Source organism: Aphelocoma coerulescens, chromosome 3 (genome assembly GCF_041296385.1).
Source record: "Aphelocoma coerulescens isolate FSJ_1873_10779 chromosome 3, UR_Acoe_1.0, whole genome shotgun sequence".
In the NCBI taxonomy this organism is placed as follows: Eukaryota; Metazoa; Chordata; class Aves; order Passeriformes; family Corvidae; genus Aphelocoma; species Aphelocoma coerulescens.
Genome location: NC_091016.1, coordinates 119,565,670 through 119,705,563, shown reverse-complemented (window position 1 = coordinate 119,705,563; position 139,894 = coordinate 119,565,670). Strand labels below are relative to the sequence as shown.

The 139,894-nt window shown below is 42.4% G+C and overlaps 1 protein-coding gene and 1 long non-coding RNA gene across 5 annotated transcripts; one reads left to right on the top strand and one right to left on the bottom strand.

Annotated features, from left to right (window-relative positions):
• Positions 1-31,975: 31,975 nt before the first annotated feature.
• LOC138107426 (uncharacterized) lies at positions 31,976-32,934 on the bottom strand. Its single transcript, XR_011149512.1, has 2 exons — positions 32,756-32,934; positions 31,976-32,368 (listed from the first exon to the last, which is right to left on the bottom strand). It is a non-coding gene; the product is annotated as an uncharacterized lncRNA (long non-coding RNA).
• A 26,559-nt stretch (positions 32,935-59,493) lies between these two features.
• Positions 59,494-137,778, top strand: CD2AP (CD2 associated protein). Of its 4 annotated transcripts, none has more exons than XM_069011724.1 (18): positions 59,494-59,743; positions 82,089-82,249; positions 98,227-98,380; positions 101,997-102,097; positions 106,129-106,249; positions 108,503-108,687; positions 112,021-112,129; positions 115,618-115,709; positions 117,244-117,348; positions 119,681-119,717; positions 120,081-120,143; positions 123,482-123,641; positions 125,476-125,618; positions 131,690-131,805; positions 132,617-132,703; positions 133,327-133,511; positions 134,227-134,290; positions 135,464-137,778. In XM_069011724.1, exons 1-18 carry the CDS (start codon positions 59,740-59,742, stop codon positions 135,503-135,505), a joined length of 1,929 nt encoding a protein of 642 aa, XP_068867825.1. In that variant the 5' UTR covers positions 59,494-59,739; the 3' UTR covers positions 135,506-137,778. The 4 variants fall into 4 exon arrangements, with proteins under 4 accessions (XP_068867825.1, XP_068867824.1, XP_068867826.1 ...); XM_069011723.1 differs by lacking the exon at positions 59,494-59,743 and adding an exon at positions 72,706-72,748; XM_069011725.1 differs by lacking the exons at positions 59,494-59,743; positions 132,617-132,703 and adding an exon at positions 72,706-72,748.
• The last annotated feature ends 2,116 nt before the right edge of the window (positions 137,779-139,894 follow it).

Here is a 139,894-nt window from a genome sequence, read left to right as displayed (position 1 = left end):
GTCCGTGGGGCAGCGGCAGCTCCTGTTCCCCTCCTGGTTTCGGCTGGGTGGAGCTCAGGCGTCCCAGGGTAGCGGGCGCGGAGAAATCGCAGCGGGGTGGGTGTTCGGCACCGTGAAATCTTCGGGGGGATTTTTGTTTTATTTTTCGTGTTCTCCAATGTCAGACATATAGGGAAGAATTATTTTACAAAAAGGGTGGTGAGGCGTTGGCACAGGTTGCCCAGAGAAGCTGTGGTAGCCCCTTCCCTGGAAGTGTCCAAGGCCAGCTTGGACAGGGCTTGGAGCAGCCTGGTCTAGTGGGTGGCATCCCTGCCGTGGAATGGGGATTGGAACTAGACAGCCTTTAAATGTTGCTTCCAACCCAAACCATTCTATGACTCTATGAACATACAGGACATTTCCTGCAGTGGAGGAATGCCGTCAGGGAGCAGACACATCCTTCCGTGGGAGAGGAGTAGCTGGATGCTGAGGGTGGCCACAGCACAAACAATGCCCTCACACCCATCCTGCAGCATCTGAGCAGGGTGGGCAGAGCAGGGTGATGCTCACAGTGTCCATCGATAGCTGTGGCAAGTGACAGAAACAGGTCCGGGTTTGTCCAGGGAGTCAGGGGGAACAGCGGATGGGGCCAGAGTCAGGACTGGAAAGGATGCAAATGCATCCAAGGTCCTTACAGGAGATGGGAACTGTGGTGAGACTTCAGGGTTGTTCCAAAATCTGAGCAGGAGACCAGGGCAACCCCAGGTAAGGCTGATCAGGGCCTTCAAGGTTTACGAGTGCAGCAAATCAAGGGTATTTGTGGCTCTCTAAACTCCTGGTTGTCTGTTGAGGAAAACGCCCAAACACCTGATTTCCAGAGCCTGCAGAAATCCTGCTAACCAACAGTCACCCTCTGGAGACATCCTGAAAGCAGATGAACCAAGAGAGGGTTTCAGTGCCACAACAAAGGAAACAGCACAGAACTCATAAAATCCCATCTAAAAAAAGGGAGGGGCAGGGGGAAACATGGTGCTCTTGCTCTAAAGAAGTGTGGATTTCATCCAAGCCCTTTTGAAGCTCACAAGAAGCCTCATTCTGATTCCAGGGAGTTTTGAGTCCAGCTAGAAGTCTCCTCTCCCAGACAAAGTGGAATTTTTTTCCCCACACTTTCTCCATCTCTAATGCTGGAAGGGAGCTGGAGAGGAGTAATGACCCTTGGGAGCCTGGGAATGAGTCTGGAGAGCTTCCCTCCCAGAGCTGGGGTGGCAGTGGCAGAACTGCTGTTCCCAGGAGGGGATAAGACCATGTGTGTCACATGTGCAGGGAGAAGATGTTCCTCCACAGCTGGCTGTGCTGCTGTGCAAGTGCTGCAGAGCCCTGTCTTGGGCTTTGCCTTCCCTCGAGGCCCCCAAACCTGGGAACAATGTGCTCTTCCCAGGAGGTCAAGGAAGGGGAGCCTCATCCCAGAGAGAATGCAAACCAAGACACAGTAAGGTTGTTCAGAAGAAATGGGATGCCCATCGCTGCTTTTAATTCAAAATAAATTGGGTAAATAATAAGCAATAACACAACTGGGTTAACACCAGGCTCGTGGATGGTGGAGTGAATTTTAAGTTTAAAAATGTGTAGCTCATGAAATACAGGGCAGATCTTTGTGCAGAACTAAGTAGGCTGGTTGTGTCTGGGCTAAAAGAGGGTTTGAAATGCCCTAACAGGACCAACCCATGCTGGGTCTATCAGCACTGTGAAGGGCAGCCTTCAGATTGTATTAGGGAAAAGCAGAAAAATAATCATCTGGGGGACGGAGTGACTCAGGGGATTGGCAATAAGATGGATCATGTTACTGCTGTGGAATGGATTCCAATTAGTTACATCCGCTTTTAATTATTATTATTTATACAGAACCTAAAGGCAGTCCACAGATTATCCAAAAGTGCCTGGGCTGATCTGTAAATCCCCTGTCCCTCCGCCCCACTCAGCCCTTGCAATGACAAACCCCAGTCACGCTGCCTGGACTGGGACAGGCTGAGACATAAATTGCTTATTAGTGACCAACTTGCTGCTTCTCCACTTTTGTCACTCTTCGAAAGGAAAATAGGGAAGGGGTGACTGAGGTTGGAGTTTCGTGTTAAGTGTTTTTGTTGGAAGCAGCAGCCGCTCAAGAAGTTCCTCCTCACCTCCTTGCATTCGGTTCCTTTTTCCTACTTGTGCCACCCTCTGAGTCATGCAAATACACCCAGGTCAGTGAACTGGTAACTTTAAAAAACAAGAAGGAGGGTTTTTTTAATCAGAGTTGGTGAAACTCACTGCTCCTGTTGACCAGAGACTTCTGGGTCTTCACTAAGCGGGTGGTGGGAGGCTGAGTGAGCGTCCACTGAGAGGCATCCACTGACCTCATTTGCCAGCAGAAATCATCTTCTCTCCAACAGCCAGATCTCTTGTCTTGTGAGGAAAGCCAGTGCTCCTGGTTAGTCACCTGAGGCTGATTCAAGCCTTTTCATTAAATGGGAGGAATTGTTTCACCAAAAGAAGCTACTTGGGAAATTTGAAAGAATACACCACAGAACCATGGAATCACAGGATGGTTTGGGTTGGAAGGGACCTTAAAAATCATCTCATTCCAACCCCTGCCATGGGCAGGAACAGCTTCCACTAGACCAGGTTGCTCAGGACCCCACGCAACCTGGCCTGGAACACTTCCAGGGATGGGGCACCATCACTTGTTTCACCCTGTAGAAACCAGAAACATTCCAGTAAGTGATTTCTCATCACTGACTTGCACTAAAAGCTGTCAGGCTAATGGGGCAGACATCACTTCCTTTCAGACTCTCTCATTCTCTGTACATGGACCATTGCTTCCGTATCTCCCATGGAAACAGAACATTTCTATGTTGGTGTTGTTGTTATGGGAAAGTAGCTGCTGCATGGGAAAATTTGTGGCTCCAGTTCATATAGAAAACACAATTAGAACTTCCATTAACATAAATTGTGAAGTTAAATCAACAAAGCCCATAGACTTCCCTGGGTGAGGGAAAGGAGAGTTTGGGTGGGCGTTCTTACCCTTCTGACCCTCCTTATGATCTCCAGGAAACTGGGAAGGGAAATGTCTACCAAGAGCAGATGTTCCCAGCAGGAATATATAGATATACACACACACACACATATACATAAACACAGTGGTTTCAAGCCAGGTGTGTTATCACTGATGGATTTCAGAACCCCATGGGGTGTCAGGACCAGGAGCTAGGGAGCCAGGAGTGGCAGATGGGAAGTGAAGTGTGGCACTGTTGGATGCAGGTTTGGTTGCCATCACACCTGAGATGATCTCTCTTCTGGAAAAGGTGCATGCACAGCTTGAGAGCCTGTTTTCCCAGGGGACTTTAAGAAAGAAGGAGCAGCAGATGGCCAGGCTAAGTGCATGTACACCGCCTCAGCCCTGTGCCCAGGGCTGTGAGATAACCAGCAGGTGGATGGGGAGGTGAGGCTGCAGGTGAAGCACAGCTGGTCCTGCATCTTCTGCCCTGGTGAGATGGGGGAGAGGGCTCATGGGGCTGGCATCTCACATCCTTCCCAGGTCAGTGACTCGCTGTGAAGAAGTTTCCTTCCTGTCCCCCAAGCCATGCAACTGCTGTCAAGCAGGACAGCTTTTATCTGTCTGAAAGCCACAGCTGCCTGCATGCCCGGTTCGGTGCATGTGGAACAAGCCCAGCAGTCACATGTGCACCTCTCCAAGTTAAAATAGTGGATGCATTTATCCCTTTGGAGGCTTGTTTTGTGGAGGTCCTTTGGCTCAGCTGCAGAGTTGAGGTCTGGATACAAAAGCCTGAACTGTCACCTTAACCTCAGCAAAAGCATTGGGACTCCGGGCACCTCATCCAGTGCCCTCATTCACCTCCCTCCTCCCTTCCTCATTCCTTTCCTTCTCCTTGGTGCAAGTGCTCTGGGGCTGAGGCTTGAACAGTGCCTAACAAAGCTGAGCCTCGTTCTCAGCTGGGGTATGTAGATGGTCATGAAGCTGGAAATGAAAATTGATGAAGAGAATTTTTATGGATGAACCTGAAAGCCTTGAAGTGTCCCTGGGTTTACACTGGAGGAACTGAAGCAGTGGATTAAGTGGTGTAGCCATGAGCAGAGCATTGGCAGCAGAGCTCAGAGCTTCATGCTAAGCAGAGGATCACGTGTTGTCTTGCTTCTCTGAGGCCAGCATGACCTAAGTGGGACAGGGAGGGGACAAGGTGACGGGATGGTTTGCGGAGCTTTCGGAGAGCTCTGCAAAGCTCAGTATGAGTTTCCCAAAGCTGATTCCTTTCCAGGAAGGATTGTGCACTCTTGTAAGTTCAACATCAAATAGAGATACCAAACAACTGCCCCTGCAAATCTGTTACTCATGTCATCTGTGGATGCAAGATCCCTTCTGTGTCAGATTACCCAGCACACGTGATGCTGCCAGCTTTGTGCCTTGTGTCACCTGCAGGACCATTGGAGTGGCACTGCCTAATCCAGCCTACATCCTCCTGGTATGGAGGGGAACCTGTAAATAACTCTCACCACCTCTAACCCGGCAGGCTTCATTCCACTCAGCGCAGCACACTGCTTTTTTTGCCCAAGCGGGAGCTCAAGGCCAGCTATGCAGCTTTGGGGTTTCATTTGGAGCCCCAGCAGAATGCCACTTCCCAAGTGAACGTTCTCAGTGCCCCAGCTGCACCCAGCAGGGCAGATCTCATTATTGAGTGGTCACAGATAATCTTAGTCACAGTTTAAAGTGTTTTCCCACTCTCCTGGTGTAAGGGGGATCCCACAGCTCCGTTGCCCTGGGGCTGAGAGCACATAGGGCTGTGCATAGGGCTGTGCCAAAGGGGTCACAGCCACCAAGTAGTGGTGTTCATGGGGGGAGGATGCTCAGGGTGAGAAGTAGCTCTCATGGGGCTCTGCTGTCCCTGCACATCATATTTGATGTATATTGGATACAGAGTTATTCAGGGCAGTTAAGGATGACAGCAAAGAGATGCAAAGAGCTTAAAATAATGCCTGACCAGGTGATAAAGCACACATAAAACTCAAGTGTCCTTGGAAATGGGCAAGGGCTGCCTCCGTCTGGGTTAGTGCCTCCCAAAACCGAGACCCAGAGCCTTTCAGAGGCTCCCACGGATATCAGGTGACAGCACAGCTGTGGACGAGGAAGGCAAAGCCTCCCCTGCATCTGTGAGGATGATGAGGGGCATGGAGGAGACCATGGATGTGGATGGTGCAGGAGACAAGTAGCAGGGAGAAATACGAGGCTGAAGTCACAGATGGCACAGAGAAAACCAGCGGGGAAATCAGTCACATACCAGCCTCAGCGTAGGTAGGTGACGGAGCCTGGGAACATGCCGGGTCTCTGAATCACCGGGATTTGTGCAACCTCAGTCCTGGCAGCGCTGGGTGTTCCCTGCCTCGTCGGCTGAGTGTGGCCGGGCAGCCTTTTCTCCGGAGCGGTCAGCAGTGGAAAATGTGAGTGGAGCAGCCTGGTGTGACTGTAGGCAGCTGCCGGAGGGTCAGGCAGTGCCCGGGTGTCCTCAGCTCTGCAGGGCAAAGTGAGTTGGAGGTAGCGAGGTGTTCACATCTCCACTGGACTCCTGCAGTCCGGCACAACTCTTTAAAAGCCTCGCCCAAGCTTGGCTGATTTAAATCACTTCAGGCTATTTAATCATCACGTAAGCAGACAGAGCTTAAGGACTAATTTATAGACTTTACACTGGCTGGAGTAACTCAGTGGGTTGTATAAGGAGCTGGTTATGCTATGATAAGATTTCAGTGGAGATGAAGACCCAGGGAGAAAGAACTCCAGCAGGAGGGAACTCCAGCCTTGCATTACACACCATTTTAGGAGGCAAGAGGAGTCTGTAGGAAACTCCCTGCAGTCTGGCACTCTCCTGCTTTCACACATTTTAACTGCCTACAAATCCTCCTCCGGGAAACTGAGAATTAGCCCCGGTGCTAAATGACTTTGGAAGAGAGGATCCTTAGTGGGGATTATTGCTGGAAAGAATAACAAGGCTGGATGTGTAAAGCAGTGAAGAGGTCACAGGCCAGCTCCTAGGAAGGACACGTCCCTCCCATCTCACCAGCCTCCAGGTCCTTCCTATAAACTGGGCAGTTTTTCTGTTCCCTTGGCAGCTTTTCAGAGACTCTCTGTGGTGGTTTCTGCTGTTTGCCACTGCAGTTTTACTCTATTTGGGTAAGAGAGAGAAGTAAGGATAAGTCCCACTCCCTGAGCTCAAAGCCCTTTCAGCCATGACTTAAACACATCAGTTTGAACCAGCCTAAGAGCTTGCCAACACAGAGGGTCTCATTCCTGTCCTTTCTCCTGCAGCTCCAGGCCACCAGCCCATCCTCCCCTCTGTCTTAACCCTCATGCTGGGTAACTCAGCCCTGTCTTAGCAGAAACCAGTTCCCTTTTTTCACTCAGTTATTTTTGTGCCAGATTAGTAGTTTGGGTGTGTGGAGGCTGTGCAACACCAAAGCTGATGCAAGGGAGAGCGACAGGGTGGGGGTGAGGGACAGATCCAGGCAGCCTGTGGCTGAAAGATACTCACTATGGATACAAGTGCTCCAGCAGAGCTGATTACAAGGTCACATGGGGTCAGATGAAAAGTAGAGATGTCATTTGGGGTTACAATGACAACTGGGGTTAAAGGTCTGAGATTGAGGGAACTGGGCAAGGCTGCTGAGAGGTTCCTGGGACAATCCCAACAGCAGTTTGGGAATGACTCCTGTGACATGGTGATGGCTGGGAAGTGCCTTGGGAGCACTGTGGCTGCACCAGGCCTTGCTTGCAGCTCTTTTCATCCTGAGCCCTGCCCCATCACTGTGGGGCACTTGCTGGCTGAGTGGCAGTGGGATGGTGGGATGATGGGATCCCAGTGCCACAGCTATGGGATAAGCCTGGTTAGAGGTAGCAGGGGGTTGGACTTGTAGCTACCACATCCCTGCTCTTAGCACAGTTTTTTTCCATTTCACCTCTGGAAACCTCTTCAAGTCTTGAAGTGTCTCTGGAGAAAATTGTCCTTGAAAATGAGCCAGGGCACAGCCCTAAAAGTTCTGGATGCTGCAACTGGGGTAATTCTGAAATAAATGTAACGTTTCTGGCAGCACAAGAGAGCAATTAAGGAACCCTTAATTTTTAAGGGTCCTCAAAAATACATCACTAATTTCTAGCCAGAAACATGGGAAAATTTAGTCAAACCAGCCTGGGTACTCAAGGGAGTATCCTGCCCTACAAGCCTTCCACCACTATTCTGCCTCTGCTCTCCTTCCCTCACCCCTTTCCTCAGCCATCCTTCCCCTGCTTCCCTTCCCAGCTATCCTTCCCTACTTATGAACAAAGAAACTTAACAAAACAGTGCTCCACTGAAGGGAAGGGAGGCGAGGGAAACAGGAAAGCAGATAATATAACAACAAACAACCAGCCCATCCAAAACACACAGAGGACTGATCATCTCTCCCTTTCTCCTTGCTTTTCTGTGGCCTCTAGGAAAAGTGGCTACTGCCTCCATCCTGCAGCCTTCCACTGTGTCAGTTCACTGGTCTCAAGCTGCAGACTATGCATTTCTCCCAGGTGTCAGCTATTCTTGCATCCATCCATCCATCCATCCATCCATCCATCCATCCATCCATCCATCCCTCCATCTACCCCATTAGCCAGTACTCATCAGTGATGTCCATAGCAGGAACCCCATATTGTCCTCTCTCAGAATAAGACTCGCGAAATAGAGTCAAAACCCAAGGGCAGCCCATTTTTCATGCACAATTTCTGATACTGATTGTGCTGAGCCCAGGTCTCAAGGTCATGGAGTGAGAGGAGTTTGACTCAGGAACTTGTAGACCTTCAGTTTCCATCACCAGGCTCACCTTGTGCTCAAGCAGGAGTGGAAGAGGAGTGACTCAGACTCACAGAATCAGTTGGGTTGAAAATAAGCTCTGAGATCATTGAGCCAAACCTGTGACCAACCACCACCTTGTCAACCAAACCATGGCACTGAGTGCCATGTCCAGTCCTTCCTTAAACACCTCCAGGGACAGCGACTCCACCACCTCCCTGGGCAATCCACTTCATGAAGAATTCCTCCTGATGTCCAACCTGAACCTCCCCTGGTGCATCTTGAGGCTAATCCTGTCATTAGTTACCTGGGAGAAGAGGCTGACCCCACCTTGCTGCAACCTTTGCAGGTAGCTGCAGAGAGCGTGGACCTGGATCAGGAGCATGGGGAGGTGCACTCTGGATGCATGGCCTGGGGAGTGATGTGGTGCCAGGCAAGGACAAGCTGTTCCCTGCCTCGTTATTGTTACCAGATGAGTGGGGGACTTTTACGATCGCTGGGTTTTGGATAATCAAATTCTGATTGTGACAGAGGAAGGAGAGCTGCCCTTCTCTTCCCTCCTGTGCCCCACGCCAGGCGCTCAGCCCCCTGCCCTCCCGCAAGGCTTTGTTCCTGGGGGTGACGTGCAGCAGCCCGGACGTGACTGTGGATCCCACACCCCCACGACGCCCTGCTCTGTCTGGGGTTATTGTGTGATGCCCAGAACAATATGCTGTGGTTAGGGATGCCTGGGAGAGCGCCGGGAGGCTCCCCGCTCCCCCTCTCCCTGCTAGTGCTGGGGGAGGCAGCTTTTGGCCATGTGGTAGCTGTGGGTTTGGTGGAGGTCCCCCAGCAGGGGAGGAGATGCAGTCACCAGTGCTGTTCCTAGAGAGGAAAGCCAGCATCTGGCACTGCTGAGCCAAATGCACTGTGTGTCTTGGGCACAGGATGGCCCTGGGCACTATAGGATGACAGAATAGCTCATGTAGGACTGCAGGAGGTCTCCAGCCCAACTTCTTCATCCTGCCAGCTCTGGGGTCAGACCAGGTTGCTCAGGGTTTTATTGAATCGGGTCTTGGAAACCTCCAAGGTTGGAGGCAGCACAGCCTTTCTGGGCATCCTGTATCAGGATGAACTGTCCTCCTCATAATGGGAATGTTTTTTCTCATATCCAGTCTGAACCTCCCTGGTTTCAGCTTGTGCCCAGTGTCTGTTGTGTTCCCCTCATACACCTCTGTGTACAGCTTGACTTTACCATTTCCATATCCTCCTTTCAGGTATTGAGGGTCACTGCCAGATCCCCACCACAGCTTCTCTTCTCCAGCCCTGCATGCTCAGCCTCCCCTGCCAGGCTCTCTGATCCCACAGGGCTGTGTGAGCTCCGACTGCCTTGATGGCCTTTCCCCGGACTCTTTCCAGTGTGTCCCCATCTCTCTTGTACTGGAGGCTGTTGCAATACCAAGTCATGGTGTCAGCAGGGCTGAGCAGAGGGGAGGAATTGCCTTCCTCGACCTGCTGGCAATGCTCTGTCTAATGCAGCCTGAGGGCCTGTTTGCCTTCTTTGCTGTGATGATGCACTGCTGACTCAAGGTCCTTTCTGCACAGCTGCTTCCCTACCAGTCACCCCCAGCCTTGGGGTTACAGACACAGGACTGTGGCATTTGCCCTGGATGAAGTCCATAAATATCCTCACAGTATCAAGTCAGAGAGATGAGGAGCCAGCAAGTGTCTTGTGGACTTGCCTGAGTCACAGGGACTTTTACTTTGTAATGGTTTGGAAAGTCCCTTCTAGGGGACCATACCCACACCTTGTCGAGGAGAATCTGCTTATTTGGGATGTTAATGTGGATGGGGAAGCTCAGACAGTGATGTAGGTCAGTGATATAACCAGGAACTGCTCTCACAGGAAAACCTCCTGCACCACCCAGTGCTGAGGCAGGAACAGCAGGGGACATCGGGCTTTTCACACCAGTATGTCACTACAAAACCCTCAGGAGTTAGGGGCTTCTGTGTCCTCCAGTGGCCCTGATACTGACAGGAGGGAAGGGGAAATGTGTCCCTTCTGGCTTTGGGAGTCCCTTTGGCTGCCTGGGTGACATGTCCCTCAATACACATTCTGCTTACACGGCCATTCTGAGGAGTCAGGGTGCTTGTGCAATGCAAGCAGCTGAGCTTTGCATCATTTGGACTTCTCTGTCCTGGCTTGCTGGTTGTTTCCCCTTGTGCCCACGTGCCCCTGGAGCCAACTCTCAGAGACAGTCAGTGGGGCATGTTTGGTCCAGGATCTGTTAATCGCCTTCCTTTGCTGTGTGTGAGTCCTTTGGCCAACAAGTGTGTCAGGAGATGGGCATTGCCTTTGGTGGAGACAAGGCAGAATAATGTTCCTCCCCGATAAATACCCAGGGAGAACGGGATCCTTACGGGCCCTTATGAGACCCCACCTGGAGTGCTGTGTCCAGATCTGGGGTCCTCAGGACAAGAAAGACATGGACCTGTTGGAGCAGGTCCAGAGGAGACCATGAAGAAGCTCAAAGGGCTGGAGCACCTCTGCTTTTCAGACAGGTTGGGAGAGTTGGGGTGGATCAGCCTGGAGAAGAGAAGGCTCTGGGAAGACCTTAGAGAGTTTTCCAGGAATTGAAGAGAGCTTATAAAAAAGAGGGAGAGCAACTGCTTACACGAGTAGATACTGATAGGACAAGGGGGAATGTTTTTAAACTAAGACAAGAGTTTTAGTCTAGATGTTAGGAAGAAATTCTGTACTCAGAGGGTGGTGAGGTACCGGCACAGATTGCCCAGAGAAGCTGTGGATTCATGGAAGTATCCAAGGCCAGGTTGGATGGGGTTTGGAGCAACCTGGTCCAGCATCCCTACCCATGGCAGAGGGGTTGGAACAAGATATTCTTTGGAGTTTCTTCCAACCCAAACCATTCCATGATTCATGTGAAGTGAGACATGTAGGAACATGTAATTGCTTTTCTGTGGATGAAGACAAAGAGCCCCTTGGCTCCCATTCTTCTCCAGCTTGCCACAGCAGCAGTGCAGGGTCTCACCCTCACCATAGAAAGGTCCCTTCCCCAGACCAGAGTATTTATTCCCAGGACTTCCCCGCCCCAGGGCTGCTCATTCATCTCTCTCAGACAGAATGGAGCCTGTCACAAGAGCAGATGCAGAGCAGGCAGAGCTCCCCATGAGACCCTTCACCACCAGAGATGATAAACAGATGGGGAGATCTGCTGGGAAATGCATTGACGTAAGGAGGTGAGGGGCTGGAGCAGTGTCCCCAAGGAGGTGGAAGCACGCTGAGAAAGCTGGATGCAGAGCCCGGTGCACAATGGCTCTTTGATTCCCCCAGACGCTGCTAATGGGCCGTTTCCTCTCCCAGCCCTCCCTGTGGATCGGAGATTTCTTGCTCACTCTCTTGCTCTCCCGTTATCTGTCTCCCTGACTTCTCTCTGGGATTTCCTCTGATCAGGCTGCTGGGTCATCCCAGGCTAGTGTCCCTCGTACGATCCGTCTGTCCCCAGAGCTGCTGTGGCCAGAGGCATTTCTCTTCAGAGGGTAACTTACTGCTGCAGCATGTGTGTATGGAGCATTCAGCCTTCCCATACAGAGGGAGAATTGGGCTCAGGTACTTCAGGACCTCAATCTGACCTGACAGCCCTCCTTGGAGGGGTTTTCACACCAGGGCTGCACCCTGCTGCATCAATCCTTCTTGGAATTATGAGGCCATCCATTCATCTATGCAATTATTTGTATAATCTATGTGATATACCTCTCCCTTTCCCTCCAAAAATAAAATGTGGGAGCCCCTGGCAGCCCACTCTCCCAACCAGACATGTGGCTACCAGGAGAGCAATGCTGGGACCACCACACTGGGCACAAGAGGGACAGGAGCATGCCTGAGAAATGAATCCCTACAGCATTAAGGTGCTGAGCAGGTCTCTATTATCAATTTTTAATTACCATGGCTGAATTTTAATAGAGAAACTGTGCAATTTCCCTTTACATCCCATCCCCCAGGCCAGGTCACTCGTGTCACACTCCCTGATGTTGTGGCTACAGGTTTTTTTGGCTAATGCAGCAAAAATTCTTATTGGATTTGGAAATACAAGAAATTAGTTGCCCTGGGGGAAGGGGAGGCACAGGGCTGCCTGGCATGCAGAGCTGCCAGGAGGCTCTGACAGCCAGAGATATATTGCTGTTTATAATACTTAATAGTGAGCAGCTCTACAAAGTCCTTTCTTTATTCATTTCTCTCCCTAGCACTTCACAGCATGCAATAACTTGGATTTATAAATTAAACATGTTCCTTGTTTTAATACATCATCTACTTCTTTTTCTGTAGTCCCATAATGGGATCTTTAATTGCCTGTCATGGAATCGTGCATCCTCCTGGCAGCCTGGGAGTGCGAGTGTAGCCATGAGTTCATTGGCCCATGTTGGTATTAAATGATGCATTTAAATCTTCACATTAACAAAAGCGAGGAACACGAGCGGGAATGTGGAACAGTCATCATTAAGAAGAATTGTTTTCTGTGGCAGAAAATGAGGAAAATCAGGCCAAAAATACGAACAGACTTCCCTCCCCCCCACTCCCCAAAGAGAAAAGCGTTGCACAGTGTTTTAATTATTGCTGGGTTTATTTTCAACTGATGCGTATCCAACAGCTTGAGCCCAGATTAGAGTCCAAAGGGCTGAGGCAGGGGCTGCAAGACCCACTCCAAGGGTGGCCACACACACACATTATCTGGTGCCTAAATTGGACCATCCAGCTCTAGACCCGTCCTGCTGCATTTGCTGCAGAGCCATGGCTGCTTTTTCCCTACTTCTGTGCTCAGCAATGCTCAAATCTGTGTGGCTGGCTGAGGCAGTCCAGCCAAGATGTCCCTGCCAGAGCCCAGGAGGGGGCACAGGGGAGGGAGATGGAGAAGGGGGCAGCAGGTATCTCCTGCTGCTGTGCTCAGCCTCGGTGATGACAGTGAGCTCCATGTGCTGCTCAGGTCCCTGCACCCAAAGCAGGTGTGCTGGGGGACAAGGAACAGAAAAAGGCAGAGAAAAGGTTAACAGGGATGGAGCTGCTGCCCTGATGCAATTTAATGTGATTTCCTCTTGCAACACTTGAATATCTGCTCTTTGTAAGAATTGGCTGGTTCCAAGACCTTTTTTTCACAGCTTCCCCTTCCTGGCAAAACAAAGTTAAATCCTCCAACCTTTCTACTTTTTCGTATCTAATCTTTTTTAATTAATTAACATCTTTGCCAAAGTGTGCCCTAAACAGGAGACTTGGTCCAGCCGAGACCTTATCAGCATGGAGGCAATTTGAGCAATTACCTCCTCTGGCTTACACACAGCAGTCCAGTACTGCATCCAGAAAGGAGATTTGCTTCTGTTGGTGTTTTCCCAGCTGCACATTTCTCATCCCCATCCTTTGCGAATTGCCATTCCCCTTCCATTTCTGCTGTACTGTCACTGGGTAAGAGCTCCCCGGTGGGTACCCTGTGTTTGATATCGCTCCTGTCAGAGCCACAGTTTGTGCTGTTATTTACTGGATTTCATCTTATTCAATTCAGGCTTTTTCTCCAATTTTTCCTGGTAATTTTGAATTTTCATCCAGTCCTCCCAGGTGCTTGACATCCAGCACAACCTGCATAATTTAGAAATGCATTCCCTGGGTCATCGCTGGAGTCAGTCAATGAAAATGCTGAATAGAATCACCTTTATGTCTGATTGTTCCAGTTTGGCCAGTTTAGAGGCATAGAAAGGCACAAAAATTAATTTCTGGGCATAGGCAGCGATATGGGATACACATCATAAGGTCACCCCAAGACACTGATCCAGGAAGACCCTGCTCAAAATCCCCTCCTTGTGTGACTGAAAACTATCTGCAGTGACTCCAGATGTATTTTATTATATTGTTCCTAAATTCACTTTCTCATATTTCCTTAATTTAAGAGAATTGGTAAAATGTTAGATGGGACTATTTCCAAAGCTTTGCCTAAATCACAGCACATTTCAGCCGTCCAAGAGGGAACTGAGCTGAACATTACTCTGGTTTGGGCAATTTATTTTTGACAAATTCATCTTCTCTTCTTATTCCTGTGTTCTCCTCTGGCTTTGTATGAACTGTTTGTTTAATAATTTGTTCTGGGACTTTTCCAAGACTCAGAGTTAGGCTCCTGGTATATAAATCTTACATTTTAAATGGAGATATTGTGCCTGCTGGTTTCTGCTCCGCAGGGTATTTCCTTGCCCAGGGTGTCTGGGAAGAACATTCCAACTCCTTACTCTGCTCACCTCCCATGGGATCGTCCTCTGCTTGTGCTGACTCCATCTCCCACATATATGTCCCACATAAACCATCTCTGGATGGTTTCTTTCTGCTCCACTCCTTGCTTTGATTAACTGGTAATTATAGTCAGTCAGCTGATGGCAAGGAACCTTTTTTGTGAAGGCAGCACTGGTCTTTCCCAAGTCATCCCTTGGTTCCTCTCCTTCCTCTTTCTTCTCCTGATGTGTTTACAGATCCTCCTGTTGCCTTCTCACCCTTGTTCACTGAAACTCATTTGAGCCTTCCTGTGTGGTTTCGCAGTGGGGCAGTTTTTGATGTAAATATATAACGAGCTCCCACAGTTCCCACCTCCCTCTGCCCTGGGTTTGCAGCAGGGCCACTGGTGTTGGGCTCAGTAGTCATGTTTTCTGCCTTCCTCTGGGCAGGATAAACCAGCCATCATCTTTAGGGCTTTTCCCTGCTGCACTGGTTCTCCTGTTTCCCCAGGAACAATCCACAGGTTCCCCATGTGTGCCAAAGTCATCTAGTTTGAGTCCAGCATTCCTCTGCCCCTGCTCTTGCATCTCCCTGTTTATGAAAAAGATTAATTTTGCCACTTTGTGATAGCTCTTCCCAAAATCACTGTCCCTCCAGTGTCCCTCCTCATTGTCAGAGCCTGATGTAGGTACTGTTTGTCCATCTGAGCTGAAATGTCCACAGCAATCCTAGGGATTCACTGGACTGGGATTATCTCTCATTTCCAGTTGTGGGTAATTAAAATAACATCCCTCGCTTTCACTGTTGTTGATAACCGAAGAACCCCTCCTACCTCCTCCTCCTCAGCTCTCCTGCCATGGCCGCATCCCAGGCCCTGCTGTGTGCCCTTCTGGGACTCCCTTCCTTTCCTCTGCTCTTCCCAGATTTTCTCCATAAGGACGGAAATAGGTTCCTGTGCTGAGCATTCTCTGAGCATTATGTCATCATTGTGACTGTGTCTTAAGAATTCATGGTGTATTTATTTGTCTCTTAGACTCCTGTGGGAGGTTGATAATCACTGCATTGCCCTTTTCCCTTTGTTGGGTCACCCTTAGACCAGCACTGTAATTTCTCCAAGAAAACTGGATCCTCCCCCATCTCCTGTAATTATGGACCTCTGCCCAGGGCGGGGGGTTCTCAACTGTGAAAATTCAGCCACCCAAGTCTTCATTCCCAGCCAGAATTGGCTGCCTTTTCTCTCACTGCTCATCCCAGTAGCCCCACAGTTTAAAGAATGAGGTGTTTTGGGATTAGGATCATGCACCTCCCAGCTTTGGTGTCCCACAGGCATCCAAACCTACGCACTGAGCCCTCTCCTTCTCCATTGCCACCCAGGGAGCCTCAAGCCCCTCCAAACCCCACAGATACCAGGGCCTGGGGATCACGGGTCTCCACCCAAACCAGCAGGTTAAGCCAACCTGCATTGCAAACAGAAGACCCAGCATGTAGGAGAGGGGTATTTAAAATGAAAATTGGGTTCTGAGATTGGCCTCAAACTGTTCAGGGAAATATTATAATTAACTGTGAGATGTCTCTGTAAATGTTGCTGACTGGAGCGAGAGACTCAAGCATCCTTTCTCTGGTCTTGCTCTGCAGTGCAAGAGTTTATTTACTGTACATTTCAAAATAGAGCCCTTCCCCCCTCCCCATTTTGTGTGGAACAAACAATGCTATGTCTCTCCTGCCACTGCAGTATTAGAAAAAAAATGGGTCATGCATATAATTCTGCAGAGGGAAACAAAAGGCCATTCTGCCCCTCTTGGATCTCGTATTTATGGATGCTGTGGCACATTATGGTAATTCTTGCTTGAATCCAGCATATAATTAATAGCTAATAATTAGGCTGTGGCATTTCTACATGCAGATACAGAGGGAGATTCATGACACAGTGGACAAGACAGTGAAATATGACTGACACATAAAACTGCTTGCAGGCTTTCCAAGGCACCAGATTCCCATCTCTGCTTTGCCTTCTGGCTTTTCACACACTCGTGTGTGAAAAAACTCTCATTTTTGGTTGTTGATAACGAATTCTTTCCTCTGTTTGTGTTCTGTCCAATTTAAACAAAAACAACAAAAAAATTTACACCATGTCTGCATGCAAAGCTGGACAGTTAATGGATTTATTAGAAGTATAAAGTGGTCATCTGTTCTGGACCCACAGAGGGGTAATTCCAGGAAGGTGGTAAATTGTGGGTACACAGGAATATGTTCACATACACTTGCTTGTAGGCTGTACATGTCGATTTTATAAATTCTCATGTACAAAGTGGAAAAAACAGCTTTGGCTTGATGAACAGCTTGAAATCACCAGAAGTGAAATCTAGTGTAAATATATTGATTTCTGTCACATTTTAATGTTTCTTTGTGCTCCTTTGTGCATTTAGCCAAGTGTTGTCTCTTATATATGCACCCAGTGACTCCTTGCAGTAAGAGCAACCTCAGGCTGGAGAGATGAAAATAAAATAAATAAAAAAACCCCTAGAAAACTGTTTCCATGGCTGTGACTGAGAACAGAAGTGTTCCCGCTTTGCTGAGGTCAGGGTGTGACATAAACACTCCCCTCCCAGCAAGGCTGAAGCAAAGAAGGTGATGAAGCAAAAATCACTCCCATTATCACCCTGGGATTATCAGACATAATCCTGCAGGGTGAGATGAGGTCCCAGGGAACAAACATTGTCCTCTAAGCGTGTCCATCTCTGCACGCTGCTGCTCCTCCCTGGCAAATCTGGGGTAACATATGGTCCAGGAAATCAGAGCTACAGACCCCCCTCTAACCTCCCCAGGCACATACACAGCTCTGCATCATTACACATCACCTAAACACGAAATAGCTGCTGCACCTTTTTGTTTGGGGGTTTAATTTTCAAATAACAGCCAGCTAAGGTTGTGGGTGTAGTGGGTTGATGCTGGCTGGATGCCAGGCACTCATCAAAGCCTCTCTATATTTCCCCTCTGCAGCTGGACAGGGGAGAGAAAATATAACAAAGGGTTCATGGGTGGAGATAAGGACAGAGAGAGATCAGTCAACAAATACCATCACGGGCAAAACAGACTTGGATTAGAGATATTAATTGAATTTATTACTAACAACATCAGTGCAGGATAATGAGAAGTAAAATCAGACCTTAAAAACACCTTCCCCCCACCTCTCCCTCCTTCCCAGCTCCACCTCCTCCCCCAGCGGTGCAGGGAGACAGGGAGTGGGGGCTATGGTCAGTTCATCCCCCGTGGCTTCTCCTGCTGCTCAGGGACAGGATTCGCTCCCCTGCTGCACCCTGGGGTCCCTCCCATGGGAGACAGCTCTCCACGAACTTCTCCAGCGTGAGTCCCTCCCATGGGCAAGAGTTCTCCACAAACTGCTGCAATGTGGGTCACTCTTCCACGGGGTGCAGTCCTTTGGGAACAGGCTGCTCCAGCGTGGGACCCCACAGGGTCACAAGTCCTACCAGGAAACCTGCTCCAGCGTGGGCTTCTCTCTCCACAGGTCCCTGCCAGGACTCTGCTCCAGCACAGGCTTCCTACAGGGTCACAGCCTCCTCTCAAGCGTCCACTTGCTTCAGTGGGGGCTCCTCCATGGGCTGCAGGTGGATCCCTGCTCCAGCACCTGGAGTACCTCCTGCTCCTCCCTCTCCACTGCCCTTGGTGTCTGCAGAGCTGCTCCTGTCACATATTCTCAGCCTGCTCTTCTCTGGTCGCAATTACACCTGCCCAATAACTTTTCTTTCTTTCTTCTTAAATCTGTTACCCAGAGGCATGACCACCATTTCTAATTGGCCCAGCCCTGGCCAGCAGCAGGTCCATCCTGGAGCTGCCAGGGATTGGCTCTGCTGGACATGGGGGAAGCTTCTGGCAACTTCTCATAGAAGCCACCCCTGTAGCCCCCTGCTGCCAAAACTTGGCCGTGCCAACCCAATGCATGGGTCTGCATGTCCCCATTGCAGCATCTCCTGGTACTGCAGTGCCTATATATGCCTCACTTGGAAAGCTCAGTGTGTGTTATATATGTAATCATAGAATGGTTTGGGTTGGAAAGGATCTTAAAGAACATCCAGTTCCAACCCCCTGCCATGGGCAGGGACACCTTCCACTAGCCCAGGTTGCTCCAAGCCCCATCCAGCCTGGCCTTGAACACTTTCAGGGGTGGGGCATCTACAACTTCTTTGGACAACCTGTGCCAGTGTCTTTGGGCAATCTGTGCCTGTGAACATTTCCCCTCATTGACACTCCAAATAAATTCTGTGACTCAAGGCGCTGGAATGACTTGTGGGATAATTAAAAGCACCAGTATTAGAGCTGGTATCGCTCTACAACACCCCATTCAGAAGGATTTTAAGCACCCCAAGCCCTGGCACACCCCTGTGTAGGTTTGCTCCTACTGACCTGGAAAGCAGTGGGACAGCAGTGGGAGTGATGGCTACAGCGTTCCTGCTCCTGATAACCATGACAAACACATACAGCATCCCTGCTACCCCTTGTTACACATGGAGCTGGGGGATGCAGTCCCTTGGGATCACCAGGGAGAGTAGGAGGTGTGAGGGGCTGGGGCGAGGAGCTGCAGGAATGGCCAGGCCCTGCTCACCCTGCGCTGGAGGGGAGAGGACAGCTCAGGTCTGCTGTTCTGATTAAACACACCTTATACCAGGGTCATGCTGGCACTGACACATTTTACCACTCTAACCCGTGGGCCTTCAGGGCTTAGGCAAATGACTTGACATGCCCCATTCCTCACCTGCTGTCTGCCCAGTTCCTTCCTGTTGGTTTTACTCCTACTGTAGCTGCTCCACTCTAGATAAAAAGAAAGAAAAATGTGAGTGGAAAAGAGGGAGGCTGAGGCATATGCACATTTCATTTTTATGTGCCTTTCACTGTATTTCATCTGTCTTTCATTTAGCACACTGGTGGCATTTATGTATTTCCTGAAATGCCACCTAGGAAAGAAAACACATTAAGAACAACTTGACATAAAGAGTGAGGTGTCCTTCAGTGGGGCTGGCTGGAAATGTGCAGAGCGGCCTGCAGGCACAGGCATCCCTCTGTGCTGAGCCATCCCTGGGACCTCTGTGGGGAGATGCTCCAGCTCCATGCAGCAGATCAAAGCAGCTCCTGCTTTTTGATTTTGTCCTGTGTGATCCAGCTGCCACTTGGAAGCAAAGCTACTGTCTGGAAAATAGGAATCATTCCTGCACAAAAGTGCTTTCCCACCTCCTCCAGCTGTGCTTGCACTGTGTGCTCTACCTCCAATGCTTTAGTGACCTGCCCTTTCTAGGAAACTGCAGGCAGGCACAGAGGAGACCATCACAATAATAATAATAATATTAGTAATATTAGTTATAATAATAATGATGATGATGATGAAGGCAGTTAGTGCTGGGATGCAGATAGCTCCTCCTTCTGGGACGCTCCCTGGGCCAGGCACACCAAGGCAACAGGAACAGGCTGGTGATTTTTTTTGCCCTTCAGACACAGGAGCTTTGGAGCTAATAACACCCATCCTTTACCAAGGAACTGCAGCTCAGAGCCTTAGTTTGGGTGATGGATGGTCTCTGCTGGAAACAAAACATCTCTGCAGTTGTAGCTGACAAGTTTGGTACAGACAGGCAGGACCACACTTCCTATCCTCTATATTGTATATCACAGAATCATAGAATGTTTTGGGTTGGAAAGGACCTTACAGATCATCTAATTCCAGGGACACCTTCCACTAGACCAGGTTGCCCCAAGTCCCATCCAACCTCGCCTTGGGCACTTCCAGGGTTGGGGCATCTGCAACCCCGCAGGGGAACCTGTTCCAGTGTCTCACCACCCTCCCAGGACAAAATTTCTTTCTTATATCTAACCCTAATTTCCTCTCTTTCAGTTTGTACCCCAGTATGGTTTTACACCTGCTGTGGCAGTTTAGTGTGCAGCTTAGCCCATATAGACCAGCAGTCCTTTGTCCTTAAGCCTGGGTGAAGATCTTACCCACCACTTGTGTGTGCCCTTCCCAGGGGAAGGGGTGGGATGCTCCACACGTACCTGTCTGGCCTGAGTACAGCCCTGGGGCTCTCCAGTTCCAGGCTCAAGACTAGCTCTGGAGCTGACCTGTTTCATGCTCTTGGACAAATCCCTGGAACAGGGATAATCATGCCCAATGCCAGTCTCTGAGGGGAGCACAGAGGCTTCATTAGCTGATTTAGGGAAGGCTCTGGGCAGGAAAAGCGTATTCAGCGTTAAAAATGAATGAGCATCAGTAATGCCAAAAATGTGTGTGATAGAGGGAGAGAAAGACAATATCGGAGGACAAAATGCTCAGGGAGCGGGGAGCTGGCCCAGACAGAGACACAGAATTCCTAATACCCGGGCAGAGGGCATGGCTGCAGCCCTGGCTGTGGCACAGTGTCCTTCAGGGACCAGTGGCCCAGCTAGCTTGTCCCACCCTGTCCTGGCACATGGATCAATGGAATACTCAGCACTCTCCTGGGGAGTAGCAATTAGGAGATGTGCTGGTACCACTGTCCTTCCATCATCCCTTCATCCCAGTCCCCAGACTTGTTGGGCTGAAGACACCTCCCTTCCCCTGAGAAACGGGTGGTCCAACAAACTTCTGATGCTTCCCTCCCCACCACTGCCCAGTTTTACACCTCCAAGGCCACACTGAGGAATGACAGTCACACAGCAGCACTGGACACTTTGAATTGGGAATACAAGCTTCTGCCTATCCTGTTCATTAAGCAGATCTGCTTACACAGGGTCTGTAACCAAACTACTGAGCATTCAGTAGGTCTCTCACAAGGCACAGCCCTGGGAAACCTGCCTCATTCCTCCTCCCTTTTCTCTTAGGACTGAATGTCATCCTTGATCCAAACCAGGAGGCTGCAATTTCCTTGGAGACCTCAGGACAGGGAGATGAGCCACAGCTCTCTGGGCTTTCCTTGCATTTGTGGTGACATTGGCTCAGGCATTGTGCTAGAGAGCTGGCACTGAGAAGGCGTGGAACGGAGGAGCCAAGAACATGAACACGCCATGACTGAGAAGGTGAATCTGCTGACTCACGTGGTCTCCCTGCTGCTCTCCAGGGTCCCTCTCACAATGCAAGGAACCTGCTAACATCCCTGTCCATGGCATTGCTCCCTGGAGCATCTCCTGTCCATCCCAGGCAGCTCAGTTCTTGGCCAGCAGGAACACAGAGGCTCTCTGCAACTCCAGCAGATTTCCCAAAGGCTTGGATGGGAAAGGACCTTATAACCCTTCTCTTCCCAGCCCTCCAGCAAAAAAACATCTTTGATCTCTTGTGTATTGCTACAATATCTCCCTTGTGATGTGGTTCTGTAAGAGGGAAGGAAATGTCCCTTGGTTCCATCCCCAGGTGAAGGTACAGCCCTCATGTGCACATGCTGAAAGTACACTGTGCCTCGTGCTCCCGGGGAAATGAGGACACTTCCTCCTCCCTCCCTGAGGAGCACAGCTGAACTGCTTGCAGGGAAAGTGCTGCCAAGCTTCCCAGATGAACTGCATGTCACTTCCCACGTCCCTGGAGTAGCAGCTCTGACACTGAGTTAAGTGCTGACAGCACGCCAGGAGCATTCCTCCTTCTGGATGTTTTTCCAAACCAAATCCTAGCTCTGAGCCCATTTCACTGGTGACCCACTGTTGCTGTAGGGCAGTGAGGCAGAGCAAATTATATGAGAACCAGGACAATTACAGCAGGGACCAGGAGAACCTTTGGAGTAAGACTGATGTTTCACATTGCAGTGGGTGCCCACAGCAGTGGGATCTGCAGAAGGTTTGTGCTATAGGATCCAGGCAGGATTGAGCACAAAGTGCAGCAGGACAAGGTTGTGCTGTAATCAGAATTTCTGCTCAAAAGCAGCTTTCCCAATACCAGTGCTGGGTGCAGCCTTTCATAACCACAGCTTTCCCAGCCAGCCCACCCCAATCTAAGGGAAGAAAGAAGAGAAAAGCAATGAAAACTGTTTGATAGTTCTCATTCAAAAGAAAGAAAGATTCAGAAGATGGATGTTGGCCACAGGCCTTCAAAGACATGTCTTCGAATTTCTTCTTTATGATAAATATCATGTGTGACCATTGGCAAATCAAAAACTTACGCTCCATTGGAACATCTCGTTTGCTTTCTTGTTTGACACAGAATTATAAGATGTAACCAGCTCCTCCTGTTGAGTCCAACAGCTTGTGTTTGATTAAGGCACAGATTTCCCATCTGTTCTTCAGTCTCAGTCCTTTTTGCTGCAACATCACACTGAGAGATGGTACAGATGATCCCCCTAAATCCCTCAAATCCTCTTCTAGACATAGTGAGTCCCAATTCTATAGGCACTGCCTGTGTTTCTTGTTCTCCTGTACATCCCACTGCATGGACCAATATTCATCACGCTGTTGGAAGAGAGACAGGCCATGGTACAACTGCTCTGCCACTGATTATCCCACCAGTTGTTCTGCAATCCCCAGCTCTTAACAGCAATTATATTTATTTTTTCCTCAGACTAGTGGCAGAGCTGATCAGTAGTGGAAGTAGAGTAGCTCTCTCTCCAGTTTCCAGTTAAGGAAACAGAGAATTTTATTTTGCCTGGAGCTATCTGCACTGTTTCAGGCTAACTGGGTGTTGCACAGGTTATTCCTTTCAGTAGGTCTGGATCATCCTACACCTTGTGAGGCTCTGACACATGGGCTACTGCCCTACAGCAGCCCCTCCATGGGAAGACCTCAAGGAGAACCCATCTTTAACAGAAGAAGAGGAGGAAGCGGCTGGAAGTGATGAAATAGAAGGATATGGAAAGTCCTGGGCTCTGGCTTAGTTTAAGACCTTATTGTGCTCTCCTACAGCCTTGCTTCTTGCTCTCCTGGAAAATTGGCACAGTGTTCCCTGAAACCAGCACACTGGTGCCTCCAAGTCTCAGCAACTGGAGGCACAACAGAGAGGAGGTAAGAGGCGGCTGACAATGCCAGAGCTGACTGGGAAACCCCATTTCCTTGAAATTATGCTGGGATTTGCAGTTATTTTCATGTGGGACTAGAAGGGAGCCTCAAAAAACATTAAAGAAACCAAAATTCTGCAGTTTTGTTTTGGAAACACAGAAATTTTTTTGACAGCAAATCTGGCTTCCAAGATACCTAGCAGCTCTTGGATAAAAATAACAGAATTCCCAGGGGTCTCAGGGCTGCTCAGGGATGTGGAGCTGCCAAGAGACACTGTGGTAGATGCATCTATTCAGTACAACAGATATGTGGAGACCTTTTACTGATTGCTGGGTTTATTATTTTATTGTAGAGATTCTCAGAATCTGACATGAGATTTTGGAGAAGGCCGGTGGTGGAGGTCTTTGGGAGGGGAAGGAGGGCTAGTACGAAAGGGAATAACCAATTTCATACTCCTCAGGGGCATTTAGCTGGGCCCACCTGATGATGCCAGCAGAGCACATAGGTGAAGACAAGGCTGGGAATGAGACTGGTATGGATGAACAAACATTTCTTTCCAATGTGGTTTTTTCCTCTTTCATTCCTGCACTCACAGGCAGTCAGCCTGCACCACAGAAATACCCCCATATCTCTCCCCTTGTTGTTGAATTTCTCCAAGACATGTCAGGTTCCAACCATCCAACACAACAGGAGCTGCTGTGAGCACAACCCCAAAATCTGCTACTCCTTCCTCTGCTCCTCCACCCCATGGGCCCTCACAGTGCACAAGTCCAGGGTATCCCAATGCTAATTTGAGGCTGGGGGCTACTGCCAGGAGTAAATGTGACTGGCCAAGCAGGGACAGGGGTTTTACTGCTGAGAAAAGCAGCTCCATATCAGCTTCTTCATATCAGAACTTAAAACCACAGCCATGCACAGCTGTGCTGGTACTGCTCAGCAGCGAAGGAGCTGATGCATTCCTTGCTGCTGATGTGAAGATGATACTCAAGGAGGGAAATGTTTTAAGGAAAGTGGAGCCTCAGCAGAGCTTTTGATTACAGATTTCAGTCCTTGAGTGAAAACGCAGTGAGGGTCCTGAAACAAATTGACACACGAAGGTTTCTAGACACAGGCTATTATCCTTCAGGGCTGATTTGAAACAAATCTTGGGGGCTAATTCTAAAATAGTGAACGCATCACACAGCAGGGCACAGCAGGCATTAACACGTTAAAGCCTAGTCATCAAACACACCTTTCACTCATAAATGTCTGAGAACTTTGCCATTTACCAGTCAGCCCAGCCCAGGATGCTTTTGGGATGCCTTTGTATGCCAGCCCAGGGCCCAGTACAGGGAGTGATGCTCCTTTTCATGCCATGAGTCATGAAGGCATCCTTAGGCAATAGATCCTCCAAAGATTTTGTGCTCTTCAGGCTGGCCCTTTACAAGGTATCAAGCATCTTCCTTGTGCAACCCTTACCCTGTCCTATCCTGCCCAAGCTGGATGAGTAATGATAAAACCCAGCACGGAGGCCAGCCCCTGTTTGCTTGGATTTTCAACAAGACTGAGCTTGGGGAGAAGGGCCCCAGCACAGGTTCTGACCACAGTGTCAATTTGGAGCCTGCCAAGGTGAAGGCAGAGCAGTGGTTTGCAGCTCAGCTCAGTGGGAAGGAGATGGTGACCAGAAAAAGATGAAAGGAGTGGCTGGAGGACAGATGGAGATGGAAGGGAAGAGAGGCACTGCTGTTCATTCCTAAGGCTACTGCCCACTGAAGCACTGCCCTCACACTATGTGGGGCTGTCCTGCTTTGAGTTATGGGGTTGCTGAGCCCTTATTCCTCCTACACAACCTGATCAAATGGCAGGAGGATGTCTCCCTCCCTGTGCTCAGGGGTGAAGAAGTGAGCCATGGACAGGCTGAGGATCTCAAGGAGCAACAGCCCAGGCAACCCCAGCAGCACAGAGTGTTCATGGCTTGGGCAGCCCTTTTGGAACTACAGGGCTGCTCCAGAGATCTTGAGGCCTTTTGCAAATTTCGTGGTAAAACTAGAAATGTGAGCAGTCACTGAAGTCCCCTGGTGATGGCTGCCGTGGGTGGCTTACCCAAATGACAGCTGCATTCAGGGGATGGAATTCCTGGGATGCATCCTGGAATCTGGGCTCTTGTGACACACCAGCTGCCCAATCCAGCCATGGTGCCTGACACTGTTCCTGTGCCACCCTGCTGTGACCATGCCTTCTGCCAAAGCAGAGCAGGTGGGACAGGAGGGAAGGCACCTGGTGCCTTTCTTGCTGTAGTTCACAACTCCACATTTCCACCAAACTGGTCCATGAAGTGGTCTGCACCAAGATGCCTGAGCCACAGTCCTGCCCAGCCACAGTGTGGACACAGGTTCTGCACAGTCAGATCTGTTTGGGAGCTGTAGCTCCAGGGAGGACGTGGGACTGAGTTGCAAAGCAGGGCAGTGACTCTGTAGATGGATGTGGCTATTTTTATAGTGCATGTGAGCTGGAGCTCTTTACATTTCCCTTCCAAATGGTGTCCTGCAGTGCCCGTGGGACATCCCCCTGGAGCAGCTGACCCTGCTGAATGCAGGGCTCTGTTGGGCAGGTGGGAATAGGCTCAGCATGGTTTGTTCTGTGTGCTGGGCAGGCTGTGCCAGCTTCCCTGAAGGAATGGCTTTCAGCCACTGTCTGTCCAAATGAGCACGCTCTTGCCTTGATTTGTCTGGAATTTGTCAAGGAAGACAAAGCTCAGCATTGCTGAGAGAGAACACTTTTATTTCCATTTTGAAACATCACCACTTTCAGTTTTGTCTTATAAAACTCTTCTTTGCCTTTTCCCTGACCTTGAGGTTGCATGGTATGATAAGGCTGAATCCATAGTGTTACATTTTTACCTTTTAAAGGAATGTGTGCATCCAGTTTGCTGCCGGGAATGGCCCCTGTGTTGGGTTAAGTCCTGAATCCACCCCAGGAATTTCTTGGGCAGAGCTGTGGCCAAATTTGTGTCTAGGGCTGTCCCACCAAGACGAGCGTGCAGACAACTGGGCACCAGTGCCTGTACATTGCATTCACACAGATGGGGCTTTTGTGTCCCTCTTTGGGACCAGGCACACTGCCACCATGCAAGTATCTTCTCTGGCAGCTCAGGGTCAAGGATTTGCTTTTGTGAAAATTCAAGTGGGAAAGTTTCTCACTTTTGCTTCTCCATGGCTTTTATCTTCATAAATGAAAACACTCAAACATAGAGGAAATAAATAGAAAAGTGGAGGTAGTGGGAGGAAAGTCAGTGGGATTAAAAAGAAACAACAAAATATTGATAACAGGGCTGGAGTCCCAGTTTAAGGTGAGGTTCCAGCTAAGAAATGCTCTGCACAGGCAGAACAATGTGTCCCTGTTGGGAATGGAAGGGCTTTGAAGGGGCTCAATGTGGAGAAAGGGGGGTCTTTTCAACCCAGATCTGATGACATGACCAAGCTCCCCATTCACAGGCAACCTCCTTGAAGTCAGCTTCAGTCCCCTGAGGAAAATCATTCTCTGCCTCTTCAGTGTAGAAATGGTGCTATCCCCTACCTAAGCAACTTCAGAGACCTTTTTTTAATCGTACCCTATGTGGTGAGGGAGAGGACACAAAACACTGTTACAGTGTAGTACCGGATTCCTGATGGGCAAAGGGGTCCAGGAAGGCTGGTCATTCTTCAGGGAGGAAATCCTGAAAGGGCAGGAGCATGCTGTCCCCATGTGATGAAACATGAGTTGGTGGATGAGAAGACTGGCCTTGGCTGGATAGCCTTGGCTGGAACTCAGAGAAAAAAAAAGAGTTTACCAGTTTCAGAAGAATGGGCAGGCAACTCAGGAGGACTACAAGATGCTGTGAGGTATACAGGGAGAAAATTACAAGGGCCAAAGCCCAACTAGAAATGAAATTGGCTACTGCTGTAATAGACAATACAAAATGTTTCTATAAATATATTCACGACAAAAGGAGGGCTAAGGAGAATCTCTGTCCTTTATTGGATGCAGGGGGACATGTAGTGACAAAGGCTGAGGTACTTAATGCCTTCTTTTCCTCAATCTTTAAGTCTTTTAAGACTGGTTGTTCTCCAGATAGCCAGACCCCTGAGCTGGAATACAGAGATGAGGAGCAGAATGAAGCCCCCAAAATCCAAGGGGAAATGGATAGTGACCTGCTACACCACTTAGGCAAACAGGAGTCTATGGGGCTGGATGGGATCACTACCCCTGGAGGTATTTAAAAGACATGTAGATGTGGCAGCTGGGGACATGGTTTAGTGCTGGGCTTGGCAGTGCTGGATTAAAGGTTGGACTTGATGACCTTAAGGGTCTTTTTCAACCTAAATGATTCTATGATTCGAATTTTAGAGAGCAAGCTCACTTTTTTTTTAGATAACAGATAAAGCTGCAGCCGCTTTTGCCATCCTGGATGCTACTGTGTAGGTAAAAATCTGTTTACATTATTTAAACTCCCCAGGCATTTGCCATCCATGACAAATCATCCTGATATCTCCATAGCAATCTGCTCTAGCTGGAAAGGATGCACCTTTTCCCTGACTGTTCCAAGCCTATGCTGTTCCATAAGAGTGCTTTTGGCTTGCATCCCCAACCTAAATGTGTTCTCTGTGAAACACAATTTTTAACTCTACACGGTCACAGGAGACAAACACCAGTAATTTGAGTTGCCAGATAGGAAAAAAGTCAAGCAGACTGGACCTTTAGAGGCTTCCAGCATTAGGCATGGGAAGAGATGATACAAGCCTCTGTTCTGGGTTGTATTTTCTGCAGTGTGGTGGATGGCAGCTGCTGAATTAACCTGCTCAGTGCCTGAGGGTGCACTACGGCTGGCTTCGGTGTCTCCAGCGCTCTCGGGGATGTGATGCCGCATGTGGAGATGCAGCTGAGGTGCCTGGGATGCTGCAGGCAGGAGGGCAGGGCTGCCGGAGCTGTGCTGAGGAACCCACCCAGCGAGTGCCATCAGCGCTCAGCTAAGGACGTGGGAGAGCAGCTGAGATGGGCAGTGATGGAATGATTGTGTGCTCATCCTGGCCGCACCTCCGGAGCCAACAGGATGGGATGGGCATCTGTTAAAAAAGAATAAGGTCAGGCTGGGAAAAATGCCAGGGAGAACAGTGGTTAGACAAAACCCGCGAGTTTTTGCAGGTTTGGGGGCACCTCAAAATTTCCCCAGGCAGAAAGCAGGAACCTCAGCAGCGCCCACAGCCAGGCTCCCTCCCGCCCATCCTGAGCCCCAGCCGCCTGCACAACTCAGTGGTTAACCAGGCAGCACCACGGCTTGCAGAGCCATCTGCTGACAGACGGATGCAGCACAAGGAGGGATTTTTTTTCTCTCCTGTCGTTTTTTTTCAACTTTGTCCATGCAGTTGAGGGGTTTTTTGCAGTACAGCCCATGGGCAGCACAGACAGTGTGGTCTGGCTCCTGCACACAATTCAGCACAGGAATTGTTTTACTCTGCCAGCCTGATACATGCTTTTGTATATAAGAAATATTCCAGTATTGCCTCATCTTTAGCTATGGATCTGTCGTGCAAGACAAAGAAGGAAGAAATGAAACATCTTTTGAAGCATCCTTGGAAGCCAGGAGACAGACCCTTCTCTCCTCAAACAGGAGCTCTGCTTGGAATCACGGCACTGTGAAATAATACATAATGTGGACACGGGCCTGGAAGCTGCTCGAGGACATGGCAGCATCTGGAGCAAGAGGGACAGGCTGAACAGAGCTGTGCTGAGGCCACAGGGCTGCAGACCCTGAGTTACCAGGGAGGCAGGGGCACATCTGCTCTAAGAGAGTCTCTTTCCATGCCTTTTCTCAGGGCAGTTTTTATCTGCTGTAAGTGTACACAAGCCCCAGCACTTTTATTTTGCATTGGATCATATGGATCACTGCATTCTCTCTGATAGCAGCAGAAACAAACCTCTTCTGCCTGACCTGGGTCAGAAGCAGACTCTGTGTTTATTCCACGACAATACCCACTTCTTTATTTGTGTGCAAACATCGGGCTGCAGAACGAGCATGATTCCCCTTTGCAAAGTGCTCTGTGCCTTTGGGGTAGAAATGCACCTTTTCTTTAAAGCTATAAACAGATGCTATGATTCTTGGGTTTGCAGAGTGGATGCTTCACAGAAAGCAGAGCTTACAGCAGGCTAGAAAGAGCTGCTTTTGTGCCAAAATGTGGACATTAGGGTGGAGTTTGAGAGGATAATAGAACGGTTTGGGTTGGAAAGAATCTTTAAAAATCACTTTATTCCAACCTCCTTGCCATGAAATTTTTCACTAGATCAGGTTGCTCAAAGTCCCATCCAACTTGACCTTAGGGGTGACTGTCACTCTCATGACTGCTGTAGTTGGTGCTCACTCATGTTGTCCCAGATGAGCACCTATGGGTGGCTCATCCCCTCCCTGCTCCCACCCTGGCTCACACTGTTGGTTCCAGCTGTTTGTGATACCAACCCACTGTATCTATCTGCATCTAAGAGCCTTCTTCCCAGCAGGAGCTGGGCTTGCTTTTGCAGTTTGGAGGACCCCCAGCGATTCATTTTCTGGTACTTTGGCAGAGGTGAAATGAAATCAGAAATAAGGATGAAAAAATAGTAACCAAGCTCAAAAAGTCATGTTAGCCATTCCCCTAGGAAAAACAGGGAGGGAAGAGGAGAGCTTTTGAAAGGAAGGTGGAAGAAGAAAGCTTTTAAAAAGAAGGTGAGAGAGCTGAGTCTTTGTGCTATTTTTGGCTTGCCCAGAGTGGTGCAGGGTGGAAGAGTGCTGCTTGCTTATTAGAATATGCAGAAAAGGTGAAACTGGATCATGATACTCATGACACAAAAGCTCTCCCCATGGCACAGAGCACATGTCTGGCCTCTTTTCCCTGAGCCTGGCTTTCATGCTGGCATATCTACACTTCTGTGGACAGGGGCTGACATGTATTGGACAAATATTTCAGTTTCTGTGTCTGCACAGAATACAGATAGGAATGGGCGGGTGCTCTGTATATATATGCATAAACAATCAACATGTTCATTTTCATTCTTTCCAAAAAAACCAACCATGTGTGAAATAGCACATTACATACTCCAAAAAAGAGCCTTAATATTTCCCATCATATTGAAATGCACCTTCATTGTGTGCGTCATCATTGCATTTCAAGACCAAAGCATGCAAAATGCCCTTTATGTATTTGTTACTTACTTATAAGTTTATATTTGTTTGATTTTAAGAATTTTTTAGGACCCCATAGCAAGCCTGGGCTGAAACATGGTATTTCTGGAGCATTTCCATTAAGGCAGCTGTCACAGCAGTGCTTTTTTTGCCTGATGTGACACATCTCTCTCTTGCACCATATTCCCTCTAAGGTTTTATTGTCTTATTTGGTGTTACATTAAAGAACATTTGCAAGTCAGAGACATTCTTCAGTGCCGTCTAACAACAGGCCCAGTGTGAGAGTGCTGTTCTCAGCCTGCTGCCAGTGTGAGACACCCAAAGGAACACAATGGTGCAGGTGGGCAGGTGCCCTTCTTTGCTGGATGATGAGAACAGCCCTTCATTCCCTTCTGGATGGGCTTGTTTGGCTTAGGAGAAGATAGAGCTGCTAACAAACTAGAATCAAAAAAGCATTGGAGTGTTGGGTGGCAAGTGGCTGTGGCCACTATGACCCCAGAGAGAACAACAGCATCTGTGTCCTGGTGGTCAGGCACCAACGTCTAGGATCACCTCCGTGGTGATGGTGAGTCCCCATAATCCTTAGTTTCCTTAATTTGCTTATTACAAGCTGGTTGGTTACTGTTCTCCCCTCCTAGTTTTATGTAAAAGGTCTTAAATATTTATCCTCTTAGTTGAAGATGTATCAGTTCTGGAAAGTTCTATGTTACTCGGTGCCCCATTGGTAGCTCCCTGTGATCCCTCCTATGAGTTCCTCCCATTGGCTACTTCCTCGTTAACCCCTCCCCTACTGCCTCACCCGAGTGCTTGTTACCCTTATCCCTGCCTTTCTCTCACTGAGTATAAAATCCCTGGACCCTCTGGAAAAACTGGCTTTTCATCCCTGGACCTTTCACCTGCAATAAACCCTGCTCGTGGAACCCATAACAGAGAGTCCCTCCTGCTTCGACACCTCTACCACCTCAGCCTGGGGCTCGCTCCTCAGAGTGAGGGGCTCGCCCTCCAACCACTGTACTCGCCTGCCAAGGGCTGTCATCAGCGAGAGGCTGTGCCCCTCCCAGCTATCCCTAGGCTCGGCATTTCATTGGAGCAAGTCAGACAGCAGATCATAGAATCATTTAGGTTGGAAAGGGCCCTTGAGATCTAGTCCAACCATTGACCTAACACACCAAGCCCACCACTGAATCACGTCCCTGAGTGCCATGTTCTACACATCCTTTAAATACCTTCAGGAATGGTGGCTCCACCGCCTCCCTGCTCTGAGCTGGGCCAGTCATCTTAATCTACTTTGCACCAGCTTGGTCTGAATTGTGAATACAGACTTGTTTTCAGTTTTCACTTGACCTCTTTCCCAGAACTGCTGCATATCAAAGACATCAGGGGACAAACACTTGGCAGTGCCACCTGCTTCCGTCCATCCCTACTAAGACCTCCCTGCACTCCCAGGAAAACATCTCAGGAAAACATCTTTGAAAAACTCACAGAGAGCATTGCAGACTGGGTCGCCATAGGCTGCTGTGACACTTGGCTGCTGATCATCTGGCAACCTCCTGTCTCTTCTTTGTCCCTCTGATAGAATGCAGTGGAGAGCACCAAGATCACAAGAAGACAGCACTGGTCAGTGTGGGAAGTACAGGACATCTGTCGCGGGTTGGGTTTGTAACCGGGCAGAAACACCAATTTAGTGTAGTGGTTTGGTCTAAAATACTCATTACTGTTTATCTTCTGTGAGATAAGAATTAGGAGAAATGCAAAGCAGGCACCAACTTGAATGAATATAAAGAAGTTTATTAACAGACCTAAAAGAAGAAAAGAAAAGAAAAAAAAATTATACCACCTTTAGAACTCTCCTCCTCCCCCCACCTTCCTCCCGTCTCCCACTGACAATGTAAAGACAACCCTTAAGATGTTCAGTCTGTTTACCACTTCCATAATAACCTTGTTCAGTCCATTTAGAAAGAGAAGTCTCTTTTTGCTCATGCTATGAAAACAGTATCACAACGAGACAGCCACCCACTTCCAAATATTGTTCAGTCCATTTAGGAAGAGGAGTCTCTCTGCTTGCGATGTGAGTCCCTTCCCCCGACTTGCAGCTTTTCCCGCAACTGCTTTCGAGGGTCCACTCTTGAAAGTTTTCTGGGGTACAATTTTAAGGTTGAGCTGTTCAGAAACAAAAAAAACAGAGGCCCTTCTCCTTCCCTGGGAGCAAAGGGTCATCTTCATCTTTAAAACTATCTCTGGAAGCATCTCTAGGAATTGAGGTTTTTCTCCTTTCCTCTTTGGAGCAAAAAGTCCTCATCTGGTTCATCTGGTTCATCTCTCTCTGTCCAAACTTCTCATGAAATTACAGCTGCGTCAGCATCTGCCTATCTCAGCGCAGGTGCTTCTGCTTATGAGTTGAACACTCCACCCCCCATATCTTCATGAAATTACAACAGGATACTCTGATATATCATAGCTTCACAACAGACTTTCAGCTTTAAGCATCTCCTCTCTCTCTTCCCTCAGGTTTTCAGCTCTTCACAGCAATAAAAGGGTTAATCTCACCTCGGCCTTACAGCTGGAATGTGGCTTATCGCTGTTGGTCCCTGACCTCTGCCGGACAGAGGTGCCGCTTTGCTGAATCTCGGCCGCAGTGGAGGGGGGGGTTCCGAGCCGCTCCGGCTGCCCACGGCAAGGCAGTGGGGGGGGGGTTCCACAGCTGGAACAGGCCCATGGCTCCAGGATGGCCGTGGCCCGGCCCGGCCTGGCCCAAGCAGGGCCTGTCCAGGCCCGCTGGCCCCCACACGGGGCCTGCAGCCACCTGTCCCAGCGCCGGAAACGAGAGAGAGCTTGGGGGGAGTTTGTCTATTCTTAAGTGTGGATCACAGAGGCGGTCACAACTTTAAGTGGCTTAAAGAATTGTCCATATTCAAACTGGCCAGCTGATAGGTTCTATCAGGTCCCAGAGGAAGCTGTAAGCACCCCTTAGCAAGGATATCCCTTCCGGGACTATGCTTGCTAACCTATGACAACATCTCTTCAAACAACCTCCCACATACTTGTTTGCCACCAGCCCTGCTCAACTTTCATCTTACATCCTTAGATCACCTTAGACAGGAAACCCTCAGTTTTCCTGATGAATTTAACTCAGTTTGCCTTGATCAGGGTGCAGCACTTCAAGACAACCATCAACAATATCAGATTCCTTTTGGCCCTGACCTGCTGCCCCACACAAATCAGCTGGCAATAGCCTACACAGAGCAGTGCATGTGGACCTTAACCAAACTGGACAGCTCTGCATGGTGGGATAACTCGGTTTGCAGTGCCAGCCTTGAGGCAGGTGGGTTTTGATAACATGTAGTGCCACACACAGGTTAATAACGTGTAGAATCATAGAATTGGTTAGGTTGGAAAAGATCTTTAAGACCACTGAGCCCAACCTTTAATCCAGGGGTTGAGGGATGAACCTGCTGCCTGTGGCCTCAGCAGGAGCACCATGGGGTGGTGAAGGTGGTCTCTCCTTATCTCTGAGGATATCTTGCATGGCCAGAGTGTTTGTGGGCAGGCCACAATGCTCACCCAACTAAAAGGGCTCAGCACTTGGCTGTGGGACAGGCAGTGTGCAGAGCTCAAGCAGAAATCAACTGTGGGGATGCTCTCCTGCTTGGTTCATTGTATTGACAGGCTGAGGGAGGATGAAAAAGGCAAAGGCTTCTTGTGGCTACCTCTTCTCCCTGCTCAAGAGCTCCAGTGAACCTTGGTATACTAAATACAACTCCTTTGATCTTTCATATAATTTTGTTTCAGGCAGCTTCTCCATCTAAAATCCTTTTTGAATGAGTGCCATGACCAAGACACCAAGGGAAAATATGGAAGTTTTTTGCCAAATGCTCCCTTCCTAAGGGAAGTTCTTGTGCGGTCTGAAGTTTGACCTGGTTTTGGATGTGTTTTTTGAAGTAATGTGACATCATCGTATACAATGAGCAGACTAAGCTTTGTGGACCAACCCTCCTGCTGGGCCTGATGTGCAAAAACAGCAAAGTGCCCTCTTAAGTAGGGTTGTGATCACATGGAAAGAAATTTTGGCACAAGGCTAACTCCGTGCCTCTAGTTTTGCTTGGAGAGCTTTCCCAATATTTACACATAGGAAAGGATGCACAGAGAGAAACACGTCCTGCTAGAGAGCAATGCTGGAAGGCAAAATATCCATGCATTTCCCTAACATAGGATCTTTCCATCATTACAGGAACTTTAATATTCCTACAAGAAATTTCTCATTAAAAACATCAGGTTCTGTAAAGACTCTGTGGTTAATTAAGGGTTGTGCATGTCAGCATTAATTATACTTTGTTAGATTGTAGTTTAGAAAGGTTTATTTAAAAAATTATGTAATTAGTGCAATTTAATCTTTGGCATGACTTTATTAAATCATTATGAATAGGAAAAGTATTTTAAAAGTAAAAAATAATAATGTTTTTAATGCTCTTTTGAGGTTCATTGGCTTCCAATTTTACTTGACTCTGTTATTCCAGAACATACATGTTAGAAAGATTACAAAATTCCATAAACTTGTAAGAGTGAATTTCTGTGTATGATGCAAACTTTACTGTCAGCTGTCAATGTAGCCCAATTCCTTCTGCTCCACTGGCATACGTTGATGGTATGAACAATAGGTGCTTATTTTTTATTTAATATAATCCCTAAACCAGAAATTTTAACAGTGTGTTACTCTGTATGACAGGACTATCCAATAGATGGCTGAAGAACAACCCATGCAAAATGTGACACAAGTGTTTGGTAAAAAAATTCAAACAAAGAATAAGTCCTGTGAAATTTCACTTTGGTCACTGAGGAAAAACTAGGACAAGGTTTTATAATTTTTTTTAGAAATTATTTTCTTGAAGTAATTTTCTCCCCTTTTACATTATACAATAGACTCATGATTTCAAGCATGCTGCTGAAATGAACCCAGATAGACACCTGCCAACAGCTCCTGCTGAAACATGGGGCTGAAGTGCTACTTTAATCTAAACACTGACTAGCTTTTTTTCCTGTGGTCACACAGTCAATTACTTTTTTTATTAGTTCTGTTTTATTCAGCACATCATGCATTAGTTGTATAATTCCCCATGGATTTTTCTCCAGTATAGAGATTGGCTTTCCAGGAATATAGGTCTAGCACGGCTCTTCACACCTCCAGACTTCACCTTTCTGTACCTGCCTAAATTAGATCCGCTTTATTCTTCCCCTCTAGCAACCTTCCCATACAGGCTATTTCCTTGTTTGCTGGCAATTCAGTTTATCTTGAAAGAAACATGTCCATGCATGGACACTCTCTGAATTAATACAGAACATGTAAAACTTTAGTGTATTTCAGAGTCAGCTTGTATGAAGACAAAGCCCAAGATTTGCTGAAAAGACTGCTCTGTGCTTCTTAAACATCTTATGCAGACATGGGGTATGTAAAGAAAGAGAGCTCACCTTGTGTAATACAGAAAATACCTGCTTTACAAAAATGGTGATTGAATAGTTCAGAATTCAGACTGCTCAGATCAGAGCTCTTGCCAAGGGACTTGGTGTTAGTCAGCTGAAGCTCAGCAATCCTGTAAACTCTGAGTGTTGCACGCCCTGGATGAGCATCATGTAGGGATGTGGCTTCTGCCAGAAAGGAGGAACAGTCCCAGAGACATGGTTTTGTGGTCCTGATCCACAGTGGTTGCAGCTGGAAAACAAAACTCAGCTACTCTCATGAGACACCTCGGAGCATGGGTGAAGAAGAAGCTGGAGAATGGAGTTTGGGCATGGGGAGCCCAAGGTTCTCCTGTTCCTTCTGCATCATTTCCCTGGCTCAGGAGGTTCTCAGTGTCAGCATGAGGAAATACCCATTCTTCTCTGGGGAGAACTTGAGGAGGGGCTGTGGTTGGAATGGATCAAGCTCTGCCTGTGACTAGCAGAACTCCAGGCTTGGAAAGCACTAAAATTTTTATGTTCTGGGTCATGTTTGATTCTGAAAAGCACAGGGATTTATTTCTGCCAGATGATGGAAAACTGGCAGTTAAAGGGTTATCATGGACACCTCTAGGATGTTTCATGACAGAGCTGCCAAGCAGGTGGGAAAGGATCCCGGGTTAGCAGTGAATCCTGCAAGCAGAGATGAGGGATCACTTTTCTTGGCTCAGCCCACAAAGAGGTGCTACAGACCCAGGAACAGAGCAGTTCACCCCCTAGCAGAGACAGACCATAAGCAGAGACGCAGCAACACAAGTTATTAGTTATTTTTAACAGGTCTTTTTGTTGGTTTTAGGGTTTTTTTTTGTTGGGGCTTTTTGTTGGGTTTTTTTGGATTCTTTTTGTGAAACATTAAAATACTTATACTTTATCTTTTCCCATATTTATATTGTAATGGTGCATCCAAAAAGGAAAGGAAGTATCAGCTGGTGTTCTTTATCTCAAACAATATATTTCTTGTAAAACTTCACAAGCAATTCATATCTGATTAAAGTTGGGCAAAACACTTTTTTCTCCTAACTCCAGACCTGCCTTTCTATTATGCTTCTAATGAAGGAAAATGTTTGTTGTGAACAATAAAAGGAAAGTCCCACTTTCCTGTGAATAGCTGTAACATCAAACCTCAGCCTTTCATATAATGGGTTCCTATTCTCTCCCTGGACTAAAGGGCAGCCTAAGTGAAACATTCCCAAGAAGAGATGTGGAAAAAAATCCCCTAGAAACAATAAAAAAAAATTTCCAAGCAACCAAACACTCAGACTCTGTCTTGTGACAAAGCTCTCTGTTTTGCTTTTTACCTGATTGTCTGCTGAGAAATGCATAGTTTATCCCAGACACAGGATCCTTTCCCCTACACCACAGCTTTCACAGGGAAAGTAGAGACCCAGTAGATGGGAAAAAAAAGCATTTCTTTGTAAAAAGCAAGAGGACAAAGATGTGCAATATAGATGAGAAAATGTGAAAGAGATGGATGACTCATTGATTAAAAGGGAATATGCAGCCATTTTTACCATCATAATTAAATCATGGTTTGAATGGGGGCACTGATGGAGACTCCCTCTGTCCTCTTCAACTCACTGTATCATTTTGTCTTTTCCTGCCAGGCAGGAAGAAAGAACTTTACCTGCATTGCTGAACTGTGAGAGATCAGTTAATGATTGAAGAGGATTTTAAAGATGGGCAGTGTGGAGCCATAAAACTGGGAAGTGGCTCAAGCTTTGCCCTTGGCTCACAAAGGCAGTCAAGCATCTGGCCTTTTACGTTTTCATTCATTTTGGAACAGGCTCACTTTGTGCTTTGAATCATGCTTAGAGAAATGTTGCAAAAAACTACTGTCAAAGCTCTGAATTCTGTTTAAATAAAAACATATTAAACAGTAGAAATAAAAAGTAACAGAGAAAAACAGTGTCGTGGGAACACTTCAGAACTGTTTCCTGGCTAGCATGGAAAACATTCAGAAAATATTTGAGTTTGGATTTATCCAACCTTTTCTAGAGCAGCTGTTTAATCATACAGTTAGGTTTCAGGTACTCAAACAGAATAAAGTGTGCTTTCAGTGGTCAAATTTTTCCTCTCTTGCATGTCTATTCATAAAAATGAAGAGATACCACTGCAAAAAAATCTGTGGTATTTTGGTTAAAAGGTATTTTCTTACTGTAATCTGTCAGAGAAAAGCTAAGCTACTGCCCTGTGTGACAGAAGTCCTGAATCAAATGGGTTTGGGCATGATGAATTCCTATGACTACTATAATCATAGGGGCAAAAATGAAGAGCAGGATAAGATACATCAAGGAAATGGAATGAAAAATAACGAGGACATTCTCCAAAGATATGAAAAATGAGTTAGTCCAACATGTGATTGGAAAGGAGAAATAATAATGGGTGACAGGTTTAAGGCCTTTTTTCCGTCAGTAGTCACTTAAAAAAAGGAAGTTTATTTAAAACACTTAAGTAGCTGCTGTAAGCAAGATGAGATGTTAGTGATCCTCCCCAAGAAGGCGAAGAGGACAGATGAGGCTCCAGGGCACTGGAGAAGAGCAATCAGGGTGACTGTGTTCAGAAAAGAAGGAGGGGAGGTGCATCAGAATTGTCACTAATCTGATTGCATTTTCTGAAAAAAATAACAGAACAGTGTTTGTAAAATGCAGGAAACATCTAATTAAGAAAAGTCAAGGCAGGTTTGTAGACAATCAGTTTGTTCCACCAGTAAGATGCTGAAATATCCTTGCCAGTCTAGATAGCATTGACAAGGCTGGAGATGGAATACATGTTCTTGGTTTGGGAAAAACACTTCAGAAAAGATGAAGCCAATGAATTAATTTATAGAAATTTCCAGACAATTCTAGAAATGAGAACAGCTGGAAAAGATTTTAACAACCCTTAAACACAAAAAGACTCCTGAAAAGATGAAAATATCTGTTCTTCTTGTACACTGTGAAGGGAGATAGAATAATCAACTTAAATTACAGAAGTTACACTTGAACTGATATTTTGAGTTCCCAAGTGACTAAACTGTTCCAACTTGTGTTTGCTGCAGTAAATTCTGTCCTCTCTTGCACTGCAAACCAGCCCTCCTCCACAGTAAGTGATTTGTTTACACTAAATGCTCTCCTTTGTGGGAAGTTGATCTGGCAAAAATCATTGTTATACCTCAAACAGTGAGCCACTGAGCTACCTCTGTAGCAGGACAAATGAGACACCTTCCACAATCAACTACAAATAATCCCTGCGGATCATGAGTTCTGATTGTTGGAAATCCTTGACTACAATCATTATAAAATTTCCCCCCTCTGTACACAGGCTCCTTCTGAATAATAAAGCGTACATGAGAACCAGGGTAACCATATGGTACTGCTCCTGGTCAAAGAAATCTTCCTATGAGCTTTTTTTCTTTGAACCATCTGCACAAGAGGGTGGAAGATGGCAGAAACAGAGGCAGTAGTCTGGAACTCTGAAGATCTTTGTTTCCTTTCCACAGCAGGTTCCTCAGACAGATCTGCAAGGCAGATGGTAGCAACAGGCACTTCAGGAGCAGAATTCACAATGCCCAAATTCTCTGTGGGCTGAATGGGGAAGTTTCCAGACCAATGTCAGGATGGTGACCACCAGCAGGATGCTCACAAGGGTAGGAGCTTCCTGAAAGCCTCTCTTTGCTTTTTGCCAAATGATGGCTTTACAGATTCACATAAAAATCCAGCAGGCAATTCCCTAAGGGGCTCCAGCCCCAAATAAACACCCTCCCAGTCAGAAAAAGGGCTGCATGCCATGGATGTTTATGGGCCCATAGGGGCCTCACATTAACAGAGGTGGAAGTAGAGTCTTTGCTGAGATAATCTTGTTAGAGTACAGTAAGGCGGGAATTCAAAGAATTTCAGAAAAAACTGCAGCTGTAATATGAAGTTTTCCTCCTGGGCAAGAGGTCTGGGCAGCGGGGTTCCTACAAAAGGTAGGCATTGCCCCTGGCTGTGTGTGTGGGATCACAACATCGGAGTGTATGTTACACAACTGGAGTGAATCAGGCCTGCTAAGGGTTGCCCAATTTCTAAATTCTAAGTAGTCCTTGGCCAAAAATTAAGTCCAGAGAGGTTTAATCCAGTCCAGTGTTTATGTAAAACATGAGTAACCCTGGGATTCACTTGTACTGCATTCCCACTGAAAATGCTAGAGGCTCCAAAGCAGGCTGTGTGCCTCAGATGTCCTCAGTGCTTGTGAGGCTCTTCATTTTTTAAATATCATGATTTTAGCTGATCTTGCTGTGGTATGGAGCTCATGTTAATTAATTTTAGGTTGTGCTCCTGTGAACAGAAATGTGCCATTCTGATGTGGCATGTGTGCAGTGCAGATACAGGGCAATTTACTGCTGTGGCCTGCTGCCATATCACCATATTATTATCCCTTGAGAGGAAAACAATGTAGATTTATGTTTTGCTTGAGTTCTTTGTTTTGGTTATTTTTTCCTGCCTGGTTATTTTTAGTGCAAGATTGTTCCAAATTATGTCAAGGACGGGAGAAGTTTAACTAAAACCATCATCGGAAGTGCTGCTGTCTGTAAGGGATATTTCTGTGAACAACAAAAGCCAGTGATATGTTCTATTGCATAACCTTAAAGAAATCTCTAGAAAGCAAAGTGCTGCCTCCGTTATCTCCAGACAGTCCCCAATCCAACCCATCCTGGTGTGAAGAAGCTGGCTGTCAATTTTAGCAGCTACAGGATCAGAAGCTCTGATGTGAAACTGCCACTTTCAAGAAAAAACACATCTCTGTGTAAGGACATGAGCTAGCTGGCACAATCACTCCCCTTCCACTGCTTTTGAAGAATATACAGTATTCCAACCCTGAAATCACTTGCAGGTTTATATCCTCTGCTCAAGACATTTTGCATCTCCCTGGGCTATTTGTTTTCAAAGACAGACCCATGGTGTTTCCCAGAAATCAATTAACAAATTCACAACCTCTTTTGCTGGCTTGGGAAAAAACAGCATGGATGAATGCTCCACTGATAAGGTTTTAATGTTGAGTTGTCAAGAGGTAGAGGTACCTGACAGCTCTTGAAGATTAATTACGGAGCACAGCCTTTTCTGTTCCTGTCTGCCTGCTCCAAAGAGACAACTGTGTTTCCTTTCCTTTAATGAAAGTGTGCTGTAATAAGAGCTTGCAAATATTTTACCTCTGGAAGCAATTACTAAGTTTGTTTTAAAAGCTGAGCTAACGCTGAAGACATATTTACTCTCCAAGTAGACACCCTGTATCTGAGCTATTACATTTCTTGTTACTATTTTTGAACCACTGTTGTGCAGCTGTGAATGCAAGTTGCTTCATCTGCTACAGCAAACACCCTAATTTGTTAATAAATTAGCAAAAGGGGAATTGAGGGAGAGGTTTCAAGAGCAAAACAATGTGTTGGGAAATCACCTCAATTCCAAATTCAGTTAGAAGTGTATGATGCTGCCAGACGTTGTTGAAGCCATAATGAGCTGTGTAATGCACGCAGCCCCTCAGCTCCCCTCCCTCTGAGTGCTTCTCCATTCCCCGGTGCCTGCAGCTCCTGCTAAAGACATTTTACACTTCCCTGGGCTTCTTGCTTGGGTCCACCGCTTTCTATCTCCTGTGGGAAAACGATGGCAGCAGCCAGGGCCAGGGATGGGACATATTGGCTTCCACTGGCACTTTCTAAATCCTTTCCATAGCACTGTAACTCTTAATCTAAAACAATCTGTACAGATTAGGGCCAATTTCCCTTTGTCTGCTCTTGTGAGTAGCCTCAGATGGTTTTTCTCCTCAGTTAATAATTGCCACAGGCTCTTATGTCAGGGATTACTCATTTAGTGGAGATCACCTTTGGAAGTGGTTGCTGGAAGGAGTCTGATTCACAGACAGAGTCAAATTCAAGGGAAGTTGTTCTTTTCTGAATATGAGAGAGCGGAGGAAGATGCAAGCTGGACAAGGGAAATTATTTCCATTTTTTTCTGTGTTATTTTTCCTTCCTTTCCTGGGGGAAGCTTGGTATGAAAATCCTTCTTTAGCAATTAGGAAACGTAGGCAGTGTATCACACATCTTGTGTTCATGGCTCTCTGCATAAGAACTAGTAACATACCTTTGAGAAGATGCAGGCAGCCTTATATCCACAATGGGTGACGTTGAATTTTGGGAAGTGGTATCCCATTTCCCCTCAAAAATACTGTGCTACAACATCAGCACAGTGTGGGAGGCATCAGAGCCACCTCCTCTCTGCCACCACCATGACACACTCAAGGTCAGGCTGAATGGGGCTTTCAGCAACCTGATCTAGTTCAGGGTGTTCCTGCTCATTGCAGGGGCCATGGACTTCAAAGCTCCCTTGCAACCTAAACCACTCTAAGATTCTATGGTGCTATTTCAACCCAGTACAGTCCTCTCCCCCCATCCTTCCTTTGCTCCTTCCCCTTGTACCCTCACTGATCCTTTTGCTCGGCATTTTGGTGAAGAGAGGAAAAAGGACAGCAGATGGAAAATAGGGGTGCAGCTCCTCCTGTGCCTGGGAGCAGAAAGCCAGTGCAACACAGCCCTGGTTCTGTTTCTGTCCTACACTGGGGACTCTAGGATTCCCTCATACAGTAAAAGTACAAAACTGCCACATTGTTTCAAAAAGCCGTGTGAGAATCGAAAGTAATTTTTTTGCACAATCAAAGTCGATGAGAGGTCTTCCCACCAAATTCACAAGCAGCAGGATCAAGTCTGTACAATTAAAACAGGAGCTCCAACATCAAAGGCAGGCAAAGAAAGGGCACAGCATGAGCTCATGGGATTGTTTACTATGCAACTGTGCTCTCCACATTTTTAAACCTTTTGCTTGGATCTCATCTTCCTTTGAACTCCAGGCAATGTGCATGTTTAGGCCCACTAAAATACGTGATGTTGTCTAACAAACTACAATGCAGATTAAATCAATTCTTTAATCTCATATTTTCCTCTTGAACACTACAATCAACCATTTTATGCTTGGTTCGATATAAAATTAACCCAGGCACTTTAGCTTCATTTCAGAATGTTCTGTATTCTAAACTATCTAGTTTTGCTGGGAATATGCCAGGGTCTTCTCATCCATAAAGGTGAACATAGCCCAGATCTAAACAGAAGGTGCACAGCTACTTTACTATGAAAACACTGAGTGGAAGCACACAATGTTTTGATGGATACTAAAGAGAGGCCACAATCACAGGCACTTTTGTCCAGGGAAAATGAACAACACACAGTATGCTGGTGAATCTGAATAAATAACTTCAGAAGAAAAAGCAGCTCAAGAAAACATTTTAAAGACCTGAAAATCCCAACAACGAAACCACCACTGACAACATGAACCACTTGCAGTTACTATTCCAGCTACTCTCTGCCAGTGACTGTCTCCTATGGGCAAGTGTTTTCCTTGAGCACATGGACAGTGTATGGTGACAGTCAGAGAGCTCTTCTATTCTGTAAAAAAAAGGTCTCAAAATTACTGGGAAGCTTGTGAACAGGTCCTTGTGATACTGGAAGGGAGACTGACCTTTATGTAATTTACAGGAAGTCCTTTTAGCAACTTTATGACTACAATTTCTATAAATATCTGTTGTAGAAAAAACACAAGGACACAAAGAAGCTTTCTCAGAAAAACAATAAACTGCCATAGCTGACTACACTTTGCAAAACCTATACTCAGAAGCTTTGGTTTATATTTTGAAGAAATAACCAGCAGCCTTCAGATCCTACTGTGCTAAACCCTGTTTTTCTAAAATCTGCCTATTGCTGGTTTCCTCTTCTTCCATTACATCCTTTTCATTCTCTACTTGGGCTGAACTAGCACTGCTTTCTTGTACTTTTTGGAATAATGTTTGATCCTGGGCAGAATGGTTGCCCATGTCATTTCCCACAATTTGGACTTTTGGGAGCAGGTTTTTTGGGGACAGGTGTTTCACAGTGCTTAATGCAGCTGCAGCCTTTTTCCAACAGCCAAGTAAACTCTCAGGTTTTATACAATATTTCTGGGGGGCCCTGGATGGCAGCCATAAGGGCTGGCTTTGATTATCTGTGAAGGACTGTTGTGAAGACTGGTTTGAGCCCCAGCCCAGACACCTGAGAAAATTTCCTTTCCCATCACACTAATGAATCGCAGTGTTTAAAATGACAGCAACTTGTTAAAGGTGGAGAAGATAAACAGAATAGCATGTAATGACCAGGTGCACTATTCCCAAAGTCAAGCAATAAACAAAGTAAAACTATTTGAAGTCTCCTTCTGTAGTGTCAGGGTTTGTGTCTCCAGTACTGACACTGCACTGGCAAACTCTGAGCCCTGTCTCTCCTCCCGGGATAAAAAAAGCTGATGACTCAATTCTGAACAACCCCTCAGCCAACCCAAGCTCCTTCTCTCTTCTGGCTCCTCTAGCAAGCAGTCCTTTTTTGACCATTATTCCTCTTCTTCAGTCATTTCTACCCCAAGACCCAATTTCCCCCTAAGACCCTCCTTCCTATGATTCCTTCTGTTTCTTTTTATTAAATATGTACTTTCATGCCCTAAAGCTACAAGCTGTGAAAGATCAGACCAGTCACTCCAGGCCTGTTTTGGCTTGGTACATTGGCTCAGGTTTTTCTTGTGTTATAGTAACTGTAATTTCCTCCCCTTTCTCATGTCTTTTTACTTTCTTTATTTTTTTTAACAGAAATTCTTCAAATATGAAGAACTTAAACGAAAATCAAACGTCTTCCAGATGGCTTCCTCAAACATGAAAGTTAATCCATATCCCTAGGTCCCTTCTCTGCTTCCAGACTCTAGCTGTTTGCTCCCTCTTTCCAGGCTGCCATCCTTTTAGAGCTTTCTGAGTGGGGTTCCCCTTCTTTAGACCTCAGGCTTTTGTCTCTGAGGCTCAGCTCAGATCTATCTGATACAAAGCCTTTGTGTGAGGTAAGTTTCCTCTCCAACACTTGTGCTCATTTCCTGGAGAAGGCCTTTTTTCCCTGGCCTCTGTTTGCTGTATGGGCTACAAGTCCTTATCAGCCTTTTCCTGCCTCTGACCTCCTGTCTTTTCAGCTTCTCTGGTTTGGGTCTGTGGCTGGAGCTCCTCTGCCTTCCCAGACTATGGACTTTTTATTGTCTTGCTCTGGTATTGCCCCACTGCTGCTTGGATCAGGCTCTGCTCCCATGTTCAGACTGTCTGAAATTGGGGGTAGAGGTTACTTTATGAAAACCAGATGACTTACAAAATTAGACGGTCAAAAATACAGGCAGTTGTAACACATTTGTGACTGTTACAACCTCTTTGGGGAATGACTTGAGTGGGTTTTTAAGGCAGCAGGTGAATATCTGGTGCTTCAAAGACAAGTATCATCCTGAAGCATATTACAAAAATTATCAGCACTTCCTACAAATGGCAAGATACACAGAACAGACCTCTGGATTAGATACCATCTCTTTTGTAAATGGTTTTACAGAAGGAAATAAAAATGGATGCACAATTTAAACAAAAATGAATAGTGTATTTGGAGAAGGACAAGGAGAAAAAATGGTATGGGCCAAGGGAGAATAAGCTGTTGAAAAAAGCCCCAAATACACGTGAAAGGGGACACAGCAGAGGAGTAGGAGACTGAGGACTGCATAGGGCAGTGCTGTTGTACTGACCAAAAAAAAAAAGCAAGTAGAAGGAATAAAGATCTTCTCATTTTCTAAGAGAAGAAGTCACCATGTGAAAATGACATAATGGCTCTTGGTTTTTTTCTCCTTCCCTCCCTGCAAATGCAGCCTAGGAGAATGTGATTACAACATCACATGCATCACATTTTCTAATGGAAGTTACAATGCTTTTACCAGATACTGCCATGACACTCATCCCACTACAACTTTCTTGAAGGACCTTGTAGAGCAAAACTCCAGAGTCTACTAAAATTGGACATATTTTATGTCTCTTTCTTGTCTTTGGTAGGGGTGAAATTCAACTCTGTGCATATTTTATGTGCCTCGTAATAACACCCATTCATTCATTGCAGAAGAGGCACTCTATTGTCCTCCTATGACACTTCCTTGGGACTGCAGCTGGAAGATGTGTCACTCGGACTTCCCTTTGTTCCCTTGCTCTGAACTAGACCCTTGTGGCAGATGCTGGATTGGTGGCCTCACAGAAACAGATACTCCAGGCCACAGCTTGCACAAGTGGAGACAGATTTAAGTGTCTGGCATGTGCATGGCACCTATCACTGCTGCTCGACCACAGGGGTTAATCAGCAGCTGTCAAACAGCTCCGTTCCAGCACTCCTGGGTCAGGGTGGTAACTCACCTGCTTAATGTTGTGGGAGCACAGCCAAAGCTGAGAGAAGATGTCTTTATTTCAGCCTCCTTTTAGAGCAGCAGAAAGCTGTAGTCATTACTGCAGGTCTGTGCCTCTTTCTGCCCCTTTTAGGATGCCCTTCTGGCAATCTGAAGACTGTCCTTTCTGGGAAAAAGAAAGAGACTGAAGTGGGACTGTGATAACCCATTGATAAACCCAGTCTGATGAGGAGCAGCTGAGGGAGCTGGAGGGGCTCAGCCTGGAGGAAAGAAGGCTCAGGGGGGACCATCTCGCTCTCTATAACTCCCTGACAGGAGGTTGTAGCAAGGTGGGAGGTGCTTTGTCCTCTCAAGTAAAAAGCACAAGACAAAAGGAAATGGCCTCAGGATGCACCGGGGACATTTAGATTGGATATTAGGAAAAAATTTCTTCCCAAAAAGGTTGTCAAGCATTGTAACAGGCTGCCCAGGGAAGTGGTTGTGTCACCATCCCTGGGGATATTTAAAAGATGTGTGAGTGTGGCCTTGGGGACATGGTTTAGTGGTGAACTTGGCAGTGCTGGGTGAAGGGTTGGACTCGATGATCTCAGAGGTCTTTTTCAACCTAAACAATTCCATCATTCCATGCTATGACTGCAGACTACCCAGGTCGTTGAGATCTTTACCATGACTGCTGTCACCAGGACTCAGATTTGGTGCTGCTAAGCTTGCTCTGGCACCTGTGTGCTGTATTGGAGTCACTCCTGGATGTTTGGATGTCAAAGGCAAAACGGGAATAGTGAAATCCATGCTTTACATTCTGTCAGCCTATAAATGTACACAGGTGCCCGTGCCCTTTGTTTCCCATGGACTGGTAAGAACTTGACCCCTGTGCCCAGAACTTTTATAAGATGATGTCTTGGGGTGACTTTATGATGTGTATCCCATATTGCTGCCCTATGCCCAGAAATTAATTTTTGTGCCTTTCTATGCCTTTAAACTGAGCCTGAGAGGGGGAAGGAAAAACTGAGCAAAACTTTTTCAAAGCAGTTTGCAGCTTGTTCAAGGTCACACAGAGACAGCGACTTTTTTTCAGCTGCGGCAGGAGAGCGGGAGGGAAGGGAAGCACCCGGCTTGCTTTTCTTTCCAGTCGGCTTTTAGCAGGTTTTTTCCTCAACTCCTTTTCCTCCAGAGGGTTGGACTTGTTTTCCTGGGGCTTCATTTTTTTCCTTTTCTCTCTGCTGGACTGTTTCAACATCAGAATACACTGGGAGGACTTTCCACTGAGGCCTTGGCCCTGGAGGTGGGCCCACCACCCCATCCCAGCTCCAAGGAGGGGGAGAGAGAGATCTATGGAAGGACTCTGAAATTTTCCCAGGTTTCTCTCAGCAGATCGAGAGGTTTTATTATTTAACATCATTATCTTTTTCCTGTGTGTTTGTTAAATAAGTAGTTTTTATCTCTTTCACTTTCCTTCGAGGAAAATTTATTTTTTCCCAAACCTGGTGGGGGAGGGATGGGTGTGACCTGCCTTTTCTCAGAGGATATATTTCTAAATTTGGCCAAACCAGAACAGATGAATAAATAGATGTATACATACAGCACATGCACATACACAAACATACATTATATATGTGTGTATGTAAATACACGAACTTAGGGAATAATGGAACCAAGCCCTTTTTCCTGCTACTAAAGCAAATCATTGTATAATAATCCATTACATAAAAGGAGCAAGCTTCATCCTGAGAACCATTAATATCACTTCTCTCCAAACTCCTGTATGACTGTTGTTCCAGAATATCCTGGCAGTGCTCTGCAATAATATCTCCTTTCTAATTTCCAGTCTAAGGACATCCACCACCATTTTGTGTCCACTGATTCTGAGCAGTGCTGCCTGTAAGCTTTAGTCATTTCCTCAGATCTGACCATGGATGTATTTACAGATGGCAAATCCCTCCCTTCTCAGACTTTGCTTTGTGATACTAAACAACTTCTTTTAGACTGCTCACACCCCAATACGGTTCAAACAGTCCTTGCCTGTACCTTGTCCAACCTAGACTGGACTTGATGATCTCCAGGTCTTTTCCAACCTAATTGATTCTGTGATCCTGTGGTTCCATTCCAAGCTAAATTTACATTTCTTTAATGGCTTTGATTTCATTTTTCAAGAATAGGTCTTACTAGTTAAATGATGGCATCGATCTTTCCCTATACAATCAAAACACCTCTCCTGATAAGTGGAATAATAATATTTGTAATTTTTTTGGTGCATCATGTTAATAGATACAGCCAATTACTACTCTGATTTCTCTTCTGAAGTGTCTTGGGGTGACCTTATGATGTGTATCCCGTATCGCTGCCTATGCCCAGAAATTAATTTTTGTGCCTTTCTATGCCTCTAAACTGAGCCTGAGAGGGGGAAGGAAAAAAACTGAGCAAAACTTTCTCAAAGCAGTTTGCAGCTTGTTCAAGGTCACATAAAGATAGGAGGGGTTTTTTTCCCCAGATGCGGCAGGGGAGCGAGGAAGCACCCGGCTTGCGGCTTTCCAGTCAGCTTTTGGCCAGTTGTTCCAGTTTCTTGTTCTCCGGAGAGAGACTGAGAGTTGAACTTTTCCTTCTCTGGAATTTCGGATTTTCTCCCTTTTCTACTGGACTGCTTGATTGCTTTAACATCAGAGCACATCAGGAGGACTTTCCATCGGGCACAGAGGGCCTGGCCCTGGCCCAAGCCCCAGCTCCGAGGAGACCAAAGGGAGGACTCGAACACTTTCCCAGGTTTTTCCTCCACAGTGAAAGATTTTACCATTTAACCTCATTTTCCTTTCCCGTGTGTTTGTTAAATAAATAGTTTTATCTTCTTCACTTTCCTTTGAGGAAAATTTATTTTTTCCCGAACCTGATGGGGGAGGGTGGTTGTGCCTTCTCTCAGAGGATATATTTCTAAATTTGGCCAAACCGGAACATGAAGATATATTGATAGTTTCAGACAAGTAACTTCTCACCACTGGCTTAAATGCAGGACCAGCGCAGGACCTTGCACTTTGAGCTGTCGTCTTTCACACCAAAAGGCATAAAATTAGTAAGAATATTATTGGATTAGGCCAGTATTTTACTACTTTCTTCGCACATCAAGACTTCCTCTTTACGCAGCCACATCTGGGACTTGTCTCACTTTCAGGTACATGAAGCAATCTCCAGAAACATGAACTAAACCTAACTCTGGATTGTCCAAACGACACTGTTGATTTTGTTTGCAAGGAAAACAACAGCAGAATATAATTAAATTATTATAAATTATAAATTTCAACAGCAGAATATAAAGGCAAAACTAACATAGAGATGCTGCAAAATGAATTTGTATGATGGCATTTGCTTTATCAAACTTTAGTCATCAAAGTCTAAGGTTGTTGTGTGTTTTCCCTCCACAAGCACTAGAAAGATGCTGACACCTCTCCAGGGTTTTTATCACTCAGGCATTTACTTGAGGATCTGACAAACTGTTCCCATCAGTGCCTGCTTCTTCCTTTCCACAGATTGTCAAGTGAATCTGCATCAGCAGAGTAGCTGAAGCATGAACCTAAAAGCAGATGAAATGAGCCTCTCCTCACTGTTTATCTTAAAATCCAAAAGAATATTCCAGTCATTGACACTTGGATTTTTCACTCATTGAGAAGAAAACATATCACAGAGAAGTCACCTGGGATGTCAGAGAACTGTTTTAAAAGAACTAAACTCTCTAAACCTGGCCTTTATTGATATGTCATGAGACAAACATAACACTGAAAGAAAAACATGGAATGTTTAAACCATTTTTCTTTCCCCAGAAGCGAGTGGCTTTTAGAATATTCATTGCACAAATTGCTCTAATTACAAATTGGATCAAGAACAAGTTTTGGAATTCTGATTTCACACGACAGAGCTCTGATTCTATGGTGAAAAAAATGGCTGAAACAGGAAATTTTCTCCAAACAATCCTATGTTGCCATCTGCCCTAATATCAGACCGATTCTATCTTCTAGGAGCTCACTCTGAAGAAATACAGTCTTTTAGCAGATCAGTGTGTTTAAACAAAACTATTGTTCTCCCTCTTGTTTGTGACAAAAGGGAATAAATGGAGATTGGGAGTTCCTGAGTACAGCAGGAGCTCTGGGATAATTATTAACGTGAATTTCTGAAAAAGAAAGAATTTGATGTGAAGGGCCAAGGCATAAGGACAAATTAGATAGAAGAAGAGATGCTGATTTTCAAGTCTGGGCTGGAAATAACACAGATGGAGAAGTGAAAAAGACTAGTAAACGTCGTGTCTTCAAACTGTTCTTTGAGTGGCTGTTTTTGGGAGAGTGCCAGCTCAAGGACTCAACTTTTGGTAGGATAAGTATGTGTTACCCATGCCCACATTTGTGGGTAATCAACTCACAAATCAGCTGATGAGTTAGCTGATCTCATGTTGCTTCCTTAGAAAAACACTCAGGTTTGCAAGTATCTTTGATGACACACTTTTGGCAACTCGGGGAGATGCTGGAGTACATTCCCCTTCTCTGTCACACATCCCCCTCTGCACTTTCCGATGGGCAAATGCAAGTCCAAAAATGCAACAAACTATTCTGTATTAATTTCTTTGTGGTGTTTTCCTCTTCACACAAAAAACCTTGCAGTTCTTTGCACATTTATCAGGAGAAGTAGCAATAATCTCAGTTCACCATCTCACTTAGAATGGAAATTCAGAAACATTTTACTTGTCAGGCCGTGAATCCAGTCTTCTGTTTGCCTCTCTAACTTCATTGGCTCTGAAGGCAGAACAGGAGATGCTTTCCTCCTTCAGGCTGAGATTTTGGTAACAGTTAAAGTGGGAATACAGAGTCAAAATTTACACTTGTAGCCAGTGAGCGAAACAGAAAACTCATATGCTGCTGCTTTTGTGGGAATGCACTGTGGTAAAATGAATAATGCCCAATACTTTAACTTCTTAGGAGGGAAAATACTTTAACTTCTTAGGAGGGAAAATATAAAGCAGTCAGGTGCTTCTGAAGTTCTCAGTCTGTTGTTTGGCTCAGTTTGCTGTCTTTCTAGAAAACCTGATGTGTATTCTTGGCAGCAGGCATCAGTGCCCCGAGGGAGAGGATATACAAGCCTGCAGGAATGTAGATAAACATCTAAGTTCTTACTCTGAATAACAACAACAAAAAATAATCAGTGAAAGCCTTCAAAGTGCTGCCAAGGGGCCCTTCTTCATAGTCACAAGTACCTCACTGAGGAGAGCTTACACTTCTAATTGAAAATATTTCTTATTTAACAGATCCAATCACAATTCTGACTTTTTTTGACAACAGAAAAAATAATCTATAAGGTTTTATTTTTCTGGGGCCAGGGAGGGAGGAATATGTGTCCTTTCTAGCACTGGGCAATGTTTTGCTTGTAGTAATGACTAACGGTTTTGTCATTTGTTATTTACATAATAACTTTCAGAACCAAAAATGCAGGAAACATTATTTTGTAAAATTTAGTAGCTCGCTGGAAATCATTATACACCTCACAGAAGCATCTACTGACTCTAGAAGCACAGAGAGTTCAGTTGGTATAACTGAAGGTGAGGGTGTGTAATTGTCAGGGGAAATAGTATTTTATTATAGAATTTTCTAACAGGGTATTTGGTCAACTCTGGCAATTCCACAGACATACAGACTGACTGCCCTTTGGGAATGCTATTTATAAGCTCAAAAGCAGCTGAACAGCACTCACAAAAAGGCTGCCAGTTTCAAGAAAATTAATGACAATCTGACATTGTTGGAGGATGAAGAGAGAAGAGGCTTTGTGCTGAGCTTAAGGCATGAAGTGTATTTGCACTGCTTTGTCTTGGCCTCTCTGTGGAAGCCTGGGGTATTGATAGGAGCACCCTGCTCATGGCATTGTCAGCTTAGGCAAATCAATACAGAAAAATGTAAACTTACAGGTAACTTCACATCCCTTTCTCCTAAAGGCTCCCAAGAGAAAACTGTGTCTTTGTGTCCTGGAGCGTTCAGGGTGTGTCTTTGCTGTACTTCCATTAAAAAAACAAGCCACAACAAAACCACAAACCGCGCCCCCCCCCCCAAGACAATAACACCCAAAAGAGTTCCCTGAGTGCAAGTAGTTTGTGCAGAGTTTCTGCACATAATCCATCCTTTCGGTGACATACTGGTTTTATTTGGAATTTTAAAAATTCCAGTCAGACATAGTTTAACTGCAAGTCCACACTGCTCTAAAGACTAACAAATCCCTGGTTTAAATTTTCCTGACAGATTTTGAAACTGAACTTACTGAGCACAACCATCAGATGAGCACCAGAACCAGCACAGGAGTGAGAGAACCAGAGAGAGAAGTTCAGTGTCAAAGAGTGACACGATCCAGTTGCTGTGTCAGTGCCTCAGCTGCTGTTGGCAGCCACACTTCCAGCACAAAGCGGTTGTGAAGGTATTGGTGACTGTCTTTGAATAAAAAAGCATTCTCACTTTATACCATCATCCTGCCTGTGGGACACAAATGCAGGCACATAGATAATGTGTGTGCATTCACTGTGATACGAGTATTTATGTATCAAATGTTTTAATAAAACTCACTGACTTTTGAGCAAACTTTGTATCTTCTGATCATTGCAGTTAGGGCTACATTGCTGTTACCGATGGAGTGAGGAGGAAAATACATTGCTAATGCTGTATGTTTTGTGTGAAGTCATCTCTGCAGAGAAAAGGCTTTGTATCCTGCTCACAGGGAATGTGTGAGAACTGTTACAACAACAAGCAGCTTCCCGTAACTTTTATTTTGGAAAGGCAAAATGGCTGAAGGCCACAGCTGTTGATTTATTCAGATGCCGAAGGAAACCATTAGCCCGTTGGACCCTGAAGATGAGATTCCTTTGTGCTAGATGTTAATATAAGGAAATCCCAAAGAGGGGCTGCCAAAGGGACATAATACAAATGCAAAATGCCAAATGTACCTGGAAAGGAAGGAGGTAGATGGTTGCTTATTAGAGAAGAGAAAAAAAAAAAAAAGACAGTGAAAAGCACAGTTTGCTTTTTTTCTCCTTCTTCTTAAGCACAGTGTGATGTACAAACTGTGAGATGAAAACTCTCCTGCGTTCAAATCAAACAGGATATCTTTGAAACACACAGCTACATATATGGTTGTACCGTTAACGCCTGCACACCCACATGAACTGTTTTTTCTCAGCATAATGCAGATGGAGCTGCTCCACACGCTCCCTGCAGTTTGCAGCTTTGTTTTAATTAGTTGTAATGGCCCAGTATAAATGAATTGCATCCTCAGAAGAGAGGTCAAAGAAAAAACATTATAGCTGTCATCAGGGTAGGTAACTCCTCCTTCAGATTGCTGCTGTAATGGCCTCGTGGCAGAAACATGATTAATCATAACCTGTACTTAGCCTGAATTTCGCAAACACCACCCTCTCCCTCACTTATTTTCTTTCAAGATTCAACAGTTACAAGTACTTTATTTCATACCTGTGCAGAAGTGACATTTCTAATTCTTCATTCAGAACTTTAAAAATATTTTGTACAGGACAAGCTTTCATCTACAATAATGTTTAAATCAACATGGGGTCCTATTTGAAGGGTGTATTTTTATATGTCACAATGAGGCCACAGAACTGAAACTTGTCCTGGCTCCCTGTCTTGTTCTCAGTCCAGCAAAATGGAGTAAGGCACAGGAATTTTTGGCATGTGGCAAAGAAATGACACAAAGAAAGGGAACAGTATTCACTAGTCAGGGCTGAACTGATTATAGCAAAGAGAACATGATCGGCTGAAGAGGTTGATAATAACGGAGGAAATAGACCAAGAGTGGTTGAAAAAAAGGACAGAGTAATTTGTTTCTGCTGGCTGATGTTCCTCCACCTTTCCAACTAAGATTTTAACCAATAAAAAACACACCATGTTTGTGGTGTTGCCACAGCAGTTTCCAGTTAAAGACAAATCAAATCAGGATAAACTTCTAGCGTCCATATAATTTCCCTCATTTTGGTTGGTTGCTTGCTCAATGTGTGAGAATGCGAAATATGGTTGGTTTACAAAGCCATTTGCAGTTATTTTGCAGACCAGTTCTTATAGAGTTATTATAGCTCAGCATTGACCCACATTCCATGGTTTGAAAAATATGGCATTAGGGCATGATTCTTTCAACAGCCTGAAAAATGGCCCCACAAATTCCTTAGTACCACTGGCTCTATCGTGGTGATCCAGCTGGTTACAGTTTTTCACCTTCCTTTAGCAATCATCTGCAACACAGCCTGACCAGTTGCTCTTGGCCTGGCTGGAGGGAGCTGTGCTGTACTCTAGGGATCCAGCCTGTGACCCCGTGTAGCTGCTAAGATGCCCCTTAATGGAGTGTCTGCAGTGGGTAGGAAGAGCAGGGAGAACAAAGTTTGCTTTGCTTCTTCGAATAATGATAGAATCTGAGAATCATTAAAGTTGGTAAAGACCCCTGAGATCATTGAGTCCAACCTTTGACTGTACACCACCATGACAACTAAACCAAAGCACTGAGTGCCACATCCAGTCTTCCTTGAAGAGTTCCAGGGACGGTGACTCCACAACCTCCCTGGGCAGCCCATTCCAGTGCTTGACAACCCTTTCACTGCCTAAATTCTTCCTGATGTCAGTCTGAACATCCCCTGGCACAGCTTGAGGCCATTTCCTCTTGTTATGTCCACCCCCCACTTGGCTGCACCCTCCTGTCAGGGAGTTGTAGAGAGTGAGAAGGTCCCCCCTGAGCCTCCTTTCCTTCAGGCTGAGTCCCCCCAGCTCCCTCAGCTGCTCCTCATCAGACTTGTGCTCCTTCCCCAGCTCTGTTCCCTTCTCTGGACACCCTCCATGCAACTGCCTCCACAGCAGGTAAAAAAAATAGGTTCAGTATTAGTATGCACGCTTCTTTTCCCCCTTGCTTGAAAATCAGCATTTTGATTCAATCTTTATTTGCAAAAGAACTGCTCTGCGTTTTTATATTTTCTCTCTTTTTTTTTTTTTTTTTTTTTTAATAAGAGTCCTGCCTCCTTCTGTGGAGTAAACAGATTCACTCTTCACTGGGTATGCAGTAAAGGGAAAAGTACTGTGTGTGTTGAATGAATATTTTCCCACAGTTTGCACGTTTTTAAATGAAATATATCTGCTGCTGTTTCAAACCAGCAGAGGGAGTTTGCTCATCCAAATAAACTTCTCAACACAATCCTGTATTTCAGTAGTGTTGTTACCCAGCAGGAACTGCTGCTGAAAAGGTGAAATTTTACAATCCAGACTATTTAACTCCTCAGCGCTAGAGGCTGTTTGCTTCCAGTCAATTTTTGGATATCATTGTGCAAGAAGTTGCTAGAATGATAAATGCATTAGAGAATTAAAAGCATGAAAAATCAACTCAGCTGGAATGTTTGGGAGCAAACCATTTGGTTAAAGGGGAATGTACAATTATTACAGTGCATGTGCCACTCAAATGTGCATGAAACCACTGTGTGGTAACAGCTGACACACATTTGTTTTTTTGGGGAAAAAAATCAGTTCCTTTATTTTTTGCGCTCTAGAGAGAAGCTCTGAAAGTTCCTGGTTTAGGTTTCTTTATTTGGAAATAATGGAGTAATTTTAAGATGACCACAGTGGCAAAAGAGGTCAAATGAAATATTCACTGTAGCAGTACTAGGGAAAGAGTCTCACTATTACTAGTTCTTTTTGTGAGAGAAAACAGATCAGCTCCAGTGGTGACAAATTGTATCATTCTTACCTTGTGTTATAAACCTGCATAGCAGGAACTATATAATGATCTCTCTTGTAAAATAAAATTATAGCAGCTACTGACGTTAACAATGGATACTATCTTGATCTGCAAGTATGTCACAACTCTTCCTCTCTCAAAAGCAAGCTAGAAATTCAGAAATTCCATTAAGCTCAATCATAAAACACTTAAAATGCTAATATTTCATTTTTAAAAGTTTTGTTGAACAAATTTGTGAGAAGATTGTGTTATTTTGTGGAACCTAGTTGGATTTGAAAATACTTTGAAACAAATATGCACTTTTATAATTCCATAGAGTCAGAATATCAATTCTCTACACCTTGAACAGAAAGGAAGGTCTGAATAAAAAGCAAGAGCCAGTGTTCCCTGTATATCTATATATGAGTAAAACTATTTTCAAAGGATTGCATAAATACCAATTATTGCCTAATATCCAAGGGAAAATGGCTCATTAAATTTTTCAGCTTTTACTGAAGTAGAAAATGAGGAAGGAACTCATTGTAGGCAATTTAAAAGGCAATTTTCGGTAAGTATGCATTTAGCACATGCCACCAGACATAGAGCATAGAGAAAAGAAATGAAGTAGTCACGTGATTTAACAGCTGAGTGAAAGTAGTCAATAGTCTGGCACAGATGTATTTTCTTTACATGTATTATAATTGTCAACTCATATGAGAATGCTAAATATGGGTTCCTGTGCTGCTCTGAGTCACACATGAGCAGACTCTTGCACTTTTGCAAACCTCAGTGCTGTGAAGTCTTGTCAAACTCAACGAAGCGTGAGGCAGACACAACTGCCAGTGCCACACACCTCACGGCCCACAGCCCAGCTTTAGACAGAAGACAGCACAGGCTGCAGGTGCTGGATTCAGCAGCATCGCAGGCAGTCACACAGAGAGAGAGACACTTGGGCTCAGCAGCCACAGGGGCTCCCATTTCTGCCTCGCTGCTACTGGAAAGAGGATGGAGGCTGAAGCACAGGACCAGTGGATGCTGATGCCTCATCATCAGAGCAGATGGACTTGGAATAAAACTCAGGTTTTGTACTCAGGCAGCTAAGAAGCTTGGAGCCAGCCCTGGCCAGAGTTACCAAGGCATGTTGAAATAAAACAGAATTTCACAAAGCTGGTATCTTACCTGTCCACAACATAAGAACCAAGAACGAGGGTTTTGCTCTCCAGCCTGTTTTAGGCTGAAGGGAAGGGCAAAGGTAGCTTTATGTCAACATGAATGAATATGAACTGGAATGAGATTTGGCCCTAGTTCAGACCAGCTTCCAGAAAGAAGGCTACATGGAGCTCCTTCAATGCCTCTGTAAACATGTACACTATGGACATTTTATTTCTCATCTCTTCTTCATGTACACTTAGCTTTGTGGCAGAGTTTAAAAAAGTAAAAACTGCTACATCAGATCAAATTTGTAATTCCTCTCATCCTGTAGCTTTCTTTTTTTAGCATGTAGCTGTACAAAGGAAGTGGAAAAAAGTGATACAGCAGACAGATGAGGATAATTCATCCTCATGGAAGTTATTTTCTGAATTTTTATTGGGAAGGACTTCCGACTCTAAGGCTGATGCTTCCTTTCTGTCCCAAACCTCCTCTTCTTATTAAGTACTGCAAACCTGGGGGTGCGGGGAGGTTGTAGTTTTATAAAACATAGATTCTCCTTTTAAGGGGAGCATCATGGGGCCATTTATGAGCAAAACACTGCACCTGCTTCAAGGAAATTCTGACTATGACTTGTAGAGTCCCAGTTCTGCAGTTGAAAAAAATGGAAGCATCTGCCTCAAAGTATGGTGAAGCAGATAAAATACCATAATAGAATGTGATATATGCTTGTTTATACACTTGGACTGCACATTTTTGTCTTTAATGCTCATTATCTGACTCATTTTCTGTTTGTGTGCCATGAGAAAGATGCTAAGCAAAAGCTGACTCCTGGAAATACTTGACATTCTTTTCAGGCTAATTTTGTCCTGAGCTTGGCTGAAACGGATCATTTGGAACCACTCATAAAAGAATGTCTGCAGCAAGGAAGAGGAAATATTTTCATTTCAGAGAGCCCTGCTGTGTTATATTCCCTGATTTTCATCAAAACCAGACCATGTTTACTTGTCCTTTTGGCCTCAGGGTCACAGTTTTTTCTTTAAATCGCTTCAGTTCTAAGTAGTCATTTCACTCATTCCTGAGTTTCCCACAAAAACCTAAACAGTGGCAGCCTGATATAGCTTGGAGCACTTTCCTACATTCATCTGAAGTAAAAAAACCCTCACCCAACAAAAAATACCCTTACTCTATAAACTTCAAAATCAGTGCACAAGCCCACAAACACGTGCGTGATGTAAATGACATTGGCCAAGGGGATGGTTAGGTTGGAAAAGACCTCCTAGATCATCCAGCCCAACCTGTGACCAGACAGCACCATGTCAGGGAGAGCCTGGCACTAAGTGCCACGTCCAGTCTTTGCTGGACATCGCTACAGGGATGGTCACTGCTGTCTCTGAGCTGCCCATTTCAGTGTGTAATCACCTTTTCTGTGAAAAGCGCCAAGCTGAGCCCCCTCATCTGCCTCAGCCTTTCCTCATAAGACTTGTGCTCCAGACCTAGGGGAAGAGGAGGGCTTTGTGCTGGGAAGCAGGGCAGGTATGTGGGGTGGCACCAGCAGTGAAGGGAGTGGTGAGGGGGACAGTGCTGTTTATAAGCTCTTGAGGCCAAGAATGTGAAAGGAATCGTGTGTGCATTAGGAAGAACATTGCCAGCAGGCCAGGGAGGTGATCCTGCACCTCTGCTAAGTCCTGCTGAGGCACATCGGGAGTGCTGTGTTCTGTTCTGGGCTCTGTGAGAGATATCGAGTTCCTGAAGTGAGTCTAGTGGAGACTATGGAGATAATGGAGTGGAACACCTCTCTTACAAGGAAAGGCTGAGGGGAGCTGGGGCTGTTGAGCCTCGAGAAGAGACAGCTGAGAGGGGGACCTCATCTGCATCTGCCAGCATCTGCAGGGAGGGCTCAGAGCAGGGACCTGCTCTGCTCTGTGGGGCCCAGAAATGGCACAAGAAGGGGCAGGAACTGATGTCCAGCAAGTTCCACCTGAACATGAGGAAGAACTTCTTTACCGTGCAGTGACCGAGCACTGGAACAGAAAGTGTGTGGAGTCTCCCTCACTGCAGATATTCCAGAACTGTCTGGACACAATCCTGTGCCATGTGCTCTGGGTAGTTCTGCTTGAGCAGAGAGGTGGAACCACTACGGTCCCTTCCAACCTGACCCATTCTGTGATTCTGTGATTGTCTGAAGGGGGCAGAGAGGGATGTGAGAGAGGTGCTGAGGGGAGTGATGAGGAGGCTGATGAAGGGGCTGTGAGGGGATTGGTGATGGAATTGTGAGGGGATGTGAGGGGAGTGATGAAGGGGCTGTGAGGGGGTTATGAGAGGGCTGTGAGGGGCTATGAGGAGGGGGCTATGAGGAGGGGGTTATGATGAGGGCAGTGATGAGAGGAGAGCTGAAGGCCTGATGAGAGGGCCGAAGAGGGTCTGGCGAGGTGGGTGAGGTGGGTGAGCAGGGTGTGAGCAGGGTGCGACGCCACAGCGGTGCCGGGGGCGGACCGTGTCCTGAGGGGCGGTCCCGGGGCGGGGCCAGCTCCCCGTGGGGGCGGGGCCAGTTCCCCGTGGGGGCGGGACCAGATCGGTGACGTCACCCCGCCTGGCAACGGCGTGGGGGCGGTGGCGGCGCGTGGCTCTCGCGGGACTTGGCGCCCCCCGCCGTGGGCGGGGCGGAGCCGCCGGTGCCCGAGCTCGGCTGAGGCGGCGGTGGCGGGAGCGGCGGGACCGGACCGGACCGGACCGGACCGGACGGGACCGGACGGGCGAGTGGCCCCTCTGCTCCGGGCCGCCCGCGGCTCGGAGCCGCCCCTTCCGCGCCCGTAGCGCCACGGATGGAGCCGCAGTGCCCGGCTTGAGCGCGTCGGCGGGACCCGGAGCCGCTCCGCCGAGCCCGGGCGGGCGGGCGGGCGCAGCATGGGTGAGCGCGGCGGGGAGGGCGGCGGAACCGGCCCCTCTTCCCGCTTCTCCGGGGGCGCCTTCGCCGCCCTTTGTCTGAGGGCAGGGCGCGGACGCGCGGGTCCCGGGGCAGCTCCCGAGGTGCCCGGGGCGGGAGCAGTGCCGGGACCCGGGGGCCGGTGGAGGAGCTGCCGGGCCCGGCGAGTGCGGCAGGTGCTCGGTGAGCGCTCCCTCCTGGGAGAGGCCGGGGCCGCTCCGTCCCGCCCGGCCGGTCCCGAGGGGCTGCGGAGAGGCCCGGGCCGGGAGGAGGCGCGGGGGGTTCCGCGGGTTTCGGTGGGGAGAGCGAGGTGTACAGCAGTGCTCGGTGCTGCCTGGAGGGGAGTGGCTTGGTGGAGCATAAAAGTTTTTACGGTTAAATCCAGCCCTTTCGCATTTTTTTTTTCCCCTCCACTCAGTGTCAGTTTGAGCTGCGCCTTCGCCCATTTCTCCAACAAGGCGAGAGGCACTCACTGTGTTTTAAAGAGAGGGAGTGTAGAACGACTCGGAGTGTTCCTGTGTTCAGGATGCGCCAGTTCAGGTTCACACTGGAAACAGCCAGTTGTGATGGGTCTGGTTTTTAATGCAAGCGTCGGCGTAGGGAACTATGAACGAGTGACTTAGTCGCCACTCTTGAGAGCCCTCTTTGCTTATAGTGATTCCCCCTTTATAGAGACTTTGGACCCCACTGGCCTCCAAAACGGTGCGTGGATTATTTTGTCTGTCTCTGATACCTCCACCCGTGCCGTACCCCCTGCTCTGCTGTGCTGTGTGACACCGGGGTACTCGTGGAGGGTGTGTGTGCAGGGGCGCGGGTGGCAGTGGCTTCAGTGTCGTGTGTGCTTGTGCTGCTGTGTGCAAACATGCTGCGTCAGAACGGGAGTAAAGCTTTTTAAGTGGAAGGATACCTGGGTTTTGGATAGCTTTTCTGCCTCCCCGTTGTGTCTAAAAATGAAGAAATTCACGGTGTGCAGATCAAACGTGCAGCTAATGAAGCGAGGAACGCTCCTCCTGGCTCGTGTTCTGCTGATTATCAGGATCTGCTTTCAGTGTGTTCTTCTCAGTGGAAGTTGTCTTACGTGGTCAAAGCACACTTAAAATGAAATCTGAAAATATAAAATGAAATTAGTGTTTTAAATTCTGGTAGAAACCAAACATCTCACTTCTGGATGCTTTTTGTGATTATTCAGAATAGGTAAGACTTGTTTTTTATTTATTTTTGGGCTGCATTGTCTTACTTGCAAGTGAGAAATATCTGCCCAGGTTATTGTAGTGGCCTGTGATGATAGTTCCTAACGCATAAAGGCTTAGTGTGTTAATTAAACATATTGAACTAAGGCTGCAATGCGGAAATGAGAAGTACCTCAGGATTGACATATGGTAGGTTTGAGTTATTAAAATACTTAGTATACTCTATTAATGTAGTTAGGAATACTGTAAAAGGACTGAGTCCAGTTCATAATTGTCTATGATTATTGTATGACGTGGTTTTATGTATTTTTGTCCTTAAGTTTCCTTTCCTAAAGGAAATACTCTTCTGTTGACAGTAATGAGCATATTACTACTGCTCCAGAGATGACTGAACTGAGTGGGAGCACACACTGTGTTAAGTATTGCTGTTGCACGGGTTATTTATTACCATAACAATTTGTGTGTATGTGCAGTTATAGAACAGTTCCTGCTAGGACAGTGGCCAAGCTCTAGAAAGGATTGCAGAATAATCCCAGGGCCTTTTAAACAGATTTTCTCTGAAGGTGGTGTCCTTTATTCAGGTTTCCAAGTATTTCTTTCTTGTAGTCAAAAGGGGTGAAGAATGTACAATAAAACATCACTGAAAATAAGAGAAGAACAAGAAGTAACTGTAGCTTGCTGTGCACTCAATGTATTTAGGGGGTGCCTCACAATGTACCTTGAGAAGTCATTAGCTGATTATTTTATCGCTGGCATCATGGTAGAGCTGGCTCTTGATAAGAGCTTGTTTGTCTTTTATGTCAGCTTGTGGAAGGGATTTTACATGTAAGAGGTGGCTTAGAGGGGAGCGTTGAGGTATCTTTGATGAACTCAAGGGTTTTGGAAATTTATGGAGAAGTAAGAACAGGCCAAGACTCTGGCGAAACCAAAAGAAGAGCGGAAGTACAGAATGCCTTGGAAACAAGTTCTTTCATGTTCTTTTGGTAGCTGGAAATTAATGTTTCAAGAGCACGTGTTGTTCAGGTGTCTGAAGGGTGGGGGGGGAGGGGGATGTGATCAGAGGTGACACACAGAAGACCATGTAAAGTTAGTGGTAATGCCCAGCGACATGCTTGAGCCCTGTCACTATAATTCTTTGCCTTCTGCACTAGATTAATCATGTGTGTATGACTCTAGAAATAGCTTGATAAACAGATTACAGGGAAAAAATGCATTCAGATGTTCTAGGGGGAAAAGACTTTATTTGATTGAATTGTCTTTTGCTGTTTTGGGTTGATAGTCACTTGAAAAGAGGTAGAGCTCTGTGTATCAGTGCATTGTAACATCTGCCCAGTTTACTTCTATGGCTCAATAACAGATAATTTTCCTAGTTATAATCGATAAATGGTATGACTGCAGCTTGCACTTAACAGGAAAGCTTAGCTAAATTTGCAGTGTCCAGCTAATTGTCATAGGGCTTTATAACTAGGAGGAAATGTTCCAGCAGCAGCTGATGAATTGCCATGGTGGAACACTGCAATCCACCGAACGTCTGTCAGTATCTTCTTAGCTATATGCATCCTCCCCATCTTCTTTATTTCTGAAAATTTCTGGAGACATTGATTTGTGGTTCCCATGTGTTAGTACATTTGAATTTGCTACATTTGATCTTCAGAAAAATTTATGATTTTGGAATACTTTAAAAAGCCAGATATACTTCTTCATTGCCAACAGAATAAATAAAAATATATTTGGTCTACAGAGTAAGTTCATCAGACACTAAACTTGTGTGAAGCCTTTTGCTTACTTCAGCTCCATGCTGGCAACAAAAAACAATCTATAAGGTTTTTGTAGGCAGACTGCATACTTGTAGCATATTGTCATGGAGACAGTGGCAGTTTCAGTATTCACCAGTAACATTCCAAGAACCTGTTAGAACATGACTTTAGGATTTGTTCTTCAATTCAAAACAAACAAAAAACCTTCACAGAACAAGCCCCTTCTAAAAACCCAAAAATCTACTCCATACACCCCCAAGCAAATGGGATAGAATAGATAAAGAGTCCTTCTGCCAGTATTTTTACCAAGAAATATGTAAGATGGGACACGCAGTTGAACTTTATTCAGATTTTATTGTAAAGTGACTTAATCAAAAGTTCAGGTTGTGAAACCCTTCCGTACTCAGGTGCTTGATGAGCCTGGTATTGACCAACTGTACTAGTAGTGGTTAGCAAAGTGGTTTCTTACTACCATTTTCTTTATTGTAGACAAAACTGCAAGAGAGGGTGATATAAAATTGACCTCTGGAAGATATGTGCCTAAGCTACGGGGAAGCTGAATTACAGTAACTGGGAAGAGTTGATGGATCCTGACTTTGGGTCTAGACAGAGCAGAAATCCCATCAAAAGGTGCTAGAAATTCTGTCATCAGCTCAGCTCTTGCCGTTTTGTTTTCCCCAAGAATGTAAGAGCTGCTGTGCTGAGAGTCCTGACTGTGGGACAGTTAGGGAGGAAAAGGGTGATATGGAAAGCAGGTTTGTAGTGGAATGATTTTTTTTCTTTCTTTTCTTTTAATAAAAACCCCTAGTCTGGCAGTTAGTAATTTATTAACTTTCTCAGAGGTGTTTGTGGTTTCACCAGAGCTTTTTTATAGATAGTTCAAGTCCCTGGTTGTCCATCTCTGATGGGCACAAAAGAACCTGGTGGTTTTTGCCAAGCACCTCTGTTTGTGACAGTGGGAGTCTCTGTTTAACATGTATGGGAATGTGTGGGGGAAATATGTCCTTTCAGTGTGAAGTTTTTTTTGCCCTAAAATTGCTTTTTGTTCTGCCAGACTCCATTGTATTTTTGAAAAATGGTAGGTGATTGTCTGGTGGCTTCATACTGAGAAGTCTCTGTACATCTACTTTTGTCGTGTGCCAGTCATTCCAGGTGCTGGTCACCTTTACTGGATAGTTATTTTAGTCTTGATTGTGTTTTCATCTTGTTTAGGAGAGTTTTTCATGTTATTCAAGAGTTAACTTAGTGTAGGGGTGCAGTTATATTTTTGCTGTCTTGGTTTCTTTTGTTTTTCTAACAGTTCTTAAGAGATTTATTTTCATCTGGGTAGGACTTTGCCCTTGAATTCTCCTCACTTTCACTGGCTTTCTCCATAGTCTGCCTCTGCTTGGTTTTTTTTTCTTAGTGGGTTTTTGTTGCATAAACACAGGAAACGTGTGGTTGGGCACACTGTGCTGTCTGGGGCTAAGTGAGGTGGCTGCCTGGTCTGTCCCTCTCTGGCTGTCACAGCTCTGCTCTTCCCATTCATTTTGCTTCCTTGGAGGTGCTGTCACATATGACTGCTGGTTTCGTAGTTCCCTAACCTAGCTTGATAAAAATGATTTTTTAGGAGAGAGCAGCAATGACAATGCTTAAAGTGACTAAAATCATCTTGACAGAAGTGGGTAAGTAATCAGGTGAAATTTGTTGTGAGTAGGTCTGGGCTGTAGCGATTTCTAGCAGCTGTGGTTGCCACCTGGGCACTTAAAATGTGTCTCTGGTCCACCACAGGGGTTTAGCCTTTTTCTTCTGCTCCTTTTAAAGTGGGTGTCTTTTTTTGTATTGTATTTTGTAATGTAGCTAAATTACATTCAGCTTTTTCTTTCCTGACACTTTTCCATAATGTTGCTTTTTGTTTCTACTCTGAATTTTGATGATCTAAAATGTGCCCAGCTCTTGGTGGAGGCGATGCCTTAGCCTTTGCTGTCCCTTACCTTGGGCGTGGGGTGATGAGAAACAGATTTCCCCAGTGCTGTGGTGGAGGAAGCACAACCCTGCTTGAGCATCACCCGTGGCTGTCCTGGTGCACTGGTGACAGCAGGACTGAAGCACTAAAACTGCCTTTCCAGTTGCCTCTTTTCTGGTGTCAACTCTTGCTATGTTAATAAGTGTCTTTTTACCCTAAATTATTTCCCCGTTTCCCAGCATAATCTTCAGATTTCATTTATGTAATGTGACACCAGCACTGCTATTTACTTTCTCTGACTAATGCCAACAAGTGTTTTGGGTGGGATTTTGTTTTATTGCACTACCTGATGCAGAATTGACTTTCTTCATATACAATCAGTAGGAGATACTTCTTTTTCAGAAATATTGAACAAAGAAAATGATGCGCTGTAGATATTTTTGAACAAAAATTTAAGTCCTGCCACTGCCAGAGTCCTAAATCAGACTGAAGGAAAAATCACAGTATGTGTCTGTCTGCCGAATGAGTTAAATATTTCTGCTTTTGGGGTGATGTACACTGTAGAGTGTATAATACGAGGTAATTTAGAATATTAAATTCACTTTTCTTAAAGGAATATTTATTGCCTATAACATGCGTGTGACCCTGCTGAGCTGGTCAGTGCCTGGTGCTAAAAACACCAAGGTTATGAGCTCAGTCCCTGTACGGGCCATTTATTTAAGAGTTGGACTCGATGATCCTTGTGGGTCCCTTCCGACTCAGAACATTCTGTGAAATCTGTATTCGGCCAGGGTTGCTTTCAGCAGAAAAAATGAGAACATAATATTTTGAATAATTAAAGAAATGAAGCATTTTCCTTTAATTTCAGCAGCTTGCACAGTGCTGACCTGTGCTGTTACAGGTGAGGGCTGCAGTTGCTCTCCACTTAGTGCTGAAGAGCTTTGTGATTGCAAATTGAGTTTAAATTTGACATTATTGTTAAAGAAACTCAAAATGAAAGTTATTGCTTTCATTGTTTGAACTAGATGAAGTGTTGCTTTAAATTATTTAAATGGCTTAAGATTGCACTGTTTCTTAACAGGAAGTAAATCACTATAAACATGATACTTTTTGTCATTAGAGGCAAATGGTTTTGGAATTAAGGAGTGCTAGTCAATCTCATTATTTTTGCTTCTGCAACAGCTGTGAATAGATTTTTGTGGATGGGAGTTATTAATGATTTTTACTTTAATTTTAAATAAGGCAGTTTTGCTAGAGTTCCTGGAAACTTGCCTGACTTGCTATTTAAAGAAGACTCTTAAGTCATCAGTTTCTGCCTCTTTGATAAAATTACTAAGTGGTTGGCATTACTCAGATGCTTTTGACTGTGGATATAGTTTGATCTTTTGAAGCTGGCACTGAAGTAAAGTCGCGGCGTTCATTAGCTCTGACTAGTGAGTATTCTCCTCTTCCCTTGCTTGTATGAACCAAATAATCTGAAACTTCCTTGTCTTTCTGAATCAGCTTTCAACCAGGCTGGCTGTCCAGAAACTGAGGCTCATGGTTGCAGGAGGAGGGTGAGGATGCTACTGACACTGATACCACCTGCAGCACTTTTACAGCAGTTGTCAACTTAGCCCTGATAGAAATTTTTGCCTTCCAGTTTTGGCTCTTCAGTTCAGTTGTGGCTTTATTGGTAACATACCAGTATACCTTTATTCCTCTTAGTGTGTTTTTATTTCCCAAAGTTGCACTGTTTCTTCATTTTCCAGGAAAAATATGAAAGCAAACTTGTCAGAATGTTTCAAGTTGTTTCTTCTCAATGCATCTTTCTCACGGAAAAGAGTCTCCATCTTTGCTGCTTGAAGAATTAAAAAGACTAGTTTTATGAAGTGAAGGAGAATCTCATCACTTAACTCTGAACTTGTTCCTTGAGCTATGAACAGATTTGTTTTAAGGCTGCTTTGCATATAATCTCCCTTCTCCTGAAGTCATGCTGTGGGTGCAGTTTCAGGCTGTGCTTCAGAGATAACTTCAGGCTGCTGCCAGAAAGGGCCCGAGCTGTGCAGTGCCTATGTCTGGCTTGCCCTGGCTCCAGTGGCTGTGAGCCCTGCTGTGAGCTGATGAGCTGGCTGGTGGGGGAGAAACTCCTGGGCCAGCTTTGCCATCCTGTCAGCAAGCTGGATGGCTTCACTCTGGCTGCAGTCCTTATCTCCCAGGCAAGAGAGTGGATGGGACTGAATTTCAGGGAATGTAGAGTGTTTTTCCTTTTCCATTTTAACCTTAGGTTACTTTGCACTAGATTCACTCTGAAATTTAAGTTTCTTCTGAGTGTCTATATTAATTGCTCTCCATAAGTGTTCACAATTTGCCAAATTGGTTTTTTCACATCTTTCTTTTTCTGTATCTTTAAAGGGCTTTTTTTTAATCCTCCCCAATGCATTTTAAGCCAGCCAAATGTTCCTGTTAAACTGTGCCTCTAATTTGCAATTTTTTATTGATTTAATAATACCTTTAAAGAGAAAATAGTTTCTAAACAGCTAGAACTTGTTACTGAGGTGCCTTTTGTATTTCTGTGGATATTGGTTTTGGTTATCCTCAATAATATATATGTTTTGAGAAGAAGACTGAGTAATATGTAAAATATGCCTCTGTCTTTCTGTATCCTGATTTTCTACAGTTGGGCTGGACTTGCAACGTTCCCATCACTTAAATGCTTTTATGGAGTTTGGCTTATTTAGTACTATCATAAACCAGTAAATACAAGATTAAGAACAATAAGCCTGCCTAAAACTTGAGGTAAATCACATTGCTCTTTGCACTCATTTTAACATCTAAATGTTTCTGTCAGGGAAGTTACTAACTGCTAGAACAAACTGCCAGGAGAATGCTATATCCATCATTTCTTGATATGGTCAATCCCGTAGATGATGCAGATATCACTGTGGTCTTTAATCTCCCCTTTTGGCAGGTTTAGTGATCATGTGTCCATGCAATGATGTAGTTTAAGACACTGGCCAGGGTTGAATCTGTCTGGAAGAGAACCAGCTGACTGATCTGGCAGCAGACTAGACTGACACACCCTGTAGCAGGCACAGCTGTGAGACCAGCACAGGGGAAGAAGTAGTGAAATGGGAATGAGTAGGGAGAGACCATGCAGGGTCACTTCTTTAGCCTCAGATTTTTGGAGTCACTGTAGAACTCTGATCTCTATAAGTGACTAAAGCAGTCGGTCCTGAAAAGCAGAGATTGTCTGTTTCACATCCAAAGAGGTTAAGTGAATAATATTCTTTTGTGAAGAGATTGTGGTACAAGACTTGACAAAATTAGCAGGATTTGCAAGCTGCACGAGAGTGTCTGCAGCATGGGCCATGGGCTGTTTGTTTGAAATCTCAGTGTCCCAAACAACGTTTTGTGCTGTGTTCAGCTGAGTTAGTGCTGTTCTGGAGCCAGGTGAAATGAGATGCTTTTTTGCACGTGGGGCAGTGGAAGTGCTGAGGTGAGCAAGGCTTTTGTAGTCATGAGGATAAAAGCAAATATGTTAATCCCACACTCTCATGGGTATGGTAGATAAGGAGACAGCAGATTTTCTTGAAAGGTGCAAACAGCAGAATGTAGCCTTTTTATTAAGGATAAATTACTATGAACTGTGCTGCTTTGCTCTTGAAAATGAAATATGGGGCTTCCTTTGCCTGGCCTGCGTGTTACTGAAAGTAGACCTCATCCTTCAGCAGAAGGAGAGCTTCTGTGAAGGGGAAGATGATATTAAACCCATTACAATGATACATTCACATTATAAGAAGCCTAAGTATAACAGGGTCTGCTTTCACAGCCTACCAGTATCTGAGTAAGGATGTGGTGCAAGGAGGTAGGGGAATTGGAAACTATCTCAGCTGACACCCTTTGCAGCTTGAGGAGAGCTTGAAGGCATTTCTTGAATCATTGTGTGCTATAGGGCTATGTGTGTAAATTAACTGTATAGGGTTGTCAAGTAAAAGCACAATTAAGGGTGTATAAAATTGCTTCCTCTTATTTCCATGTGCTCTTTACTAGATGCTTATTTTGTGGGAAGAGAGTTTGCTCTTTCAGTCTTAGTGCTTCATCCTTCCTGAGAGAGAACTATAAGGCACATGTATGGATTGTAATGTAAATGGCTTCTAATATGTAGGTTGTAGAAGAAAACTTGCCCTGGTAGATAACCAGTAACAGAAAGCCTCAGCCTGGATGAACAGCAGATGAAATAAAGCTGTTTATGAAACAGGAGATGTGCTGAGAGTAGAATAAGATACAGCCTGCCATCTTCATGCAGCAAGGAGACCATGCTGATTTTCCATCAAGATAGAGTTGCTGGATTGTGCTGTTCACTGCTGTATCCTGGTTTTTCAGTTCTGAAGAGCGACTGAAGAGGTAAATCTTGACCTCAGTGTTTGAAAAAGTTGAGGTTATATTGCTGACTCTTCCCCTCTCTTGATTTCACTTTTTTTGTTTTGTGTGTGTAGTTGGGTCCCCCAGATTATGCCTGTAGTTGTGAATATGTAGGAACAATTAAGAGTATTTCCTTTGTGTTTCTGAAATCCAAACTACTCCTTCAAATGACCGTGTTGAGAATGGCAGGGATGAGTGTTGGCTTTCTATGAACTTGCCCCAGTTGCTTTGTCTCCTGACAGCAGCAACTGGTATCCCTTGCCCCAGACAGCTTTTCATAAACTCCTGTAAGGCCTCTGATCCCTCCTCAAATTCTTCAAATACCAATCGTTGTGTTACTATCAATTAGCTCTGCAAGACACAGCACATGCTGTAGCTGCTTCCAAGCTGCATATTTGGTCATCAGCCAGCCATCAGGTTAGAAGAGCAAGAGTGTTGGGGCAGTCCTGAAGTCTTTTCCTTGGAAAGGACTGAGATTTGAGTGCTTCAGTGCTGACTCTGCAAAAACCCCTAAAAAGTAAAAAATGTACAGCTCTTATTTTAGAGATTCTGCTCTTCTGACATGTTTCAGCCAAATGGGTCTACAGGGGAAGAATTATTGGGAGTGAAGCAGGAAGACAGGCAGGTAGGGACGCTCACAAAACACTCATTTCTTCAAATGCTCAAGGCTATGGCCAGGTACATTAAAAACTCCACAGTGAATGGGGTGGGGGATGATTGATGTGCTGCAGTAGTAATGAACTACCTTACTGTTTACCAGGGATATGAGCAGGATAGTACCCAGCAGGTCATGGAGAGTGGTTGTTCCCCACGCCCTGGCACTCACAGCACTGTCTTTAAAATACTGTGTCCAGTTTTGCTCCTCCCTCCCCTCAAATGCAGTGGGAATGCCACAGAACTGGAGAGTTCAGAGTGGTTGGGAGGCTGGTGTATATGGTGTCCAGGAAGTAGGTGGACCCTGGAGAGAACAACCTACTCTCCTTGGAGGCACAGTGAAAAATTGTGAACCAATGCCTGGAAGTTAGGACCGTGGTAATTCCTATTGAATATAATGTGGAAAAATTATTATGGGAATTTGGTATCAGAAAAGGTGCAGGGGGTGGCTGTTTTATCTCTATCCTTTCAAGATAAGGATGGAGACATCCTTAGCTGGACAAAGGACAGCTAGGACAAAACCTTGAGCAACCTGATTTGACTTTGAGATTTACCTTGCTCTGACCAGTTTGGAATAAGTAACCTCCAGAGGTCCTTTCAAACCCTGTTTTCCTGTTATTGGAAGCATTGCAAACCATGCAGATTGAAATTGTGATCTTAATAAGAAGTGCTTAAATCCTTCTAAATACATATTGCAAATGGGTATTTGATCCCTGAACTTTTAGAACATAATTGACCTAATGAAACAATTTGCCTCCTTTAAAACTGTCTGATAGAGTATAGGGTCCCCTTGAGCATTTGCTATTTTGACTGGCTTTTGTAAAAATCCATCTCATAAGGATTTCTTTCTGTGCCTTTCCATCGGAGGTTCAATTTATTGTATTGATGAAAATGTCCACACTAAAAAGTAAGTGAACTTTATGTCACAATTAGTATGACCTGACAGCATGGAGTCAGATACAAACACTTGTTCCTGTTTTAATGCTAAGCATATTTTGTGGTTTTTGCAAGATTCCAATCTGGGACCATTCAGACTCTTGCATCATGTCTGTTTTTAAAGATGAAGGGAACACTTTGTGCGTGCTCCGAATAATGCTTTTAAGTTCCTGTAAATTTATTTCAAAGCCAGATTCTTGCCATGTTTGTACAAGTACTAACTGTCGCTCAGAATTAGAGGTGTACCAAATTGTAGGTTGTCTATCAAAGCATTTCTGCATTTCTTTATAGTGTAAAAGGAGTTTTCATTTAAACCCAAAAGACTTTCAGAGACTTTCTTGTTTTCATAACTCTTGAATTCATAACCTGGGGCTATGATCATGATGTCCTTTTTGGCTAGGAGAAACCTGAAAAAAAAATCTGCAGGAGGAGCTGAAGCTTTTACAGTAGTGTGGAGTCCTGATAGAGGAAGGAAAATTCAAATACAGTTTTTTATTTTTCAGGGGAATGACTTTTTACAAAGAGTTCTCAGATAAGCAACAGAATCTTCAGCTTCAAACTTGTTTTTGTGAGCTAATTATCTAATGAAGGCTTTAAGGTAACACGTGTAAATATGCTGTTGACCTTGTGGTACTTTCACTGCTTCTTTGGTGCTTTGGATTTGAAAAAAATATAAATGAGGTATGATTCTTCTGTTCTTCAGTGCTTTTTGGCATGCCTTTGTTTTAGCAGAATTTGTAATTCGGTGTTTTGTGACTCACCTTGAATGTTGTGCCAAATAGACGTTATAAAATTAAGGGACGGAACAGAGGAAGAAGCATAAATCTATATATGGAACAGTGTCTGAGTCATGACTTCAGAAAATGTGGCATGGTTTTGTTTTTTTTAAATACGTTCCCCTGTGCCCTCAAAGATCCCTGGTTTTCTCCACAGTGTGAATTAGTAGCATTTTTTCACTTCTGCTCGTGGAGACATTTGCTGCCTTTCTTGCAGGTGTCACTTCTCATTTCCAGGCTGGTTTCTTGCTCTGAGCTCTGCTCAGACTGAGGGAAATAGCAAGTAGCACAAATCGTCACTTTCTGCTTCATGTCACTTCACAGGCAAAACGTTTTGACCCCCTCTGTCCTTATATTAAATACCTGGAGGTGGAAGAGATTTTATTGTAATACTTCCTGTTTCATGCCTTCTGCTGCAAAGGGAGGAGCCCAGCAATTCTGCTCATAGAAGTGAGGGGGTAAATTAAATCCTCAATTGTAACATTTATTAAATTTATGACTGAACTTAAGACAAGTATTTCTGATAATATTGGAGGAGATATGATTGGTTACTTATTTTAGAGTTGATAAATCTGCAGTGAGGTATCCCTAAAACATTTTTTTTCCCATCTGGCTGGCAATGGTGACTTATCATCTACAGCATACAGTTTTATGAGGGTGTGTGTGAAGACAATTTGCTTTAGGTAAGTGAAAACTGAAAAACATTCAGTTTTCAATTGTGTTTTATCATATACAGCGTTAAGCACTACAGTGCACTCCAGAAAATTACAGGATCCTGGCGTAGGAAAGTGAGGCATATTTGCATGTTTTAGGGCAGGCTGCTGGGCAGGGTTTCTGCTATACTCTTTAGTTTCCTTCTCAAAGTCTCTTGCTAATTGTACCCAAGCCAGCACAAGAAACCGATGTTTGAGATGGTTGCTGTTAGAATGCAACGAGTTTCTCATTAGTTGAAATAATTTGGGAGGAAAAAGCATACATACAGTTTTCAACTGTTCATTTTCATAATTATTTCAGACATTCTTACTGGGCTGTAAAATTCAATGTAAACTTTTTATTAAGAGTGTGTGGTGAGTCATTTCTTGGAGAATGCACCATTGCCTTACCCAATCTAAAAATGCCAGGCAGATCCAGGGCGGATTCCAGATGGACGAGTTCTGTGCTGACAGAACCAAGTCTCCTGGCTTTAGACTCTCTCAAGGGTAGACTGCTATTCTTATTTTGTTTTCTTTTTTTTCTAGGCAGGCTATGGATGTAGAGGAATTGTTGCTTTAAGCAGAAGATACTTGTGCTAGAGCTGGTGATGCAGCACAGAGCAAGTTCCAAAAGAAGTAAGGAAAAATAGCAGATATTGCAGGGTGGACAGGAAAAAAAAAAAACAAACTTGAATAAAGTTGCCTTATCAGAGACTTTAGACAGCACCTGTCTAAGTCCCTGGCTGGGGATTGTACTGTCTGAGAGTTTATGACTGGGATGTCAGTGGCATAGCAGTGAGAAGGTGTTTTTGGGAGAAGTGTTTAGTGGCTGAAATTAATTTCAGTTTGGCCAACTTCAGCAGAGTTTACTGTCAGCTGTAAATGTAAAATCAAAAGTGCAAGTAAGCAACTTCAGTGAGGGATATGAGAGATCTTGTGGATTACAGGAAATCTGTGAGTGTTACAGGATGTCTTTGAAAAAGAACATGCTAATGACAGAGATTCGTTCATTTATTTGTATGGTCTATCTAACAAAAAATATCATTAAAAGGTATTTGTGCCTGAATCACAGAGTAGTTTGGATTGGAAGGGACCTTTAAAGGTTATCCATGGGCAGGGACACCTTTCACTAGATCTGGTTGCTCAAAGCTCCATCCAGCCTGGCCTTGAACACTTCTGGGGATGAAATATCTGCAGCTTCTCTGAGCAGCTTGTGCCAGTGTCTCACCATCCTCATCAGCAGGAGTTCCTTCCTTAGGTCTAATCTAAATTGTCCCTCTGTCAGTTTAAAACCAGTGCCCCATGTCCTGTCACTACAGACCTTAGGAAAACATATATACTGAAAGGATGCAATAACGTATTTGTTATCATTAGAAAGTAGAAAATGTGGTGAGACCCCATACTTCAGGAAAATAACAGAACTGTTTTTGTGCCAGCTTGTTCCTTCCTCTCTTGCAATGATACTTTTTTTCCTTTAAACCTTATAGTACTTAACCAAAATGGGAAGCTGACAGTAGCTGGGCTGTTGGTGCTTAAGTGTGGGGAAACAAAGGCTTAAATGAGATACTGGATATTGAGAGACTTAAACAGGATGTTTCAAAGTTGTTTTGTTGCCTTTTTTTGGTTTGGTTGTTGTTTCTGGTTTTCTCCATGATGTGTGCTAATTCTAGCTTCATTCTTTTTTTTTCCCAAAAGCTATCTTTATAGCAGTTTAAAATACCCTCAGTGTAAGCATTGGAGAGTGCTTATTAAGTATTTAACAGGTCTTGTAAACCATCACATATCCAACAGCTTTTTGGTAGTGACTTGTGATAGTTAAGAGAAATTATTCCAGAAGAATGATATATTTTCTTAATAATAGTGCAATGATTTTTTAGTTGAGAAGACTCTGATATTTAGATTCCTGAGGTTTTTTAACATCTGATAGAGGAATGGGAGCTGGAGCTGAAAGACTGAACTGCCCCAGCACAGCACTTTGTCCTGGGGTGCATCAGGCACAGCAGCCGGACAAGGGACGGGACTGTCCCGCTCTGCTTTGCACTGGGGCGGCCTCACCTTGAATATTGTGCAGTTGTGGACACCACAGTGCAAAAATAGATATTAAACTATTGGAGAGTATCCAAAGGAGGGCAACAAAGATGGTGAAGGCACTGGAGGGGAAAGCTGTATGAGGTCACTTGGTCTGTTCAGCCTGGAGAAAGAAGAGACTGATGGGAGACCTCATTGTGGTCTACAGCTTCCTCATGAGGGGAAGAGGAGGGGCAGACATGGATCTCTGCTCTGTGGGGACTGGAATGGCCTGAAGTTGTGCCAGTGGAGGTTAAGGTTGGATATTAGGAAAAGTTTCTTCACCCAGAGGGTGGCTAGGCACTGGAACAGGCTCCCTAGGGAAGTGGTCACAGCTCCAGCCTGACAAGAGTTCAAGAAGTGTCCGGACATCGTTCTCAGGCACAGGGTGTGGCTCTTGGATGGTCCTGTGCAGGGCCAGCCTGCACAGTGATCCTTGTGGGTCCCTTCCAACTCAGCTTATTCTGTGATTAATTTGATGTTAGCTCAGATGGGGGATGGTGCTCTGAATTGTCAGCTCTTGTGCTGAGGAAGTGGAAAGGGGCTTGTTGGGAATTTGGCCTGACTGCAGCAGAGTGGCTGATTGCCCTCACCCATCTAATGCTGCTTTGAACCTGCTGAGTCTTCCTAGATGGGCTGTGTTGAAGAGAGCGTGAAGGCTCATACTCGCTTCAACATGAAGTTGCTTTAAACAGAGCAAATCCTGTTGGCATCCAAACTGAGTCCCTGCTGGGTGACTGCAGGGTATTTGTGGTGCTTCCAAAGACTGGCTGGACACAGCTGAGCTGATTTTATGTAGAATCAGCTTGGGTCCAACAGTGTGTATTTGTATGTATTGGAGGCATCTTTAGTGCTTGAAAGGATTGTTTGTTTGCCCAGCAACCTGAACTAATAATTTGTACAGGTTTAGATTCTCTGTCTTTGAAATAATCCATGACTGGAATAATCATCTTACAGCAAATTGGGAATTAATTGTCTATGCTTAAAAGAAAATGTACATAGAACAGCATGAAAATCTTTCAATTTTATTGGAATTATGTTGTATTATTATAAACTAATGCAAGAATTCTCATGGCTCAGGGCATTTTGCTTAAAACAAGACCATTAGTCAATATTTGAATAAATGAGGTCAGCATTATCTTAAAATGCAGAGAACCTCCTCTGCCACATCCTTTCTTTGTGGCAGCAGAGTTTACTTGGCTGGCACACAGGATCAAAGCTTCAGGAGCAGGAGGCAGTGTGACTGCTTTGGTACGGAGCTGTTTGGCAGGACCGGAGCTGGCACAACTGGTGTGGCTCCCTTGGGAAGTGGAAATGTCTCTGCCATGTGTCACTCCTGTTCCAGAAGCCATACAGGAGGCACCCGACCTTCTTTTGAGTTACTGTGCAGGTGAAACATCTCATTGGTGATGTTCAACACTTCCAGTAGCCCTTGTGATGCAACTGTTTGCAAGTCCTTCATGTGGAATGTGAATGTGACGGCTCTGCATGGCTCAGCTCAGTGAAATGTCTGCTCTTCTGTATGGTGTGGCTCAGTACTAGTGGCTGTACTGTTAAATAGGTGTAGACTGCATGGTCTCCATTAGCTAATTACCCTTGTTCAGTTTCTTAATAGCATAGAACTGCATCCTTACCATCAGAGTTGACAGGAATCCAGTGGCCTTGTATCAATAATGTGTTATGTTAGGATGTGGTTTCATGGCAGATTTTGGCTTTGAGCAAAGCAGCAAGTGGTGAGGGGCAAGATGAGTGGATCTGTAGAGGGAAATTGCTTGTGTGAGGGACCACATTCATGTTCCAAATTTTGGACCTTTTTATATCATTGTAGTTTTAGTCTTGTCCCATGGGCATAATGCCCGTTAAAGATTGTGTTCCTGGGTTTAATTTCAGTGAAAAAAGAATTCCAGGTTACTTGCTGTGAGAGTGTTCCACACTGAACTGAACCACCACAAATGAGGGTGGTTTGGAGCTTCACTGAGCAGTGTACCCCTGATCTGAGCTGTAGCAGGGATGTAGATATTAATCTAAAGTGGGTTTTAAGTAGTCCTGTGTCTGACCCTGCAGTGAGACATCTTAAGGAGATAAACTTGCAGAAAGTTGTCACTACAAGTTTTCTCTTGGGCTGTTTCTTTATCTTATTCACCAGTATTATAAATAACTACTAATTTAAGCACAGAGCAAGGGGAAGGGACCAGTGAATGCACACAGAAGAAAGCATGGGATCACAACATCCTCAGGGCAGGACGTCTGAAATACAACTTCATGGCTTTCCCACTCTCTGTTGGTGATGTAGCTTTATTGGGCACCGTGAGAAGGAGGTAGGAAATACTGAATGTTTCCATCTGTTCAAGGTTCAGTCCCTCGGCTGCTTCTCAGTGAGATGGTACTGGGGTAGGAAAGGAAGGGAAGGACTTTTGCACAAGACCAGTGATCAGAGTGGTTTCTCTGATAGCAGGAAATGTGAGGTGCTCCCTTACTCAGACTGATGAAGAGCAAACCTACATTTGTACCCCAAAGGAATACTTGGATCTTTGGGGAACTGGTTATTATGGTCATTTGTAAACAGGAGAGTGAAGCAGATGCAGAGCCTGGAAGAGGGAGCCTGGCTGCAGAGCAGTGGGAGCTCTTGGCCAGGAGGGATTTGTCTTTGGTTCCCAAACCCTGGTGCTCACCATGTGCATGTATCTTTACAGGAGAGCTTTGTAGACAAAACTCACAGTTCTGAGAGCAGGAACTAAAATTTTAAGGGCAGTGGGAAGTCTATCAGGCCTTTTTATTTAAGAATCTGGGTTGTCATCAGTGACTCAGGTCAGGGTGACAGGAAATTATACGGTATAGAAGTGGAAAGAAAACATTCTTATAACCACTACTTATGTTAATACTTACGGAGGTGTTTTCATTGTTCAGCATTTAAACACCTGAGTTTAGTGTTAAGATCTGCCTTAAGTGGCTAAACATATCCTATATTAGTATTAAACCAGCTGGAATTCCCATAGCTCACAAATTGTTGGAACATTTCTGTAGGAAAGCAACTGGAAGGAGCATTCCCCTTAAGTTCAGCACCTGATTTTGAAATAATTGTGAAGAAAATTATGATAGTTAAAAGGGTAAGATTGTGTTCTCTGTGATCTTTTGTCTGCATTGTAAACTTTGTCTGCTGTAAAATGAAATACCTTTGTAACTCTATTCATAAATAATAAGAGAATTGTTAGGTTTGGTTTTATAGGAGACTAAATTTTGGGGCTATTGTGTGATAAATGTGCAAGTGGAAATAACAGTACTAATGAAGTTTGTTTTAGGCATCCAGCAACTGTCTGTTGTGATAAATTGGAAAAGCAAAAGCTGAGTTTCTAGTGTAACTGCAGTTCTGCTGGCATGATACTTCTGGAGGCTATACAACTTTCCAGGGTTGTCATTCCAGTAAGTGACTTTGAATCTGAACTGGCCTAAAACCTGCCTGAAGAGACCTTTATGGAGCACAGCAGCAATTCTTGCTGCTTCACGTTGGACTCTGTCCCTCCAGGTCTCCAGAAAGTTTCAGCAAGGCTTCCCAATATATGCAAGGATTTCAGTTATCTGATGAATCCCACTCCCCTCTTTAAAAAAAAAAAAAAAATAATTAAAATGTGTCTTTCGTGGGATTTATTTTAAATCTGGTTTGTCTTTTTGGCTACTATAGAAGGGTCACTGGATTCTGACCATATTGTAATACCCTAAACAAAGTACCAAGAATGTGAAATTGTGCTCTTTGCTGGATGAGTATCTATTTCCGTTGAAGACATAGGCATTCTGGAATTTTGGTGTATTTTTAGCTCTTCTTGATTTATTTATTGGTTTCTGTTTTAGGGCTACCAGAGGACCTTAGATTACCTCTGGTAGGCAACTTTGGAAAGAGTCTGAGGAGTTGAAGACACCCTTTGTTTAAAATCACAGAAGATGGGTGTAATGTGGCCGTGCTTGTTGGGGGACTTGGCTTCTGTCTTGGCACTGGCATGTGGTCGGTAGAGGAGCTGGTTGTGTAAGGTTTGGAGAAGTGGGGAGTCCACCTGTGCCAGCAGTGACTGAATACCTGGTGCAGGCAGTGTTGCTGTGTTGGCTGACAGTGGGAGCTGTTTATAAAGAGGTGTTAGATAGGACACTTTGTGCTGTGGGAAATAATGCAGTCTGTAGCTGTAACAGGGCTGACTGGCTTTGACATGTTTGGTCTGTTTTATCACAGAATCAAATATTTTTGAAAAGACCTGTGAGATCATCGAATCCAATCTACAACCAAACACCATCATGTCAACCAGACCATGGCAGTAAGTGCCATATCCAGTCTTCCCTTAAACTGCTCCCTGGGAAGCCCATTACAATATGTAATCACACTTTTCATCCTTTCATCATTTTCTTTCTAATGTCCAACCTAGTTGTTTCATTATTGTGTCATTAGTGAGGTTGTCATCTTACTAAAAAACAAGAGCTGAATAGACTGCTCCCACAGAGCCATCTTCCTCCAAAAATGTCCAGTCAGTAATTTTTTTCTTAGCTCTGTTGATTCTAATCAGTCTGTTGCCACTGAAAATACGTTAGAACCTTCAAAAAACGCCATCTGGAAGGTTCCCTAAGTATGTTGAAAAGCTGTCATGGCTGGATGAGAGAGTATGTTTATATATGTTTAAGTGGCATTTGTTTGGTTTCATTTTGTCCCACTGTCTCTTGGGTTTTTATGGGGCACAGCTTAAGGTTTTCCATACCCTGATCAATGAGATTTCCCTGAGCCTTTTCCCAGCACTTTTCAGCCTTTCCTTGTATGCAGATACTGTGAAAACTCAGGAGAAAGTTGTCTCCCCCTCTCAGGTAAACTTTGGTGTTTCTGGATGTTCTAGAAAAGCACAGTAAACCTCACAGCATTCCTGCTCAAGCTTGAGAAGACTATTTTTCATTTGAGACTTGATCATTATGGACTTCAAGCAACAGATAATTGATTTGAGTGGGGTTTGAAATAGAGAAAGCAGTGTAAAAAGCAGAGAGGAGACAAGATAGGTGTATTTGGTAGTTTGTGTTGCTGAGGAGTTCTGCTGCACCTTATACCAGTTGAGAATTTTTAAAAAACATTTTTGACCAGCTTATATTTCTGGAGTCCTGACTAAATGCAGTGTATCTGTTCGAGTAAAGCTTTTAAGTGAAAACTTGAAGCATTCAAAAGCATTCAGAACTAGTACAAGCATTACGAAGTATAATCAGTCAACTAATGTAATTTCTAGTTATTGTTCTTATAAGGAGTTGTGATTCCTTAAAAATGTTTTCTGTCATCCTTGGACTCTGTTTTTACTTGGGTAAATATTATACTTTAGGATATTTCAGAGGCTTATTTAATCTGGACTGTTTTGGCAGTACAGTGGTTTCTTGCCCATCATGCTGGGGTGTGAATTACCTGGATGATTTAAATAGTGCTACTTGATAATATCGAAAAGCAAAACTTACAACTGTTCTTCTGTTCTTCTGTTAAGGACCACATAGTAGCAAGACATGAGATGTGTAGCTCCTTGCTGTTTCACTGCCATTATAAGGAAAAAATATATCAGATGGAGACTATCTTACCATTCCCCATCATCCTTTCCACGTCACAGACAAGGCAACAGAATTCACATCTGGTTTGTCTACATATCCATGAGAGTGAGGGTGGCATTGAGTATCACTGACAAATACAACCTAGATTCAGCACCTAGATTTCAAGTTTAAGAAGCTGATGTCCATTTACTGCTATTTGTCTTTGGAACATAAAGACACGTGGATGATGACTTGGAGGTTCTTCAGGTTCTCCATTGGTTGTTGGCATGACTGAGTCCATGTTTTATAGTCTGGAAAGGTGACCAAAATGAATGTGCTGTATATTTCAAACACAAATACAGAAATGTTCTCCCGAGGGAATAAATAAGCTTTCAATAGGATTGGTTCATGTTGACACAGTGTGGGTGTGATTATCTACTGCTGCTGTGGAAAAAGGACCAGGTGTTTGGCAGTTCAAGTCACTGCTGTGAGCACTTGCCATTACTGACACTCTGTTGTGATCAGTTTTCTGTGTTTAGCGTTGTAAAGCTCTCCTATAGTGTGTATATTGAAATATGGTACCTGCTAATGTGCTTCAAAACAGTGTATGAGAGAAATATGTGACATGGATATTTCTTACATTTTTATACATTTATATGCTTCCAGAATGGCTGTGTTGAGTTGGTTGAAAGGTGATGTTTTCATTTCCAGACTCTTAGGTGATGAGTGGCTGTTGTCTTTATGATTCGTGGCTGCCAGAATTTCCTGTATGTTTGGCAGTATTTTATGTCAGCCATTCAAGAGGCAATTCTGTGCAGAAGCCAGGCAGAACTACTCTGCTTGCTGCAGGCAGTAATGGGGGAATATGCTTTGGAACAGGCTTAAGAGAGTACATTTGGCAAAAATAAATGTCTCCAGTACAAAAAGTGTGTGCTAGGAGTTTCAGGTGTGTATCATAGGCAGGTAACTCCAGTGATGACTGCTGTTCAAAAGGAATAAAATATTTTTTTTTCTTAAAGGAAGAAAGCCAAACTAAGTTTTCATGTTTATAGTCTATTGGTTTATTTGTTTATGGGTATATTCAGAAAATAGTTTGCCAGGCACATCATTCAAGCATCTCTTGCATTCATGGCACCATCATGTAGTTCTCTTTTTTTACTAAGGGTTTTCTGGCTTCATCCATAGGCAGCAGAGGGATAAAGGCTTAATTGCAATCACTGCAGCTGCACTTGTGACCAAAACTGCTCACAGATTAGAATTATACATTGATATAATGCAGCTGTAAGTTTAATATCATGGAAATAATACTTCTTCCCATTTGATTCCTTCATTTTAAAATTAATTGTTGGATATTATTATGCACTGATAAAATAAATTTACCTGGGGAAAAACTTCAACAACCATTCAGGATTTCTGTCTTTTAACCTTGTTGTGCTCTTGTGCATTGTGATCTGCAGAGGAGAGAAAGGTTTCAGCGAGAACGGTGTTTTAACATTTGGCAGTTTCTCGTATTTGACTGAATTTGAGTGAGAGGGAAGATTATTTGATTGCTGCAGGTTTGTGGAAATTACTGGCATGAACAGAGTTTCTTGATGAACAAATGGGTCTATATTGCCAAGGAAGCCTTAAGCTGTCAGTGAGCAACTCATGGATCTTGTGCAACAGATGGACAAGTATGTGAATACACTGCTGTGCTCATCTGAGTAAACTTCATTGTATCAAAAGTAAAGCTCACTTGCTTATTCTACTTCATACAAACCAAATGACTCTGAAGGACGGCGCTTTTTAGACATCTGTGCAATTTAGGTTGTGTGATATTATCAATCACACACCTTCTGGCTGTGTTGCATTTCTTGGATCAAAACTGCAGAAATGCTGTGTGTGCAGACATTAATGTTTTGCAGACAAAGTAGCAGGCTCAAGTATGAGACTTAAAGCATTGCAAGTATGTACTATACATACATACATACTATACATACAGTGTCTGATCCTTGGCCCCAAACGTGCGCTGAGTAAGAAGCACTTGCCCTGTGGGCAGTGATTCATAACTGGCAAATCTTCAGCTGGAACTTGGTGGGGAAAAAAAACATTGCCAGCAATTCCTGCCACTACACATGAACAAAACCTACCCACCACCACCAAAATATGACCTGATGTCATATTCCTAAATTTACTTTATTCTAATAGGTGACTATCCAATTGTTTCCCCCTCTGCAAAATACTTGGGAATGTTGCAATTCACAGAATAGCATTGCTGTGAGGGAGATGCTTGTTCTTAGCATTCATTGTTAGGTTTGCCTTTTGAACATGCATGGCTTTCAAGTTGCATTTCCCACTCTGGGTTGTATTCATTGTGCATTTTCTTTTTCCTTTTTAGTGGACTATATTGTGGAATATGACTATGATGCAGTGCATGATGATGAGTTAACAATCCGAGTTGGGGAAATCATCAGGAATGTGAAAAAACTGGAAGAAGAAGGATGGTTGGAAGGGGAGTTAAATGGCAGAAGGGGCATGTTCCCTGACAATTTTGTGAAGGTGAGTTTTCTGCATTGGCTTAGTTTTACTGTGATGGTATGGCAGGGTCATTGTTACTGAAATGGCTGGAATACACAACAGTTGTATTTGTAACAGGATGATTTTTCTTTTTTAAATGGGAAGGCATTCTAGGTGATAGATTTAAAAAAAAATCTTCAAAAGTATATTAAAAAAATGTTAAGTTCTGCTGTCTGTTCTTACTCACTTTAGCATTTCTTTTGGTCTGTACCCTCACACTGTGTATTCTGTGTCCCTCTGACTTCTGCAGTGCACCAAGTTGTAGCCAAGGTTTTCTGCTTTAGTGGGATGAACTGATTAAACAACCAAGACTATAAAAAAAACCCTAAACTTACTCTTATCTAAGACATCCAGTCATAAGAAAGTTGGCAAAGTGGGGTCACAGCTCAGTTAGCTCATCTATAGTGAAAAGCTGCATCCTCAGGCTGTGCTGATGTGGGTTCTTCAGCCTGGATCAAACTGCTTTATTTGAAGGAGCAATTCTACCTTACCTGGGACTCTGCTGCTGGCACTGTCTTTTTTGTGATCCTGCGAATTTCTTGGTGTAACACTTCCATATAGTTCCACTGTAGATATTCCTGCCCCTTTTAAAGTGAAATGAGTTTTTTTCAAACCAGAACTATCCAGTGTATCTTACTGTGATACTTTCACGTTGTAAAACCTAAGGGGATAGTGGTCCAGTACTATAAACACTTCTTTACAGTTGCTTATTTTAAATTTGACAATTTTTCTGAAAAACTGAAAAAGCAAAATTGCTCTTTTCTGATTTACTGTGGGGGATTTTAAGATTTTCCTTTTAAAACTGATGTGAACAATCCAGTTATTCTCAGTGAGGGTCTCCTACCAAGGGAAAGTTTGTATGAATGCTTTGCACTTGTCTATCATTTTCAAGTTGTTGGTAGTTTAGTTTGAAGTCATCTTTGGGTTTTGAGTCCTGTATAAACAGTAATTTGACCTCAAGTGGTGTTTTGATGGTTATTGTGCTGATGTTCTTAATTAGCTCTCAAGTGCTGTGTAGGAAGAAAGCGTCAGACTCGGTTCTTTGCTGGTTTGTGTGTCATCAATTTGTCCGTCTGCTGAAGAGCAAAGATGGGTTGGATGTGGCATGTTTCTATGTTAATTACCAAACTTGCTGGGTGTTTTCTTGCCCTTCTGCTGCTGTGGCTTTTATAAACTTTGTTTAAAATTATTTCCATCCTGGCATCTCAGCTGCAGCTATTTTTAATTCTCAGCTGTTCATATGTGCATGGCATGGTCGGATGCCCTGAGTTACTGGGGACAGTTTTCTAGAACACGTAGGGTTTTGGAGAAGGGAAGTTGTGCAGAAGAAAATTATCACTTTTGTTTCATGACAGCAGGGGCAAGTTGCCTTCTTGGTGCTGGAACTGAGTGCAGTTATGAGGCTGATCTTGGGAACTTTTCTTTAACACGGTGTGTTTAGGCTGGAAGGCTTTTGTGCAGTGGTGAGATCATGGGAAAGCATTAATTGTTATAGTAGTGAAAGTTGTGTGTTTTCTTCATGGTAAGTTCGATTACAGTTTTTTCTTAAATGTTAATATACAGGTAGTTACTGTTTGAGAGACTACTTCTGGGAAAGCTATTGCAGAAAGGCGGTGGTTTTTTTGGTTTTTTTTTTTTGTTGGTTTTTTTTTCTTTTTTGTTGTTGTTGTTGTTGGTTGGTGGTGTTGTGCCTCCTCCCAAACCATTCTCATTTGCTGCTGTAGTAGGTTGTTGGATCATGCTGTAGGATCTATGGGATGCTACTGTGACCAGAGTGCTACAAGTACCAAGCCTAAGCAGCTAAACTCAAACGGTCCAGCTCGGCCTGGTGTGCTGTTAACACCTGCAAGGTGTGGGTGACCTGCTGGAGGGAGGTGGAAAGGAGCTCAAGCAGGGCTGGACTTTGGCCTTGTGAATGAGGAAAGTCCCTTGAGAAATGGATTTATTTATTTGCTGCCGAGAGCAACCACCACCACTGGGAGTGGTAAGAACAGTGAGGATGCTGACAAGGGATGAGTATTGCTGACTTCCCATTACCCACGTGAAAGGGAAGGAGCATGAAGGTCTGAAAGAGGACAGAAACATAACCAGAGAGGGCAAATTGCTGTGGACAGGGCTAAGGGCTGCACCAAGTTTTCATCTTTGGTTGCGAAATTCTGGAACTGTACTTGAATATTTATTCCTTCCTGAAAGGATCATCTTACTCTCCTGTTAGGAGTATAATTTCATGCATTAAATGGGGATCTGGCCTGAATGCATTATGTGGTTGAATTTGTGATGGCATTTTGGTAATATATATATCCACACTGGTTTAAGAATTGAACTGAGGCCAGGATATAACCTCTCCATGCCGACTATGGGGATGGTAAATTATAATTTGTGTTGGTCTGGAAAAGATCAAAATTTGAAGCTGAAAGTGCATGTGTTATCCACTAGATTTGCCTTCATGTGTAAAATTTAAGAACATAATAAATATGACAGATTAAACTGGGTGAAGATAAACATGTTTCCTTTTTCAAATGTTAGATGTTATTAGAGAAGATAAATTATTTTTAAAAAAAGGAATAAAAGCCTTTGATTTTCATTAACAGAAAGAGAATTGGGGGATGGTTCTAATTCCAGCTAGTTTATTCTTGCTAATTTTGGTACTTTGTGTCCTCTTCATCCTGTGTGAGGGCAGGAAAAGAGCTTGTTGCCTTGATGCCAGCTTCAAGCTGTCCTTGGCTGTTGGGCAGCACAAGGCTGCTTCTTGCCTGTTTGAAGGACAAGCAAAATGTGGACAGGAGGATTATTGGTGTATGCTGCCTGAATAGGTTGGATGCCCCCGATTCAGACTGTATCCTCACTGCTAAAGCAGATCAGTCTCCTTCTGTTCCCTCCTTCTGGGCTCTGCCCGTACATTGGATTTACAGACATTTTGTGCAACTTCTCATGCTTTGAAAAATAAATCTTCTATTTGAAGTATGACTAAATGCTGTCAACTTCATTTTGGGTTGTTAAAGCAGGAAATAGCTTTTTGATTGTCATTCTTTTATTTCTCAAGCTTCTAAACATTGCAAAATATTTTAAATTGTGATAGTAGGCTTGTTTCATGTCGTGGTAACAGTTGGGTCTTTGCTGTTAAAAGTGTAGCAAAGGAAGCTGAAACTTGTTTTTAATTGAGTTAACTTATTGAACAGTGTGGGTGAGCTAAGCACTATGTGACTTTGAAACGCTCCTATGGAGAAGGGAATTTTTGGAAGCTTCCTGTGGATACTGATGTAATGCTGGTGCTTGGTACCTTGTAACATCATCTGGTAACTTTTTGGTTGGGTTTTCTTGGTTTCTACCCAAGCCTTTTGCATATTGATGGTGAAATCCTGGAGAATGATCAGAGCTTGGTGGTTCCTGGTGCCAGCTGGGACCAGGATTTTTTCTGTGAGCCCAACACTTGATGGGTTGGTTAACCAGCAGTTTGAGATGGTCTGTCCCAAAAGGTGCAGTTCTTGGTGCTGACTTCCACTTGCATCATTTTTCTTTAAAAGAAAGAGAACAGGTAGACTCAGCTAAGAGGAACCCCACAAAGCCTCTGAAACATCCTCAGATACTACTGTGCGGCATCACAGTGTGGGATGGGGAGTGGGAGGTGCTGTAAAGGTTGGGTGGGGAGTCAGTGAGTGGGATGTCCAGAGCAGTCCTAAAACCAGAAGATGGTGGTAAATGTACAGTTGAATACAAGTAGGTAAAAAAAGAGTGCAAGCAATTACGCTGCCTACTTGTGAAGCTCATTTCCTTGAATTCACTTTTCAGTGCTCAGGCTTCTTAAAGGTGTTCTGCCTGTTCTGCAGAGCCGGATTTTGGAGTGCGCATGTTTCCAATGTTATTAACAAAACCCAGTGTGAAATTCCTGTTTGAACTGGGTGCGTATCCTCTTTGAGTGGGGTTGAATTAGCGTTCTTGTTTCTGACACTGTTATTGCTGTTTTTCTGCTTCTTCCTGTATGGCAATTTAAAATAAAGAGCTTCATAAATTCCTTAAAGGAATTAGCAATGGAACCTAGCAGACTTTTATTGTTTTCTTTGAGAGCAGCTTTTCCTTTCTAAAATCCATCACAGTGAGAAATGTGCACACCTTCGTGTGTCTCCAGTGTGATTTAGAGAAATGTAGTAATGCTGTTAGATGGAATGTGTGAGGTTTTTGGAGATATTAAGGTGTGTTGAATGTGGAAAACCTTTTGATTATGGGTTGGGTTTTATTTCTGTTTGCTTCTAGACTTTATATAATATACAGGAACAGTTCTCTGAAATTAAAGATTAAGAGTCCAGGCTTCCGCTCCTTCAGGAAATCCCCCAGACTTCCCTCTTTCTCTAGCCCAGTGAATCTTGACTCCTTTGCATTTACTTCGACAAGATGGACTAAGATTAATTTTTGTTGATTTATTTACTTGTTTTGAGTAGTTCTGTTCACTCTCAGACACCTATTGTGTTGATAACTGAAAGTGATGATTTGGTGTTTATCCTTCTGCTTATTTTTTAAGGTTTTTGCCCCTACACAGCAGAGATGTTTTTCTTTTAAGAACTGAAGTTCCTTGTTTTATTTCATTTATTGCTCTCTTAGTTTTGTAAATAGCTGTATTGTGAGTAATAGGCTTTATGTGGTAGTAAAACCAGTTTGATCATAAGCTCAAGGCAGTAACTTGGATGAGGGAGGAGCAGTGGATTGATTAATCAGTAGCTTTCATCAGTTAAGGCAGAGAAGTTTGCCAGCAGGCTTTGGGGACATTGTGGTGAGCAAGCTGGACACTTCTCCGAGTGTGTTTGGGACATGCAGCACCTCAGCCTTGGAGCTGGTGTGGGGGCAGCTTCCTGCCTGCACAGGTGTGAGCAGCTGCTGCCGCGCTAGCGCTGAGCCTGGATCCTCTCCAGGTTAGCACGTGAACTTTGCTCACTGTGACATTTTTCTTCCTCCCCCTGGATAAAAAACCCTGCAACACTGGGCGTGTTTGAGCAAGTATGTCCTTGGAAGTGGTAAGCTTGTTTTATTTTCTGTATGTTCTTAGCATCAAATGTTGTAAACAGGCTTTGTGATTTGGGGTGGTGAATGGGAACAGCATGAATTTAAGTTATGCTTGCAGTATGATTTTGAGAGTTTATTTAGTATATGGTGTAAATTCTTGGTCTTAGAATTGTTTGTATAATAAAATTACTTGAGTTTGGTTTAGCTTATGTCCCCTTCTGTAGTATAGGGAGACACTTAGAGATTGCAGACAACTACTGTGTTTGCAGAAAGAATTCTTTTTTAAAAGGATGATTTGTTTCTACGTAATTCTTACTGTTCAACTTCCTGGTCTGTGTGTTTGTGGAAACAAAACACAGCCCAAGCCTCTTTTCTTCCCTTTTCGTCATTCCCAGACGAACACTTTAGAGTAGGAGCATAGCTGACCTACCTTCTTTAGCCTGTCTTTGCTGTCTCTGTCCTGTGCTCTCACTTGGAGAGATGCTGTTAAACACAAGTGTGCTGTGAGCCAGTGGGAGAAGTTTTGGCTGAAAGCTCCTTCAAGCGTAGCATCTTCCTTAATTCCTTTTCAAAAATAGTAAATTGACCTCACCCAGAACTTTAAAAGGAGTCATGGAGTTGGGAGAGATCTCAGACAAGACAGACTCTTCTAGGTTAATTTTAACCTGGGCATGATTAAAAAGTGTAGCAACATTAGTTCAAAAAGCAGATTGATAAATACACTTTTAAGCAATGTATATAGGTTAAGCCATATGCATTTAGTTTGAAGTAAGTAGGATGTATTTAAGGAACAGAATAAAATACTTATTTCCAATATGGTGGCATCTGCTCCTTAAAGTATTCTGTCCAAAATCTCTGCATCCAGGTAAGGCTTGGAGAAAATAAGATACACAGCAATTTATCAGTCCTGTTGGTCAAATTACATTTCAGTTTATACAGCCTTTTCCTTTGAAGGAACTGTCAGCGCAGGGGGTTGTGCAGGGAGGTGACACTGAGTGCTCCGAGCAGCACTGCTTCCCAGGCAGAGTAGGCAGCCCTGCTGGTAAGAAGGTGATGTTTGCTTCGAAGCTGGCAGTTCTTGTTTCTCAGAAACAAAGATTACATGCAAGATTGAAAGCCATATTAAGTAATTTCAGTTTCAGTGCTGAGTATATGAGAGAAGCACTGGGCTCTTTGTCTCCCAGCAAGGAGTGAAGCTGTGTGTTCAGGCTGGTGCTTTAACACCTGTTGCCAATACTATGGTGCCTCCCATTGTTCCTGCTGATTTTTCTTCAGGCTTTTTGAGAAAATAGGGCCACTAGAGGAGAGCGTCGTATCAGGGGGTATCTTTTGTAGCCTGAGCTGCACCTGCTAATCCCATCCATTGGCATGTGTCTGGGATTTGGGAGAATGGTGATAATGATTCCTGTGCTTGTGGGGTGAGAGACAAGTCTCTGCTATCCAGCTGTTTTGGCCTGAATAAACAAGGAAACAGGTTTTTTCCGACTGGAATGGCAAGGTAGATGGCTTGGGTGTGCCTTGCTTATGATGGGGAAACGACTGCTTATAAAAACAATAGTAAAGAAAAATATATCAACTGCAGACAGTGACAGATATAATCAATGGCACTGATATGTAAGCATTTTTGCTGTCTTTTAGAGCTTACCATGATTTATTCTTATTCCTGTAACTTTTCCAATTGAGTCTCTGGATTGACTGCTTGGGTTTGTATCCTGTGTGGTCCCTCTGTGATGTGACTGTATCTGGCTTGGAGAGGGGAAGTCTGGAGGTGTATTTGAGTTTGCAGCATAGAGCTGCTATTGCTGACACAGCTGTGCCCACACAGCTGTTTGTGGGCACCTGTGTGTCAGGTTGTCTTTTCACTGTCACCATGTCCACACAGCAATTTTGTTGCCTTGTTGGTGTTGGTTGGGAATGCATGAATTATTTCATATTCTGAGGCAGTATAGGTATCTTGTTTGGAAAGAAAGAGCATGAAAGTGAATTGACTGTTTGAATTATTTATTTTGATGGACTGTTAGATCTGAAATGTCACAGATGCTTTCCTCAAAAGTGAACTATTTAACTGCATGAAATTTATTGAAACGATATGTCCCTTTTCCTGTTCAAGATGAGCACCTGTGCTTTAAGATGTTGAAAAAGTCACCGGTGAAGATTTCACTTTACATTTGCAATCTGTTGTTTCTGTGTAAGAGGAAAAATCTGTAGCATTGTGAAGTCTTCAATGGCTGAATGCGAACACAGAATGAGGAAAACACTGGTGCTTCTTGTAATACTTACTATCTTAACATACATATATTCCATATTTGAAAATACTGTATTGTCAAGAGCATGAGAGAAATGGAAAGAGCTTCTAAATTTTGACTCAGTGGCAGCACTAGTATGGAACTTCAGGGAATTTAAGGTGCTGTTCTGAAGGACAGCAAGATAAAGTGTGATTAATGACCTGTGTGAGTACTGCTTAATATGCTAATTATTCCCTCTGATTTGAGTTATTCAAGTTTGTTGATTGTACCTGTGCCTCTTGCTTTTCTAAATTCTGTATCAGCTTGTCATGTTGCTCTGTGGTAACTGCACACTCCTGGATGCTCCTCAAGCTGCTCTGATTGAGTGTAATGGTTTGTGTGGAAGAGGCAGCAGGTTTATACATGTCCTTATTCCTGTAATCACATGAAGTAGTCTGCTCCTTTGTCCTTCCTTATTTAGTTGTTACACTTGATTCGTGTGTGATTTTATAGCTTCCTCTCCGAGCCCAGGAGCAAGGCAACCATTCCCTTGTCCGCACCTTGTTCAAAGCTGGAGGCTTTGAACAGGGTGTGCTCCATCAGAAGGTGTTTGCAACCATCATTGAGTAAACTGCAGAAAGCATTGCTGGTGTCTCGGGCAGCAGAGACTGAGTGGACTTGAACCTGACTTTTAAGTTTAGACCTTTCCTGTGTACAGAAGTCTAAAATACAGCTATAAATATGCACTCTGGGATTAGCATATGTAATAAGACCAAGAGTTCAGTTATTCCGGTGCTGTTTGCTGTAATGTTTGTTACATCCCAGGAGGCTCTGGCTGCACATTCCAGCCCTGTAATTTTAGTCCTTTGCCATATGTCTAATAAATCAATGTGTGTGTACACCCAACACAGTTAATATTAAATCTGTTCTTTTGCTTTTTTATGAGGTGGAATGAAGTAATCTAAATGTGAACTTGAAGCTTAAACCTGCACAACGGTAGCTCATCTCTGGCCTGTCAACTCCTAACATTTGCACCACTTGTGAATTTTTTTTTTTGGCTGGCTCATCATTTTGGAGGGGGAAGTTAGCTCTTCTCTACTGTACTGTTTTTATCATTAAGTTTAATTTCGAATTTGTGTTCCTTGAACTCTGGCTTTATCCAATATTATGAGCTGATCTAAAAGGTTATTGTGTTAAATATTTTCTAGGTGTAACAAGATTTTTGGATGCTTTTCACTTCCTAAAAGTATATTTTGATGAAATGGTGAATTCATTAGCTTTGGACTTGATGTAATAAGCTTTTGAATTCTTGCAAACCGATGGTGAGGAGACTGTTACAAAGCTGCTTTCAAAACAGTAGCAGAAAGCAAGATGCATTTTCAGTTAAAAATGTTGGTTAATGTATGAATCTTTGGTAACACTTAATCTTTAAACCTTTTCTAATCTGAGACTCTAGATTTATATTTTTAGCTCTTATTTGACAATCTCTTAAGTATTTAATTTTGTGTCTTAGGCAAGATTTGTGAAGGGATGTGCTTGTGTCAGTGTTTTAACTTGTGGCCATGAGTGAAGTGCTGGAGGTTTTACAGGGAGTGGAAAGAGATGGGTGCCTTGGGAAAAGGATGCAGGGAAGAAGAAGGCTGAGTACAACAGAGTGGAGGTAGGAAGACAGGATGATGGTGAGGAGGAGCAAGGGATGTTCTGAGTTAAACATCAAAGTGAACCTGTAGTGGTTACTGGATCCCACATTTCTCTGGACCAGCAGTAGAGGCACTTAACTTGGAGAAGGGAAAGAAATGTCTTCCTGCCTTCCTGTGTGGGAGAAGCTGATAAAACACGTGTGCTGTGGGAGCTGGAGCTCTATCTTGCCCTCTGCCACATGTGATTCCTGCTTTCATTGATCTAAAGCACTATTTTGTGGCTGGTGGTTGACAGGACATTAACTGTTATTCTATAAAACAATTAGAAGAAATATAATTAAATTTTCATATATATGTGTTAACAAATATAATAGAGAAGAAATGCAATCAGCATTTTAAAATGGTTTTATCTGGCTGTGAACATTGCAACATTCTTAAGGTATTATTTTCAGAAGTATTTTAAAATGAACTTTTTTCTTAATTAAATAGGTGGGAAACATTGATGTAAAGATCTGTGCTACCTCTAGTTACTCCTGTTAATTTAGGATTGCTTGCTCTGCTGTTGGTAGACCCGGTGAGCTGACTGCTGAGCTTTCCTGCATCTGGGTTTTTGTGTTTTGTTTAAGGTCTCTTGTATTTTGCCAGTATTGACAAGACTTCATGTCAGAATCTGTTTTGACACCTGCTTGGCACAAAGTTTATATGTATCCAATCCTCCATGGCAAAATCAAATTATTTATATATATAAAAACTATATGCATGTATAATAGTATTTTTATAATCTGTATCAAAATCTGAAACTTCAAGCCTGCTTCTACGTTACCTCTATAGAGTGTTCCTTATGTAGGAAAGTTCAGCTCTTTGTCTGTTCTTGACCTTCAAGTATTACAATTTTTCAGTGACTCAGGTTTTAGTCTGTAAATCTGCAGCAATTCAGTACATTTTTTATGCTTCCTGGAGATCCCACTTACTCCACATGTTGTGTATTGTGAGAAAGAAGTGGTACCTTGCCTGCCTGATTGATGATTGTTTTCCTCCTACACAAGAAGACAGTATGATTAAAAGATCTATATTTAGCATAGACTATAACACATGTAAAAATGTTGGTAACTTGTTAAACTGTGTTATGTGGGTGTGGCTTAATAAAAGGCAACAAGTCAGATTATGAAGAGGCAAAGGCAGGGAGCGATGCTGCCTCGCTATTCATTCAGCCTGATCGTGGGTCAGCACTTAAACCCAGTGATTCACGGTTAAACATTCCCTACTTCAACCATAAATTAAGCCCCAAAAAATCAACCCATGACACGTGTTACACTCTCCAGGAGGAGGATGTCTTGTAAAACAAAGGTTATCAAGCTTGTCCATTCTTTGGATGGTAACTGCTTTCATCTTTAGGGTGATTTGTTTCTATTTTCAAGAATAATGTTTAATCCTCTGGAGAGTCAGGGGCAGCCTCTGACCTCTCCCAGCCAAGCTCTTTTTTTGCGAGGTGGAACCTGCTCTGATCTCCTGAACGCTCCAAGAAAGGAGCTCAGGAGCTTCTCAGCTATTTTGGTTCATAGATTTTCTTCATGTTACTCTTTAGTTTATGTAAAGTAATGAGACAGATAGGAATAGCTGTTCAATAGGAACACCTACATTGAGGATGAGAAGTCACATTTTCTAGTCAAGGAAGAGACACTGGCAAAATGAAAGGATATGGGATATCTAAGATTTAAGTGACTGGAGGTGTTAAGGCTGCCATGTGCCTGCCTGTCTGTTGCTGTAACTGAAACTGATAATGTGGTGCTTAAATAAGTAGTTATGTGAAGATTTTTGTGCTCCAGGAACTGATGTTTCATTGCTCATGAACAGGTTATGGATGACAATCTCTTTTCTGTAGGCAGCTGTACAGATTTTTGTATGTGTATACGGTTACATTTCTATGTGGTTTTTTTCAGGAATGGGATTTTGCAGACTGTGAACTTGTATAAACAGAACTATTGCCTGGAGATTTATCACAAGCTTCCAATTCCTCCCTCTCCCCTAAAATGACAGGTTCAATTCTGAGTTACTTATTTTCTACCCAGTAAAATATGAGTAATGGACTTAATTTACCAGTCCATGGATTCTTTTTTGCTGTTCTGATGGGGAAGAAAAGAGACAAGATAATTGTATGTGTAGGCTCAGACATTTATCTTTGTGTATTCTTTATCTCGGCCTCTTTAGAGATTGAGACCATTATCTGCTGCTTGAGTTCTTGCTTTAAAATGTACTCAGCCACTGAGTAGTAATGCACATCATTTTTACACAAACTGATGTTACAGTGGAATTAATATAAGAAGTCTGAAGATGATTGTTCTCTGTATAATGGCATATATAGGAGGAGATGGCAGCTGAAGCCTTAATATTTATGCTTGAAGAATCTAGCTAAGGATTTAAATTTGCTGGATAATGAACTTCTCTGTGCCCTATAATTCAGGAAAAGACATTGTATTTTTAACTCCTGGCCTTTCAGATGCTCTGACCTGGTTTCTGTATCTCCACTGCCTGGCTGATTTGAGTGCTCTTGGCTTCTGGCGAGGGAAGTGGGGAGGATCCAGCTGTCCCTGCTGGAGCCATGGGTGGGCAAGTGGCTGATGGTGGGGAGGCTGCTGCCTGCTCGCCTCAGAAGTAGGTCAGGACCGCCCACTTATTTTAACGGCATCATGAGGCTGTGCATGCATTTACATGTGTTGCATTTTTGTCTGCCTATAAAGAATAGTTCTTGCATCACATGTTGCTGCACCTAAACGATTTTGAGATTTTTATTGTAAACATACACATTTCCCTGAGGGATTGTTAAACTGTGACAGGTGCAATTAAAGCAAAAACCATCTTTGGTTTTTTTTTTACTAGTGAGTTAAATTTATGTACTTGTATTTTGCCTGTCAGGCTGTAGTGACTTTGTAAGTGTTGCGAAATACACGTTTAGTGGAGATTATGAAAACTTCAAACCATTATGACTACTGCTGTAGTTCACAACAGAACAAGTGGGTGGTTGCTTCCCAGTGGAGTGTGTTTTACGCCAAGAGACAGTCTGTATTGACCTTGTACTGCCAAGTCATAAATGCATAAAATCTGTGCTGCTCATGGAAACAGTGACAAGCCTTGAACTGCAATGGACAGGCAGAAAACAATATTAAAATTTCCAGCTGCAGTTAATGTCATATTTTCATTTTGGTTTTGCTGGCTGGCAGCTGGCAATGGCCTCATCTCGGAACAAGATGAAGTGTCCTGAAGCTTTTTGTTGGTATTGTCGCAACACAGACTCTCTCTCATAATTTGGATATATGAGGCTGACCTAAAACCCACCAGAAACAAAAAAGGAAAACTGCCTTGTGAAGCCCATGGGCAGGAGTCTTGGGCATGTTCAGGCTGGGTATATGGGTACCTCAGAAGTGAGGCCTGTGGACAGTGTCATTTTCCAACCACTGAAGTGCAAACAAGCTGTTTGGAAGAGATGTAAGAATTGCAAACTCTTATTAACGTTATTAATGGGGCATGAATTAATGTTTGCGTCAATAAGTGTCAGTTTTGAGATACCCAAATTGTCTTTGTGTAGAAATTAAGTCCTTTGTGAAAGGATTCATAACGATGATGCCCAGGAAGAAGGTGCTGGCAGGGGTGATGGGTATGTTTGTCAGAGGATCCTGATGTGTGCTTTTGAAAATGAATTTTTGAGCACTTCCTTGCTGTTAGAAGATTGATGTGAACTACAGGGCTGTGGTGTAGTGGACCCACATGCAGGTGTGGAGACCTGGATTCCTGAATTTGTTTTGGTCTGGTTTAATTTTAATGTGGTTTTTAATGCTCCAAGGAAGGATAATTAACGTTGCAGTTCTTTAACAAGGAGAACCAAAAAATAGTGCTTGCTTTACAAGAATGTTACGAAGGGTTAAATACAGAATTCTTTACAAGAACGTTAGAGAGTTAAATACGGAAAAAGCAGTTACTGGCCCATCCTTAGGGCATTCCTTACTGGCCCCTTCTGTAGATTTTTGTCAAAACTAGATTTATCCCTGGCTGCTGTGGCAGAACTCTCTCGTGTGGTTGCTTTTTCTCTTCTTGTTGCAAAGCAGCTCCATGTGATGCTCCAGTGCTGCTTTCTGACACACAGTAAAACATCACTGTCGACTCTGATTCAAACCTGGCTGGTACCAGTCCCTTACCCACGTCTGCTGGTTGTAAGTCTGACGGATTTGCAGTCTCTCTGCTCCTGTTCTTAGCACAGTCACCTTGAACTTCTCTTTGCATCCTCTTTCCTTTTGTGTGTCTTGGATTAGGATGGTTTCTCTTAACTGTGTATTGAAGTGTTCACAGCTTTGCTATCCTGGCTGTGGTAGGAAGGTACAGAGAGTACCTTCTTGGTGCTACCAGACTTTGTGTCTGATTGTTCTTTCTTGTATCTGCTGATGAAATTCTTCATCAGTAAATCTTCACCCTTTGAATCTGGCTGCAAGATTTTCTGCATGTAATGACTGCACACAGAATTATTTTAGAATCTATTTTTTAAATGTAATTCCATTATACTTTCTGCTAAAATTTGCTACTGTCTTGTGTTAGACCTCTGAGTGTTTTCTACCTGTCACCACTTCAGGTAGAGAGACTCAAGCCTGGCAAGAAAGCTACTCGAGCATTCCTCCTTTTGGTTTTGGGTCTTTGGTCTTTTGTAGTGGGCACTGCTTTTGTCTGAAATTTTGTCTGAATTTCCTGTTATTTATAACCCATCCATTATTCTGCTGCCTTTGATGCTACTGCTGGACTTAAAAGCATATTGTCTGTTTAATTCACATTATTGATTAAGGTGATGCTTATCTCACACCATTTTATAGCATTTGGAAGAGGTGTGTGTGTGTTGGTTTTTGCTCTTCTTTCTTCTAATAAATTAAAAAAAAAAAAAGAGTCACGTTTTTGACCAAACTGCCTGTGTGGGGCTTCCCCATTTCTTTTTTGCATCTTATTGCTTTTTACAAAGCTATGGAAGCAGCCGCTTCTGAAGTCTTGTGCAAAGTGCAGATCTGGGGAAGGAAAGGAGCCTGGTGCTGATTCCTCACTGGAAAGTGTTACAGTTGAAAAACCTGAGGAGGTACTAGTTTCTGGAGCAGCTTGGAGTCTTTTGGCAGCTGTATAAATTGCATAGAAAAAAAAAATAAAAAAAATATCCAGGGGCAGGCAGAAGCACCCTTGGGAAGTTTTCAAGAACAAGTAAGTTTTTAGGATGAGCAGAATGGCCTTGTCAGCAAGGCAGCTAGTATGGTGTTTTGGAGGTGGCAAACTTGTCAGCTGTAGCCAAATTTAATTGCTTATGGTTTTATCAGACTTGTAAGTAACTGGCCAAAAAACAGCTATAGGCCTGACAATGTCAAAATCTTTGAAATGTGAAATGTCTACTCAAATGGGAGGTAGACAGGATGCTGTGCTATTCAGGAGGGGTTAGTTTTTTGTTTGGTTTGGGGGTTTTTGGGTTTGGAAGATGGGCTGGATCTCAGCAGAGCTAAGATCTCCAGGGCAGAAGTCACTGTGGAGGAAGGAGAGTAACAGCAGGAACTACTCGGCTGTTTTCTAAAAAGCCTTTTTTATGTAATGTAGATGAGTGGGAGGAAGAATCCTGCTGTCTGTAGTCTTGCTCTGTTCTTTTCAGAAATAGGAGGATGCTTTGGTCTGTTTAACTTGAAGTATGTTTGAAAACACCAGTAGGTTTCCAGACCTGCTGAGTTTTCCAGCTGGACAGCTGCAGTAAGAAAGTTGGGCTTTAATGGTCCAAAAAACAGCAGACAGGTCCTGAGGAATATTTTTCTCATATTTTTGGCATTTTATCAAGGTATGGGCTTTGTTGTCTTGAAGCTCATGCTCAAGAGTTCACATGACATGAGTAAGTGTATATATATGCCTTGCCAATTCTGTTTTAAAATATTAAATATTTTATTGCAGCTACAGCTGCAATAATTCATAGAGTTGTTAACCAGTGGCTACTGGCGGTGGATGCAAGAATTGTTCACAAGAAGTGGGTCACAAAAAGCTGCAAGTATTTATGGGTGTTTGCATCCCCAGGGATGCTGTGGAGGCAGACAGGACCATGGGTGCAGAAAGGGATTAGATATCTCCAACTGCAGGCATAGGAGGGAGAGAGGAGGTGATCCATCTCCCTGATGAAACCCTTATGGGTGCTCTGGGAATGTGGGAGGATCTGAGTTGCAGGAGCTCTAAAGAGCATCTGGGGTTTCAGCTGCTGGGAGCTGTCTTCTGCACTGGCTGGGCCATTGATCCTACTTAATGGGTTTCTTCTTGTGCAAAGTGATGATTTCCTTCTTTCAGAATACCTGTTCTCCAGTGGGATCTCATTTAATGAGCTGATGCAGTAGAGTGACTGTTGCTACTTGGCCTTTTTCTCAAGAAAGGTTTCTTTGCTTTCTTGTTTATAGGCTTCTCAGTCTTGTTCAGCACATTCAATTCCAATGCTAACATTCTAATTTAGAAAGATGTGAAAGTGGGAGACATTAACCAGAAAAATTGTATCTCTGTTATTTTCCTCTTGGATCTTTCCCCTCACTTGCTCCTGCTTGGTTTCTTGGAGCTTACTTTCTTTTCTACTCACATCTTTCAGCAGTGCAATTGCATCTCATCTGTGAACACCTTGGAGCTTTCTAGGGCAGAGATAATTGCCTAATACAGTTTTATATACTAAAATATTTTAGTATCCTACCCTGTGGTCTATCACTGAAGTAATATTTATATTTTTAAAACTGTTTTAAGTACGAGCTGTTACATGAGAGTTGTAATATTAAACTTCTGGGCTCAAAGCTCCTTTTCTTAGAGTTGGAGTAGATGGCTAAAATGCTGCCTCTGTTTCTGGTTTTTCTCAGCACACTACCAGTTTACTAGCACGATTGTATGGAAAGGTCAAATTTATGACAACTTTTGGTATGTTTAGTTGTAGGATGAAGGCCATGATTTTTGGGTATGTCATTATACCCCAAATGGTAAGTACCTGAAATCTGTCAGTCTGTGGAGCATCTCTCTAAAACCACTGACCTCTTGGGTGATTTAAGTGGCCTCTTGTTTAAATCTCTTGTTTCAGGAAGTTAAGAAGGATGTAGAGCCCAAGGATGATGCTGTGCCACTCAGGAGGGAGAAATCTGGCAATGTAGCCAGCCTTGTGCAGCGTATGAGCAGCTATGGGCTTCCAGCAGGAGGATTTCAGCCTCATCCCCCGTCCAAAGGCTTCAAGAAGAGTATGTGGTCCTTCCAATTCCTTCAACTGTGCATGCTGCTGACGTGCATTTTTAAAATAAACATGAATTACTTAATGCATGACTTAGTTTTAAGGTTACAGGGAAAACAAGAAACATAGGAGGAAACACTGTGATTCAAAGACAAATTTTGCTCCTGTATGTATGGGCAGAAAGCTTATGTGTAGCTTTTAACACCAGTAATAGGGATGAATTTCCCTGTGAACAGGATTTAGACTCCTTCCAGATGTCAGAGAGCTCTGAAACTTCATGTGAGCTCTGTTTGTATTACCAGGTACCTGAATGAGAGGCCTGTTCATGATAATCAAAAATTTTCCTGTGGTCATTTTAAAAGAAGTGTTGAAATACGAAAACACCAAGTTTTGCCACAAATTCAAGGCTTTGTCAAGGAAACACGGTGTAGTTCAGATTCTTCCTGATAGGCTTGCTTCTGGTGTGAAATAAGATGGAGTTTGGGGTGTTAGGACAACGTAGTAGTTTTCCTTTTGTTGTAACAGCAACAATCAGGATGGCCAGGAGTGTAGCGCCAGTGCTTCTATATCTGTGATTTCTATTTATAATGCCAGTTTTTATAACAAGGTGACTAAAACTTAGAGCAGAAAACTTACCATTCCCTGCATCCAGTAAATGGGCTTGTGATTTTGATTTGGGCATACCAATCTCTTGTAAGAGACTGCTTTAAATTACTGTGGCTTCCACTGTCTTACAAGGTTTTGAAGGCATTTATGATTTAAACTTGCTTTTTTAAAAAAGAATTCAGAACTTACTGGTTCTGGCATGTTTATGGTTTGAGCTTTTGCCTATTAAAAAAGATCCACTAGTTGTCTTTTAAAACCCTGAAATGGGACCACCACCTTAACAAATTTGTTGGGACTTTGTTCCAGGAAACTAAGAAAAAACACTTTTTAGTGATTCTGATCTGTGTGTGCATGTTGGCAACAGCACGTAGGTGCCTGTTAGATGTTTACACAGCAGGCTTTGGAAAAATCCAACCTGAAAGATTAATGCTGTTCCTAGATAAATGCAGCCAGGATCTGAAAGGGAATCAATGTCATCCTTATGGGTCCTTCCAACTGGAGATATTGTAGGATTCTGTGAACATGATTTGATACCAGTTCAGCTGTCAGCTATTCATTCTGGTCACCCTAACCTTGGAATGTTCCTGTATTTTCCATGTCACATCCTCATGCTGGTGGCTGTAGCCAGGGTAGAAGGTACAGCTTGGTCTCAAACTCTGCAGGGCTCTGGCTACTCTCATCCTCTTGGAGAAAATGGTGTTCAAGCACTTCCCTTTAGGCACACAGCTGTTTACCTGGTGCAGTAACAGTTTCTGCATTTCCATTTTACAAGCTGTTCCCTTTTTCCTGGAAGACTGTTTAAACAGCTCCTGCAGATCCTGTTTGCTCTGTGCCTGGGCAATCACTTGCTTTCCAGAGCTTAGTTGTCTTTGTGTTTCTGGCTTTTCACTTGCTAAAATGAGGTTTACAATGTTAAAAACAGAGTTAAGTTTTGTTAATAGCAAGTTTCCATGTGCAGTGGGGCAGGTTGTCTGTGCCTGCTCAGTCCCTTGTGTTGTTACCACATGCAGCTCTCCCTGAATTCAGGTGTTTCTGTGTCAGGTGGGTGGTAAGCTGCAGGCATAATTCCTATCAGTTAGATGTCTGCCTTTGTTTAGCAGAAGGAAAATACAGGTGTGCTAAGTGATGGCAACAAAGAGCTAAATTTGGTTTACCCTATACAAAACAAACAAAACCTGAAGCCAGACAAGTTGTTTTAGAAAGGGACAGAACTACCTGCAGGCTGCCAGCCCAGCAGTCCTGCAGCAGCACGTGAAGCTGGAGTGCTGTCCTCTGAGAGGATTGGTTCCCTTCCCAGGTTATTCTAGGGATTTTCAAAAGTGGAAGGCAGTACTTCCTAAACTGTGTGTCACTGGAAACAGACCTCAGAGGAGAGGGAGAGTTCTGGATGTGAGATGCATCCGTGGGTTTCCCCCCTCCTCCCATTTAGATATAATTACACTATGAAAAAGAGCACTGAGATCAGATTTATACCAAATGACAGTGACTTTTTAAATTTGCCTTTTTTTGGTATCAGTTAATCTCCTACAATGCAGAAGCATTGAAAGTACTGCAGGAGGCAGTAAAAGCTATTGAACCATTTATTGCAATTACTCTTAACTGAACAATCCCTCTGGGCTCATGCATGAGTTCCAGTGGATGTAAAAGCAAGGTGCATTATGTGGGCAATTATGTGTTATTAGAAATAATCCATAAAGCTTCATATTTCTGGTTTATTTGTTTCTTGCATAGCTCATATACCAGCACGTAGAAAATTCTGGATTTGGTGAGCCCTCTCTCAGAAATTTTAGATGCTGAGTATTACTCAGATGCCTGGCCTGTTTTGTACTGAGGATGCTGGGTGTGGTCTTCTAACGCCTGGCTTTGGACTTTGAACAGTGCTATAAAAAGACAAGGATCAAACTTGGAGGCCATTATCTGTGTTTTGAAATGTTTTTACACAGCTAATCTTAATTGCTGAAGCTTGAATGTGGACGGAGTACAAAGTATAAGAGAGAGCATGGAAATTACACAGCTCCTGTAAGCTTAGGCTTTACCACTTCAAGCTTTTGATTGATATTCTCATTTTCAACTGTGGCAGATTGCTTTGGAGGAGGATAGGAGCATGCATGGGTCATAGCTCAAGATGATAATTGTCTGCAAAAACATGCTGGCTGCTCTGTTGTGGAAAAGGTCTGAAGGCATGGCCTCTTGTTTGAAGGAGAAATACATAAACTGTCTGGGTTCAGCAGCAGCAGCACTCCAGGATATGTGCAGAGTAATTAGGCAGTGTGGGTTCACACCGCTGTGGCTGCAGGGCTTGGGTTGTCAGAAGCCACTTCAATGCTCTTCCCTCTCAGGATGTCATTTTGCCTTTTTAATGCCTGCAAAGCTTTAATGGTACGGGGCAAACAGCTAAAGACCGCACTTGATTTTAATCTTGCCTTTGTCAAAGACAGCTAATTGACACTTAGTTTGAATTACTAGGTGCCATACTGGCACTGAGAAGAGGGAGGGTTTTTTACTCACAGATAAAAATGAGTTTAGATTTTGAAATGAGCCCTGCAAATGTTGGCATTACCTCAGAGCTGTGGTTAGCAAGGTCTTTGTTAGAGGCCAAAAGGTCTATCAGCTCTCTAGTGTGCACAACAAAAGGTGTTCCTGCTTTCAGGATTGTTTAAAGACTGGAGACTCAAACTTGCACATTTTCTTCCAAGCAGGTGCTAACTGGCAGTGATTGTCATTCCTGCAGATTTTGGTCAGGAAATAGCTTGAGAAATCACTGTAGTGGGGATTTACCTGAGTTGCTTGTGTCAACATGCTTTTTATAGCAGGTTGGTAATCAGTGGTGCAGTTTTGGTTTGTTTGTGATTGATAGTCAAAGCTATGGCTCACTATGCTAAGGTGACCCAATCAAACTGTAAAAGCAGCATCAAAAACTATGTAGCTTTTTGGGATGGTTTCTGGCTCTTCAGGAGCTAAGTGTAGGAAAGACAAGTCCTTTATGAGTGTTCTTACTTCTGCCATTTCCTTTGAATCAGGGTCCAAGAAGCGGCAGTGCAAAGTGCTCTTCGAGTACATCCCACAGAATGAGGATGAGCTGGAGCTCAAGCTGGGGGATGTGATTGACATCATTGACGAGGTAAGTGGTTCTACAGAGCTGGCCGTCCATGTGCTGAGAGTCAAACCACTTTTTTGGGGATTGCTTGTATTACAAGCATGTCAGGAAAATAGCGTGGGAAGCAGTGTTTTTGCTGCTAAAGTTAATAATTTAGGAGTTCTTTCTCTCAGGATCTAATACTAATCAATGAATGCTAGATGTTTAGAAGACGTATTTGATCATCCCAGCAATAAATTGTGGTCTGTTACACAGATTGATTTTTTTGGAAAGAGTTTTACAGTTCTTTGGCCTTGTGTGTGTGATCCTTGGCTTTAGAATGCATATGTTAAAACTGTTGGACCACTTCTTTAGGCTGACATACTCCAGATTGGTATAGGTCAAAAATGTTATTTGACTTGACTTGCCAGCTCATATAAACTGATTGAGTTGGAGTAGTGGTTTCTTATCTTTTCTTACCCATGTGCTTCCTTGGTATCTGTTCCATTCAATAGCAGTGGTGGGAGGCTTGTATGTGTGCGAAGAATGTCTCTTCCAAATGTGAAATCTGTCAGGGAAGCTGTGGAAAAGATCAGAGCGATTGTGGAAGGAACCTTTTCAGAACTGGTCGGAAAACTTCCGCACAGCAGGCTCTGACCTTCTCTGGTGCCATCTCTTCCTACTACTTCCCTGAGGCTTTGAGGAAGGAGGATGAAGCTTTCTTTCTAGCCACGTGTTACTGGTGGTGCTTTTTAAGTAGCTTTATGAGACTCTGTTTTTCATGCACATGACCCCTTTTGGAAGAGAGTGCTAACTTCACAGTGCCAGGAAGGACTCTTCCATTCTCCTAGCAAGGAAAAACCGATGCCTTTAGATGCATTTGCACTAATACTTCCAGAATTTAATATCTGTGAGTAAACAGAGCGAGTGACTTGCAAAACCTTCTCACTAAATTCAGTTTCATAAGTATCTTTGTGTGTGGGTGTTTGTAAAGGAGTGTTCCTGGGTAACCTCAGCAGTTTAATTTGTGGATGGCAGTTGTGACTGGATGGTCCAGGGTAAGAGAGAGCACGTGCAGTGAACTAATGTGGAAGCTGCTGTGTTGGTTGCACATGTCAGCATCTGGAATTATTTTCAGAGCGGTGTGCAGTGTCATGCATCAGAGATGACCAAGCAGCCAAACAGAATAAAAAGATCAGAGCATTTCCTCATCCGGTTTCTTAAGGAAGTGTAGATTATATTTTATTTTTTTTAAATTTTTTTGTTAGTTCCCATTCTTATTCCTTTCTTAATGATTTGAAAATATGTTTTTGTAGTACCCAGTCTTTGCTTCTTTGAAAAACTGTTAACAAATGTTTAGGGAAATGCTAACCTGGTAGAAAAATATTCCAGCTTCCTATGATCACAGAGCTGTTTTCATGGTGATATAGAATAGATCTGACAGGTGTAGACTATGTCTGTCTACTTCATGAAACTGTACTGATGGGACCAGAAATGTAAAGAATGGTAGAAAATACTGTCCACTGGTTGTGCAGTATGCTGGGATAACTTGTCTTAGGTAACTTGTCTTCACTACTGAGAGATGATTCCCTTCCATTTATGTATAAAAGGTGCTGTTGATATACATGCAGATCACTAGTAACTGTTAGTTCAAGGAAAGATCATTTGGTCACCTATTTTTAGAGGGAAAATAAGGTGAAATCGGCTCCATGAGGGGATCAGTTCTATCAGTTACTTAAGAATAATTCAGTATTTAGCCCTTGAGTGATTTTCATAAATTGAGTAGTTGCAACAGAGACCACTGATCAGGAAATCAAAGGTGGAGGCAAATGGGTTCAGAAATTAAATAGCTGATAATGAAGAGAGCAGAAGTAACTTTTAGGGAAGAAAATTGTGCTGTGTGCTGGCTGAATCCACATGGCTTTTTGTTTCTAGAACAATCACGTGGGTTTTACACATGAAGAACATGCACAGAGTGCGCGTGATGACTGTGTCATGCTGTAAAACCTTTGTTTCTCCTTTACATTTTCCCCCCACTACTGTCAGAAGCAGCACTAAGTAGCAGATTTATTTTTGTAGTACTATAATTTTAGTATTTACATACTGCTTTTCAAGCAAAGTAAAATTTCATAGAACATCATTAGGGAAGTTTTTAGTAAAAAAAAAAAAAAAAAACAAACCAGATTGGCAAAGCTGCTTATTTCAACCTTCTTCCCCATTTTTGTTTAGAAATCTGAGTTTTTTGTAGAAATAAGTTGACATTCACACTGAAAAAAAAAGTTCTGGTGTCTGTACCAGAGCTGTACCTCCCTCTTGTGGAGATTTGATCATATGATAATATTTTGGAATGGAAGAGAAGGGTTATGAAATTGTCATTTGTATTGCTGCTGCTAACAGATGCACAGATGTTCTCCACCAGAGCATGAAGAACTTCTTCAATTTGTGTCATAATGTTGATTAAAGAAACTTTTTCTGGCAATACAGTTTGTGTATAGTCAGGGGTTTTATAAAGGCAGTATGGTGAAGAGGCTGAAGTGAATGTGCCCAAGAAATTTTGGGTTTGTTCCTGAGTGCCTCTGAGTTGGCATCACTTTGCTTTGCTGTAAAGTGCTTTGCTGATGACCTTTCTTGGCAGAAGAGTCAATGGCTGCTCAAGTTGCTTTCTGTATCATAAGCATTAACAGTCCTTTTCTCTGGCTCCTGGGTGAGTGGTGTGGGTGAGTCAAGGCATTTGTATTTTAGTTTTCTGTCATGTGTTCTGTAAAGCCTGAGGTGCCAGAGCCTGGGCAGCACTTGCCAATAATCTGTGCTTAAAATTTGTTTCAGAGGACCAGCCTCTGAGTTTGAACCATCCACAGCAAAGTTGTATTACCACACCAGGATGCCTTTAAAAACAACAGTGCTCTTTTCATTGCCTGTGTCTGTAGCTGCCAGGTTCTTCTTGGGCTCTGCTTGCCTGGAGGTGGGATGGCATTTAAAAACTGTGCCTGTGTGTCAGGCATAGTGACCTACAAAGCCAGGCTAAAAAAAGATAACGCAAACAGCTGCTGCTTGGTTTGCTTTTTTCTTTTCCTCTTGCTTTCCTTTCTTAAAAACAGCTTTCCAGCCCCAAACCAGGGCAACCTAAATAAAAGATTCTGAAAATTTATCTTAATTATGGCTTTTAAATAGTGCTCATTAGGTAAATCGACCGAATTTATGTAAGACATTTTGAAAACTGTTCATAAATTTGAAGAGCACAATTCTTAGTCTGTTGGTATCATCTTACCCATCACCTCTTCCTGCCCAGCTTTTGCTTGTTCTGCTTTAGACCATGTGGGGTATTCCTGATAAACTTTTCAACATGTTTCTAGCCAAAGGACTGCTGTGTGCCACCACAAAATCCTGGTGGACTCAGCAATGTTGGTCAGCTCTGATGGGCAGGTCCCTGGTCCTGTGGCACGTGTAGGGCCAGGCTGTGCTGTTCAGCCTCCTGCTAGAAGGAATGGGCAGCTTAGTTTTCTATTACTCTGATGTCCTTAAGGACTTTTCTCTGTTCTACCCAACATTATCTGTAGAAATGTTATCTTTGAAACTTGTCTTTTGATCAAAATTGTGTGAAGCTGCCCAGTGGGTATGAAGCAAGTGGGAACATGACTGGTGGAAACTGGACAAGACAGAGGAAAAGACAGATGGACAGCAAGAGCACATAAAAATTTCCATGGACACCCAGACTAAAAGTTTCATCTGTATTTCATGAACAGTTTAATACTTTCTTCTTCTGTTAGATGTGCAATGCCTCTTACTCTGTCTTGAAGAAGTTGATGAACATTTTGGTGCTTTTCTGTATCAGCTGGCATGGGGCTAATCTCATGTTTAAGGATCATTGCTGTAGTGATACAAGCAACATTAAATTGTTTTCTTACTCTTCTTTTTGGCTAATCCTTCTACATCTTTGGTAGGTTTCTTTATAAAGAAATCATCGTCATCTGAACTTTGCCCAAAGTTGTTTGTAGAGTTTTATAGGTGAAGTATGGATGGAATTGCTAGGAATTTCCTTTTGCTCTATTGGTAATGTGCAAAATATTTCTCTCCAGGTAGAAGAAGGATGGTGGAATGGAATACTGAATGGCAAGGCAGGGTTGTTTCCTTCAAACTTTGTGAAAGAATTGGAATCAACAGATGATGGCGAAACACAGGATGCTCTGGACGAGACAGGTAGTCTTCTGTTTGTTGCAAACCCTTAGCAAAGTAATTTTTGGTTTCTGGTATAATTTGGAGTATTATGGTTATAATACAACAAAGCTGTAAATAATTCAATCTTCCAAAGAATGGTGTTTAATTTCTTTCTAGAAAGTGTTGATGCTGAGTATGAAGATACCTGTCCTGCTCCCACTTCACTTGTAATAAAATTGCAGTCAAGGTCTTAATCTTGCAAATGTGTGTTCTACGTTTTATCACTAGAAATGTTATCATATTCAAAGTTGATATTTTTTAGAATTGGATATAAAATTATTCTTCTGTTTAGTAGCTTTTTTCAGTCTTATTCTCACAGACATGAGTTCTCTAAAATAGAAAATTTAAGTGTTGAACCAAGTCATTTGAGAATTAAAACTTGCATTTAATTAAAACAGTGTGGAGAGCCTCAACTTAAAATGAATCCAGGGAAGCAAACCCTGTTTCTTAGGCCTTAGATTATATTTTAGTCTAACAATAAAATGTTTTTAAGGCAGAATTCCCATTTGGCTGTTCTTTCCTGGATATGACTGTATAGCTGGGGCAGAAGCAGACGGTCCGTGGCTGAACAGTAGCTGAGTGGTGCCAGGCAGGTCTGTGCTTTACAGGGAACATCATTGCAGGAGTTAATTGATTCTTAAAGACAGCTCTGTAACATTCAAGGTTTTTTTTTTTTTTTTTTTTAAAGCTTGTGGTAATGTGCACCCTCATTTACCTGATGTCCAGTAATGATTGCTTCAAACAGGGGCTTGCTCAGACATAGGGAAGAAGAGCCTGACTTGGAATTTTTTTTGTAAATTGTGGAAATAATTGCAATAGCATAAAACAAGAGTTGTTTGACATGAGCAGTCCCAAATAGCTCAGTGGCTGTCTCCTTGGAGGTCAGGTTCCCTGAGTTTAATGGGGCCTGGTGCAGTGGATTTACAGATGGGTATGTGTTGGTCTTAATTCCTGAATACTGAGATCAGTGAGACTGAGCAGTAATTTGAAGTAATTCTATTTTCTGTCAGTACTTAACAAGTTGGTGTTTTCAGCTCCTCATCACCCTGGGGTTATATTTAATGCTCAGTACCTTCACAGTCAGTCTGGAGTGTCTTTTGGTTCCTCCTCACTCCTGGGAAACAGTAACTTCCCCTTTCACTCAGCTGTGGTCTTTCAAGCATGCGACCTGGACTTTGGCCACCAATGGGATGTTTATATGTCCTATGAGATATCTGAGGGGGATAGAACTAAATAAAGAGCAGCTGGGTAGACAAAAGGCAAGAAACTGAAGTCAAGAGCAATGTAGCTTCACAGTACCATCAAAATATCTTAAATTTATGATAGAAGAAAGAGGCTTTAATCTTTATTGAGGTTCACAAGCCTGTATAGGTTGAAAAGAACTGGACTCAAAGGCTAAAAGATGTGGAGGCCATTTTGACTTTGGTTCATAAAAGCTGTCTGTTTTCACATTACTGTCTCCTGGATTTCTACATGCAAAAATTGCTTGCCTATGTATACTAATTTGTGGGCTTTAACAGATTTAACCATAATTTAAAAACTAAAAAAGAAGAGTTTCAAAGCTCTTAACACCAAAATTATTTTCTCAAATACATTTCTGGGGGGTGGATAAATGCTGTCCCATAAAACTGAAAGATTAAAAGAATTGTAAATATTTGAATTATCCAGCAGTGATTAATCTCCAGCAACTATATCTAGTTGGAATGCTTGGAGAGTTTTGAGCAATGGGAAAATGTCACTTTGGTGACTTAAGAGGCATCACTCTGCCACTGAAACACACAGTGTTTTCCTGTGGCAATTGAAATATGTTTGGATTCATTATGGGACTTCATTGATTACCTTTCTGTGGCTGTAGCTGTTCAAATGAGAAGCTTTTAGATGTTGGACTAAAATGCCATGTTCAGAGAGTGCGTAAGCAGGGTTTCATAAAACGAATGGAGAACATTGACATTAACAGACTGTGGAGCCTGAGTGCTAATTGAAATAGCAAGAATATTAGTGATCTGTTGACTTAGTGTCCAGAGTAATCAGGGCAAAATGGTGTAATTTAAGTTGGTCTTATATTAAATATAAAATGAGAACAAAACTGAGGAATTGCAGCTACAGTGATGTTCCTAGAAAACCCCTTTATCAGAGCAGTGCACAAAGATGTGCTGCTTCCACTTTTATTCCCAGAAAAGCAAATAAATAATTTCAGCTTTTAAAATAGCTTTCCCTTTCTTATTTTATTTTCAGAGCCTGTTTTCAATAGTCCTACCTCACCTGTGACCTCTCCAGGAAATGGGAGTGAACCTGCATTGGGACCAGCACAGCCAAAGAAAATCCGAGGTGTTGGGTTTGGAGATATCTTTAAGGAAGGCTCAGTGAAACTTAAAACAAGATTATCCAGTAATGAATCAGAAGATAAAAAGCAAGATAAGGTTTGTAGTGGTACATATTGTTCTTTTGAGGTTTCCTATAAAAATAATTTAGGAGATGTGGAATCTGACCATTATCCTCTCATAGGGCTCTTGCCTATGAAACAAAACAAATCCCCTCAAATTTGTTTCACAATAAATTGTATTTAACATTGATTCCAAAAATTCTATTCAAATGTCCTTGGTATTTAAAACATTAGAGACTGAAAACCAAGCTGATACAAAAATTGTCATTTCAGAGCCATGTGATGAAAGACAAAATGACATCCTGAACACATCTGCTGTGTGAGGTCTCTTGTAACAGACTTTTTTTATAGTCTGGGAGAAGATTGTTTAAGTCTGCCTATGCAAGTTAAACTTACCTTTTAAAACAAGGAATATTTTGGCATTTCTTTGTGTTTTGGCTTATTTGGGGTTTTTTTCCCAAGTTTTGGCAGATGTTGAGATTGCTGTTTAGGTGTCAACTGCCATTACCTTCAGTAAGTGCTGCCAAGTTTCTGATTTCATAAATTACTGTTTGTGTAAGCCTGAAAAATGCAGTTCTAAGATTTTGCATCATCATTCATTTTCTTTCCCCCATTTTTTATGAGTGAGTGGGAAAAAGAGCACTTTTATTCTTTGTTGTTTGAATTTTATTTTGATCTGAACTTGAGAGCAAACTTACCCCTTGGAAGCACAGCAGCGATGCTCAGTCCTTTATTTTGAACTTATTATTTCAAGAGCTTATATGTGGATTTTCAGCTTTAGATAAGTTAAAGGCAGCTGAGATAGTCCAGAGTTGCAGTTTTGTCTCACGTGATCAGTTCAAGAAAGCTTTAAAGCCTTTGTCCCTTTCAATTTTTTTTCATGGGTTATGGTCATTAATGCTGTTTTGCTGAGTGGTTTGTTTTCCTCTGCCATTGTAATAATTCTAATGGTGTAGGGCAAAAGGTGAAGTGAGTCCCTGGGAGGAGGAAGGGGCTGAGGCTTCCTCGAATGTGTTTTCCATCAATAGCAATGCTCAGAGCAATGGCATGGTGTGTGTAATGTTTGTTTCTGATCTGGTCAGAGCATCAGATGATTTGTAAAAGAAAAGTTTCAAGTGTGTTGCCTTCCTTTTAAAGCTCAGGGAATGTTGCCTCCTAAAGAAGGTGGTGTTTAGAAAAGAAGGTCCATGGCAGACCTTACTGCATCCTTTCAATGTATAGATGGATATAGATATATAGATGGAGAGAGACTTCTTACTGAGGTCTGTAGTGACAGGACAAGGAGCAATGGCTTAAACTGAAAGAGGGGAGACTTAGGGAGAAAAGATGGGAGATAAGGAAGATATTCTTCGTGGTGAGGGAGATGGGGTGCTGGAACAGGTTACCCAGACAAATTATGGTTGCCTCACCATTGGAATTGTTCAAGGCCAGGCTGGATGAGGCTTTGAGCAGCCTGGTTCAGTGGGAGGTGTCCATGCTTATGGCAGGGAGTTGGGACTTGGATGGTCATTGAAGGTCCCTTCCAACTCAAACCTTTCTGTGATGGCACATGGATTCTCCTCATTTCTCTCCTGGCTTTGTCCCCTGATGTGGCAGTCTGTGGGATCACTACATGTCAATGCTGTTAGAGTCGCTTTTCAGGACCTAGCTTTGAGTTTGCTTTCTTGTCATGAGATTGACAGTTAAAAAGGGTGTTTCCCTACTTTGTACCTTGTTACTTGGGAGTATAAAGAGCCTGTCCGAGCTCTGTTCAATTAATATAAAGTCGGCTCAGACCTTTTGAATTGTTCTATTTGACTTTGTATAAGCAATAAAATATGCTGGTTTTGGTTGGCCTGTATGGAAAGGTCTTGTGGACCATTTCTCGGCAAGAGAGGAAATGAAGTGAGAAAACAGTTTTGCATAGCTTAATGTCAAAGAAATAAACAATTTAGTTTAGCACTTAATATTCCATGTACATGTTGGAGAGCCCAAGGGAGATAATTCTTGTGAAAGTCTTGTGAAAATAAATGGCTTCTTTGGATTTGTGCTTGCTTTGGGGTTATCTGAAGAAATGCTGGGAGAGCACTGTCAGTCTCTTAAGACAGTAAGAAAAAAAAAAGCAGCTGTGTAGAGGAGAGAGGGCTCTTTGCCCTTGGAAAATTCAGAGACTGTTCAGCACAGGAAGACAGGAAGGCTGAGCACTGATGTATCTGCTGCTGCAGGGGATTGTTACAGCTCTCCCAGCATCCCGCCTTGGCTCAGGCTATTTATACCCTGTCTGCCTAAACTTCCTCTCTTACTCCTAATTGCATCTTATGTTGGAAGGGGGAAATGCAGAGAACTATTTCCATGTTGGAGTTGTTTCATCTCAGAGGTGGGTTATTTTAGTGCTTCCTTCATATACCATTCTGGAGAGAGTTAAATTGCATAGGTACTGCAGGAGCATCCCAAGTGACCGTGGCTTCCTTTATGGTATGTCAGAGGTACCAGGCACCAGCCTACAGGCATTGTCTGGTTCTTAGGAGAGTAAATCCAGTTTCTCTGACAATAGAAGATCTGCATGGTTGAACTGTAGATGAAAATGAGCAGAGTAAGTAAAGGCAGTGGGATTTTTCACATCAGTAATGCTGTTAAGGCTGCTCAGGTAAGTACTGACTGTAAGATCATATTCTGTGTTTGTAGCTCTTTGGGTGTGAAGAAGTGGATGCAACTGAAGCTGTCAGAATCTGCCTGGCAGCTCAGCAAGTTTCTGAGGGGAAAAATAAAATGTTTTATCATTTATTTTGGTTAGATGTTAACTCTGAAACTTGTGGCAATGCCTCTGTTTTTTCATTCAGGAGAAATCTCTGGTGACACTTAAGCTGTTCTGTACAAATTGCTGAGAATTTAAGGGAGCTGGGGTGGGTTTTAATGTTCTCTTTCATTTGTCTGAGTAGTTAAAAACTGCTTGTCTGAGGTGGTGTATGGCTGCTGAATATTCCTGCCTTATTCCAGTGCAAATTAAGCATGGTCAGCAAGTTACTCGGAGCAGAGCTGTTAAATAACTGCTTGTCTTGTGTTCTAGAAGAGGCAATATTCAGGATAATGGGAGAGTAACACCTGAAACTGCTGAAATACAATTGCTAAAGTATGTTTGGCCATATCCTGAGATTAGCTTCCAGTTTGAAAGCTGTGCTCTGTCTTTAATCAGTAGACAAATTGTAATTGCAGTGTCTGTAATGAAGTAAATACAGTAAGCTAAGTGCTTAATGGGAAAAGCTCATTGAATCTCTTGGAGATGGTACTTTGCATCATCTGAGCTAATGAAAAATTGAATGTGTCCTGTAGCCTAATCAAAAACAAAACTCTCAAGAATTTTTGTTAACAAAGTTCTTTTTCCTTCGTACAGCCATTACCTAACCATCCCCCTGGAACAAAGTTAATTCATTTTCCCAGTACAACAAAAACTGAAAATACACCTGAAGTAATAAAATCAGAAGCTGAAAGTAAACCAAAAGGTAAGGCTGATGGACATTTACATCTGTCACATGGTAGTCCTTTCTTAAGAACTGTTTGGTTATCAATTTTTTTTTGTGTTAAAATATAAAATATCTGCGGTGTACTGGAGATTTGTGTAATATAGTATGTTATACCTTTGAAGTACCTTTGAGGAGTTTATGCAAGTGCAAAAAAGTCTAAAGAAATTTTTGCTTACATTTCTGTATGTCGTGGTTTAGCACAGCTAAAAAAGAATCAAAAACATTTGTAGGGTTGTCTCCCAGAACAAAATAAGGCTGGGGTATGAACTTTTATTGCAACAGTCCTTTGCATTAATTTTCTGTTGATGTGTTGAGAGGGATTTGCTTTCTGCCTGGTTTTATTCTGATGGGATGCTGGAGACCTATTTCCATGGAACAGTCTCTCAGCACAAGTTCCTTTGTAGGCTCAGGATTTTCTGTGGAGGTGGCAGTGTGCATCAGAAAGTTGGTGTTTATGTTGTGTTGAGGTCTGTTCCCTCAGTAATCCAGTTTCACTGTGGTTTTATTTATACCATTTTTAAATTTTTCTTTTTTATTATCTCTTAAGAATTTATGACTTCATTTAGCTGCCAAATTGCACAGTTTTATCTAGAGAGATATTTTTAAACCAACCCAAAACATCTTGTGGGAGTTCCAAGCACCCCATGTAAAAAATTAACTTTGATTATGTGAGGTGTAGACAGCTCATTTCCCCTGTTCCAGAGCAGACGCTTCTCAACTTCTGTATTGTAATTTTAAGTATATTTTTGTTTTATGTGGAAATACCTTATTTTGGTGTGTTGTTTTCTATGGAATGCATAATTTGCAGAAATAAGAAAACTGCAACATCTTGCTTTTAAACTGTTCCAGTGCTATTGCTCTAAGAACCACCAGAATGTGCAGCCCTGCGCATTATGGAATTTGACTTGTCTAAAACTTTGCATAAAAATTACCCAACTCTGCCTAAAAAAATAGGAACATTCAGTGCTGGACACCCAGAACATTCAGTATTTAGCTCTTTTCATGGTTTCAGGTGCATCTCATTCTAGAAGTGTGGAAGTTGGACTAATCCTGTAGCCAGAGACTACAGGACTCAGTGCTGAGTCTCTGTTTCCCAGAGAAACAAATACATGAGAGAGGAGCTTAAATATGACAGTCATAGAAGCTGTAGGAGAGCATCAGTAGGTAGACACCAGATAAGAACATCTTATAACCTTAGGAAGAAAGCTTGTTTATATTCCTTACTGTTTTTGTTTAAATACAGACCATAGTATATTTTATATAATAATAATTTATATATCTCCTCCTCAGTTTTGAGAGACTAGCTTTAAAATAAACTGTGTTCATTGGTTACACAGATCTCTGAGATGTTTAGACTAGGGTGGCTTATTTTGCAGTGAGGCTCTTCTGGTTTTGGAAGCTTGTTTTGGCCTCTGGTGCAAGTATGTAAAAATATTTTCTTTAAAAAGTAAAATAATCACAATTTGACCCCTCTTTCCCCCAGTTATTTTAGGATACAATATCTGTGATTCCTTCTACTCTATTGTTAGTCTTGAGACTTTGGAAAAGACTTACTTTAAACTAAGTTCTGTTAAAAATATTTACTGAAATCTAGATGCTGTAAAGTTAAACTGGGGCCTTTCCTAAACTTAACTACTGGCAGGATACCAGGCTCACAAAATTAGAAGCTAAAGGGGCAAATTGTACATACTTGTCTCATCTATGGCCAGGTTTCCTGGTGATGCTGATGCTGGGGTTCACTGGCAAATGGGGTCCTGGGCAGGGTGCAGAGTTTCTTGCCTCCTCCAGCATTCCTGGCAGGTGGAGCAGAGTGAAATGTCCCCTTTCTGGCACAGCTTTTTGTCTGTGTGGGACTTGGTCTGTGTGAGGAGGGGGGAAGTGCTTGGAGGAGGAGAGGAGATAAAAGATTATGCTGCCCAACTCCCCAGGCATAAGGAAATGCATCTGTTTTTACAGAATCAGGATGTAGTGAAATGTATTACACTCAGTCATTACTGCTGATAAAATCCTCAAATTTGATATCTATCCTACTGTACCTGTAGAATTTTTTTTTAGAGTCACTGTGAATTTTGGGCTTTACACCTCAACTTAAACATTCATCTCTTTGATGTGGTTCTTATGGTTTTGTAATTTTTCATGAACCACAATATAGTCAGGCTATGGCTGAACATATTTTTGATTACTAGATAAGACATCAAAATAATACAAATTCTTGTACCTAAGATTACTCACGTGATATATATATATATATGTACATACATCTCTGTATGTCTATCTCTTAAGCTTGGCATACTTTGGCATTTTAACATAGTGGCTGTCACTGATTTTTATTTGAGAATACAATTTGTGCATTTTTAAACTAAAGATGGGTATCTTGTTTTAACAAAATACAAGACAGCAAAAAGGTTTGACTGCAGCTCACTCATTTATTCTCTTACCACCCAGCAAAGGCTGTCATTAAGAATTGCAGATGATTCTGTGATTCTGTGACTTGATGTTGTGCTGCTCTAACTGGGGGGTGATACAGCTGCTTATTGTGGTGTCAGTGCCAAACACCTGATAGTTTATGGCAGCACCTAAAGAGTCCTTTTTGTTTTCTTCCTCTTTCTTAGTATGTCAGATGCAGAAATCCAACCTTTTTATCTGCTAAATTATTTTAAATGTACTGGGGTTAAAAATTCTGTGGTTTTGTGTATTGGCCTTTCTTGTTTTTGTGGTAGTGTGGGAAAGGAAAACAAATCCTCTTGCTTTTTCACCTGAATTGTTACCACAATTTTAAATGGATTAGTTTTGAACTGTACCAAATGGAAAGAAAAGAATTATTCTTTCTGCTTTTGCAGAAGAGGCTGTGACTGAGTTGATCAGATGAGCTCTGATTTCAGGTGCTTAGCCAAGAAATGCCTTTGCTTCAGTTACTTGGTTTCACTGCATGATTTCTGAAGTCTGCTGCTTGAAATTTGTTGTTGTACATATTAATAAAGGATGTTACTTGAAAAGAACTGCCTGTATTTAATTAGGATTGCAAATTTGAAATTTAGATCAATTTTGAGAAAATACATATAAGCTCCAAGAAGCTTGAAACCATTTTTGTCTAAAGTAGCTTGAAATTGAATATATAAATGCTGTGGGGAGGGTTAGATGGGCTGTTACAATTTTAACTGTTAGACTTTTCACTCCTCTGTTCTCCCTCTGAAATCAGAGGGTTTGAATTAATTTGCTGTTGTGAAAAAAAAAATGTTTTGAGGCTTATACTTCTGACTTCTCAAAGATTTATTTCCTTTGCTCTATAAATATATAATCTTATTTTTCTTGTGATTTGTACATTCATAAAGCAGTCTCAGGTGGCTGGTCTAGAAGGAAAGTGTGGTTATAGTGTGAATTTCTTAGCTCTCAGACAGCATAAGTGAGCTGTTATTATGAATGTTACTACCCATAGTATCCAGATTAATTGTGCTCCTCTGTTCCAGCCAAGGAATATTGCAGGACAATATTTTCCTATGAAGGCTCAAATGATGAACTCAGCTTTAAAGAAGGCGAGATTATTCAACTAATCAGTAAGGTAAGAAAGTTTGGTCTGCTCTGACCATTTATATGGCTTTGGTGAGTTTTATACAGGGAGGTCACGTGTGAATTGGAAACCAGGAGGGTCTGTTGGAGTAGATATTCCTGTAGACTGATTTGTCTTGTGTGAGAGTTCTTTGTTTCTGCACTTGATAGAGATACAGATGCCTTTAAAGATCATTACAGAGTGGGAGATTATCTTGGAGTCTTCAAAGGCCAGTGGGATCAGTGTACACTCAGTACCAACTGCCTTTTCAGTGAGGAAATTGGAAAAGCTTTGCAAAGAGTCCTTTTACCTTCAGAACTTGTTGTTTTTCCCTAATGATTCAGATAACCATGCAGAAATTAATGATACTTTCTGGCTGTTTAGAGAAACCTGATTATTTAATTGAATGTTCTCATTTGTATTGAATTCTGAAAACACCTTTTTGATAGATCATCTTGTTGCAGAGATGGTTCTAAACAGGAAATTACCCTACCCATACTTAATTTCTCTGCACTACTCTGCATTCTTTTGTAATTTTATATGGACCTATATTAAGGAATAATGGCTTTCCTAAAAAAAGTGGAAAGTTTCATCTTCAACTTTCAGTTGCAGAAGAAAACACATTTTTCTTTAGTAAGATTTTAATTTTATGGAATTAAGTAGTTGATATTATGAGCATCACTGATCATAATTACAGTGGCAAAGAGTAGTTATGGAAGGCCCTTTTGTAAACACAGCAGCCCTTGCCCCATCTTCACTCAATCTCTTGCCTCTCTGTCTTTTTAAACCAACTTACCCCAAGCATACACTGGTCCAAAGTGGAGCAAAGAAGAGTTGTCCAGAGTGAGTGGCATCCCTGCCCATGTCAGGAGGTTTGAAATGGGTGTTCTTTCAGGTCCCTTCTAACCCAAACACTGTAGGATTCTGTGATTTTTTTTTGGCTCTGAGGCACAGAGGAAAGCTGTTATTTATGCTGCTAAAATACTCTGATGACATCATACTTTCTGTTATGGACAAAGGCCTTGATCCAGTAACGTCATGTAATGAATCTGTGCCACTGAATTAATTGTCCATTATTCTATTTTCTTTTGTCTTAATATGGTTATTTTCTCCCTCAGTGGGGTATATTCTTTTGCTTCTTCACCCTTTACAGACCAGTGCACCTGATTCATCTCATCAGAATCACTTTCATTTAGTAGAATTGTGTGTCACGCCAATAACATTTGAAGTATTTACTGAGTAACTTGCTCGTCAAGGAAGCTGAGAAGATCAAATATTGTGTTTATGTACTTTTCTTCCCTTTGCAGATCTTATCCTTCTATCCTTATCTTATATGACGTAATATAATTTTGTCCTGCATTTTAGAAAACAAACAAAAGCTGACCGAACCTGATCTGATCTGTAGCTGTTTCCCCTTGCTAAGTTGGCCAATTTCAGACAAACAATTACTTTATGTTGTGTGTAAAAGGGAAAAAGTTGTTGTGTAACTGTATCTGTTCTGGGGAAGAAGTAAATGTTGGTTGAAATGACCTGTTGTTTATTTTAGGACACTGGAGAGCCAGGCTGGTGGAGAGGAGAGCTCAATGGTAAAGAAGGAGTCTTCCCAGATAACTTTGCTGTTCAAATACAAGAGTCTGATCAAGACTTCCCTGTAAGTTCTTACATGTATTGTTTAGTATTACAAAAATACAAATTGCTGCAAATGCAAAGAATAAAAGAGTTCATGGCACATTATGCCATTATATGTTAAAAATGTGGCAGTTTTAACTTTATCTTGACTTAGCTGTATCAAAGAAGAAAGATGTAAAGGTTAATGTTTGTGTTTAAACTTATCTATAAATACTAAAGTGAGGCATGTTTTTTGAGATGAACTCTAATTAATGAGAGTGATCAGGTCATTTAGAAAAGAGTGTAGTTCTGATAGCATGGTGTTATGTGTTACTGATTACTGAATTAAATCCTTACTGTTTAGAAAGGAGATAAGCTGTTGGTTTTTTCCATCTCAAGTCCTTAAGTAACTATAATTACAAAATGCTGAATGACCCCTCTGGGTCTGGCTGGGATTTTTCCATGTCAAAACTTGCAGTAGACTGCAGTATATGAAGGACATATTTTTGTGGGGGATTTAGAAATATTTTTTCACCATCTCATGCACTAACTTGTAGAAATTCACGTTTTCTTGTGGTATTCATTGATCTTGTAATTTTGGTCCTCATTTTAATTTTTTTTTGGTTGAGATTAGTATGAGGTTTTGGTTCTGTCACGTTTGTGTAGCAAAGAGGGATGGTTGTGTTAGTTCACAAATGTATGTTAACCCCAGGTGGAATGGATTCAGCTCCAGATCGGGAGTTCTTAATTTACCATTTATCTGAGTTGCATCACATACACAGAAACCTACCTACCCCAGTTCTTTTCAGATGGATTCTCAGCTGTGCAAGAGTGGCATAAATGCCATAACATACAAGAAGAGAGGGTGGGTAGGGTTGCTGTTTCACAATACAGAGTTGCTCCCTGGAGGGAGGGGGAAAAAACCATTCTTTTACCCTAAACAGCATTTCCTTGCTTTGATCCTTTATTCTGCTTTGTGTGCGGTGTCTCAGCACAGGGATTCACCTTGCACTGACCAGCTTTGAGGTTCAAGGCATTGGATGGCTGGTGATCATAATCAGCTATTTGATACTGACTTCATAAAAACACAGACCAGAACTGTAAAATGGCAAGTTGATGCTGAACTCTGTTTAACTGTTTTTGGTATAGGCAGCAATGCTGCACAGCTGGATAATGTAGTTACTTTTTCGGGAAAGAAAGAAGGTAGAGTCTTGTTACTTAAGTGCAGTCGCTTTTGTGTCCTCTGAAACCAGAGAAAGAAATTGAATATGGGTTCTCCTGCTTGTTTAATTACATTTCACATGTTAGAATAAAATCTTGCTGCATTAAAAAGAGCTTATTCATTAGCTGTAGGGGCACAAAGTGAAATCCACCCATACCAACTGTTTTAAAAATACCCACTGTGAGGTGCTTTTGGAGGGGGTGTCTTAGACTGAGCCTGTATGGTTTCAGCAGTGCCTGTATGAAGAACAAGTGGTTTTGTAGGCTTTTGTATCGTTTTATCAGGGAATCTTGTCCTTAGTACAACCAAAACGGCCTCTCTTCTAAAGCAATTTCAGGAATCCCATTCCAAGGATGAGTGGTTGAGATCTCTCCTGAGAAGTGCCAGTCTTCTTTCAGCAGGAGAGGGATTCAACCTCAATTGCATCAGTTTAAGAGAAGTGAAAGTGATGAGTGACTGTTTCAAAATAGTCATTTTAATGTACAAACTGTTGCACTGTGAAACTTTGTAAATTTTAATGGCTGGCATAGTTTTTCCGTCTTTCCCACTTAATTATAGTGATAAGGAAGCTCAAATCAATGTTTTTCTTTTAACTGGAGACAAATGCTGCCAGTATCTATTCGGTTTTTCTTACACTTGTAATTTAGAAGTCAATTAATTGAAGCCATTCCTCTGGTACTTAATTTAGAAATCTGTTTTTAGTGAAAGTGGACATTTTTGGTTCAAAAAATTATCTGGATACTCTTCTAAACTGGCATGGTACTAACTAAGGTTGAGATATATATATTGAAATTAAAATGAGTGTGATCAGTGCAGTTCTTTGGACTAAAAAAGATTAAATTCATGGGTTTTAGTTATTTTTGCCTCTGTTTATGAACATTTCTGGAGCAGTGATTTCATTTGAACAGACCTGAATTTTGTTCCTAAATTTTTGTAACTGGTTGTCTGGGAGATATCAGAGGAATTGTTCCAGGTCTTTGTGTTTCCTGTCTGTGAATTGATTTCCTCCTTTGTGAAATACTTTGAAATCAGCAAGTAAACAAGCTCCATGCTACAGTATGCAAAACAAAACACAAATGAGGCTGTCTTGGATACAGAGAATATCTGTTTGCTTGGTTGTGTGACTTCGGTTTTTTTCCCCTTCATTTTGCAGAAGCCAAAGAAACCTCCACCTCCTGTTAAAAGTCCAGGTATGTAGTACATGTATGGTGGTCTGAGAAAATACTAAATTTCAGAAGCAGTGCATGACTTCAAAAGAAAATTTAGAAGTAGCTTTTTATTACCTAGTAATGGCACCCACAGTCACACTTTGAGGTTACTTTTCATACTTTATATATTTTGCTGCTGCTGTATATTTTTCAAAATTATGATGGAGCCTACATTGGAAGCATTTTAACAATGGCTTACCATTTTCTGGGCTCGAATGAGTGTTTATAAATGGTATTACACTCCTTGCAAAAGAGAAGACACAACTTAGTGTGTCTTATTTTTAGTTAGTGACCAAGATAATTAAAGCTCTTTGAGAAATGTCTATGGTTTGCTTTTGCATTCAGCTGCAAGACCTGAATTGCCAACTGGAGAGAAGAAATTTCTTGCTTTGAGGCCTGAAGAAAAAGGTGAGGACAATTTTCTTTATGGTGGCTTGCCTACCCTGGCAAGTGGCTCTCTGTTCAAGAGCCATCATACAAACTCTCTTGATACCATATACTGAAGTTGTAATGTCTGTGATGTTACAGAAATGTTTTTGGAGTGGTTAGAAGAACTGCTGCACTCTATAGAAATGTTTTTCTTGTTACTGCATTACATTCTGAAAATTGGTTATTGCACTGCACAATAACATAATTACTACTAAATTCGTGAAAGGGGGTTCTGTGACAGTGGCTGCTGCAGTTTTGAGCAGCAGTAGTAAGTTATTAGAAAGGGAGAGGTTAACTGCTTCTTCTCAAAGTTTGGCAAAAATCAGGCTGATCAAAATATTTTGAAAGAACTGCACAGAACAGGTACAACGCTCATTAGACAGATGCTACAGTTACAATGCTCAGAAATAGAGATTTCTTGTCCTGTTAATTCTTGCTATATTGTATGTTCAAGTTCCACTGAATTTGGAGGCATTTACTGCTTTATTCTTAAAATTAAAAGGACACCTTTTTCCAGAGACAAAGCTACTGTTGTCATGCAAACAGATTTCTGAAAGGCTTCTTCCCCTTTTAGAAAAACTTGCAAAGTGAAAATGTTTGGTTGTGTTTAAAAGTGAGAAACTTAAACAAAAGTGTTGGTTGGGCCTTGCAGAAGAAATCCTGATGTTACTGCAGCTTAACCAAATTACAGAACCACTCTGTCCTGTGAATGGTGAACTGTGGCTGACCAGCATTTCTACAAGTGAGACTGCTGATAGGTTTCTTGGTTTCCTTGTGCAGTTTTTATTACCCCATTTTAAACAAGGCACCTTCTCAGCTGTTGAATATGAAAAATGCTTGTTGAAGTCACTTCTGTTTGTTCTGTATGTGAGCAAACAAGTAATTTTTATCTGTTGGAGCATGCTGTATCTTTAGGTGTAAATTAAGAAGAACTCTATGATTCCAGAAATGTTGATCACCTGGCTCTTTTTAAATTCTTCTAAACTGAAGCAAGTTTAATTTTAAACTACTTCTGTTTGGACTATAATGTTAATCTTTGCATAGTTGAACTCAACTATTCATGGAGGAATATAGGAAAAAATACTGAGTGACACCATCGAAAAACCATAGGAATGTGAAATCTTCTATAAAATTATATAAGGTAGAGAACCCTCCTTTACTGAGCTACAGGAAATGATGGCGGAAAAATTTTTCCTGTATTCAGTTGCAGATCAGGTCATAAAAATTACTTTTTTAGATAGCACTAGTGTTTTACAGAAGATATGGCCATTTATCAGTACAGTTGTACTTGTGGAAAAACAGCCATGTTAATAGAGTAACTAAACTCATTAAGTATGAAATTGTTATGTAATTAGTTCTCAGAAAAAAAATATTAATTGAGCAGCTCTGAGAAGCTATCAAACCATGTCATTTTTTTATGCCTACTGGGAGACTAATCAGTCTGCCTTTAATTGCAATCAAAAATTGATCAAAAATTAAAAGTAGTGTTTCTGTAAGTATTCCTGTATTTATAGTGAAGGACACTTAGTGGTGTCATGTGGAAATTTTTGTCCAGTGTAAATGTCTTCAGACATTTGTATCTTTATTTCCATTACTAAACGGCTCTTTTAACACTCTTTTCCTTTGAGGAGCAAAATCCAAAAAAGACATGTCATTTGGTCCAGCAGAAATTCCCAGTTTCTGTGCTCATGGTGAACCTTGGCCTTTGGTATTAACTTTTTCCACTTTGCTGTAGACATTTTTTATGTTCAGATTTTGAGTGGGAGTATTGGAAAAGAGAACTGACAGATGAGAGTTCAGGAACAGGATTCGATGACAGCAATTTTTTTCTGCCCTGTTTATGAACTCACTTATTTTTAAAAGCAAAAGGGGTAGTTCTCAACTTGTGCTCAGCATAGCTTCAATAAAGCCAATTAATCTGCAGTTAGTCCTGGCTGGTGCTGGGTGTTTAAAACTGGAAATGTTGTGGACTGGGTGGGAGGCAGGAGTGGCTGGCGCTGCTGATGGGCTGCTTTACACAGGGCAGGCAGCCCCACCATGTGGCAAATCCCTCCACTGCTTCAGCATCCTGTGTTTTTAACTCTGTGCTAAGAGAGACTGCAAGGAGATGCCAACCAGTTTAAGTTTTTTGCTCGTATATCCTCCTGATGTTCAAGTGTCCCAAAGCAGGAAGACAGTTATGCCCCTGGACAGTGCTTTTGACAGAAGTATCTCTAGGATCTGTTTACTTTCCAGTATTCCTAGGGAAGAAATTTGGTCTCTTCCCCTTTTTAGGATTGAAGGGCTGGTGCTCAGTGGCTGCAGGACTTGGCCAAAGGAAATCAGTCCTACACCTGGCAGTTCAGTCACTTTGCGGCCATGGAGCTGAAGCACATACCCAACCCTGCTCCCAAATCCATAGCATATGTAAACATTTTACACCAGATCAATACTTAGTTAAAAGCAAATCACAGGAGGGGAGGATGGGGAGAATCAACGCTGAAGGTCACTCTCTCCATCCCAGTTTACTGATTTACTGCCCTGTAAGTGCAGTAACTCTAAAGAACTGTAACCCCTTGCTGTAACCTAACAATTATTTTTTAAAATTCTCAATACTTTGTGTCTACTGAACTGTGGCATGGTTTGCAGGGAAAAGTAGAAGGTTTGCTCTGGCTCTCCCACAGGGTGGAGTTAGGACACATGGGTTGAAGCCTATTCAACTATTGCTTGCAAAGCAGCTTGAATTTTTCAGTATCCCGTATGTTGTACGTCAGCTCCTCTGCACAGGATTCAGTTAGGTCATGCAGTCATTGAACAAATAAATACAACTTTTTATTGTCCATACCTAATTTCTATCTATTTGTAGGAAGGTAAACTTTAGATAAAATAAATTCAGCTATTCAGATAAAAACTCATTCATCTCCCCCCCCCCCTTTTTCCATAGATAAATTATGCTGCTTGTGTGTGTAAGAAGTCTAGTTAAAACAAAATAAAAAACCCTGCCTCCTTAAAAGGGAATCAAATGAATTCATAGAAAAGACAAAGCTGTACAAAGATTTTTGGTTCTTAGCTGTCATTTGCAGTGCAATAATATAAATCCATAATTTATTACTACTATTTCCTGTCAGTAGAAAGATTTATCTTACTCTAAGATAAAGCTTTTTGAGCTTAGGTAAGTAGTTTGTGTGTTTTGATAAGGTATAATTTAAAACACTTAAATCTGTTTTTCATTTTGATCTTCAAAAAAGGTATTTCTGACAGCAGGTGCTTTCTAATTGATTAGCAGTGTAAGAATTCTAGACAACGTGGGGTTTTTAAAATGTGACTTACTTTGTCAGATGAAAAAGGAGCTTTGGATCAGAAGCCTTTGAAGCCACAAGCTCCTCAAGTACCACCCAAGAAGCCTATTCCTCCAAGCAAGACCAACAGCTTGCTGAGAGCAGGGCTCCTGCACCCAAAACGTCCGGACAAACCTGGTTTGCCATCATCTCCATCCAAGTCAGTATGACTTAAACTGCAGACAGCAAGTGGACTTGATTTGATTTGTTGTTTGATCTTTCTTCAGGGATGAGGTGGGGAGAAATGTGTGTTCTAAGGGTGAAAAGGAGGCAAGGATAAGTTTTGCCTTACACCTATCAGTATCTTAGTTCTCCAAGTCTGTGTGTCAACGTGAACTTAGACTTTTCAAATCCTTTGAGACATTGAATCCATCTCAGAGTCAGTATTAGAGTATAACTGACCATGGGGCAGATCTTGTTGCTCATCTGGGGGCTGCTGTAGCTACAGTAACAGGGTGGAGTAAAAGAATGTGGGGCTGGTCCTTGAGGATTATTGTTGTGTTGAAAAAACCCTGAAAATTTGAGTTGCCTCAGTGTTCAAGGCTTGGGCACTTTGGATAGGGTAAGATAGATGGAAGGGAAGAACTGAGCTCAGGTAGAAGCTGTGCTAAAGGTACTCACTGTGGCTCATGTCTGCTTCTGGAGAAGGAAGCACTTACTACAGAACCACATTCAGATTCTCTACTCTTGAGCCTTCTCAGTTGAGGTCCTGGATAAATAGGGACAAATACTTCTCCTAGATACACTTAATTTTTTTTTTCCTTATGAGTTTGAAACTTTCACTAAGACCAATTTTGCATCCGTACAATCTCCCACACATAGAATTTTCCTTTCTGTCTCCATCAAAGTAGTTGCTAGACCCTTACCCAGAAGTGTAATCAAATTGCTGACAGGTGACTGTCCCTTTGGGATGTTCAGTTGGCTTGAAAGAACCATGGGAAAGGGAGGTTGTGCTACACTTGGCCTTGTGCAAATAGAGCAGACAGCTGCCACATCAAAGAGCTTGCACCTTGAATACCTTTGCAGTATAGAATTGTGTTATATTCACTTGGTATTTTGGAGACTTTCCCAAGTAAAGATTATTTTTTAAAACCACAAGTCATATTCTCTTCCAGCTTAGGAAATGATTATTGCTCTAAAGGGATGCACATATGCAGTTAAATAGAGATCTGTTATAAGCTGTGGGCCTTTAATAGTTGACACCTTTAAATCTTAGAGATACTTAAATGTCTGAAAGTTTTTAACATTGTTTTAGGAAGATCAGGCTGCTGTTTCTTTTTCTACTGCAATAAAACTTAAAAATACAGACTTTAGGAGGTGAATTAATGAAAGGGACACAGTTTATATATGGCATGTACGGGCCAACCAGGTGGTCAGGCCTGGTCAGCATGGGTTTGTGATGGCAAGTATTGTAAAGGAAAATGTTGCCTTTTTTATTTATTGTGATGGGGGTTTTACTACTTTAGATCTTTTTCATTGTTGTTCTTGGGGATTTTTTGTCTGTGAATGATGTGAGCAGATATGGAAGGAATGCATGGTAGAACAAAAGCTACAAGGTAGCTTTTTCTATACCCAGCAAGAAATAACTTATTCTCATCAGCCTGTTTTCCTGTACAGGGAGATTTCTTTAATGTCGAGGAGTCAGTTTCTGAATTATTTCAAGGTGTATTAGTGAAAATGTTATTCAGCTCACCTGTTTTTTGAAGTGTAATATTTTGGACTGAAATGCCATAGTGTGTCATATCGTAAAAAGTTCTGGATTATTTTCACATGGGTTTTGTGCACATCTGACAACTCTGCAAGAGCTGGAACAGAAGAATTTGCTTTCATATGAATATAATTGATCTCCAAAAGCCTTGATTTTAAAACAAGGCTTTAGAAAGTAATAAAATCTACTGTAATTTTTCAGTTTGCTTCTAATTCTTGGTATGTTTCCCTCTTAAATGATTTCATCTCTTGACTAGGTATGTTTTGTCTTTTCCTTCTTACCACAGAACTAACGGAGAAGTTGTTACTCTTCGACCGAAATCTGAAGTTGAGCCAGAAGCCAAACCAAAGTTAGACTCTGAACCATTGCCACTCAGACCAAAATCAGTAGAGGTAGATTCACTTGTGGTAAAGAGCTCTAAAGAATCAGGTAAGAAACTAAATGCTCTTTTGGGCCTTTTGCATTGTTTTACAGAGTTGGAATAAGCTTTTTGAGTGATTTACTCAAAATGCCACTGAGTGCATTTATGCCTGCGTATTTTTTTAGAAGTTCTGTAGGCAGCTAAAGGTAAGAGACAGGAGGGGATGAACAGATGTCAGCAGGGTATTTGCAGGTAGCTGCTGAGCTCTGGGTTGTGGCAGTGGGCAGGAAGGGAGATGGAGATAATGGTTTGTTCTAATTTGAAAGCTTTTTTTTTTTTGGCTGCCACTTTTATCTTGAGTTTTTATGAAGTTGTTTTCTTAATGGCTGGTTCAGTTTGTTCTGCTCTTGCAGTTCAGGTAACTTTGCTTTTCTAGCTAACTTGAGAATTCTTAGTAATGCCATTACCTTTGGCCTCCTGTGATTTAGTTCAGAGCTATTCTAGATTTTGACTTTATCATAACTTAAATTTGGGCCTTAAAAAAGCATGGAGATGGAATATTGTACATTTGAATAGGATGCTTATGACTTTGCTTAAAGCGCCTTGAGCCAAACCTGGCATCTCTTTAATTGTAAATGTATCCAGTAAAACCCTTGGTAGTGGTTAAAGCACCCACATTTAATGATCAGAATCTCTGAGCTACTGTATTGATACCATTAGCCCTTTACTGACAGTGCAAGTGATACTAGGCTTCTGTGTGTCACTCAGGCAGAGATCAGCTGCTGTAGGCATATTTTTCTAAACTCTAAATTATTTTTATTTTATGATTAACTTCAGAAAAAGCTGTAGTGAATTATATCTGCAGTGTTCATCTTGTATATCTCAAATGCAACTTCTTGTCTCAGAACAGATTTTAGTAATAATAAATCTAAAAATACTATAAATATGTTTATTTATTTTTTAAGGCAAATTATGATATTCTGGTTGTAGTATAGTTGGTCCAAAGTCTAGTAAATCTATCTGGAAGATAAAAATAATGAATTAAAAGAACAGAAGCAGTTTATGAATAGAAAAGAATACTTGAGACTTTTTTTTCACTGAGCATATTAAAATATGTTTTTTGAGTGTAAATGTTTTATTATGAGGAAGGGTTAGTTCACATGTGTTTTTAATGCAGAAATTATACTATTCAGATTAGATATGAGAAAAAAATTCTTTACTGTGAGGGTACTGAGGCCCTGGCACAGGCTGTCCAGAGAAGCTGTGGCTGCCCCATCCCCAGAAGTGTCCAAAGCCAGGTTGGATGGGGCTTGGAACAACCTGGGATAGTGGAATGAGATGATCTTTAAGGTCCCTTCCAGCCCAAGCCATTCTATGATTATTAGCTATCTAGCTAGTGTAATAAATTCTATGATTATCTCTAGGGTTGTGCTAGATGTGTTACTCTATAGTATAGTGTCATGTAACCTCAGGGAAAACTCCCTATGAAAATGGAATATCTTTTTTTTTCCTTTACATTCAGTTACCTTGACATCTTTAATAACTAGGGTGACAACGTAGTACCTGTGCTATCAGGTATTCAGGTATATACTACAACTCAGAATATTCTGTGATAGAAATAATAATTTTACACAGATTTAGAAAAAAAAAATCTATGTTTTGCTTTGCTAACATAAGTTCTTACAGGCTTATGGAGAAATGAAAGATTTTAATACCTAGATGGGGCAGAGGACAGGGATGCCCAACAGGCTCATGGGTGAGGTCAGTTCAGTTCTGTCTGGTGCACAGCAAGCAAAGGAGGCTCAGGCAGTTCATGTGGGGCTGTAGCACTGACAGGGTCAAGGAGCTGCTATTGAAGGAACGTTTCAAAAAATCCTGTTTTGTCAAACTGACGTTCCTTAAAACAATCTGCATAAGTCACTTCTGCCACTCTAGTGAAAAGGGACTAATCCAAACTCCTGCCAGTAAAATGTAATTAATCTCATGCTCTATTTCTCTATGTATATTCTGCTGCTAAAGACATAGTACCCTTTGCAGCCAAGGTTATATAAAACTATAAAAAAAAAGGATGATTGGACTTACATAAAGTTTAAGACTGTTTAGTCTTATAGTAACTAGAATAGGTATTAATAAAAGATGAGGGAAAACGGGTGGCTGGGGCTGGCAACTGCTTTACCAGAATCTTTATTTTTACTTCCTTCCCCCTTCTTCAGATTATGATCCTGTGGTAGATGAATTTTTAGAAAATAATTATTTTTTTAAATATGGGTCCTGTTTTTTTGCAACTTACTTGGACCATGAAGTGTGGTGTAGGTTGAGCCACTTCCAATTTAGCATAAGGAGAAGCTGTAAATATTCTGTAAGGAAAAAACCAACCCACCCCATACCAAAATTAGGTCCCCAGCCATCAGATAAAGACAAATAATCAAAACCATTTAGAAACATTGATCACATTGAAATAACTCCTCTTGAAGCTTTATTTGAAAATTTGCATAAATGTTTCTCTGTTTGATTAGAGTCAACTACTGTAAAAGACTAAAGCTGTAATACTGGCATACTGAACATGTAAAGCGATTCTGTTTCTTCTACAAATGTTTCTTTTTCCTGCTTTGTAAAATAATTTTTGTTCAGAATCTTTTTCTAGACATTCCTCTCCTTGACTTTTCTTTCCAGATTTTGTTTCCTATCCTGTTTGCCATGTTTCCCTTCTTACGTGTCAGGAAATTACCCTACCCTTCTCCATTTTGGTAAGATAACAATCTCTAAGGAAATCCAAATGCTTTATTCCATACACATATCCTCTATAACATCGTGAGCATGGTTTTCAGTTGCAATTATTGGTTCTAAAACTTTGGGGTTTCTATTAAAAATGCACTTTTTTTGTTTGTTTGAATGCCTGTTTTCCTTAGCTGTTAAAGAAGTTAATTTAAGTAGACTTTTCCATTAGGAATTGGTGGGGACTAAAGTAAGAAAAAATTTACAGTTGAGCTATTGATAAGCCAGACTTAGTGTTTGTTTGTAGTGAAATGTGTTCAGTACCTTTAGCACGTCTGGTGTATGTAGGTTGAATGGCTTTATCATTCTGCACACACAAATAACACAATCACAAAGCTTTTGGGCACTTAAATATTTTATAGATTATATCTGTCCCCTAAATTTGTGGGGTGAAATCTCAGCAAGATGAGTAATAGGAGAAAGGGTGCCATCTTTTTACTCCACAGATTAATGTGAGTTCTCATCTTCTAAAATATTGGATAAGTTTCACTTCTATCATGGATATTTAAACCCCAGCCACATGAGATGGTGGAACCATAATTTCTTCAGCCACCCTTCATCTTTGCTTCTTTTTGTGAAGGCTTTTTAAGACAAAGTGCTATGAATGCACAAGGAGCATTCACAAATTTTAACAAAACCTCTCATTAATTGTACCTGTCAAAGTTCCCAACAGATCTGTGGTGGATCCATGGTAAGACTGCAGAAGAGACATTTCTAATAGTCCGTCCTATGTAACTTTAACTCATCTTCTTAGAAAGAAAGGTGCTCTTGCTCAGCCATGAAGTCCTTCTTTGACCTGGAGTATTCCCTAGAGGTGTGGTACTGCTCTTCTGGCGCTATGGTGGGACTTCCGTTAACAATTGCTCACGGGCTTTGATTGAAATGGATGTAGACCAGAAGCTTTCAGTGGGTTTCATCAGTATCTATATTGGTTTAATGGTTTATTGGTTTAATTTTCTCTAAAATAACTAAAAATGCTGTTTACAAAGAAAAACAATCAAATAAACTCCCTAAGCCCACAGTAAAACCAATCAACCTACCACCACCACCAAAAAACCCAAACCCCGATCTCCACCAACCTGTGATTTAATTTCTTCCCTATACCAAAGCAATAAACTGGAAAAGTAAAAACAAAAATTCAAGTGCAGTCAGAATTTCCTCTGACTGGAATCTGCTGGCAAAATCTTAATGTTGAGCAATTCTCTCAGGTGTAACAATTTCCTTTAGAAGCTCTTAGAAATATGGAAAAAATCCTTGGCTTTTTGGTATCTTCCCACCATTTATATTTAAATAATACACAGTTCAGGGCTGTAGCAGTCTTCAAGCCTCGTCAAATTTTATGGTTGTTTTTTTTTTTTTTTTTTTTTTTTTTTTTAAACTTAATATTTTTCTTAATATATTCTTAATATGGCTGATGTTTACTGTTTGTAGCGACAGGACTGGCATTACAATCATAATAGCAACTATAATTCTTACTTAAATTTCTTGCCAAATGATTTGTCATTTCTGTGAAATGACAAAAGAAGGATCATTTAAAGTCAGAAATTACTGAGATGAGGGAAAAAGGCATAAACGTTTTTCTTGTTACCTTTTTAATGATACCTAACTAACATAAATCCTAATTTGCCCTTTGGCAACCTGGTCTAGTGGAAGGTGTCCCTGCCCATGCCAGGGGGTTGGAATGAGGTGATCTTTAAGGTGCCTTCCAACTCAAACCACTCTGTGACTCTGACAGGTTCTTACCCTGGGATTACTGATCATTGAGTAAAGACCGTGAAGATGATCCCTTGGTCACTGATGCTTGCACTGTATTAAATGAAATATTTTATTGGCACAGACTAGAACAGAAATCCCTCCTCATTTATTTCTCCCTCATCCTCTTTTCCATCAGCCGCTTGCCATTCATCACTCCTCTGTTTCTTCCTTCTTTTTTTTTCTCCCCTGCTTGTTTAATTGCAGGTGTGATTGCATGATTGCAAACGACTGTCTTGACATTCTCTTGAATAGAAGTAAAAAGCAGCAAAACTGATTGGTAACAGATAGTGCAGTAAAGGAATGGGTGATGAAGTAGATCTGATCAGGGCTGTCCAAAAGAGCTGAATGTTCTAAGGCTTTCAAGGATATTAATGTGGAGGACACATTAAAATCAATTAAAACATTCAGTGGAAAACTTAATACCTACAGGTATAAATTAGCTTTGACAATGTGTAAGTAAAACTTGCATTAATAAGATGATTTTAAGTCATCCAGACACTGAAGGGGTATGAATGGTCTGGCTCAGTTGTACCCAAGGCTTTTTTCTTATCTGACCTTTAATGGGAACATAGGAAAAGAGATATCATAGGTTCTGTTTGCTAAATCATAATGTTGGGTAAGAATCAGAGGTCATGAAAAAAAATCAAACCCAAAACCTTGAATGTTGTTTGTGGTGCCTGTACTAAATACTGTGTGACATTTTAGTTACAGTCTATAGAATAAGTGATGAATTTGGGTTGTAAATGATATATCATAACTGTAATCTTATTTCAATGCTGAAGTAAAAACCACAACTCAATCTCACTAAACATCTGTTGCCAGGTAAGTATATTTGTTTTTGTGGAGAAAAGGTTAAGTCCTGTTGTTAACTAGGTGAAATACTTATGTTACTGAGACTAGTTGTGGTCACTTCTTCCTATTAATTTTTCCTAAAGTTGCCTCTTCCTAGAGGATGTAAAACATTTCTGCTGATCTCAGAGTTTACCTAGAGCTGTGAGCATAAAGAGATTAATGAACAAAGAGATCTGTGTAACTGAATAAAGTACAAGAGTATAGTTTTGAAGTGTTTTATTAAAGACTTTATGAAGTTGTGTATTATCTTTAGATACTGTATATGAAAAAACTCCCCTGCACAGAAGTAGGTGCAGTTAATGTCTTGTTAGCTTTCACCATGTGGTGTACACCAGTATGTACTTTACCATGTTGCTTTTATTTTTGTCTTAGTCACTAAACTTGCATTTTCATGCTTTTCATGCAAGTTCAGTGACAAGAAAATATGCTCTCGAGTAGTTGAATATGGCAGCTCTTAGAAAAAGTAATAAATAAATTTTCTGCAGATGCTGCCATGTTGCTAGAGCATTTCTTCTCTTCACACAAATTGAATTTAAATTCTAGTTGAATTAACTTTTAATTTTTTTCGAGGGGGAAAATACAATTTCCCAGATATGTCAGTCATGCTGTTGTTTTATGTGCTGTATATGCTGAAAATCCTCAAAAGAGTAAGAATTCTGATAATTTTTTTTTGGCCCCAAGTTAGAAAAAAGAGATGAAAAGAACACAGCAAAACCTTCTGGTCTTGATGGTGGTCTCTGTTTTCATCTTTTTGTAGATGTGTTAAGCTTTGATGATGTAATAGCTACCTCAGATAATCTGTCACACCCGACTGCGAACCGGCCCAAGATGCCTGGTAGGAGGCTGCCTTCCCGTTTCAATAGCAGTAGTCCTGTGAGTATTTTGGGGGTGTTCTCTGGCTAGGGAACTACCAACTAACTTCCCAGGAAACAGGACTGCACTGGGGAGCAGTCTTGTGAGCCATTTATGTGAGAGCAGAATGCTGCAGAGGTTCAGTTCCTATAGGTTTTGTGTGGAGGGAGATCCATTCCCAGCAGGGAAGTGAATGTCAGAGAAACAACTGGAACTGTGTTGCAGCTGAAGGAGTCTTTCTGTTCCATGGGGTGTTGCTGCAGGAAATACTCAGCTCTTCTGGCATCACTGATGGTGAAATAGGAGTTGTACATACACACAGGTGTGAAAGTGTCTTTAGTGACTTTGACAATTGGCCACTATAAATTTCTAATTTAACGCTGATGTAATGTGGGACTTGTGATCTTAGTGCTGATGTGAGGTTGGCAGACAATGAGAAGCAGGTGGTACAGAGTCCTTGAAATCAGTTTTTGTCACTGGATGTTGTATAGTTCAGTCATGCCAGTTACCATCTACAATTACTGCCCATTTATGTTTTATGGAAGCACCTACAGGCTCCCAAAAGCATCACAGACTTAAGTATTGCAAATATGCTTGAAAATCCTGCCCAAGTTTCCTGTGTTTGATTTAAGTTCAGCTGGATGTGGGGAAGGAAAGTTCTGATTGTCAGGGACAGAAAAGTCAGCTAGTCTAGCAATTTCAGTTTAGTTACTTGGTTTTTCCCTTTACTACTGCATTTTTAGAAACATGTGAAAGATTTTTTTAATTTACTTTTAATTTTTTTTTTTTTTAAATTCTGAAACCTCTTCATGCTTTATGAATGGTTTACCAGGCAAGTCAAAGTGTGGGTCCAGAAAAAAATTTGAAGGTGCAGAAAGAAGAAGAAAGTGCCAAACCAAAGCCAGTTGAAACAAAGAAGGTATGATGATACCAAGGAGCCAGAGGAGTACCAGGCAGCTTGGTTCTGTTAATCCTGCTTGCATTTCCAGTAGTTGATGCACCATCTAAATGCCAGTGCTTGTATTTAAGTACAAGTGAGCTGAGTCATTTAGTAAAACTTCATAGTAAAAAATTTAGTATTGAAGTTCATTTATACTTTCAGAGTGCGTGAGTTCTGATGAGAACTGTTGTGTCAGGTGGTATTTCCCAAATAAGTTCCTTGTCTGCTCAGCCTTTAGTCTCCTGACAGACAGAACAACTGAGTGGATCATCAAAGTGCACAAAAGTTTGTTTATAATGATCCAGTGGGATCCATTAAATCACTTTTTTTTTGTTGTTGTTGAAGTTTAGAGGACTGCAGTGTCAGTATTGTTTTTAGTGACTACAGGAACCTCAGGTAAATCCTTAATTAAGAGCTGTATAAAGTAATTACCTCATATACTCCAGTAATCCATTTGAGCTGGACATTGTTTTGTGCCTTCTAGGTGGAAAATTGAGGGAACTTATGCATGTTTAGCTGCCATCCTGGTACAACCTGTGTGCTGTAAGTGTTCAGTTCATAAAGATTTCACTTCTTATTTTTCTACTGATTTATTTTTTCAGCCATCTGCATTCAGCCCACTGATTCCACCTTCATCTCAGAGACCAAGTTCTGTCATACTCGACTTTTTGCCTGGAGACCTCCAACTTAAAGGAGAAACAAATGATGAAAAAATTTCTGTGGAAGAGCTCAGGACTCAGATTAGTGATTTAATGGGTTTAGTAGATGCACTGAAGAAAGAACATGGGTAAATATTTCCTTTTTCAAATTGCAAAGATGTTATATAGACATCTTACAAATGTCTTTAATGCCAGACTTTAAAATAAGAACTACTCCATCTTAATAACATATTAATACATTAATTCAGATATTTTCTATTGAAATTGATCCTGCTAAATGTTGTAAATACGTACAAATTTGATGTCAGAGTATCTTTGGAATTTGTACACATTTTTTCCATCCTACTTTGCACTCCTGCATCCATTACATCTTTTTGAAAGTATTAAACAGTCTGCTTTTTTTGTAAGAAGTAGTTAATTTTTTGTGGTAATAACATAAATACATGTTCAGGCCGTGTGTAACACTGTGCACAAGTACTTGACATGACTGGTAGGAACCTCCTATTCTAAGTAATTTGTTCTCTGTATAGAGGTTGCCAGGTTATTTCAGGTTATTTTAGCTTAAATTCAACTTTTCAGATAACAGCACAAACTTTAAAGTAAGTAGCCTCCTTAAAATTGGGATTAAAAATTAGGGATAGGTGAATAGCAATAGGTAAGAAGTGTTGAGGGATGGTAGAATCTTGTGGTCCAACAGATGTGAGTAACAGTTCACTGGTGGGCATGTGCCTGGTTATGTGAATTTCACTTGTAAAATTTAAACAAGGCTTGTGCATCCTGTCCTCAGTAATGTGAAGTTTCTTCTTCCCTTCTAACTTCTATTTCTATCTTAACTGCTGCTAGGAGAGAACTGGAAAAACTGAAGAAGGATTTGGAAGAAGAGAAGCTGTTGCGAAGCAATCTGGAGGTAATGTTACCACTTTGGGAGGGCAGGAGTAGTTTAGGGGTGTGTAGGCTTTGTTCGGGGATTTGATGTCACTGGAAAGTGTTAACAAACCTGTTCAGTCTCTTTTTGTGTTGCTGTTTTAGTTTATGATTAAATGGATACCTCATGAGGCAGCTGGATCTATAGAGAAGATCCAAGTTCAGCTTTCTTTTTCTGGAATATTATTTGTAACAATATGTGTGGGTGTTGGGATGGGAGTTTGGTTTAGTGTTGCTGGATTCTGCTCTTTGCTAGAAATATGTCCAACTGGACAAGTTCTAAGAGAGTTAATACTTTGCATTTGTAAGATTGAAAGACCTATTTAATTGAGATAATCAAAAGAAAAACAGGACAGAAGTAAATTTCTCTAAATTTTTGATGAATTGTTCAAATATTAAGTGTGGATGATTTGCCAAAAGAACAGAATGCATCTGAAAAGCTTACTTATGAATAAACACCACTCCTCAATTTACTGATGAAGAACACTACCTGCAGTGCAATATGATGCCATTAAGTAGTTAATAGGATGAGCTCATTGTAGGAAGTTATTTCAGTCTGGTACAAAAGGGCATTTTATTTGTGAAATAGTACATCTTACTGGCTACAAAGCTACTTGAGACACGAGAGAAAGTTCTGGTGGGTCTCTCTTCAATGTGTCTCTAAAGCAATCAATGAAGATGCTTTAAATATGCAGTGGAGATGAAGAGGAGGTAACTTCCAGGTGTCCTCTAAGCCCGTTTCTAGAAATACAGATGAATCCAGGCAGTGTTTTGCATGAAGACTGTTTTAGGCGGTTACTCTGAGGTGATGGTGCAGCATTACATGGGCACATGTCAAGTGATTGCATAACCCAGCTTTGACTGCTTTTTTCAGAGTTTATCCAGATAAACTGATTTATTTATTTTATTTATTTTATTTATTTTAAAAAGATTATACCAAAACTATAGTCACATTTTTAATTATTTCAAATTCCTGTTTGTTTAGCAATTTTCTACAGTGGTAGAAAATCAGCTGTAAATGCTGAGCTGTCAAATGCTTCTGTGGTGCAATACCTAAGTGTCTTTGAAATGTAAAGGTTATAACTTTGGTGAAAGCTCTGAAGACTTTATAGGTACTTTAATACTGACTTTCTTTTCAAAATGTCCATTTTTTCAGCTTGAAATAGAAAAATTGAAGAAAGCAGTGATGTCTACATGAGACAGCTATGGACTCAATGTTTTTAACTCGCCAGGAATTCAAAGCTGAACACAAGGAGAACTGACTCTTATTTCATTATAATGGATGCTGGTGTTCTACAGTCTTAAAGAAAAATTATAGTAAAAAAAAAGGAATATAGTCTTATATTCAGAGAGATAAGAAAACAAAAAAGAATAATGATGTAATTTTTTTGCCAATATAAAAGAGGCCTTATTTCTTACTGTGCTGGAATTGCAGACCTTATTTTTTTGGTTTGCTTGAAAATACTACTGAATCTGTATAAAAAGGAGAGGGAATTCTTAATAGATTTTTATTGAATACCTGTAGCTTAATTTTTAAAGAGATCTATACTATAAATAGGGTGATTTGTCTTTGCAACTAATCTGTAAAATAGTCTGTTGGAAGGGATGGAATAACTGTATCGTAATTGTAGTCACTACTTTTCCCCTACATGCAAAAGGGAATATATGATATTTGTATAATTTTGGCAGTCTTACCCAGGGTTATGCTGTTGTGCCTGTCTGCAGTGAGAATATTAATACTATGCTGTTCATAAGTTGAGTAATGAGATAGGAATTTGTTAGTGCAATGAAGCAGGTGAAACTCCTATGCATTGTAGAGAGATTGAATGATCTGAGTAGTTCAGCAGAACGGTTTGTCACTTGCACTATTGGATTAAAAAAGGGATTTAGGACTGAATCATGAAATCATGACAAAATTAACTGTTATAACCACAAAATGCCAGGAATACAGAAACAAAGCTAGAGTCCAGTCTTAACCTGTTGTGCCTAAAATATTACAGTATACAGCATGAAAGAGTAAACCTTAAGTCACAGCATCTGTACGTCTGTGTTTCTGAAGTCATCAGTCTTTCTAGTGGTTCAATATGCATCTTGATCTGTTTTTACAATTGTCAGGTTTTGTTTATAATATATCTCCAAATAAATCCCTTTGGAACTTTGATACTCTCAAAAGCTCTCAATATTTATATATTTATGCCATAAACTTTCTCAGTATATTGCGTACCTCTAAACTTAGTAACATCTTTGTATTTTAATGTATGATTGGAACAGTTGCTTTGACATCGTTGTCCTGGTGTCCAAGATGGTGTCTTTACTTTATGGAAAAGAAGTTGAGATCTTGTGGATTACCATTATCTTTAACCCCTGGGCTCAAAACTTGTGCCAGAATAATACACAAATACTATGTGAAGTGATGGGAGACAATGATATTTATTGCTGGTTTGTCTGATTAAAGAATTAAAAACCATACAGCTTTAGAAAGCCAGTCAAATGCATTAGTTCTGTTAGTAATCAGCTCATCTCCTTTAGGTCCCCTATAACTTAAAAAAAGAAAAAATATGCCACATAGTTTGGCAACTTCACCAATGAAAGTAAGTAATTAAGCTTCTCTTCATGGGAATAGTCATAAATACAGTAATTACTATATTCAGTATGTCACTTGTTCAAGTGACATGGAAGTGTTACTTCTGGAGAGTGTACTTCTTCCACAGTTGATGTGTCATAAAATACGAATGTCAAAAAGTCACTTGGCGGATGTTTGTCTATTACTGATTCAAATAGTTAATGAGATCTGATTGAAATCTGATTAATACACTATGCAGGTATTGAGTAATATTTGCTAGTCAAATTGCTAATAAGCTGATTCACCCTTAATGCTTTTAACTTTGAATTGCCCAAGTGCATCACAAATGAATTGAGGAATCATGTGCTTCTTGTCAGACACTAAACTCTTGCCTGGAGTTCATACCTGTAAAGCAGGTGATGAAAACCAATTGAGTCTAATGGAGTACCAAATTTTGTTGTACAAGCTCTTCACTATGATTGGAGCATGAAACAAATCTTGGAAGGGGTTGTTCTGCAGAAGTGGTGCCTGTGTGTGAGCTTGTAGAGGACGAACAGAACAAGACAATCAGTTAACGCCACATGTGGAAAGGTGTTTGTTATTTAATCGCCTTTGTTTGCTATAGCAATAAATGACCCAAGTGCAATGACTTGATTTAATAAACCCTCCTTTAAAAATCGCTGCTATGAGTATTTGTAGCCATAAAGAAATTGCCCTGATGTGTGTCTGTCTTGTCTTCAGCTAGTGTTAGATACCGGAGTGGAGGGGGAGAGGGTAATGGTTTTGGAGACATTCCACAGTACGAGTTCCTAAGAGCTGTGTGCTTCACTGACTTGTCTACTGGTGCTGTAAAATGATGCATGCTATCCAAACTCAGCAAATAAAATGAGTATAAAAACCTCTTCAAATGTTTGCTCAGTTCTGTTCAGGAGTGTTTTGTGTGCCATTAAATTCTTTGCAAGGAGGAGTGTGGGGGGTGGAAGCAAAGCGTTTAAATAGTCCCCCTTTAAAATTTTCAGGTTTCCATTTACTCACTGGGTTGCTCTGGTGCTGTCTGTCAGGGTGGCTTAGGAACCAAACAGTTGAAAAACTTGATGTTTCTTTGCAGGTATAACTGGGAATCTTTAACTTCTCATTATCTATTCATTCCCCCTTTTTTTCTTCTTGGCCCATATTGAGGTAACCTTACTGTGCATCTTCAGAGGCATTTTTTAAGATTGCTATTGCCACTCAGTAACACGGATAAATGTGTGATTGAATCCCTTCTGAAGTATATAGTGAAGAACTGGAGACTGAGGGAATGGCATGTTTAATAGGGATATGGAGGAGGGAAAAGCTACATAAAGAACAGAACAACAGAAGGGTGTTTTTAAACAGTGAGGTTTTTATTCAACTTAAGATTCTCTAAAAATCTTTTGGTAGCACACAAGTTACAGGTCTACTTACTTGATTTTTTTCCACAAAGATGACTTTTTCATGAATATTAATGGAGTGAAGTTTCTGATGGAAATTTATGATTATTGTAAGGTTTGAATTGTGTAGCAAAATATCTGTTGAACTTTTAAAGAAATAACTTGTATTCATTAAAGGCATAAGTTAGCACAACTCTGCTATTGCTCTTTCCAAAGGAAATGGTAAAATCAGGTTTTCACAGCTGTCTTTTGGCTGCTGAGATGCATCAGATATTTCTGATCTCTGAGAAAGCAAGTAGTGAGCACAGCATTGAAGCAGCTGGTTGGAGATCTTGGGTAATGGATTTTGCAAGAGCTGAGAAGACAAACCCCTCCCTGTGTGTGCCTGAGGAACACAAACAACCCCAACCAGCTTGCAAAGTGTGAGGCTGATGCTGCTGGGGTCGGCGTTTGGAGTGCCCTCTTTGTTGGGAGTCATGGTTTCAGTCTCTTTCCAAGCCCCCTGGGAGCCCAGATTCTCACAGCTTCCTTCTGGTAGAAGTGTGTGTGTCTGAGGGTTGCAGGATGCTGGGCTTTGTGTCCTTCAGAGAGGACTCTTGAGGTTGAGGATGTGTTGAGAATCAAGGACATTCAGTTTTGCCATCACAGTAAAGGTTCAGGGAGTGTGTAGAAGCACAGCTCCAGGTGACATGGGCAAGAAGCCTTTTGAAACATGTCCGTACCTTGACATGATCTGGTTTTTGGCCTTTCTTACTTAAAGGTTTGTTGTTTTTTTTTTTTTTAATTAACCTTTATCTGGTATTGTATCAAGTACAAATAATTTAATCTTCCCAGGTGGGTTGTTTTGTCTGTGCCCGATTGTGCCTGGCTAAATTCCTACTTGATCCTGATGTGAGGCTGGCTGTATCAAAGCAGAACAGTAAATAATCCCTATCTTCAGGTTAAAACTGGACACATACCTGTGACTGAGGACTGGCTGGAATTGTGACAGCAGGAAAAATGACAGAAAACACTGCAGGAATGTAGAAAAAAAGAAAAATCAGTGACCAGAGCTCTTCCACGTCAGTCCTGTGTGAAGGAGTGTTAGGAATTGCTCTTCTGTAGTGATAAACCACTTGCTGTAAACTTCTGGGTATTGGAAATCTGGCTCTTGGAGGTGAGAGTCAACAGTGACCATGGCATAATGTTCAGCAGATATCTGTCACCCCTTATGATGTGGTAGCCCTGAACAAAAGGTTATTACTTGCCCACTGAGCTTTTTAGCTGCACAAGGTGCTGTCAGTAGTGTGCTCTTGGATTATGAAGGATAAGGAATTAACTTGAACAGATTTTGACCATTGATATTTTGAGGTCTTTAAAAGATTGTTGGCCAGAGAAGTTGTGGAAGTGTTCAAGGCTAGGTTGAAGAGGGCTTAGAACAAGCTGAGACTGTGGAAGGTGTTCCTGCGCATGGCAGAGGGTTGGAACTGGATGGTATTTAAGGTCCCTTCCAACCCAAGCCATTCTATGATTCTATGAAATACAGGAGAGCAGAAGCTGCTGCCTCCACCCGGAGGAAGGGCACCAAGCACTCAGGTGTGACTCATCCCTGCGGACTCCTGGCAGAGGTGGC

Excerpts from the sequence above, each read along its gene's own strand:
- CD2AP (XM_069011723.1), top strand. The coding sequence starts at position 72,721 with ATGCAGCACAGAGCAAGTTCCAAAAGAA. Across the intron at positions 106,250-108,502 it reads GGATGCTCTGGACGAGACAG|AGCCTGTTTTCAATAGTCCT; the intron begins GTAGTCTTCTGT and ends TTTTATTTTCAG. Across the intron at positions 131,806-132,616 it reads GTTTCAATAGCAGTAGTCCT|GCAAGTCAAAGTGTGGGTCC; the intron begins GTGAGTATTTTG and ends ATGGTTTACCAG.